The 144179-nt window shown below is 34.4% G+C and overlaps 7 protein-coding genes across 13 annotated transcripts in view; 1 reads left to right on the top strand and 6 right to left on the bottom strand.

The window, feature by feature from the left end:
- LOC142350494 (uncharacterized) overlaps positions 1 to 8904 on the top strand; it is a 169801-nt gene extending 160897 nt beyond the window's left edge. The window contains exons 27-37 of the mRNA XM_075402344.1: positions 260 to 333; positions 3126 to 3303; positions 3584 to 3766; positions 4053 to 4425; positions 4776 to 4906; positions 5341 to 5467; positions 5967 to 6097; positions 6423 to 6542; positions 6947 to 7137; positions 7596 to 7787; positions 8456 to 8904. Of these exons, the coding sequence (XP_075258459.1) occupies positions 260 to 333; positions 3126 to 3303; positions 3584 to 3766; positions 4053 to 4425; positions 4776 to 4906; positions 5341 to 5467; positions 5967 to 6097; positions 6423 to 6542; positions 6947 to 7137; positions 7596 to 7787; positions 8456 to 8629 (1874 nt within the window). The 3' untranslated portion in view covers positions 8630 to 8904. The remainder of the gene's footprint in view (positions 1 to 259; positions 334 to 3125; positions 3304 to 3583; positions 3767 to 4052; positions 4426 to 4775; positions 4907 to 5340; positions 5468 to 5966; positions 6098 to 6422; positions 6543 to 6946; positions 7138 to 7595; positions 7788 to 8455) is intronic.
- Positions 8905 to 15951: 7047 nt separating this feature from the next.
- LOC142351130 (uncharacterized) lies at positions 15952 to 43232 on the bottom strand. Its single transcript, XM_075403225.1, has 2 exons — positions 41574 to 43232; positions 15952 to 17040 (listed from the first exon to the last, which is right to left on the bottom strand). The coding sequence occupies exons 1-2, from the start codon at positions 43230 to 43232 to the stop codon at positions 16417 to 16419; spliced, it is 2283 nt and encodes a 760-aa protein (XP_075259340.1). The 3' UTR covers positions 15952 to 16416.
- Positions 43233 to 43868: 636 nt separating this feature from the next.
- Positions 43869 to 50197, bottom strand: LOC142351255 (uncharacterized). Of its 2 annotated transcripts, none has more exons than XM_075403403.1 (3): positions 48837 to 50197; positions 47526 to 48002; positions 43869 to 44400 (listed from the first exon to the last, which is right to left on the bottom strand). In XM_075403403.1, exons 1-3 carry the CDS (start codon positions 50191 to 50193, stop codon positions 44090 to 44092), a joined length of 2145 nt encoding a protein of 714 aa, XP_075259518.1. In that variant the 5' UTR covers positions 50194 to 50197; the 3' UTR covers positions 43869 to 44089. The 2 variants fall into 2 exon arrangements, with proteins under 2 accessions (XP_075259518.1, XP_075259517.1); XM_075403402.1 differs by lacking the exon at positions 47526 to 48002 and adding an exon at positions 46633 to 47121.
- A 6415-nt stretch (positions 50198 to 56612) lies between these two features.
- Positions 56613 to 65297, bottom strand: LOC142351122 (uncharacterized). 2 transcript variants are annotated; one of them, XM_075403216.1, is made up of 5 exons: positions 65058 to 65297; positions 64103 to 64736; positions 63581 to 63720; positions 58566 to 58709; positions 56613 to 57384 (listed from the first exon to the last, which is right to left on the bottom strand). In XM_075403216.1, exons 1-5 carry the CDS (start codon positions 65292 to 65294, stop codon positions 57250 to 57252), a joined length of 1290 nt encoding a protein of 429 aa, XP_075259331.1. In that variant the 5' UTR covers positions 65295 to 65297; the 3' UTR covers positions 56613 to 57249. The 2 variants fall into 2 exon arrangements, with proteins under 2 accessions (XP_075259331.1, XP_075259332.1); XM_075403217.1 differs by lacking the exon at positions 56613 to 57384 and having other exon boundaries at positions 58572 to 58709; positions 63570 to 63720.
- Positions 65298 to 72629: 7332 nt separating this feature from the next.
- Positions 72630 to 127896, bottom strand: LOC142350611 (UDP-glucose 4-epimerase-like). 2 transcript variants are annotated; one of them, XM_075402501.1, is made up of 10 exons: positions 127876 to 127896; positions 124632 to 125566; positions 124210 to 124233; positions 110999 to 111114; positions 107748 to 107861; positions 106746 to 106922; positions 81511 to 81624; positions 78985 to 79162; positions 78328 to 78501; positions 72630 to 73311 (listed from the first exon to the last, which is right to left on the bottom strand). In XM_075402501.1, the coding sequence occupies exons 2-10, from the start codon at positions 124831 to 124833 to the stop codon at positions 73253 to 73255; spliced, it is 1158 nt and encodes a 385-aa protein (XP_075258616.1). In that variant the 5' UTR covers positions 124834 to 125566; positions 127876 to 127896; the 3' UTR covers positions 72630 to 73252. The 2 variants fall into 2 exon arrangements, with proteins under 2 accessions (XP_075258616.1, XP_075258618.1); XM_075402503.1 differs by lacking the exons at positions 124210 to 124233; positions 127876 to 127896.
- A 720-nt stretch (positions 127897 to 128616) lies between these two features.
- LOC142351173 (protoheme IX farnesyltransferase, mitochondrial-like) lies at positions 128617 to 135406 on the bottom strand. The gene is made up of 5 exons (XM_075403294.1): positions 135047 to 135406; positions 134584 to 134769; positions 134124 to 134276; positions 129523 to 129756; positions 128617 to 129193 (listed from the first exon to the last, which is right to left on the bottom strand). The coding sequence occupies exons 1-5, from the start codon at positions 135318 to 135320 to the stop codon at positions 128700 to 128702; spliced, it is 1341 nt and encodes a 446-aa protein (XP_075259409.1). The 5' UTR covers positions 135321 to 135406; the 3' UTR covers positions 128617 to 128699.
- Positions 135407 to 142422: 7016 nt separating this feature from the next.
- The window catches only part of LOC142351137 (glucose-6-phosphate exchanger SLC37A2-like), a 13378-nt gene continuing 11621 nt past the window's right edge, over positions 142423 to 144179 (bottom strand). For all 4 annotated transcript variants that reach the window (XM_075403232.1, XM_075403235.1, XM_075403234.1 and 1 more), the window contains one exon: positions 142423 to 143562. In XM_075403232.1, the coding sequence (XP_075259347.1) occupies positions 143345 to 143562 (218 nt within the window). In that variant the 3' untranslated portion in view covers positions 142423 to 143344. The remainder of the gene's footprint in view (positions 143563 to 144179) is intronic.

Raw genomic sequence — 144179 nt, 5'->3', positions numbered from 1 at the left:
CAATTTTTTTTCATTTCTTTTTCCTTCTGACTATTTTATCCATTACTATTTTCAAAGGATTTGTTTCCCAAAGCAAATCAACAATTTATTTTAAAGCTTCTGTGTTAACGAACTAAAGCATAGATTGATACGGATAATATGTGGCGCACAATTCTTGTAACAAATGAAGCGAAAAAAATATCTCAAGTTGAATAAGGAATGTGAACAAATCTGCAAGTTTAAAAATTTCAGTTGAACATATGAACAGTAATATTTTCAGGCCCCTTGGACCACGACAGTGACTCAGAAGTAGAACTGGACAATGAAAATGACCACGATATCTGCAAGTACCAGGTATAATCTCACTAATAATTATACAACAACACAAACAGTCGCTCTAACTTAATCTTCTTCGTTTTACAGGGACGTCGTTGGACTATGACCATAAATCTCCTTTTGTGTTATATAACTCGGTCACTTGAACCCTATAGCCGTCCTATTACTCGGTTACCAAAAATTTATTAAACAGCGTCAATAGCATAAAATACTATTTAATGACAAATTAGCACTGAACTGAAGCATGATCAAATTGCAGCGCCACCACTTAATCTTTCTAATTTTATTGTATTCTGTTGTAAGCGTCCTGATTATTGCCTTACAGCCCTCAAACAAAGAGGTCAGAAATATTTTACCCCAACTTTCAGTGACTACTCCACTATTTGTTGGCAACTTTTGGGTTGGAACATAGTCCCTATCAACATAGCACACTTTTAATCACCAGAATTGAAACCTCCAAAAAAGTGTCTTTCAACAATTTGCATTTTTTTCAAAATTAACTGCAAATTCTGTTTCTATGAATGTTGGTGATGGTTTTCAGGTTCTTCATTTGGGACCACCGGAACGCGCAGAAATCAACGAGGTCTTATAAGTTTATGTACTCCAACATTCCCCTCTTCTGGATTTCATTTCCAGCTTTCTATTCATCCATATTTGGTGGCAGCTAGCTGTTTATCACTACATAATTGAGATCATCGTATACGTTTCCGTTAATGCTTCCCGGTGGAAAAAAATTAACCCTAGCTGGTAAAATAGGATGTCAAATTGATCAATTAAACCAACTAATTTTTCAACATTAATTTAGCGTTGTGATTTGTTTCAACCACTTAAAGAGAAGGCTGTCATTTTTGCTCGCACTACTGTATTAAAAGATCCAAAAAATAAATCTGGATAATTAAAAATCATATTAGGCCATACAGATGCCATTTTATTCCCTCAACAACTCGATTTCGTCGATACTTGCACAGTCCAATATACGCACATAGCACGTTCGAGTGGAAGAAGTAGAAATTTACTCTTAGATGGGGCATTAACGGAAAAGATCTCAGAATTTTCTATCACTGATTATGCAGCTCGTTTTCAAAACCAGAAAAAAATCAAGATACTTATTTCTCAACACAATCTTCATTTAGATAGACAATGCATGCAATGCAATCTTGACAGCCAAAAATAGAGCTTGAATGGTTTAATATTGAGAAAAGATGAGATAGAAAATCAATACCCTCTTTAACATAATTTAATCACGGTTTCAGCACCTTAACCGATTGAAAAACCGATATTGAGTTTGCACTGATAAAATAATTCTGTAGTTAGTTGAAAGAATTATCAGTATCTATTAAAAAAGAGAAAAAGCCCCTACCCGACTATCCATATATTTAGCACGTGAGCTATCAGTTAAGTAGCAGCATGGCAGAGAGATTTTGCCGAATCATGAGAGACCGCTTTGAAGTGGCCTGTAAACGACAATTATAATCATTAAGAAAACTGCCAAATATGTATTCGATTTCCATAATTGTTATTAGTTAACAAACACAACCACCAGATTACCGGAACATAGCCGCCGCTGATTCCCAAAACCCCGGATTCGGATTTTTTTTAAAAAAAACAGAAAATATTGATTTTTTGTACAAAAACCTTTTTAAGGCGCGAAATATATTGATGTCATTTTCTAGTTGTACATACTACTGTTTATTATAGAGAGGATACAAGGGTTATTATCAATACCAATAGGCATTAGAGATGGTAACTAATATTAAACGAACAAGTTTAATTAGTGGTCTACTAAAATTGGGCTTTATGGGTTTATCCCGTTTATTTTTGATTTCATTTTTTATGACTCCGTTCATTGTAGATTGCCTTGCTGAGCAATTGCTGTTTAAAAACACTTTAACAATTGCTGTTTAAAAAACAGAATTTTAATCAAAATTTAATCACGGTTTCGGCACCTTAACTGATTGTGAAACGGATATTGAGTTTGCATCGATTGATAAATGCTGTAGCTAGTTGAAAGAATTATTAGCATCTAACAAAACAAAACAAAACAAGGCCAAGGCCCTACCCAACAATTTGGGAAAAATACAATGATTTGAAAAACAAAAAAGTACAAATCTGCAAAAAAAAATGAGCAGTTACTTTCGAAATGGTTGTTATCATTCTAAAGCTGTACAAAAGTAACATATTATGGCATAAAATGAAGTCGACGCTTGTAAAATAATTATTGAGGCATTGATTTTAACTTAAACCAAACAAATGCATATGTCATTTTTTGTTTCCAAAGAAGCGCTCAGCTTTTTAATCATAGTGTGCGAATTCCACAGAAGTTTTAAAAATATTTTTGTAGTTTAAACCTTTTTTGTTTGATTCTTATCATTCTGTCATGCGTAGCTGTATGTATAGATGTATTTTTTAGCAAATATTTTAATTTTCGTTTCGCGTTCAATTTGTTTTCAATTTTAAACCAACCAATTGCAATGTCGAAGCCAACTGCGTCAATAAATCTTCAAAAAGTATGGATTCTCGACAAATAATGCAGATAATGTAAAAAAAAAGACGACTTTAAAAACTTGACAACTTTTTTAACAGCAAAAACAGCGTTTTGAAACTTCTTGTCTTGAAAAAGATGGCTAGAAACAGAAACGACAGAAAATTAACCTGATGTTAAAACTTAGATAGTATAATAATTTTGTAACATATAATAGCGGTAGATTAACAAATAGATGGTATTTAGTTAGTTTGTTTGATGTGTGCACAGTTTTTCCCTCGAAATATCTCAATATAAGACACAGTACAAGACCACTGATTTCCAACAGGTACAGCACCTTGGAGACGAGGATGATTACCAACAAGCCGGACCAGCTGGATCTAGACCGCACAGTCTGGCTGGAAGCACCACAGACATCAGCCAGGGACTCATTACACCAGCTCTCACTCCTAAAGTAGCCGCTCGGTTCCTATCCATTAACAAGAAACTAACCCAGTCGAAAGAAGGTTAGTTTCTTTTCAATATCAAAAAATGTGTTATACTATTGCAAGTATTTACTCAAAGTTGAATTGTCTTCAGTTCCGAAATTGATTTTTGAGTTGCTTATTTTATCAACCATAGTGAAGATTCAGATAAACTTGAAATCTACTGTATAGCGCTTTGAACCATCGAATGGTGAGACAAAATAAATGCCAACATCAAAATTAACCAAAAATGGAGGTCAAAAAAATGAAAACGTCTCGATCCATGCAATTTACCGGAATCATATGATTAAAATTACACTAGGTGAATGTGCCATTGATATGGAGTCACGTGACAGTGCAAGTGCCCGGCCCAGTCCAGACCCCAAACTGGGCAAAACTCTGGCCAAGAAGGCCGGCGAGTGGTTCCAGTCTCAATTGGTTCCAACTGGACCTGCTGGAAGTACTGATAGTGGTGGTGCAACCAGAATTGACCTAGAAATGAAAGGTTTTAATCAGCAGTCAATTAATCAACACATTCCAACTTCATCCTTAAATCATTACTAACTTCTGTAGCAGAGAAGGATATCAAGCTATAGGAATTGAAAAAACAAGCCAAAAATTATATTAATTCAGCAAAAAAAAGGAATCTGAAAACAAAGTTTGATTCCAAACAAAATTCTGAGCCTGAGCAATTTCGTATTTCTTCTTTCTCCACACCATTGTGAACCGAAAACATCAAAAAATAGGGTGAAAAACACTGAAACAAAATAAAAATCGCTAATTTTTTGCAGAGAAAGAAAGCGCAGAGAAATCGAAGAAAAAGGCGAAAGAAGACCTGAAAAAGAAATGCTCCGAACTGCAACCTCAAAGCGACTCTTCTGAACTGTCGACTAAAGAGATGCTCTTCCTTTTCTACACTTCACCCATCGCTAAATTCTGCATGCACACAATAGCTTATCTCGTCTTTCTAAATTTATTCACAATTTCCACATTCGAAACGGGACAAGGAGTCAATTCTATCTGGGGGATGTTGAGTTTCCAGTTTATGGTGTGCTATGCCCTTGAGGCCTATAGACAACTCGTGTCCCAGAGGGCTAACTGGGGAATGAAACTGAGAATTTGGGCAATGAGCGAGTGGAACATAATAGAGCTTGTCTATCTCAGGTGAGAAAAACCAAATGATGAACTTCTGCATTTGAATCGACAACCACATTAAAGATTTTGAAATAACTCAGTAAAAGTCAATAAATATTCCAGCATTGACCAATTGATTTAAAAAAATATCAAAGCCAAAAATAATGACAAATATTTGGTTCCTTGCTGTTGTTCGGTCGTTTCCATTAAATCCGCGAATTTTTTCTCGCAAAAAATGTGAACCCAACTTAGTCAGCATTTTTTTTTACTAGAGCGCAACCAATAAACTCTCACTCCAAATTTCTCTCTTTTGCAGTCTTGAAAACTGCCATACATTTCTTTCTCTAAGAAGTCAATGACGCCATGTGTTGTAATTTCAGCATGGGTCTGGTGTCGTTTCCTCTGACTGAGTGGGAGGCCACTCGCAACACTGCAATTGTGATGAATTGTGGCATCAACATGCTCATGTGGATCAGACTTCTTCGATTCTACCAGTGCTCTTCTAAACTAGGTCACTTAAAATCAACTCCTTCTTAAAACATTGCAGACAAATGCGCCATCAATACTGATCGAATTTTTAGTTCAAAGTATTTTGGCGCCACGGTTGTTTAAATACCTTCTAAACCATGTTCCTTTCTACAGGCGCAAAAAAGTAAATGCATGGGAAGAAAGCCTTATTATCTTTCCAATGAATACAGATTGAGGAGAAACGTAACTGGAAACAGATTATCTAACAAAAATTATTTGAAAAACAAAAAAATTGTCAGGACCAATTCTTCAACATTTTAGTAGATTTTCTATCTGATGCTCGTGTAATTATGTATCCATGTATGCTAAGTACTAAACATTACAATATAAAAAAGATTTCAATATGAAAACAAGATGTGACGTAAGTGTAGTATGTAACGCGTGTATCTAAGAGTACGTGTATCTATCTGGGTTTAGGACCAATGTGGATAATGATTCGCAAGATGATGGCAGAGACCTTGTGGTTCATGGCTATCATGGTGGTACTGCTGTTCGCATTCGGAATATTCATATTCGCTGTCAATGTACCCACAGATGAGTCACTGTAAGTCACCTTATAAAATCAATACAACGCAAAAAACAAGCACACACTGCCAAAAATGTTTCCTAAAATTCAAGCAATCAGATCAATATGACTCATTTAAGATGGTTCAGTCGTTAAGGTCAATAAGGTAACAGTGATAATCGACCTGATTGACTGACGAGTTACAGTTAGTTCAAACATTATTTAAAAACAACTACATAAAAATGTGCATTTAGGACAAACAATTCGGAACAATTCGTAATCTTCACACGTTCAAAACATAACTTTCAAAATACCTTTCAATGGAAATCTAATCTTACTTTGTGATGTTGGTTGGAAACCTGAATAAATGCCAGAATTGATTCAAACAACACCTGCGTAAAGTCTGCTCTTGATTAAAATACGATTTGGTATCGGGGTTTACGGCAAAAAGTTTGTCCAACAAGAGCGTAAAACATCTTGTAGCAAAGGTTAATGTCTTAAATGTCAAAAGTAGCAAAGGTTAATGTCTTCATTTTAGGAGAGAACAATGTGAGCTGCAGCTGATGATGCAACAGAACCCGGACATTGTACCAACAACTCTCAGTTCCAGCTCAACCATAGCCAGCATGGTGGCAGGAGGGGGCGGGGGCAAAAACAGCGGTGGCACAGGTGAACACATCGCACATCAATAAACCATAACTAACAAAAATTGTCAATGACGAACTTGTTAGAATGTAAATAATGGCCAATATTATTCCGTACAAATTCCAAATCAAATTAATTGTAGTGAAAACTGCAATAGAACATAGAAATGCGGCTCTCGACATGTTTTTACAACACGATGGTCTGCAAAACAATAGATTATAGGAAGCTTGGTTGAAGCACAGGTGCTTGGTTGAAATACGTAAAAAGAAAGGTATTCGAAGTTAATTTGAAAAAAAAAAAAACAAATCAATATAAAGATTCTTAACGTGGCAATATTCCACATTAACAGGTATGCCTGCGAATGAAGAGATGGGAGGAGGGGGTGAGAACATGACATGCGATAGCACCCCACACCACTTCTGGATGAAGCCTTCCTACATCTTCCTCAGACCCTATCTTATGTCACTCGGTAAACACAGCGTCTCATTACAGAGTCCATAATGACGTAACTAGTGCCGTCAACTAGAAATAATATCCGCCGTATTACATAAGAGTGCATATTAACCAGTTCATGCATCTCAAAAGAACGTTTCAAATTAATATGAAAAGCCAGGCTCGAGAATATTCGAGCACACAGTATTTGTCTTCGGCCATTTAAGGGGACTCTAACATGTCAACAAAGATCAACAATTACTCGAGTTCCAAAAAAGAGGCAAATTCTAATTATAGCAAAGACGTCAACTGGGTTGAACAGGAATTACGACTTGAATATCGGATCATATTTACAAACAAAATTTTAGAGAATAACTTGTTAATTCAAAATTTTGTACGCTCAGAAAATTGTTGCTTGGCATACTTTAATCTATATTTGAGGAAACCAATTCCTGGACTGGACCTTTCAAGGACGTCAATTCCGTTTCACGACGTGGATGTGTTTCTTCTTCGTGGTGATAGGAAATGCGCTGATGTTGAACCTTCTAGTTGCAATCTACGGAGGAATCTTCAACGAGATTGTGCAGAAAGCAGACATAGAATGGAAGACTGAAATGTATTGGTTAATGAAGGCAAGTCGTAAAATGTAAACGTTTAACCAAACTTTTGTTATGCTTATAAAAATTTGAATTTACATTTCATAGATTAAAAAGTCACCAAAAAGGCTCCCCTGACCATTACTTGATTTCAAACAAAATTAATATGAAAGGTTAAAAAAAACTTTTTGGTTAACTGTCAAAAAAATGGAAAATGCTCACGTTTGCAAAACATATAGAGTTTGCAAAACATATAGAGTTTGCAAAACATAAAGAGTACGCTTCTTACAGTACGATCTTGCAAATACGCTTCTTGCAGCTCTTCGAGTTCTGATTTGCATATTTTTGAGATTAATAAAAAGCCAATTTTGGAAACTAGCAATTCTTCAAAGGAAATTCTGCAAAGTTCATTCAATTTGAGCGGTTATCGCAGTCCTGATTAAAAAAAGAATCAAGACTTGGTTACCAAACCTCCAGCAAATGATTGATTTCAGGACTTCAAGAGCAAGACGTTCCTACCTCCTCCTATCTCGATAGTTGAAACTCTGATATTGTGGTTGCACTTTGTATGTCTGGGCAGGAACAAGCCAGACCCAACCAAGACTCTCGAGGAGGAACACAAGATACAGTCTCTGGCTATCCTGGAGAGTTATTGCGTGCAAACAGTGTTAGAGACACGCAACAAGGTACATTAACATAAACTAACTAATTAAATAAATAAATTAACTAATTTCGGGTCAATACTATTTCGCCCTCTACTATAAGAGGTCGCAACCCCGATTACAACTGATGTGTTTCAAATAGCACGTTGGGGTAGATCCCTAGCATCTTGTTCGATTTCCATCTTTTCAAAAGTGATAATGCCAAAATCTGTTACATTAAATCAAATGTTCTTCGGAGCGCTGCAAATTCTCTACGTCGAGCTATTCAGTTCGTTTCGAAGCCAAGAAAAAGTAAAAACTTTTAACCGAAATATCTGCTAGAGAGTTATAAATAGTTTTGATTCCCGTGTCCAACATTCTGCATATGTAGGGTTTTAGGGAAACGCTTCGGGGTGAAAATTTGCTGGGCTAATTTATACTAATTTATATCGAGATAAAAAAATATGACATTGAAACGTTGGGCTAAATGAATTGGGGTGAAAGAAAATTGAGCCCGATCTATTCTGTTTCGGCCTCCAAAAAGCTTAGTATGCATATAAATTTTACGCCCCCCCCCCCGTTACACGTGCTAATTCTTTTTACTTTTTAAACACACCTTGTGCTATATAACACAAAATTTGCAAATAGAAGCATAAGCATAAAAAAACAATTGGATGGGGGATAGATCCGTAGAACCTTCACTCATACTTCAGGTAAAGACTACAATGGACGTTACAAATGGAGTCATCCGGAACCGCGAAATCAACTGTGGGAAAATACAAGAGAGCATTCAGAACATTCACGATTTGAGAACACAGCTATCTAACCGGAAACACGAGAGAGAAGAAAAGCGAAGAGAACGGCAGCGAATTTCTGCTGCCAAATGAAAAACTTGTACTTTTCTGCAAAAAAAACGCGGCGTAACTTTTATACCCAATTTAAATGCAATTTGTACTATTCAAATTTAAAAAAAAATCGAGCAGTTTTGAAAAAAAAATTCGTGTAGCATCCAATAGTCAGTACAAAATATTATTGTAGCAGTAAAATTACCGGTTTTGGTGCAATATTTAAATCTGAAACAATTTGTTAATAAACACTGATGCATGATTTATAATTCACCTGAGGATAACAAGGGCAAAAATAATTAAATTTTTCTAATGCACAGTTCTGCCCAATGCGATGAAGATAATTTTAAAACAGGCCATTCCTTACGAGCATGTGAGTATACAGAATGTTCCAACGTTTATTTCATTCTTTCTAAAACTTTCCGTTCGACGGCAGCAGAACATCTTTTTCATCCTCCTTCTAATTGAAGAGAAACTGAGAACAACAATTCTGTCGTGATTAAAAATGGAAATCTGTGATTCTTCAATTAGTGACCGGATAAATCCATCATTGAAAAATTTTGATTGCACATTTGAAACCTTAGCAGAAAAAGAGACCTCACAAGTCCTTGGTAAAATGCAGCCAGTTTTGAAAAAAGGAGCCTACAGATCAACTGTTTCTGAAAAACGAGAATTGTTGGACAAACAAGTAATTCTCAAGAACTTTTGCTATTATAATTTACTTTATTAAAAAAAATCTAGATCACAGAGAAATCAAACACATGCAAATGGTGTCATGGGAACCACAAGAAATTACCAAAGAAAACAAAAACCCATTAACGTCGGAGGAATTGCTCTCGAACAACAATCTTTAACTTTTAATTTTTTCTTTGGATTCTAATTCTACACTTAAATGAGCTCTGAAACGCTGGATCGTCTTAGAATGCTTAGGTATGTTTCCGATTTTGGCTGGAGAAAAAAAGACGGCCTGTAGTATAGTTCCCTATTACAGAAATGTTGGAACGATAATTGTCTAACTATCTGCCTTTCAACATAACTCAAGTCAATACAAACTACTTGACTTGTGAAATACTTTCTATTTTTCATAGATAATTTCAATAATTAGAGGTTTTACAAACAGAAAAAAAAATCAAGAGTATCAGTAGACTATGGAGGTAATCGAATGGAGCTGATGTTTATTGTTTTCATGGTATCTCTTTGGAAAATTGCTTTTGTTATTTTGTGAATTTGGGGAAGTTTACAGGAGTGAATTGAATTTAAATCATTTTATATTTGATATCATGGCTCTAACTATTATATTATGCAACTGAAGAAACTAAAATTATCTCGTTGAAAAATGCTTTGCTATCTACAAATAATTTATGGTCTTTTCTTCTTGTGTCAAAAAATGCCACAATCAATTTTAATATTAAAAACTAATCCCAATATTGTCCCAATAACTAGTCCCAATGTAAGAAACCGAAGTTAATCATGAAAAATGCTGACTTTAATTTTCACAAGCACAACAATTAATTGAAGGTTTTCAACATGAACATTTCAACATGAAAAATGTGCTTCACCTTTAATTTTCACAAGTACAACAATTAATTAAAGGTTTTCAACATGAACATTTCAAGAAAAGAGTGAAAATGATAATTCTCCTTTCCTTTTGCGTAATTTAAAATTTAATTTATATATTAGGCAATACCTATAATTGGAGAAGTCCTAACCTATGAATCTTTAAACGCAAGATTTTAACATACTGATTTTCAAAATCCAAAAAAAAATCAGCAAAGATGGCATTGATAACATTTTCAATTTTCATGGTTTCAAACATCGATTACAGGTGTATTTTTGTCAATTCATTAGATAATTGCCATTTTCAAAACTAAACACTAACTTTTGAAGACAATATAATTTTCAGTTTTGCATCGGAGCTTCAGAGAAAAAAACTTGAGCGTCTGCTTTCTCTTATGAAGACTATATTCTGTGATATCATTGCTGATATAAATCCTCAATTGCAAGCTGGTTTAAAATCAGAAGAAAAAGGAGCAGTCTTTGTTTGTTTCGACCAAGTTTTTGTTGTTTTTTGCGAACTGCAGATTGTTGAGCTCTGTAAATGTTGCTCTGAGCTAGAAAAAAATTCTAAAAATGAATGATACTTCAGCAAGAGGAAAAAGTCGTTTCAAGACTCAGACAAATAAAGTATAGGTCTGCATGTAGCGAAATTGGACATCGAGGATAATTTCGAAATTATTTAGTTTTCGGTAGCCGGCAGTTTTTATGGGAGCAAAAATTTGACACAAAGGAGGAGTTCAAACTAATGACCTCCCGGATTCCAATCAGATACAAACATCACTATGCAACACCTGCGTTTGTTTACTCTAGCTAGCAATTATCTTTAAGCTAGCGATCGACTTAATTTCTACCACTTTACAACTTCAATCGATATTTTGAAACATGAAAATGAAAATGTCATCAACGCCATCTTTGCTGAAATTTTCTGGTTTTGAAAAAGAAGCAAGTTAAATTCTCGCGTTTTAAGATTCTGAAGTTAGGACTTCTCCAAACATACGTTTTGCCGAATATATACGTACGCAAAAAGGAAGGAGCATGATCATCTTCAGTCTTCTCTTGAAATGTTCATGTTGAAAACATTTAATTTTCACAAGTACAAAAATTAATTAAATGTTTTCAACATGAACATTTCAAGAAAAGACTGAAGATGATCATGCTCCTTCCTTTTTGCGTAAGGTGAAGCACATTTGCCAAAAGTCGGCATTTTTTATGATTTAAGCGTTGTTTGGTTTCTTACATTATTTTTGAAGATCATTTATGGGAGTAGTTTTTACAATAAAATTAGTTGTGGCAATTTTGACACAAGGAAAGACAAGTAGAAAGCAAAGCATTTTCATTAAGTTGAATAGAGCCATAATCTTAATTGTTTTAAATTAGATAACCAAACAATAAGGATTAAAAAAAAGATAAAGTTGTGCAACCGTAGAAACTTAAATTATCGCGTTGAAAATGCTTTGCTTTCTACTTGTTGTCTTTCCTTCTTGTGTCAAAATTGCCACAAACAATTTTATTGTGAAAACTACTCGCATAAATGATCTTCAAAAAATGTAAGAAACCAAACAACGCTTTAATCATTAAAAATGCCGACTTTTGGCAAATGTGCATCACCTTTAATTTTCACAAGTAGAACAATTAAATAAATGTTTTCAACTAGAACATTTCAAAAAAAGACTGAAGATGATAGTTCTCCTTTCTTTTAGCCTACTTTAAAATTAAACTGTATATATTGGGCAATATATATGTTTGGAGAAGTCCTAACTTGAGTATTCAAACGCAAGAGCTTAACATGCTTTTTTTCAAAACCAGAAAATTTCAGCAAAGGTGGCGTTGATGACATTTTCAATTTTCATGGTTCTAAATATGGATTGAAGTTGTACTTTTGTCAATCTATTTTTCTTAGACATTTGCCATGTCAAAAACTAAGTACTAACTTTAGAAGACAATATCATTTTCAGTTTGCATCTGACTTTCATTCAGAGAAAAAAACTTGAGCGTCCTCTTTTCACTTCAGGAAAACTATAATCTGTGATATCATTGCTGCTATAAATCCTCAATTGAAAGCTGGTTTAAAATCGGAAAAAATAGAAGCAGCCTTTTTTGCTTAGACCAGGTTTTTGTTGTTTCTTTTGCGAACTGCAGATTGCTGAGCTCTGTAAATGTTGCTGTGAGCTAGAGAAAAAATTTCTAAAATGAATGATATTTCAGCAAGAGGAACCATTCGTTTCAACATTCAGACAATTAAAGTATAGGTTTGTATGTAGCGAAATTAAACATCGCGGATAATTTCAAATTTATTTGGATTTCGATAGCACGCAGTTTTTATGGGAGCAAAAATTTCTCAGCATGGAGGAGTTCAAACTAATGACCTCCCGGAATCCAGTCAGATACAAATATCACTATGCAACACCTGTTTTTGCTTACAATAGCTAGCAATTATCTTTAAGCTAGCAATCGACTTATATCTACATCTTTACAGACTTAGAGCAAGAAATCAAACGTCAGAGTCACTACAGGGCAAAAAATTTTCCAGTACTAAAGCGCAAAACACTCTAAGTTTCTACGGTTGCAAAACTTAATCTTTTTTTAAGCCTTATTGTTTGTTGATCTAAATTAATACAATTAAGATTATGGCTCTATTCAACTTGTTGAAAATGCTTTGCTTTCTACTTGTTGTCTTTTCTTCTTGTATCAAAATTGCCATAACCAATTTTATTGTGAAAACTACTCCCATAATTGATCTTCAAAAATGATGCAAGAAACCAAACAACGCTTTAATAATGAAAAATGCCGACTTTTGGCAAGTGTGCATCACCTTTAATTTTCAAAAGTACAACAATTAATTAAATGTTTTCAACGAAGATTTCAAGAAAAGACTGAAGATGATAGGTCTCTCTTTAAGCGTACTTTAAAATTTCAAATTTATATATTAGGCAATACCAATGTTTGGAGAAGTCCTAACTGTAACGAAGAGTATTTAAACGCAAGAATTTAACGTGCTTTTTTTTCAAAACCAGAAATTTAAGGAAAGTTGGCGTTGATGACATTTTCAATTTTCATGTTTCAAAATATCGATCGAAATTGTACTTTTGTCAATCGATTTTGCTTAGATATTTGCCATTTCAAAAACTAAATAATAAATTTAGAAAACAAAATCATTTTCAGTTTTGCATCTGACTTTCAGAGAAACAAACTTGAGCGTCCTATTTTCTCTTCAGGAAAAAAATAAACTGTGATATCATTGCTAATATAAATCCACAATTGAAAGCTGGTTTAAAATCAGAAGATAAGAAAGAAGCCTTTTTTGTTTAGAACAGGTTTTTGTAGTTCGTTTGCGAACTGCAGATTGCTGAGCTCTGTAACTGTTACCCTACTGAGCTAGAAAAAAAATTCTAGAAAGTAAAGATACTTCAGCAAGAGGACCAGGTGGTTTCAAATTTGGGCAAATAAAGTATAGGTCTGTATTTAGCGAAACTGAACATCGCGATGAATTCAAATTTATTTAGATTTCAATAGCACGCAGTTTTTATGGGAGCAAAAATTTCCCATAGTTAACTAATGAACTCCTGGATTCCAGTCAGATACAAACAACACTATTTAACACCTGCTTCTGTTTACTCTAGCTCACAATTACCTTTGAGCTAGCAATTGACTTAATTTCTACAACTTAACGGACTTAGAGCAAGAAGACAAACGTCAAAGTCACTAAGGAGCAAAATAATTTTCCAGAACTAAAGCGCAAAACGCTCAAATTCATTTGAGAGCAAAAGCCCCAAAATGAACCTTAAAAAACCAAAAAATTCCAACAAAGCTGCTTTTGCTTCAATTCTCATTTTTCCTTTTAAAGTTTCCCTTACAAAAATTTCCATGTTGCTGCTTATGAAATAATAACAAAACTCAAACAGTAACAAATGATGCTTCGCTTTTTCCTATAATCCGTTAAAAAATGCAAATTTGACTGAAGAAAAGAACCTGCCTCGCATACATTCTGCATTGTTCTTTTTAAATGTTGGAAAAGGGAAAAGAAGCAGCCGAACACGATTCCAAATGATGATGCCTGTAACTATTCTTTTGTCTATTGAGTTCTCAACAATGGATCCGAAACTCTACGTGCAAAAGAAAAGTTAATCGAACTAAAACGAAAACTTGATATTTTGCAAGATTACTTTATTTCTGCAAAATTAACTGCTGTGGTTCTGCTGTGAATAGAACCAAAATCTTATTTGCTTTAAATTAGATAACCAAACAGTAAGGATTACAAATAATAAAGATTAAATTTTGCAAACGTAGAAACTAAAACTAACGCGTTGAAAATGCTGTGCTTCCTACTTGTTGTCTTTTCTTCTTGTATGAAAAAATGCCAAAACCAATTTTATTGTTAAAAACTACTCCCATAATTGATCTTTAGAAATAATGTAAGAAAACAAACAACGCTTTAATCATAAAAAATGCCGACTTTTGGCAAACGTGCATCACCTTTAATTTTCACAAGTACAACAATTAATTAAAAGTTTTCAACATGAACATTTCAAGAAAAGACTGAAGATGATATTTCTCCTTTCCTTTTGCGTACTTTAAAATTTAAAAGATATATTAGGCAAAACCTATGTTTGGAGAAGTCCTAACTTAAGAATCTTAAAACGCAAGAATTTAACATGCTTCTTTCTCAAAACCAGAAAATTTCAGCAAAGATAGCGTTGATTACATTTTTCAATTTTATGGTTTTGAAAATGGATTGAAGTTGTATTTATGTCAATCCATTTTTGGTCAGATAAATGGCATTTCAAAAATTAAATACGAACTTTAGAAGACAATATCATTTTCAGTTTTTTATCTGACTTTCAGAGAAAAAAACGTGAGCGTCCTCTTTTCTCTTCAAGAATACTATATTCTGATATCATTGCTATTATAAATCCTCAAATGAAAACTAGTTTAAAACCAGAAGAAAATAAAGGAGCAGCCGATATTTCTTTTTTTGTTTAGACCAGGTTTTTGTTCTTTTTTGCGAACAGCAGATTGTTGAGCGAGAACAGAAGATTTCGATAGCACGCAGTTTTTATAGGAGCAAAAATTTCCCATTGTGAACTAATGACCTCCCGGATTCCAGTCAGATACAAACATCACTATGCAACACCTGCTTTTGTTTAAAATAGCTAGCAATTATCTTAAAGCTAGCAATCGACTTAAATCTACAACTTTACAGATTTAGAGCAAGAAATGAAGCGTCAAAGTCACTACAGAGCAAAGGAAATTTCCAATACTAAAGCGCAAAACACTCAAATTCATTTGAGTGCAATTGAAAAGACCCAAAATTTCATTAAAAAACAAAAAATCCTACAAATACTTTTTTGCTTCAATCCTTATTTTCCCTTTTAAAGTTTCCTTTTCAAAAATTACCGTGTTACCACTTAGGCAAAAATAACAACTAGACTCTAACAGTAATAAATGATGCTTCGCTTTTTTCCTAAGATCCGTTAAAAAAAATGCAAATTTGACTGAAGAAGAGAGCCTACCTCGCATGCATTCTCCATTGTTTTTTTAAATGTTGGAACAGTGAATAGAAGCAGCCGAGAACGATTCCAAATGATAATGCCTGTAATTATTGTTTTGTCTATTGAGTTCTCAACAATGGATCCGGAACTCTACGCTTAAAATAAAAGATAATCGAACTAAATCGAAAACTTAATATATTGCAAGCTTTTGCGAGATTACCTTATTTCTGCAAAATTATTTTTTTTTCATCTAGCGAACTGCTGCGAATGTTGAATAGAACCATAATCTCTTTAAATTAGGTAACGAAACAGAAAGGATTAAAAATGATAAAGGTTTAATTTTCAGGAATAAAACACAAAGGATTTTAGCTCCTTATCAATTCCAGAAATATAATAGGTCGATATCGAAATATGAAAAATAAATTTGAAATAATTGAGGTATGAAATCAGTATGCCTCCAATATCTCGATAAGCATTGATTATAATTGATTGCGCAGGTGATCGGGGCTGCAGTGACATTACCATCAACAGCGTAACAGATATAGCTCAAAACACTTTGAACACGGGCGCGTAATTAGATTCAATATGTACTCAAATAAGATTTTCTAATCAATTTCGAATTCTATTCGTCCCAATTATTTCGCTTAACAAAACAAGAATGAGATGATTTACCATCATTTCTTTAAAATTCGCTCGAAACAAAAATCTCAGGTTCAAATCGTATGTCGTGGCGTCTTAGCTCGAAAATATGCCCCCCAAAATTGTAGCTCAAGGCGTTGATGTTTAATCGTGATCGGAATTCTTTTCAGAACGATTTCCTCTAATTAACTCCCTTGTCATTTCACGGTCGAGACCGTGTCTTCCAGTATAGTGTGAGAAAATGGCCGACCCATGAAATGTGGAATAATCACACAAGGAGCAGTGAAAGACAACATGTTTACTGTTCATATGTTTGTAAAGAACACTCTTCGTGGGAGTTGCGAAGCCGCATACAAAGCAGTCAAAATATTGACTCTGTTGTTCAGCGTTCACTTTATCCAAAGCACACCAATTGATGGCTCCTTTATCATCAAAGATTTGACCTGATATTTCAGTTCCTTCGTTATGAACAGTAATACTTGAATCTTCTGAAAGCTGTGTACTCTGAGGAACACCATAAGATGATATTGAAGTTTCCCGAAGAACACCGTCATTAGAAATGTCACTGACTGGAAAAGCAAGGTTGCTTGCAGTGGAATCTTCCAGAAATGAAACACGAGGCACGTCTAAATTGTTCACAAAATCTGTTACTCTTTGTCCTTTATGCTTAATACTGATATGCTTGTCTAAAGTTGACCACTTGTATGTTCTGTATCCACATATCCGGCAACAAATGCCTTGAGGTTCACTTCCGTCAGAAACAGGAACCTAAAAATCATTATGGTTAATAATTCGGTTTATAATTTTGTTCATTTTCCTCCATTTGTTTCAAATTCCTCCTGTTTTCATGCCTTACCATTTACTACAGCGAATAACACACTGTAATTCATGCTTTCATCCAATTGTTCAAAACTTACATTTTTTCATTGTCCAACCTCAATTAAATACCTGTATCCTAAATGAGTACCTACACTCTCACTACGTACACCACTTAGAGGTGTAGGTTACAGAGCTAAAATTCAATTAGAGAAATTTTTAGTGAATTGGGTCACTTTTGGTGAAAATTCTGTCTCTGGAATTTATACAAAACCCAAATTAACAACTTAAAGAACCTGAAATCCAGACAATTGAATCAAAACTTCCTCTCCATATCCAGGTTCAAAAATTCAGTTAGATCATATAAAAATCAGAAGGCCAAGCGGAAACAAATCTGAAAAAAGTCAAATCACACAAGCGAAATTACATTTTAGGAAAAAACGGTCGAACAAGCGTGGAAAAGATACAAACGCTACAGCAATCGTCAACAATTTCGGTCAAGAACAATTGAAGATGAACCGACTAACGTCTGATAAATTGCTCTCGAACGACAGGCGGGGCAAATTAGTTTAGAGGGGGTATACATATTAGAAATTTTTATGGATGCAAAAAAATCCCCCATAGAGGGGTTCGAACCCACGACCTGCCAAATGGCTGTCTGATATCTTTACCACAACATTACGTCTTCGTTGGGTCTATCAATTTTGCATTGCTACCGGCATTCAATTTTGCAACCCTCAATTAAATGTGTTTAAGCATTCTGATACATGCGATGAATACGCCTTGTGGGAGATCGAATCTATGGCAGCCCGTTTTAGGCGGGGGAGTAATTAAATTTGTTGTAATGGATTTCCTTCCATTGAACAATGTTTATTGCACAAAAAACAGAGGAAGCTGAAACGAAGAATTGTGATAAACAAAAATGGAAAAGCAATCCGTTTTCATTGTAAAACATTTGGCTTCGTATTGATATTTCAAATTTACTCTATCTCCAAAAAAAAAACAGTTTTGACACCGCATTTAAACATTTTACAATTTAGTAACTAGTAGCCAGACCACTCCGAACTTAATGATAAAGTTGACAGAGATAATAAAACGTTCCAACAAGAGACTTATTTTATTCATCAAAGCAATATTACCGCAGTTAAAACAAGCACAAGTAAAACATTCTTATTTGGAGGATCAATCTTGGTTAGTGAAACACCACACAACAAGTATATGATATTTGCTAAGGCGGGCTTCAAATGGCGTGATTAGATGTTATAAAATACCACTATATCACCTACTAACGTCAAGTGAATAGCTCGCCTTCAGTATTAACCAGCTGGCGCTTAGGAATGCTAGCACTGGGAGGGGGCTGAGTGGAGTGGGGGTCGGGGGGGGGGGGGGGGTCAAGCGATTGGGGGTAGGTTTGGGAGGACTGAACAAGATGGGGACCCAAATCGCCCAAGTTGGAGGTGGGGTAGGGTGGACGAGCGATGGTTGGGGGGACAAACATGTAAGAATCAGAACCGTCCTTATGAAATTTTCTCCTCGCCACAGTTTTGGTGAACCGCATACCCGGAGACCTATAAATATTCTAGCATACCTATCACAAGCATACCTATAACTATTCCACTCTAGTGAAGTCATAAAGACGGTTGCAGCATAGTTAGAGTAGCTATTCTCTATTACAGGATCAATTTGTCAGTAATAAAACATCTCATATTCGGCTAGCTAAATTCTAAAAGCGAGCCGATTAAAGCCTACTGACAAAAATCATTTTAAGGAAATACCGCCAAAGTCGATCCTTGTTTGTTTTCATGAATAGTTTTATGTCAACTTTATAGCTAAGTTTTGGAAAAAAGCTTGTCCCTTAACAAGGATATCACCATATGTTTTGAAGAAAACAGATACAATTTTGTCGATTTCAATATTGACTCTCAAGAAGAAAGTTATTAATAAAAATTTACACGAAGAGCGAAACTAGTCATCAAATATCTTGCTTCTGAAGCGAGATGTGAATTGAGCTTTCATACAACACTGAAAATAACTTATAAATTATACTTCGAAACTTATACCGCACTTCTTAACCCAAAACAAGTAACAAAAAGCCTAGAGCATACAACAGCCAGCGCAAATAAAGAGCAAAACCATAAGTAGCACTAGTATATGTCGGATAAATGTCAAGTTTGCGTTCAAGTTCAAAGCCAAGATGACACCAACTGCTATATGACACGAACGCAAAATAAAAAATTCAAAAACCTATTTGGCCTTGAAGAAGGCGAGGAACAGAAAAACTACGGTTGAAAACGCAAAAATGAATTAATTAAAAAGACAGAAAAGCAAGTAAAAGGGAATTGCACGGGGTCACGTTTGAAGCAAAACAGGTATTCAAACATCTCAATAGGCTATATATCAGCATCAGAAGTCGATAAAAAAATTACCTCAAAGGCCGTGAGGCATTTGAGGAATTCAAATACTCAAACGCCAGCACAAGTAATAAAATTGTGAGGTAGAAACCAATGAAAAAGTTAAGATGAGCAAATTATCAAAACAGTTAAAAAGTTAGCTCAATTTTCAAATCCAAATGACACGTGTTAGGAATTGACTGTTCTACTAATTGACCACATCAATGGTTTTGTAACAACCTTATATAACTTGAAAATAAGTTGCTCAAAATTATAGAGCACATTTACATGTCAAAATATTACTTATTTTTATAACTACAAACCAAAAAATTGGGAGTAGACTTTGATTCTCGACTCTACATACGGAAAACCCAAAAATAAACATAGCTGGCAGATTGCCAGAAAATAGCCGCAATAGCTTCGTAGATCAGCAGCATAAATACAGTAAAAAGAGGACAGATAAAAAAATTACTGTTTCCAATAAAGGATGTACTTGCTAGTAGTATAGTAAGTTGCCTAGTGCTTGTAGGGGGGGGGGGGGGGTCCGGACCCCCCCCCCTACAAGAAATTTTATCTCTGAAAAAGTGAAATCTTGTAACTTTTTCAGAGTGTAAGGCAAATTACTATACTTTTCAGCTATTTCCATTTCATTTTGAAGGTTCATGTAAATTGAAACTTGGGAATTGGGTTTTGGTGGTTTTGAATTCATGTTTTGTGCGCGATTGAGAAAAAATTCAAAAATTTTCAAACATTTTTTCGAAAATGTTTCCAAGTTTTTCAAAGTCCTAAAATTGTCTGAAATGGGTTTTGCGCTATGAAAGAGCACTCAAAAGTGATTTTTTGTTGACTTCACTTTTTTTCACCTATGAAGTATGGGGGTCAAAACATATAAAAATTTTGAATTTTTTGAAAAAAATTTTAAAAATTTTTTGGAGTCCTAAAATGGTCTGAAATGGATTTTGCGCTATGAAAGAGCACTCAAAAGTGATTTTTTGTTGACTTCACTTTTTTCACCTAAGTGGTATAGGGGTCGAAACATATCAAAATTTCGAATTTTTTGAAAAAATTTTAAAAATTTTTTGGAGTCCTAAAATGGTCTGAAATGGATTTTGCGCTATGAAAGAGCACTCAAAAGTGATTTTTTGTTGACTTCACTTTTTTCACCTAAGCAGTATAGGGGTCGAAACATCAAAATTTCAAATTTTTTGAAAAAAATTTTTCAAAATTTTTCAAAGTCCTAAAATGGTCTGAAATGGATTTTGCGCTATAAAAGAGCACTAAAAGTGATTTTTTGTTGACTTCACTTTATTCACCTATGAAGTATGGGGGGTCGAAACATACAAAAATTTCGTTATTTTTCTGAAAAAAAATTTCAAAAATTTTTTGAAGCCCTAAAATGGCATGAAATGGATTTTTCGCAATGAAGGAGCTTTCAAAAATGATTTTGTGGACTTCATTTTGTTCAACCAAATAGGACATGAAAAACTCAGTTTTTGAAGTAGTCTGAAAGAAGTCAAAGAGCAGTCAGAAGCAGTTTTTGTTGACAATACTTTTGCAAATGTTCAGTGTGATGTGGAAAGCTTGGCTTTATTTTTTTATATACATGTGTAACTATGTATATTTCTATCAAAACAAGTACGTATATTTGCTTACATGTGTTCAAAATTGTAATGTTTATGTAGGAATGAACAATTGAAAAAAACGAAAGAATGAGAGTTTTATTTGTATAATTATGCGTATTCATGTGTATAATGAAAGTATATGTGAAAGTGTATATCTGTTTATAAGTAAATATAACTGTGCTTAAGTTTAGTAATATGTTTTTATGAGTATACGCTGAAGTGTATGTCTGTGGGTAGAAATTGTAAAAGTGTGTATATGTCAAGACGTTCTTGGTTTTATGTGTGTATGTTTTTCTATATCTATGCAGTGAAATGTATGTATATATGTCTGAATTTGTTTATGTATTTATGTATTTATATGTTTGCAATCCGATGAGAGAGAGAGAGATAGAGAGAGAGGGAGAGAGATAGAGAGAGGGGGGAGATAAGTTCCTGGAGGGCAATTTAATTGCCTTGAAGAATGTTGTTATTTGTCTCCACGATCCAATAATATTATATCTTGCACACGGATTTTGACCTTCAGCGTAGCTAAACTCTGTCCCATTAAGCATTGGCAAGCAAAATGTCACAAACGAAGACGACAACAAGTTTTTGATGTTCTGAGCATGCTTTGTTGAAAACTGAATTTTCTACACCTATCTAGCTACCATATTAAAAACTATCAAGATTTTTTACGAAAAAAAATTCATGCTCTTTGTCTTTTAATCCTAGGCAAGAAAATGATAAAATGTTGCAACACAGAAGACAAAAACAACTTTTTGATGTTCTGAGCATGCTTTGTTGAAAACTGAAATTTCTTCTCCTATCTAGCTACCATATTAAAAAACTATAAAAATTTTTCTTAAAAAACAAATTCATGCTCTTTGTCATTTACTCCTTGGCAAGAAAATGATAAAATGTTGCAACACAGAAGACAAAAACAACTTTTTGATGTTCTGGGCATGCTTTTTTGAAAACAAGTTTCTCTATACGCATTCAGCTACCCTTCTGGGTTGAGCAAGAATATTTACAGGAAAAATGTATTTGATATAAATTGTTGAGAGATTAACAAAAAATTGAGCTAAGTAAAAAGAATCAATTCTGTAAAACACCGAAAAATTTGGTAGAAAAACTATGATATGCAGGAGCAGCTGAACGTGTTAGTTAAATAAAGTAGAATAATAGGGATTCGTCTAGAGCTTGAATCAAACAAATAGTGTAATGATTTACAAGAAGAGTAGTTTCCACTGGAACTGTAAAAATAGCTAAATTTTCAAAAGTTCATTAGCCACTTGATCAATTAAGCAAGAAAGAACACAAGCTTTGTATCTGCGGGCGGTTGCTAGAAACAGCTTCAGTAGCGAATAAGTCTTGTTTGCGTATTAGGAATAACACTAACGGATAATGCGTGCTTTGACTGAAATCTTAAACAAAAGCGAATCGCTTCTTCAGTAAATGGTTCCAGCATACTGAATATACATATACTCAACTATTAAACACTGGAAGTAAAATATCAGAGCACCTCAAGCCAATAAAAATCGAATGAGTTCATTATTGTTCTTTCTTGAATCAAATTTTCTGCGCATTCAGTAACCCTGTGTTAAAATTTTGGATTACTTATTGTTCTGTCGACGTTTTAAAATAACATCACCGTAACGATATTTGATAGAGCATCGGAAAGAGTAACATCCAAAGGAATTTGAAATTTGAAGCGACAGAGTCTGTATAACATATTGGGTTATGAAGCCTGGCGAACATTTCGGAATTGAACACAACACTACTGCTACCTACTACTGCTACTGCCTACTACTACAATCTACAACTACTATCTACAATTAGTACCTACTACTACTATTACTGCTACCTACTAGTACTACCTACAACTACTACTAGATACTATTAAAATCTACTACAACTACTTATTGGTTCTAAGTTACACTAGTACCTACTACTACTTCCTTTTAATACCTTCAAATGTTACCATTTGTTTACTAACTATCTACAAAAAGCTGTTTCTGTTTCTCTAAAAAAATGAAAACAATTCTTATCTCTAGAGGAAACTCGCTGAGCATAAACAACAGAAGCTTTTCTCTATCTCAAGGTAATGTGTCCTGACTGACACAGACCGATAGAACTTAGCCGCTAAGGTTTTGCGCTATGAAAGAGCACTCAAAAGTGATTTTTTGTTGACTTCACTTTTTTTCACCTATGAAGTATGGGGGTCAAAACATATAAAAATTTTGAATTTTTTGAAAAAAATTTTAAAAATTTTTTGGAGTCCTAAAATGGTCTGAAATGGATTTTGCGCTATGAAAGAGCACTCAAAAGTGATTTTTTGTTGACTTCACTTTTTTCACCTAAGTGGTATAGGGGTCGAAACATATCAAAATTTCGAATTTTTTGAAAAAATTTTAAAAATTTTTTGGAGTCCTAAAATGGTCTGAAATGGATTTTGCGCTATGAAAGAGCACTCAAAAGTGATTTTTTGTTGACTTCACTTTTTTCACCTAAGCAGTATAGGGGTCGAAACATATCAAAATTTCAAATTTTTTGGAAAAAATTTTTCAAAATTTTTCAAAGTCCTAAAATGGTCTGAAATGGATTTTGCGCTATAAAAGAGCACTAAAAGTGATTTTTTGTTGACTTCACTTTATTCACCTATGAAGTATGGGGGGTCGAAACATACAAAAATTTCGTTATTTTTCTGAAAAAAAATTTCAAAAATTTTTTGAAGCCCTAAAATGGCATGAAATGGATTTTTCGCAATGAAGGAGCTTTCAAAAATGATTTTGTGGACTTCATTTTGTTCAACCAAATAGGACATGAAAAACTCAGTTTTTGAAGTAGTCTGAAAGAAGTCAAAGAGCAGTCAGAAGCAGTTTTTGTTGACAATACTTTTGCAAATGTTCAGTGTGATGTGGAAAGCTTGGCTTTATTTTTTTATATACATGTGTAACTATGTATATTTCTATCAAAACAAGTACGTATATTTGCTTACATGTGTTCAAAATTGTAATGTTTATGTAGGAATGAACAATTGAAAAAAACGAAAGAATGAGAGTTTTATTTGTATAATTATGCGTATTCATGTGTATAATGAAAGTATATGTGAAAGTGTATATCTGTTTATAAGTAAATATAACTGTGCTTAAGTTTAGTAATATGTTTTTATGAGTATACGCTGAAGTGTATGTCTGTGGGTAGAAATTGTAAAAGTGTGTATATGTCAAGACGTTCTTGGTTTTATGTGTGTATGTTTTTCTATATCTATGCAGTGAAATGTATGTATATATGTCTGAATTTGTTTATGTATTTATGTATTTATATGTTTGCAATCCGATGAGAGAGAGAGATAGAGAGAGAGGGAGAGAGATAGAGAGAGGGGGGAGATAAGTTCCTGGAGGGCAATTTAATTGCCTTGAAGAATGTTGTTATTTGTCTCCACGATCCAATAATATTATATCTTGCACACGGATTTTGACCTTCAGCGTAGCTAAACTCTGTCCCATTAAGCATTGGCAAGCAAAATGTCACAAACGAAGACGACAACAAGTTTTTGATGTTCTGAGCATGCTTTGTTGAAAACTGAATTTTCTACACCTATCTAGCTACCATATTAAAAACTATCAAGATTTTTTACGAAAAAAAATTCATGCTCTTTGTCTTTTAATCCTAGGCAAGAAAATGATAAAATGTTGCAACACAGAAGACAAAAACAACTTTTTGATGTTCTGAGCATGCTTTGTTGAAAACTGAAATTTCTTCTCCTATCTAGCTACCATATTAAAAAACTATAAAAATTTTTCTTAAAAAACAAATTCATGCTCTTTGTCATTTACTCCTTGGCAAGAAAATGATAAAATGTTGCAACACAGAAGACAAAAACAACTTTTCGATGTTCTGGGCATGCTTTTTTGAAAACAAGTTTCTCTATACGCATTCAGCTACCCTTCTGGGTTGAGCAAGAATATTTACAGGAAAAATGTATTTGATATAAATTGTTGAGAGATTAACAAAAAATTGAGCTAAGTAAAAAGAATCAATTCTGTAAAACACCAAAAAATTTGGTAGAAAAACTATGATATGCAGGAGCAGCTGAACGTGTTAGTTAAATAAAGTAGAATAATAGGGATTCGTCTAGAGCTTGAATCAAACAAATAGTGTAATGATTTACAAGAAGAGTTTGTTTTACAAAAGTTCATTAGCCACTTGATCAATTAAGCAAGAAAGAACACAAGCTTTGTATCTGCGGGCGGTTGCTAGAAACAGCTTCAGTAGCGAATAAGTCTTGTTTGCGTATTAGGAATAACACTAACGGATAATGCGTGCTTTGACTGAAATCTTAAACAAAAGCGAATCGCTTCTTCAGTAAATGGTTCCAGCATACTGAATATACATATACTCAACTATTAAACACTGGAAGTAAAATATCAGAGCACCTCAAGCCAATAAAAATCGAATGAGTTCATTATTGTTCTTTCTTGAATCAAATTTTCTGTGCATTCAGTAACCCTGTGTTAAAATTTTGGATTACTTATTGTTCTGTCGACGTTTTAAAATAACATCACCGTAACGATATTTGATAGAGCATCGGAAAGAGTAACATCCAAAGGAATTTGAAATTTAAAGCGACAGAGTCTGTATAACATATTGGGTTATGAAGCCTGGCGAACATTTCGGAATTGAACACAACACTACTGCTACCTACTACTGCTGCTGCCTACTACTACAATCTACAACTACTATCTACAATTAGTACCTACTACTACTATTACTGCTACCTACTAGTACTACCTACAACTACTACTAGATACTATTAAAATCTACTACAACTACTTATTGGTTCTAAGTTACACTAGTACCTACTACTACTTCCTTTTAATACCTTCAAATGTTACCATTTGTTTACTAACTATCTACAAAAAGCTGTTTCTGTTTCTCTAAAAAAATGAAAACAATTCTTATCTCTAGAGGAAACTCGCTGAGCATAAACAACAGAAGCTTTTCTCTATCTCAAGGTAATGTGTCCTGACTGACACAGACCGATAGAACTTAGCCGCTAATATTTTCAACAATTCATTAAGTGTTTGAAGTTTTTTCGAAGATATAAAAACGCTGAAGCTATGTTGTATACGTTAACTCAGTAATTTTCAACTCAATGTTAATTTCTTAATTAACAAGTAAGAAATCCATGGTATGGTATATCAAGTGGTACTTAATTAATTAAATCAATGTAGGGTTTTATTGTTTAGCGAACCAGTCTAATTTTTAGGAGTTTTTTTGATATGTTCTTTTTTTGAAGTGCAACTTTTTTTATACTTTATTCAAAAACTGCTTGCTTCAAAAATTCTATAGTGTGTACCTTAATGGAAACAAACACTTTACAACGTACCTACATTATCAAAAAAAAACAGGTTTTACGCTATATAGTTGTTTTCGTATGTTTATTCAGAGCCACCTGTTGTTTCAGTTGTCAGGAATTACACAAATTTTCCGAATCCCTACGTTTCAAAAACTTGTATAGACAGAAAACTGCTGGGATAGCTTGCCAGAAGGACAATGCGTTTGTTGAGTTTCAAATTAACCTTAGCTTCGGCTCAGGATGTGTTCAAAGCTGAGACTGTAATTGTGAACTTGCTATGCATCAAAATTTTAGCGCTACATGATCTTTCAATTTTTGTTATGTTAACTTCTTCCTAATTTGTTAAATTTCATTTGGTCATTGTTTATCTGAAGAAAATTAAAAACGAATCAACCTCATGAAACATTCTTGCACAAACTCGTTGCGCAGTCTTGTTGCATTCTTGCACAGTCTTGTCGCATTTGAGAGCTCAAACAAAAACATTAAATTTAGGTGTTTAGCTGAACAAATTTTTATTGTTTTCAGCGTCTGTTTACACTCAATGGGCACCAAATGGTTCCAGAGAAGTACTTCTCGCGGAATTTGAAACAAAATTCTTCTTTATTAGTGTTCAAAACACAACCGGAGACAGTATGGCTTTGGATAGGCAAGTAGAATAAAAATGTGAAACATGGTCGATCACTTTACCTAAAAGTTGAACCATTGTGTTCGATTTCGAGTTTGTGATCTAAACAGTATTCAAGGATAATTGACTTTTAAGAAAAAGGCTTCTTTTTTAGTATTCAAAACTCAGAGGCGGCATGGATTTCGATAAGCAAGTTTATTAAAATGGTGATTTTGGTCGATTGCTCTACAGAAAAATGGAAGTCTTGAGTTTGTGTTTGAATATTTGATCTAAAAACACTATTCAAGGATAATTGACTTTGAAGAAAGACTACTTTTAGTATTAAAAACACAATAATCGGTGACCGCTTAACTTTGAATTACCAAATTTAATAAAATGTGAAAACTTGGCCTATCCCTCTAATTTAAAGTCAAAGTTTGAGTTTGAATTTGTGATCTAAAAATAGTATTCAAGGGATAATTACGTCATAATAGTTGTTATGTTATATAGTTGTGAACGCAAAACATTTGAAATACGTTCTCACAATCTATTTAGACTACAGCTATATATGTGTCAAAAAAGTGAAGGAGACCTTCTGGTTTTACTAAGCTTTTTGATAAAATTTACTATATTATATAGACTATATTCACGTGGTCTATTATGCAATTTTTACTGCACGACTTCTGCAAGCATTCTAAGCTGAAGAGTATAATTTTGCATTGTTCTATAGAAAAAAAAACAGAAAAAACACATGATTTTCCTGGTGCTAGGAAAATTGGCGGACAGGTCGTTTAGCCGACAAGGAAAAAATGAGAAATTTAGACAACATTTTTTATCATAATTGGTAAAAAAAATTGGTCTAATTGGTTTGTAAATCAGTAGTTCGGTTGTGATAGATTCAAATCAACTCCCACAGACCGTTGAGGCATGACCATGGCCCACAAGGCATGGCCAGATGCGGTTAAATGCAGTCCAACCACGTAAAGCCCTCCGATACACTAGTTGATGAAAAAACTAAGGTATACTTGTCCGCTAACAGAATAGTGTTTTAATTTGGCCAATCACAGCGTCAGAAAAAGATTTATTGCTCATTTTACTTAAACTGTCGGTAAAAACGTTCCATTTTTTGGTGTGTTGACATATTTTACCAGTATTTTTTGAAAAGATAGGTCAGTGCAACTCTTTAAATGATTAAATTTCTCTGAAGAATATTCGGCTAATGAACATTAAAAATTGTAAAATAACTAATGTGGAGATACCTTTAAGTCATGGCCACATTAAGTAACAGTTAACACAACTAATTTTGATTTTTGCTACCATAAAAACCGACAACACAGACAGTAGAAATCAGATTAGGAGCTTCGATACCATAGTCAAACTGACAAGTATACTTCTACATTCATTTGGCCGATTTGGAAAATTTCCAGTGTTAAAACCCTGTAACCCATAGTGCATCAAGTTCAAAGTTTAAGGTATTCAAAATTTTTGGAAATTAGTGTTTCACTTTTCTATGTGGTAATATTGTATTATAATACTAGTATTCTTGGCTTTGTGTACTTCGTTTTGATGTTATCTTTCCGAAAGGGTTTCTATGTTTTCAAAGGTTTGTTTGTTATGGATCCTATGAAGAGTCGATTTGTCGATTTGAGTTCTTTCAACTGAGTCAAAGACAAAAAACAACTGTCAAAAGGCAAATCCTGATTATAGAGGCAATTGAGCTAATAAGATTTCCAGATTTTTTAATGCAGTATTTTAATTTCCTCTGAGCTTAAAAAATGTGAGAAAGAAGTAAAAATGTCTCTTGGAAAAATCTCCAGGTGGAATTTTACTACTGCGTGTTTTGTTAATTGCCACTATTGTTAAAAAACTATTGTAATTGCTATGAAAACGAATCCGTGGTCTCACAGGTAGTATGAAAATATATCTTTTTTATGGCGCTCAAAAAGGAAACCTCTAACAGAACTGCAAAATTAACGAAGGTATAAAAAGAAACGTTTTTTCATGTCAACTTTGTTTTTTTATTTGAACGACTTTATATAAAACAATGCCTAGCTGACATAGAAAGGACTTATATTATGCAAAGCAAAGTTTTAGCAAAGATATCCTTGTCAAATAAAATGTTTATATACAAGCTGCTTTTTTATTACTCCTTTAACAAATTTGTACTTTTAAGACCTCAATAGTTCACCTTGAGGAAACTCATATGAGAACGGACAAGTATACTTTTCTTGCATCTATTGGAAACTTCGTTCTGATACGTTGAATGCTTACTAATCTTGATACCACAGCTTTATGGATTAACAAAGTTTTTGTGTCCGCGTTAATGAATACTTACGTTTTAAATTTTTATGAATTACTTGAATAACTTACTGAAATACTTCAAATTGACACATAGCCTTAAAATCAACTGAAGGAATCCTATGAAAACCAAATGTTCTAAGACAAACACAAGTTGTTGCACATGTATACTGGAAACACGTGCATACTCACGTCTATGGTTCTGGTTGAGCCTTTGAGCAAAACACGTTAGCAGGGAACTTCTTATCGTTCCTTAAAATAAACCACGTCAATACTATGCAAAATCAAAAGTATTATACAAATAACTTCATACTAAACGTACGACTTAGAACCAGTTACTATATAAACTAGAAGCAATTGTAACCGTGAAAATCAAACAATAAGGCCAATAGGTGAGTTTAAATGAATTTGATTTGTCCTTCTTATTCCATTGCTTTATTTAAGTTAACGTTATTTTGCTTAAATTGAGCACAGTGGGGGTCGAAATGTACTCCCAAATAAAGAATTGCAAGCCTATGTCCTCACTCTCTATTTATCGCAAGTTTTGCTGCAACACAGGAGAGTACATGCATATGCGCCTTGTAAGAGAGCCGAAGTGAAAAGAGCCGATTTAAAGAGAGCATACATTTTACTTAAATTATTAGTTGATTATTTAAGATAAATTTTGCGGCCAATTAATTTGGCTTCTCAAATGAGACTACTAAAGTTTTCACCAATCATAACCGAGTATTTGAAAATTTAGTATCTTCTAGTATAAAACACTGAAAGCAAATTAAAAAATGAATATCTCGAAATCATCGCGGACCATGGCCATGCCTCAGCGTCTGTTGGGACTTGATATGAAACTATCATAACCGAACATGAGACCAATTAACCCACTCAGGTACTTTTCTTAGTAATCAACTAACAGTTTAGGGTAATTAACGGCAACTTTTTGATTTCGGCTCTATTTAAATCAAAACAAGTTGCAGCTTTTCTAACGTCAGCTCTTTATAACGTCGGCTCTTGCGCGTATCCATTTCAACATTTCAGAACAATAATCTACGGTTTGGTGATCCTACTCTACAACAAATTTCTGACTTTCTAATCCTTTAAACAGGTCGAAGACTGTTTCCTGTTTCTCTGACGTGGATAATGTTGAATCAACATACTGTAGTTTAAAGGAGTGGTTTTGCAACTACTAAAATTTGGATAATAAGCATACACAACGGATTTTAATAAAGCACAGCATTTCAAAATAACAGGTTATAAATGAAAAATACTGGATACCAACGTCTAGTTCATAAGCTTTAATCGACAAGAATTTTTCAGTTCTAGTTGTTATTGTTGCATGAACACCTCGCATTTTCATTGAATCTCATTCTTTTTGGAAAATTTCCACTGTGAATTACACATCCTCCAACAACACGAGATTGGCTCCTCTTTCGTAGAGCATTGTTCGCCGATGGCTCAGTGCTAAGTTTCTCGAAGTTTTCTTCAATTTTCGAGTTTTCTTCAAGAAGATTAGGGAATCGTTCTAAGATGGAAGATATCACAGTCTTTCTGTTATCATCGGGTGTGGATGATGTGGTATGATCAATTTTATCGTGAATAGTGGTTAGTTTGGTTTCATTTCTGCATGATTCGAGTTTTTCACATATTTTCCAAATCTTCTAAAGCAGCGAAATATTCTTCATGGCTCCTGAAGAGTGGCATACTTTCGAAATCATAACTGCGCAAGATCCTCTTTATGTCCATAGGAAGAGACCATATGTCAGAAGTCAAAGGATTAGGTATATTCTGAGAAGTTACTCCCGTTTCTGAGGGGGTTGAGTTGTTGATAAAGTCTCCCTCTTCGGTTATATTAGGTAATGTAGTAACAAAGTCAATAAAATTTTTGGGTATGAGACAATGATCGAAGGTAGTCCAGCTTGAAATTGAACTGTCCTTCCTTTGTTGTATAAAGGCAATATTGTTTTCATAACTAGTTTGATAGACAATTGTGCGCTGAAATGAGCCTTCAAATTGCGTTAGGATATGATACATTATAAGTTATAAACCGACAGTTGAGTTTTGGTTTTGGCATACACTAACTGAATGAAATACAAGTCAAGAATGAAAACGCTAAAATGTTATTTTGAGAAGCAATTCATTCAGTTGAAAGTAAATTTAAGCCGTTCGCTGGGATGTTAGCACTCGTTCTATTAGCCTAATTAGCCAAATAGTTTCCAATGAAGACCTATAACATTTCGAGGAGAACTCAGTTGTTAAATCAGTTAGACTAATTCTTATTCCTTTTAAGTTGTAAAATGAATTTGAGTTTCTCCTAAGTACCTCAGACATTAACATTTCAAGGGTTTGATCTGATTGCTACGTATAGAGCTGAAGAATTGCACTGTGTTTTCTCTGCAAAATTTTTGCATAATATTCGGCTAAAAGCACTTTTATTAGTTTGCTCATGTATTCTCTTGTCTCTGATCAAGAAGGCGTATATATATGTACTCTACTGTGTTGCAGCAAAATTTGAGATAAATAGAGAGTGAGTACATAGGCTTGCAATTCTTTATTTGGGAGTACATTTCGACCCCCACTGTGCTCAATTTAAGCAAAATAACGTTAACTTAAATAAAGCAATGGAATAAGAAGGACAAATCAAATTCATTTAAACTCACTTATTGGCCTTATTGTTTGATTTTCACGGTTACAATTGCTTCTAGTTTATATAGTAACTGGTTCTAAGTCGTACGTTTAGTATGAAGTTATTTGTATAATACTTTTGATTTTGCATAGTATTGACGTGGTTTATTTTAAGGAACGATACGAAGTTCCCTGCTAACGTGTTTTGCTCAAAGGCTCAACCAGAACCATAGACGTGAGTATGCACGTGTTTCCAGTATACATGTGCAACAACTTGTGTTTGTCTTAGAAAATTTGGTTTTCATAGGATTCCTTCAGTTGATTTTAAGGCTACGTGTCAATTTGAAGTATTTCAGTAAGTTATTCAAGTAATTCATAAAAATTTAAAACGTAAGTATTCATTAACGCGGACACAAAAACTTTGTTAATCCATAAAGCCGTGGTATCAAGATTAGTAAGCATTCAACGTATCAGAACGAAGTTTCCAATAGATGCAAGAAAAGTATACTTGTCCGTTCTCATATGAGTTTCCTCAAGGTGAACTATTGAGGTCTTAAAAGTAGAAATTTGTTAAAGGAGTAATAAAAAAGCAGCCTGTATATAAACATTTTATTTGACAAGGATATCTTTGCTAAAACTTTGCTTTGCATAATCTAAGTCCTTTCAATGTCAGCTAGGCATTGTTTTATATAAAGTCGTTCAAATAAAAAACAAAGTTGACATGAAAAAACGTTTCTTTTTTTATACCTTCGTTAATTTTGCAGTTCTGTTAGAGGTTTTCTTTTTGAGCGCCAGGAAAAAGATATATTTTCATACTACCTGTGAGACCACTGATTCGTTTTCATAGCGTAAATTGAACTCAAATCGACAAATCGACTCTTCATAGGATCCATAACAAACAAACTTTTGAAAACATAGAAACCCTTTCGGAAAGATAACATCAAAACGAAGTACACAAAGCCAAGAATACTAGTATTATAATACAATATTACCATATAGAAAAGTGAAACACTAATTTCCAAAAATTTTGAATACCTTAAACTTTGAACTTGATGCACTATGGGTTACAGGGTTTTAACACTGGAAATTTTCCAAATCGGCCAAATGAAGTATACTTGTAGAAGTATACTTGTCAGTTTGACTATGGTATCGAAGCTCCTAATCTGATTTCTACTGTCTGTGTTGTCGGTTTTTATGGTAGCAAAAATCAAAATTAGTTGTGTTAACTGTTACTTAATGTGGCCATGACTTAAAGGTATCTCCACATTAGTTATTTTACAATTTTTATTGTTCATTAGCCGAATATTCTTCAGAGAAATTTAATCATTTAAAGAGTTGCACTGACCTATCTTTTCAAAAAATACTGGTAAAATATGTCAACACACCAAAAAATGGAACATTTTTACCGACAGTTTAAGTAAAATGAGCAATAAATCTTTTTCTGACGCTGTGATTGGCCAAATTAAAACACTATTCTGTTGGCGGACAAGTATACCTTAGTTTTTTCATCAACTAGTGTATCGGAGGGCTTTACGTGGTTGGACTGCATTTAACCGCATCTGGCCATGCCTTGTGGGCCATGGTCATGCCTCAACGGTCTGTGGGAGTTGATTTGAATCTATCACAACCGAACTACTGATTTACCAACCAATTAGACCAATTTTTTTTTTACCAATTATGATAAAAAATGTCTAAATTTCTAATTTTTTCCTTGTCGGCTAAACGACCTGTCCGCCAATTTTCCTAGCACCAGGAAAATCATGTGTTTTTTCTGTTTTTTTTCTATAGAACAATGCAAAATTATACTCTTCAGCTTAGAATGCTTGCAGAAGTCGTGCAGTAAAGATTGCATAATAGACCACGTGAATATAGTCTATATAATATAGTAAATTATATCAAAAAGCTTAGTAAAACCAGAAGGTCTCCTTCACTTTTTTGACACATATATAGCTGTAGTCTAAATAGATTGTGAGAACGTATTTCAAATGTTTTGCGTTCACAACTATATAACATAACAACTATTATGACAAAATTATCCCTTGAATACTATTTTTAGATCACAAATTCAAACTCAAACTTTGACTTTAAATTAGAGGGATAGGCCAAGTTTTCACATTTTATTATATTTGGTAATTCAAAGTTAAGCGGTCACCGATTATTGTGTTTTTAATACTAAAAGTAGTCTTTCTTCAAAGTCAATTATCCTTGAATAGTGTTTTTAGATCAAATATTCAAACACAAACTCAAGACTTCCATTTTTCTGTAGAGCAATCGACCAAAATCACCATTTTAATAAACTTGCTTATCGAAATCCATGCCGCCTCTGAGTTTTGAATACTAAAAAAGAAGCCTTTTTCTTAAAAGTCAATTATCCTTGAATACTGTTTAGATCACAAACTCGAAATCGAACACAATGGTTCAACTTTTAGGTAAAGTGATCGACCATGTTTCACATTTTTATTCTACTTGCCTATCCAAAGCCATACTGTCTCCGGTTGTGTTTTGAACACTAATAAAGAAGAATTTTGTTTCAAATTCCGCGAGAAGTACTTCTCTGGAACCATTTGGTGCCCATTGAGTGTAAACAGACGCTGAAAACAATAAAAATTTGTTCAGCTAACACCTAAATTTAATGTTTTTGTTTGAGCTCTCAAATGCGACAAGACTGTGCAAGAATGCAACAAGACTGCGCAACGAGTTTGTGCAAGAATGTTTCATGAGGTTGATTCGTTTTTAATTTTCTTCAGATAAACAATGACCAAATGAAATTTAACAAATTAGGAAGAAGTTAACATAACAAAAATTGCAAGATCATGTAGCGCTAAACTTTTGATGCATAGCAAGTTCACAATTACAGTCTCAGCTTTGAACACATCCTGAGCCGAAGCTAAGGTTAATATGAAACTCAACAAACGCATTGTCCTTCTGGCAAGCTATCCCAGCAGTTTTCTGTCTATACAAGTTTTTGAAACGTAGGGATTCGGAAAATTTGTGTAATTCCTGACAACTGAAACAACAGGTGGCTCTGAATAAATATACGAAACAACTATATAGCGTAAAACCTGTTTTTTTTGATAATGTAGGTACGTTGTAAAGTGTTTGTTTCCATTAAGGTACACACTATAGAATTTTTGAAGCAAGCAATTTTTGAATAAAGTATAAAAAAAGTTGCACTTCAAAAAAAGAACATATCAAAAAAACTCCTAAAAATTAGACTGGTTCGCTAAACAATAAAACCCTACATTGATTTAATTAATTAAGTACCACTTGATATACCATACCATGGATTTCTTACTTGTTAATTAAGAAATTAACATTGAGTTGAAAATTACTGAGTTAACGTATACAACATAGCTTTAGCGTTTTTATATCTTCGGAAAAACTTCAAACACTTAATGAATTGTTGAAAATATTAGCGGCTAAATTCTATCGGTCTGTGTCAGTCAGGACACATTACCTTGAGATAGAGAAAAGCTTCTGTTGTTTATGCTCAGCGAGTTTCCTCTAGAGATAAGAATTGTTTTCATTTTTTTAGAGAAACAGAAACAGCTTTTTGTAGATAGTTAGTAAACAAATGGTAACATTTGAAGGTATTAAAAGGAAGTAGTAGTAGGTACTAGTGTAACTTAGAACCAATAAGTAGTTGTAGTAGATTTTAATAGTATCTAGTAGTAGTTGTAGGTAGTACTAGTAGGTAGCAGTAGTAGTAGTAGTAGTAGTAGTAGTAGTAGTAGTAGTAGTAGTAGTAGTAGTAGTAGTAGTAGTAGTAGTAGGTACTAATTGTAGATAGTAGTTGTAGATTGTAGTAGTAGGCAGTAGCAGTAGTAGGTAGCAGTAGTGTTGTGTTCAATTCCGAAATGTTCGCCAGGCTTCATAACCCAATATGTTATACAGACTCTGTCGCTTTAAATTTCAAATTCCTTTGGATGTTACTCTTTCCGACGCTCTATCAAATATCGTTACGGTGATGTTATTTTAAAACGTCGACAGAACAATAAGTAATCCAAAATTTTAACACAGGGTTACTGAATGCACAGAAAATTTGATTCAAAAAAGAACAATAATGAACTCATTCGATTTTTATTGGCTTGAGGTGCTCTGATATTTTACTTCCAGTGTTTAATAGTTGAGTATATGTATATTCAGTATGCTGGAACCATTTACTGAAGAAGCGATTCGCTTTTGTTTAAGATTTCAGTCAAAGCACGCATTATCCGTTAGTGTTATTCCTAATACGCAAACAAGACTTATTCGCTACTGAAGCTGTTTCTAGCAACCCCCCGCAGATACAAAGTTTGTGTTCTTTCTTGCTTAATTGATCAAGTGGCTAATTAACTTTTGAAAATTTAGCTATTTTTACAGTTCCAGTGGAAACTACTCTTCTTGTAAATCATTACACTATTTGTTTGTTTCAAGCTCTAGACGAATCCCTATTATTCTACTTTATTTAACTAACACGTTCAGCTGCTCCTGCATATCATAGTTTTTCTACCAAATTTTTCGGTATTTTACAGAATTGATTCTTTTTACTTAGCTCAATTTTTTGTTAATCTCTCAACAATTTATATCAAATACATTTTTCCTGTAAATATTCTTGCTCAACCCAGAAGGGTAGCTGAATGCGTATAGAGAAACTTGTTTTCAAAAAAGCATGCCCAGAACATCGAAAAGTTGTTTTTGTCTTCTGTGTTGCAACATTTTATCATTTTCTTGCCAAGGAGTAAATGACAAAGAGCATGAATTTGTTTTTTAAGAAAAATTTTTATAGTTTTTTAATATGGTAGCTAGATAGGAGAAGAAATTTCAGTTTTCAACAAAGCATGCTCAGAACATCAAAAAGTTGTTTTTGTCTTCTGTGTTGCAACATTTTATCATTTTCTTGCCAAGGAGTAAATGACAAAGAGCATGAATTTGTTTTTTTAAGAAAAATTTTTATAGTTTTTTAATATGGTAGCTAGATAGGAGAAGAAATTTCAGTTTTCAACAAAGCATGCTCAGAACATCAAAAAGTTGTTTTTGTCTTCTGTGTTGCAACATTTTCTTGCCTAGGATTAAAAGACAAAGAGCATGAATTTTTTTTTCGTAAAAAATCTTGATAGTTTTTAATATGGTAGCTAGATAGGTGTAGAAAATTCAGTTTTCAACAAAGCATGCTCAGAACATCAAAAACTTGTTGTCGTCTTCGTTTGTGACATTTTGCTTGCCAATGCTTAATGGGACAGAGTTTAGCTACGCTGAAGGTCAAAATCCGTGTGCAAGATATAATATTATTGGATCGTGGAGACAAATAACAACATTCTTCAAGGCAATTAAATTGCCCTCCAGGAACTTATCTCCCCCCTCTCTCTATCTCTCTCCCTCTCTCTATCTCTCTCTCTCATCGGATTGCAAACATATAAATACATAAATACATTAACACATTCAGACATACATTTCACTGTATAGATATAGAAAAACATACACACATAAAACCAAGAACGTCTTGACATATACACACTTTTACAATTTCTACCCACAGACATACACTTAAGCTGATACTCCTAAAAACATATTACTAAACTTAAGCACAGTTATATTTACTTATAAACAGATATACACTTTCAAATATACTTTCATTATACACATGAATACGCATAATTATACAAATAAAACTCTCATTCTTTCGTTTTTTTCAATTGTTCATTCCTACATAAACATTACAATTTTGAACACATGTAAGCAAATATACGTACTTGTTTTGATAGAAATATACATAGTTACACATGTATATAAAAAAATAAAGCCAAGCTTTCCACATCACACTGAACATTTGCAAAAGTATTGTCAACAAAAACTGCTTCTGACTGCTCTTTGACTTCTTTCAGACTACTTCAAAAACTGAGTTTTTCATGTCCTATTTGGTTGAACAAAATGAAGTCCACAAAAATCATTTTTGAAAGCTCCTTCATTGCGAAAAATCCATTTCATGCCATTTTAGGGCTTCAAAAAATTTTTGAAATTTTTTTTCAGAAAAATAACGAAATTTTTGTATGTTTCGACCCCCCATACTTCATAGGTGAATAAAGTGAAGTCAACAAAAAATCACTTTTGAGTGCTCTTTTATAGCGCAAAATCCATTTCAGACCATTTTAGGACTTTGAAAAATTTTGAAAAATTTTTTTCAAAAAATTTGAAATTTTGATATGTTTCGACCCCTATACTGCTTAGGTGAAAAAAGTGAAGTCAACAAAAAATCAGTTTTGAGTGCTCTTTCATAGCGCAAAATCCATTTCAGACCATTTTAGGACTCCAAAAAATTTTTAAAATTTTTTCAAAAAATTCGAAATTTTGATATGTTTCGACCCGTATACCACTTAGGTGAAAAAAGTGAAGTCAACAAAAAATTACTTTTGAGTGCTCTTTCATAGCGCAAAATCCATTTCAGACCATTTTAGGACTCCAAAAAATTTTTAAAATTTTTTTCAAAAAATTCGAAATTTTTGTATGTTTTGACCCCCATACTTCATAGGTGAAAAAAAGTGAAGTCAACAAAAAATCACTTTTGAGTGCTCTTTCATAGCGCAAAATCCAATTCAGACAATTTTAGGACATTGAAAAACTTTGAAACATTTTCGAAAAAATTTTTGAAAATTTTTCTCAATCGCGCACAAAACATGAATTCAAAACCACCAAAACCCAATTCCCAAGTTTCAATTTACATGAACCTTCAAAATGAAATGGAAATAGCTGAAAAGTATAGTAATTTGCCTTACACTCTGAAAAATTACAAGATTTCACTTTTTCAGAGATAAAATTTCTTGTAGGGGGGTCCGGACCCCCCCCCCCCCCCTACAAGCACTAGGCAACTTACTATACTACTCTTGCTCCCTCTACTAGCTGCTCTCACTACCAGCTGCTAGCTGCTCATTCTACTAGCTGCTCCCATTTAGAGCGACACACACTAACTTGACGTTATCTGTTTGAATTAGTGTAAAGAAAAGTCAATTTCAACGAGAAGTCATTTTTGAGAGTAAAGTAAGTCACGTGTAACCAACTTAATCACTGGTATGATCAAAAAAACTCTCTCTGCAAACGTACGTTTTGCTACAAAAACTCTCTGCAAACGCTAACAGCAATTTTCGAACTAATAAACTGAGAAAATGTTAACTAAAATCTCTCGTAAATCAGCCACACAAACCAAATTTGACTGAGAAGTAATAAACATAAACTAAAATTTAGAAGAGCAAAAAAACAAGCAAAATTAGAAAATTAGTTTATATTAATAGTGAAATGAGCCGTGTTTAGCTTTAAGATTCTTCCCAGCCATTATTCAGCAACCAAATTTTGTAATACTTTCGGCCAGATCAGTCACTCATCCAAAACGAGGGAGGACTTAAAACGAGGGAGGTAAAACTTAAACTTACAATTGATAGAGAAAAAATCGGCTCGAAAAATTTGCTCTAATTTAGCCAATTTTCCCAAAATTTTGAAAACTATTAATCAGAATGAACGCTCACAAAAACTGCTACAACAATAGACTTCAACCATACAACTCCACAAGCGTTATAAAAATATTTAAGAAGAATACTTAAATGCTAGAACAGCTTAAAGAAAGCAAAACGGTTAAAAAAGACGAAGATTGAATCTAAATGAGTAGTATTTGCTTCAGATCGCTAAAAGGCTTGCAAACACAGTCCTACTAGTTTAAATAATCGCAAGAAACGCCTCTCATTGAAAATTTTAAAATGCTAAAAAACTGCTTTGCAAATGCAGCACATGATCAAAAATTTCAAACGCTTGGTGAAAATTTTTCACTTCCGCTTTTCTCGCTTTTAATATATAATGATTATCAACGATATAAAAAAAATCACGCTTTCCTCTGCTTTTCGATTAGTTTAGCCGTTTCACATAAACACAGTTTTCACTTGCGGCGTTGAATTTTACAATCTGTTTTAAGTGCACTCCAAAAAACGATCTGAAATTAAGTACATATAATTATTAAGCATTCATGGCTTGAAAAACTACTAAATAAAAAATCACAAAATAAAATCGGACACAATACGGATTAGTATGTCTACAAATTGATAAAACAAAAAAGAAATCACATTCAAAAAGAGTTGATCAATGCACCAATTGCCACTCAAACGTTGCCATAAAAATTAAGTTTTCAGAAAAAAAGTCCCCTCAAAGATCCAAAAAGGAAGAAATTATTCGAAAAAATCCAAAAACGAACTATAGAATTGAAAAACATGAGCACATTCTACACTTCAAAAGTATTATTAGGCTCTGCAAAACCTTGTTGTATCAAAGTCAGAAAGTTTTATGTTAATCCAGCATCAATCAAAACAATTTAACAAAACATAGCCAGCAGATTGCCTGAAAATAGCCGCGATAGACGATTGTGGCCTTCCATTAATTGATAAGATAGACAGATTGACCACCAGTCATTTAATAGACCACTAGACTTTTTGGTTAGATTCGAACTATCATTTTTAAGAGAAAAATATTCTCTATAAGGCTATAGGAAAAAATAACGCAAGGAGCTTTTCAAAATTAGTATTCGAAATTGAAACCTCAATACACAAGATTTAGGGCATATACGTTTGGCACTATTCTTTAAGCTAGTTCAGAAGTCATTTTTTGAGTGAATTAATGCACGAACAAATGACGTCACGTACAAAAATTTTAGCAGCAAAGAAGTAGAAATCACTGAAATTGAAGTCAGTTCCAAGAATAACAGCCGCCATTGCCTCGCGGCTATTAAAACCCAAATTACATGTTAAAAAAATTGAGCCAAATGGACTAAAAACCGTCTAAAAACGGTTATCTAAATGCGCCGCCGTGCACTCAAGAACACTTTTCAAAGTCAAAAAGTCATTCACTGAAAGCAGCGCTTGATCAAGAAACTTCGCTTTTAGGTCAAAATGCGGCGTGAACAAAACTTCTTCCTGTTAAAAACGACTGATATAAAACCAATACTACTCTTCAAGTCGTAAAAAAGGAAGAGAAGGCAATAATAGCCCCAGCTATCGCTATGCGGCTATTAAACAACTAACGTGTCGTAAAAAAACCAAGAGAAGGACAATAATAGCCCCAGCTACCTCTGTGCGGCTATTAACCATTTAACGTGTTCTGGGGAGGGGGAGGGGATTCCAACAACAAAAGAGGTCCCAACTCCCAAACAGTACTGGCAGACTAAGAGTCCAATAGAACTGAACAGACCACAGTTCATCCCGTTTTTAGGGCACAAACTCAACTGGTGAGATAAAAAAATTGAGATAAGGAAAAACCGTCTGAAAATACGATCAGTACTAAACTAACAGCTAAAAACTTTGTTTTCGAGCAATTAAAGGAATAGATCAAAATCTACATTCTCTGAACAAGGGTAGATAGAGACTTTCACTGCCATTGAATCATCAAAGATTAAGACAAATGAATCTATTATGCAGCATAATTACAACATCGTGTAAAATCAATTATTCCACTCAGATAATACATTGAACAGAAAGTTAGTTTTTGACGGTTTAAGTTGAAAACGATGTTTAGTATTTACATTCTGAATCTCAACCTAGCATGCCAGACCAAAAGTTCGCAAAAAGATCAGTTCTCAATTTAGGAAATCCTAACATACTTACTTTAAATTCTTCAGTAGCTCCTTCATGTGAAAGCAAGTGAACCGCTTTTCTTTTCCTACTATCTTTTCCGTTCCTGTCATCTGACCTCCTAGCCTCATATTCTTGAGACAACAAAGCGACGTTGCAGACATCTATCGAATTTCCATCCGAATAATTATTTTCACTTTCATTATCACTTTCATAAACACGCTGATCAAATTCTGATTCGTCAAAATCGGCTCTAGAAAAGTCAAGCAGAGAATTTATCCGAGCACCTCCTATTAAATTGTTTTTAGCTTCTTTATTGCCAGTCGAACTTTTCGATTTGTTGGAAACATCTGTTCCGCAGGGTTCTAAGTAACTTTGATAGAATTTGTTGCCGATTCCTTTGTCCAGTGATTCATCATCAAAAGTAGGTATTTCGGATTTCAATTTCGGCCTACTGTCATTACTAACTGTCTGATATGTTTTACCCGAACATGAACCACTCCTGCCGGGATTTTCACGATTATCCAAGTTTTCATCTTCAAATGCTATCGATGCAACGCTATGACACTCTTCTTCGGCTTGATTGAAACTGTCAATATCAGGTTCTATTTTAATATTCGTGGGCAAATTCGTTTCTAATTGACAACGATTGTGTACTTCATTGACCAAATCGTTTCTACTGCTACTACTACTAGCTTGCTCCTTCAAAATTATTGGCTGCTTGCAGGTTTTCCTCTTTTCCTTTTGAAACACCTCTTGAGCTGTCGTATCTTCATGTAGAGAAAATTCACCTGCGCGACAGTCTGTCATTTCCGATCCCAGATGAGTTTTATTTTCCACCAAACCAACAGCACTTACGATATCGGCTACACGCACAGTACTGTTGTGTTCTGCCGGAGTAGCCAAACCCTTAAAAATATTTGATTTTTCAGATCTCAAACGTGGCAAAAGATCCGGTATATCATTTAAACTGCGTCTTTTACTTTTTTCCATGAAGAATTCCCCATCCAACGAGTCCATATTGTGTTTCTTTTGATAATGAAACTTCAAATTATGCTTAAATTTTGTCGAAAAAGAGCATAACTGGCAGATAAATTGATTGTCTGGGACAAAATGTTGCGTGCGCACATGCGTAATCAAAATGTTACTTGTTTTAGCTTGGAAACTACAATACCCACAGCTCAGCATTTTACTGCTATCTTCTTTCCTTTTTCTCGTGGATTTAAAAGGTTGGTGGAACTTTGATCTCTGATCCGAAACTGAAGGCAACCTTACAGCATTTTCAGCTTGAGTTTTTGGCGACATATTTTGTCCGCACGAACTGCTTTGAAAGTACTCGCGGCCATCATTGCTCGTATCATTATGCATACAAGCATTGATACCTTTCTTTTCAGAAATTATTAGCTCCTTACAGTCGTATGACTTCGAAAGTGGCGGAGCAATTTTCATCGAAAAATCGCCAAAATTTTCACCAGATTTCTTTTCAACAATGGCAAAATTGCCCTCCCAATTAGGTAGATCTCTTTCCAGTTTTTCACAGTAGTTCTCTATGGTGAGCTGCAATTGGTTAACAATTTGGTTATAAATAAGAGACGAGTCAAGGCGAACAGAAAACGTCATTTCTGAAAACGAGGACTCAGAAGAATGGGCGAATGTGGTCATGCCTATATCTAAAAAACAAACCCTTAACATAATTCATGCTGAGATTGCGTACTCAGTCTGGGAACCCAACGATAAGTACACAGGTAAACACTACCAAATTAACCAGCACAGAACTAGAAACAGTTTCTCTTAACTTGGAACCTAAGCGTTCTACTGAATTATAACAGGTGGGTTTTAATCTCTCACAATTGGTTCATTTATGGTCATAATTTAAACTCAAGCTGAACTCTTGTAGTAAACATCTCAATCTCACCCAGCACCCCTGCTTTTAAGCAAGTTCCCCTATTTTGAGCTAACTGGACTACTCTCAGAAATTGGCTGTCTCAATCGGCAAATTCAACTAATACTAATTCCACACATCACTAAAACCAAATGGTCAACTTGACGACTTTGGTCTCGTTCATCTCATAGTGACCGTACAGTTTCTCGGTAAAGCCCATCAGCCAAAAAATGAAAAGAGAAAGATATAAAAATTAGTATAATTCAAAACGAAACTAACATCTACGACATAAAAGACATCTGAATGATCTTAAATATTAGCTTAAAGAACTGTCTTCACTCTCTCTATTGAATACCCATTTCCAGGAATTGTTTGTGGCTGTAACACGGGTTCCTAAACAACCAGTAAAACTTTGAGAGAATTTGTATAACCTTTATTCTCGTTTGGGTTCCTAGAAATCGGATTGAGATAGGGAAACAGTTCCAAAACTAAAACTATCAATACGTTTTTTATAACTCGCATAATTTAGAGCACAAGAGGACAACCAATGATACTGCAAAATTTATTTATGTTTGATTGATCTTTGGGACCATCTGAGAAACAACTTTCAGGTACCCAATATTAGATAGATATCTATTATTCGAACAGAATCAAAGCGCTGATTTGATCATTTTGACGCAAATTTATGAAATCTGCTAGTGTGAACATTTAACGGCGATTTTGCATTTGTTGTAAAAGGACAGAGGGGACATTTATAAGGAGGTCCTGATGTCATCGTCGTTGAGGAACTACGAATCTCTTCGACCTCTGGAGGTTCAACCAGTTCAACATCTGCAGCACCTCCAGGCGAGAGCTCTAGCGCATTTGGATCTCCGAATCCTCCGATGACTTGACCGTTGGCGTCCGAAGAACCAGCGCGCTGCAGTTTTATTAGATCGTCGGGGTACTCAATATGTGCAAACAATTTGAGCTCGTGGCCTAGATTCAAATAGACTCTTTCCTAATCCTTAATTGACACAATCAATGAATATCTTTGCTATGAAAGACTGCTAAGTAAACTAAGTATTGCATCGCGAATTTAAAATCTTCTAAAAATGCATTAGACAATATACAATTTTGAAAACTGTTTGCAACTGAATTAAGATTGTGTTTTCCCGATTGAGATCGCTCATTAACGATTCATTGTTTCAAACCCCGAAAATAAGGGAAGGAACCTTGAAAATTATTTTTAAAAACATAGGTCATTCAGACCTCTATTATAAACACAAGATTAAGTTACATATAAATATATTTAGTTCACGGAGATTAGAATTGACATCGAATTAGAAGTGTTTCCACTGGTAACCTAGCTTATGAGTGAGCTTTCTATTATGAAAAGTTTCATGCACACTGCTGCAGATCAAAAAAGCCCACCTGACTTCAAAGACGCCGGTGAACTATTCCACTAAAATGAAGCTTTTTGCAAAAAAACGCAGCATTCTGCTTTGAGAGTTATTCTCCATTGTAGTCTGCTTTGATCAATGAGGTCAAAGATAATTGTTTCCGGGTTTCAACTAAATACTAGACACGCAATTTTGTTCAACCATTTGTGACCAATCGATATCCTTTTTCAGAGCGAGATGATAGTGACCTCTTTAAATTACCTCTCACAGAAATTTTTGGGACAAATTGTTGTTTATTCATGGTACTTGCGGTTTAAAATACTTTTTTCGATAGCGTTTTTGAAATAAGTCAGCTTAAGTCAGAATAGTTAGCACAGTAGAACTGACAAGCAGAATCAGGATGCTCCACTTGAAAATCTTTAACTCTGAGCATCAATCAAAAGTTTTTGCGAGACATCAAATCCTTGGCTCAGTTTTTAAATCCTCAGTCCAATTTTATTGTAGGTGAGGTCAATTATAAGTTGCGAAACATTCAACTTGCGAAAAATACTCAAATAGTTGTATCGATAAATGACCCTTGAATAATCCTTTATGTCAACTTTTCTTGTCAGAAACAACACATTAACTTTTGCTGAATCGCCATGCGAACTTAACAACATATAAAAAAAACACATTGAATTCCCATTAGGTTATTAACAGCAAACAACTAATTGGGCAGTGTAGGTCAGAGTATAAATGAAATAAACTAAAAATATTACAGTTTAAATTTGAGATAGTGGTACTATGAAAACTTAAACTTTTCCATGATGCCTTGCCGTACGACGCATTATTCGAGTTTTGTTTAAACAAATGAAAAACATTTTAAGATGCTTCTTTAGAACTATTGGTCTTGCATCCATTTCAATTAGGTTTTTAAAAAAAAACTCACGTTAAGAAATTTATTATGAAGAGTTGAGCCGATATTCAGGATAGAGTTTTCTAATGCAGATGAGTTTATTTTGTGATTGAAGCAGTATTTTTTGGTTCGCTGGCTGTAGCGTAGATTTGATGTTGGTAAGTGTAGTTTTTCGAAAATCGGAAGCTGGTTACTGGTAAGTTTCATAAAACAATTTAGTACTTTGTAATCCAAAAATTTTATTGGAAGAATTTGATGTTTTTGTTTTAGATTAGAACTGTCGTATTTTATGCGGTTAAAACACGTCTTTACAGCCCAGCTTAATTGTTTCCCCAAAGTTATAAAGGAATTGTTTTTTTGAGCTGTTGTAAATTGCTGTTTGCTAGAATTCCGAAAGAACAAGAAAGAAACATAAATTGACTAACGACGGACAAATTGCTCTCCAACGACAAGAGGCGCAATTTTTAAAAGTTTCTTTATGGGTACAAAACAATCCCACTAGGTAGGGATTTGCTCCCGCAACCTCCTGACAGAAGCATTTACTACTCGCCTATATCGCCCTTATGATCTCCTAACTTATAATCGCTTTTATTTTGCAACGGAGACTTAATTTCTCAATGAGAGCAATTCAGGTCAAGCAAAAAAAGAAGTACAGCGTGAAAAAATAACTTCAAAATTGAAATCGAAATAATATTCTAGAAGAAAACGGTCAGGCGAAAATTTTGCATGAAGGACACACACATACAATAACTGATTCAAATTTCGTTCGAGAGCAATTAAACAAACCCATTCTGTCTCCCCAGGTTTTTGGTGACCCCAAGTTCTAAATATTGTGCCCTGATATAGCACATTACTATGTAAAATAACGTGCGCCGTAAACAGTTCGCCCACTAAATGGGGGCAGAATATATCCAGAAACACAGCGCAACTGACCTTCTTTGATCTCCATTCCTTCATAGGACGCTGCCAGTTCCTCAGCGTGCACCCTTTGCACGTGCGTTTTCAAATTGAACTTCTTAAAAGTACTATAGAAACACAAATTGCATTTGAACTTCATTATTTTATCTAGCTCAGTACCGCTAGTGACTATATGCTGCTTAATTGAGTGAAATTCTTTGAAATGCTGCAGTAAATTTTTCCTCCAATTAGTTTGAAACGGGCAAAGATGACATGAAAGGTAATCGGGCAATTTTTCGGCCATTATTGCTCCATCATTAGCGCTGCTCGAAGTGTCAACCACATTTACAATGTCAGGAATTTTATCCGCGTGTCTTCTTTTGACGTGTTCGCGTAAAGACATTTTATTATAAGCTTCAAACTTGCAAAATTTGCATCTGTTTTTTGGAATCAATATTGCATCTGACGAACGGGCATTGTAATGCTGGCGTCTAAAATGGTCTTTGAAATTCTTGGCATTTTCACCTGTATAATTCGCATTCTAGTTTCCCCCAAAATTCCATTATTTCTATTCATCAACCAGGAAAAAGGGACTTTTCCGTAACTTGCTCGCCATACGTTAACGTTATGCACCTCTAAGATACAAATTATGTGCTCTTACAGGAAAATCACAGTAGGCACACTTCATATGGATTCGCCGGGGGTCAAAATAGTTCGATTACCCAGGATATACTTTAGCGCCCAGAAAATCAACTTTTCGATGTGTTAGGCAGCTTGCAAATGATGCCTAAACAGGAAAATTTGTAAAACCAGGAAGAGTTTAAGACGGCGAGAAATGAAAAAAAAAACGCAAAAGAGATCTATCGGAAACACTACAAAGACTAAGAGAAGAGAAAGTAGATAGCCAATCAAAGAAGAGTCTATTTGACCTTCTGTGGTAGATGATCCCAAATAAGAATCTGCTAAGGCCTTCGTGTGAACTCTTTGCACGTGAGTTTTCATATTGAACTTTCTAAACGTATTGTAGAAACACAAATTGCACTTAAACTTAATCATTTTGTCCAAATCAATTCCACAAGAGCCCGTATCTCCTTTTATGGTATGATTTTCCTGAAAATGGAGGTACAAATTTTTCCTCCAATTAGTTTGAAACGGACAAAGGTGACAAGTTAGATAATCATTAACTTTTTCTGCAACAATCGATTCATAAACAGCCTCATCGCTAGTATCGATTTCAGTAATTTTCTCAGCGTGTTTGCGTTTCACGTGTTCACGTAATGAAATTTTATTGGTAGCTTCAAATTTACAAAATTTGCATCGATTTTTAAGTAAAAATATCGAATCAGACGGACGTTGAGTGTAATGCTGCCGTCGAAAATGTTCTTTGAAACTTTTTGAACTGTTGCCTGTAATGATAAATTTCTAGTTTCCCCCATATTTTCTATTAAAAGTAATTTTAAGCTATGAATGACGACTCAAGAGAGTGTACGCTGCACACCATGTACACCATCTGAGAAAACACATTGTCCCTTTCTATATGTGTTTAAATCTTCATTGAGTAGCACTCAGCTGGCCTTAAGTTAGTATAAAGGTTATAGGTCATAGCTTCTGCACAACAAAATTATTTGAGATATTTTATTGCTTTGCAAAGCAGTAAAACCGTTCGAGACAAATGACTTTACTGAGAACGTCTATATAAAAGTACGCACTTACTAGTTGAGAAAAGAGAACTTTTTGCTTGACAAACCACGAAAAAAATAGATCATCTGCTTCTCCAAGTGAAAAACTATTTTTCTTTTAAAACTTTTTTTGCAAAAAGACAAAATACTTTTTAAAAAAATAATGCGCATTAATGACGTCGATAATTTACTAAGAACGCGCTATATAGTGCGTGTATCTACGACACCAAATCAACAACAAAAAATACAAGCTTGAGGTCAATCCACAGTCGGACTGAAATATTTTTCTCGAGTTGAAACATCTTTCTCGAGTCCACTATTCAACAGAAATTATCCAAAGAAATTTGACTATGAATACGACTTTTCAAAAAACAAAATTTTTGATTAAAAACTCGAAACTTAGGAGGGGATAAACATCTTTTTTGAATTTCAAAATAAAACTTAAGAAATTTAAAAAGAAATTTGGATAAAATTTTGAAAACTTGGGATAAAGTTTTAAAAAAAGACCGGGCCAATTTGTATGCTGAAAAAGAGGGGAAACTAGAATATCCATAATATGACCTCTGTAAAGACACAATTTACACTCATACTGTACGTCTTTTGAAAGCACGTTGATTTTCTTCTGGTGAGATCTGAACAAGTGATTCTGAATCAACGGGTAATAATGCGTTTTGTATTCGCACATATTGCACTTGAAAGAGGCGGACTTTATAGCTTGACCTCTAGAAGCTGGGATTAAAGTCGGGCGTGATGATGCCATCTTCTTATTACTGACGTCTTTTTCAACTTCGAATATTTCCCCACAGTCTAATTCGCTTTCAGAAACACTCGAATTTCCAAATCGGTTGCCGCTAACCGACGTTGGCCGGTTAATAAAGTTCGTATCAATAATAGAATCATGTAACTCGTCCATACGGACGTCATCTGAGACCTCAAAACCATCCAAATATGTAATCTGACTCTGTTGAATCAAATCACGGCTAGTTGAAGGCTGCGAAATTTCAGACACAATATTTTCCAAAAAGAAATCAGAGTACGCACCATCGTTATCGTTAATAATTTCACTTTTGAATAAAGCTATTTGATTTGAAACTGCTTGAAAAGGGGCATCAATGTCATCGTTAGCACCAGTGAGTAAGCTACTGTCGTAAGCATTCGACCAATCGTTAAAAATTCCACCATTCTGTTCATCTAATTCATTAGTTGTTGGGTGATCAAAACCCTCAACTTCACCAATCCCACCGTTTTTAATGGCAGTAACTTCATTACTTTGACACACGAAATTCATACCAGGTTCAAAATTTGACAAATGTTCATCATTATAATCGCAAATAGTATTTTCTGGTTCAGTTTTGATTGCAACATCTGATATCTGTCTCTCAGTAACATCGGTACTACTAAGCGCAAGTGAGAGATTAGCGGATTTTGCCGATTCCTTTAAATCGATATGATTGCCGCTATCGGTCAAAACAACCGGATCTGTCTGAACAGAAACTTCAGCTGAACTAAATTTCACACGTCTGCTGTTGACTAAAGAAGACTGCTGTTCTTTTTTGGTTTCACTGACTTTTTCAACTTGTTTATCGTTTTCCCTCACGGAAAAATTCTCACACGTCGAAATCTGACCGGGGGAAACTTCCGTCAAAGACGAATGATTTTCACAGTCGATAGAACTAGTATTAATCAAGTGATCTCTGCTATCAAATGAGGAAGCTAACCTCATTATCAAAGTGCCTAAGCTCTCATGTGATTCTTGCTCGACAATCGAAAAGTTCTTTCTGCAGAGCGGGCGATTTAAAGCATCGAAAGTCTCTTTATGACTTTCCAGTTGATCCTTCAGGTAGTTACAAAATAGAGATCTGTCCAATTTAAGCGAGAACGTCATTTCCACCGCATCATTTTGCGATGCGACCGTCATAATTGGACCTGAAAATTATCAGTCTTTTTGAAGAAAAACGGACAAATATAGACCAATTGAGGCGTTTCAGAGCCCGAGGCAAAAACTGGAAATATTTAACTCACTGTCTACAGACTTATTAAATACAAGAGCCCACGAAAGCCCTGAAAACAAGTATTTCAGTCCGTGACTATGTAATCTAATGGTAAACATCAACATTGCATTTTAATTTGACTGCAAAAAATTAGTCATTTTGAACACTAAATGATCAGAAAAGATTTTGGGCTTGCTGCAACGAGTTGCCCTCAAACGACAGTCACGGGGAAGTTTCATAGACCTCCTTCATTGGGATATGCGGCATTAATTTAATTGGGTAGTTTCCAATGATGCTATCAGAGCTTACTATACGACACCACACAAAAATTAGTGGACACCAAAAACTAATTCAATTCAGTGCACTTCTGATTGCATCTTTTAGTTCTATATCAAAAAATGGGTACAGCTGAAATTTTGAATGACAGAAAATTCTGAGAATCAGCAACCACTGAAGACTCAAGCGTGACCAATTCACTCAAAAAAATAAATCCCTCAGACGAAAAAACGATCAAATACAAAATCGTATGAAAAAGACAAACAGGCAGGAAAAAAGATTCTTTGCCATGAATAAATTATTAAAGTTCCCATGAAAAAAAATCTGAAACAATTGCCAGATTGCCGGAAAAAAGCCACCGTTGATCCCAGTGGCTAACTTTGCAATTGAAATAGTTTGGGATTGAAAAAATGAAGAAAAATTGATAGCCTAAATTTTTTTCTAGGTGTCAAAAAGTGTTCTAAACGTCTACAGTTTTAATAGATTCAACAATTGGTAAATTAAAACCCTAAGTGGATGAGGACAATAACCTTTATACTAATACTAATTAGCAGCACATTCTAATGAACTTTGATAACTTTTAGTTCCCCGGATTATTGGTTTAACCGTTTCTTTTAGTTTCTCTTTTTTGACAATAAACGGGTTATCAAAAATCAGCAGAAGGTATTCTTCAATCCAATCAGTTGAGACAGTGAGTGAGAAAAGTCAGAAGAATTCAAACCTGAAAGAGTTATGTAAAGCAGAAAACCTTATCGAACGAAAAAAAAACATAAATGGGACATTTTCTGAATTACAATACAAAAAATATAGAAAATCAAGAGTTGAGTATGAGCCTCTTTATAAACACAGACTATATACTGTATATACGACAAACGCGCACTTTTATCAGAGTCAAAAAACCAATAACAGAATATTCAGTCACTGTTTAAGCGAAGAACATTCGACAGTTAACACCACTTCCGCACAGAGGGAAACATTGTAATAAGGATAAAAAAATAGAGGCAACAAAGTAAAAAGGAGAATAATAAATAGCACCAAATTTTTTGAGAAAATTTCCATCTTCTTTGATTAAACCTGAAACTCGCGAATAAAATCTTTAAAGATATCGCTGATAATAAAAAAAAAGAAAATTTTTTTAAATACAACAAAAGGATTGCTGTGCAAAAGGAACAAATGCAGCAACATAAAAGAAGAAGTTCACAAAATTTTATTGATCACGAATGATCACGAAGTCAAAAATCCATACACTGCAAGCATTACACAGGGTGAAACCAGGTCACGATAGAAAGACCAGTCAAAATTGACAACACTGAAACTGTAAACGAAATAGATTAAAAAGCACTGTTAAGAATTTAAAAGAGCATTTTGTAAAACTGTTCTAAAAACAATTAGCTACCAACTGTTTGTTTAGTAAATCTTTAACATCTGTCATTAATGAGACTAGATATCAAGACCAACAAGCAGGCACATTTCGAAAAACTCTGACATTTTTTGAAGAAATTCAAAGTAATTAAAGCCAGAAATAAATGGAAGGAAAACGTTTCAAAACATTTTTTAAAACTCATGAGAGAGATAAAGAGTCAAAGGAGGGTCACTAATTGATGAACGAGACAGTCATGAACGACAAAAAAGACTTCAAAAACACGGAGAAAACTGAAAAAGCACCGAGATTTTTTGAAAACAATTAATGACAGTCGTATAAAACATGAGGAATAAAATCAAACCACTAGAAAGCTTCAATTACGCATCAAAAGAGAGACAATGATACCATTATTAAAGATATAAAGTATTAGAACAAAATTATTAATACAAAATAGGGAAAAACAAAAAAATCAGCGATAATTTCTGAAAACAAGTAGTGACAAAAACAATAAAAACCTCAGACAAGGTTTTATAACATTCAAGATTGTTAAAAACTTCATAAAATACAAAACAATTAAATAAAACTTAAAAACCACCTCATCAGAGATCCAACAAGACCTACAAAACAGACATCAAAAATAGGAAAATTAATTGACCAGTAATTAATGAGACTAAGAGGCAGGTCAACAGATAGATTTACCAACACGGGAAAAAATAATATTGTAAGTAATAAAACGGTAGCTGCCCTTTGATAAATTCAAACATCAGAAGATGGCAACATTAGAAATTAATTGCTAACTTTGAGGACAATCAAGATAAAGAGCAAAAACAGAAGTCAAATAGCCGCACGTTAGAAAAAATGTCCCACTTCGAACACAAAAGATATGCTTGAACGCTCTTTTCTAACTTCATTTTAAAATTACTCGCTTTGCGCTCCGTTTACTACTCCGATGTTACAAAAACAACTACTCTAATTTCACTTCTCAAAAAGTCGAAAAAAGTGTGTACAGATCTTAGAAAAAGACCAATAATATTGTAAAAAAAGGAGAACGAGTAATATCATAGCTTTTGAGAGGCTAGCAGAAGCTATTAAAGAACAAATCCCGTTTTTTAAACCACGCGTGCTCTCACTGCTTCACAACAAGTCAGACTAGACAATAAAATAAAGACATCGAAGTTGAGACTAGACGGCTATCTTGTAAGATCTTGCAACATTCTTGCATAAAAAAGAGAGAAAGACAAAACTATATTTTGCAATCATGCAAAATCTTACAAGATGGACGATTATCTTGTCAGATTCTTGCACGTTCGTTTTGTTCGAGTGCTGCACTAATTGCTTGGTTTACATTATTATACGGTTTAGTTCGAAGAACCAACTTCTGCGAAAAATAGATCAACTAGATAACTTCATACCGCTCGGATAGTAAATGCTAGACCTATTTTCACTCCTTGTTTACATTTCTCAGCGAAGCAAAAATGAGGATCTGCAGATTTTGATGCCCAATTTCCACTATTTTTGAAGAAACAATTTTTGAACAATTTATTAATTTATAGTTTTGACTTTGTCAGCATTATTTATCAATACAGAGCTTCAAAATTTAATATTAGACATCACTCCTTTTTTAGCTCAGCTCCGGATGTTCACATAACTTCTAAAAACAAAAAGGTTTCAATTAACATATTTTTTTAATTCCGTCTATTTTAGTTAACTTTTTAATTCAAACTTTCAATAGAAGCCGTTAAGGAAATTGTATGCTGATCGAACCGAAACCTTCACGAGTCGGATCAATAATTTCCACATTTTCTAGAAAATGTTTATCTTGCAAAATTTTGCTGTTACCAAAATAATTGATAGTGATTTTTCTCCAAATACATGAGCCACCATTTCAAAGAAGGCGGAACAAAACTCGGACAATGTCTAAGATGGCGGAGTTGACCCAAATAACATGAAAGCAATCACTCTGAAAAATCAAGCTGTGAAAGTTTCCAAATTACGCTCTCGTCATATCAATAAAATGAAATATTAGACACGGAGGTTCGCTAATGTGCGTACCCACATGATGTTCCGACCCGAGCTCATTCACATTTTTGACTTAATTGTCAACCAAATGAAGAGATAATCAAAAATAGATGTTTGAATTTAAAGAAATCGTTACACACCAAAACCACTAATTGAATTACATAATGGCATGCCTCATTAGAGCGCACACGAGATATACCATTAATAAGACTACAAGAAAAAAAACAAACAACAAAACAAGCAAAAACACAAGATGTTTTGCGGCAAAAACTCAAAATCTACAGTTAAAGCACCTAGTAAAAACGTCAAATTAAAATCAGACAAAACCCTGACTACATATTTTTACTTTTTCTTAATTACAAAGCAAATGGAACTTTTCTTTAACGCAACTAGGTAACAAGTCGACAAAAAGAAGAAACAACGAGGCGAAGTTCAAAAAAAACATTTAACAAAAAAATCCAAAGAAATTTACTAAAACGTCATTAGGAAACCAATAGGAACGGTCTTTGGTTAGAGTAAGCCATAGAAACGGACTAAAGGTGCAGAATAACTCAAAAAAAAACTTGCGAAAACAAATTTTAATTTAGGTAAATAAAATTAGCTAATATCTGAATATTGTGTTTGTTAATTCATTTGCTATTTATACTAGTTCACTTAATATAATACTGAAAGGTTAAATGTGTTCACCTTGGTCTCATTTGAAAATCAATGGGATAAGTTATTACGCGAATTTGCTAATAGAACACAAAAAAAAACAAAATGACTACTCACAAAATATTTATGGAAACGCATATTGTCTAACAAACACAGCAACAGCTACGACATAAATTGAATAAACAAGTAAAACTCTGCTTCATAAGGAAGCGGATTGGACCTCAAAATTACGAGAATAAGTATGACAAAAAGAACAACAAAAACTGAAAAGTTGCAAAAAAAATTTTAAAAAAACATTCAGAAACTTCAAGACCTTTAGCTATACACTGACTGCATTAAATAAGTTGATTCAACACTCAATTTGAACCTTATGAGAACTCTCAGCATTTGGAAAAAAAATTGACTGCATAAAGGATAAAAAAAACAGGCAAAAACAGCAAATTTAAAAATATGAGAGGGAAAAGTGTCGAAGCCATTATAAAATGAACTTCTCAGTTAAAACCTTTGCTTTCGAACATTTTTTAATAGCAAGGAGATTGTTCTGAATGTAATGACTTATTGAATGTGTATTGACTTATTGAATGACTTATTATTTCAAAATATGAACAAATATATTAAAACCACGAAATTTTAAGAAAACCCCTAGTATCAAAGCCATCAAATTTAATAGCTTTCATCGGATTTCAAAAAACGCTTATTCTGCCTCGATGCAAATGCAAAGATATCTGTCACTCATAGGTCATTAATAAGTCATCACAATATGACTGACTATGAAAAGGACAAATACAGGTAAAAACAAAAAGTTCCCTAAAAATATGCGAGTCTAAAAGCGCCGAAGACCTTAAAATCATTCGCTTTTCTCTGAAATTAAGATCTATGATCAATTCAATTACTTCTCTAAGTCAATGCGAACTGTCAGTAATAGGATAAAATGATGAGATTTCAAAAGGAAACAAAAATGAAAAATTATTCAAAAGTTAATAAAAAAATTATAAAAACTCGTGACATCGAAGGCATAAAACCAATAGTTAGAGATAAAACCGTTAAGATAAAACCATTAACCAATTTAATTTTGGTTGCATGAGAAAAGAAAGCGCTCCTGTCAAAACTGAGACTGATTTACAAGTACACAGAAAAAGGTTTAAGATCGGTTAATGTTTAAAAAAATTAGAAAAGTTTTTGAAGTCTTAGCAGCCATAAGCTGTTCACTAAAAGCACCAGATAGGTTTAGTTGATTCTCATGAGAGAGCCTATTGAAACTTTTAAACTTTTTAAAATCTCAAAAAAGATCAAAATTTTATTAAAATTTACGAAAAATCAGAGTCGAAGCCATAAAAAACTGCTTCCTTGGAGCGATTCCATCAAATTAAATATTTGTTCATTGGGCATCAATTGAGTGCAAATGAGGTTTGTCCTTAACGGAACCTGGATAAGAAAAGTGACTAATCTCTAAGTGACTTGAAAACAAAAAAATGAAACAGCTCTCAAATAGAATTCGGTTTTTTTAACTGTTAAAATTCCCTATGAGACCATATTCAGCCTTTTTATTGCCTTTCGTCTATTGGGAACACAAAACTTTAAAGCGTAAAAGAGAATTTTAAATTAATATTTTAATAGAAAAAATCCTAAATTGGAAGAAAATTCCTATAAAAGTGAAAAAAATCATGCCAAATGTCACGTGTTCGCACAAAATTTAAACCTCGATAACTCATGGAACAAAACGAAAATCAACGAATAATTTAAATTTCGAATTCCATGCTGGACGGGCTTTCTAATGATACCACTCACATTTCTCAACGAAGAATATAACGATCGGCCAAAATTCTCTGAACAAAAAAACCCATTTGGGTATATAGTTCCCCCCCCCCCCCCCCCCATAAGTGGGGTCGGAACAAAAAGCAACAAAAATTTTTCAGATCGCTTGTGCTAAAGCTATCAATGGCGCATTTTTTTCAGCAAACGGTGACTCGAGGTCTGTCGTTGGTCAGAAACTTGAAGAAGAGCTTCCCCTTTCATATGTTATCTATGTCAATATTTTTAGATCAAATTTCAATTCAAAAATGCAAATTTATAAATAGAACAATAAAAATAGTAATTGAACAAGTTTGAATAACAGATAACAATTGCTAAATTAACAGACATCGATTCAGAAACAAGTCTTCCATGCATGAAACAAATATGCTCAATTAGTAGCAGTTATTAACAAATTATTAGAATAACTGCAATCAATGAAAAACTGCAATTTGAACATGAAAATTCAAACCCTGAGCGTGAATCGTAATAAGCGTCGATTTGGATAAGATTTAGAAAGTTTGAACTGATTTTTACCTTTCAAATCTTGAACACCCACTTCCCCAGAATTTCTGCTTCTTGAGTATTGATTTCTTCAAAACTCCAAACTGAGTCTAAATTGAGTATCGAATTTGGCAAAAATGAATATCATAATCCCCTACAAATTCAAGCGAAATCCTAAACGAAAATATCGCTCAGGAACCTACAAAAAATAAGCACCAGCTTCCTTCTTCTATGGCTGCCATTTAACAAATAACGGAAGAACATTTGAACTATTTCTATGCATTAGATAGAAATCGAACAGACATGAACAGATGTACCTCGCCAACTTATTTCTCAAAATACTGTCGAACTATCTCCACATATTCCTGTCAGCTGCTCAGGTTTTCCTGAGTTTGTCTCTTTTGTGGTCACTTTTACCTTTGCTTCTATTTTTCCTGAAGTTTACATACTGGCCCTCCATTACCTCTCGAGTCTCCTCAAAGTTCAGCTTGTGAGTTTTGGCGTAATGCACCTTCATTTAATCAGGGTTTTCACAATAAGTTCACAAGATCCAAAAACTATTTCTTGGGAAATGGTGATACCAAATTTATGAAATTTTGAACAGTGAGCTTTTAATATCAGTCGCCTGACCCTCAAGTTTTGAGATAATTGAATAAATTAGACCAGTAAACTCTTTGGTGAGAAATTTTTAAAAAGAACGAAAACAGTTTTGTGACTTATAGTATTGCATTTTAACTTCTATTCCACTAGTCTTTGGCTCGACCAAAATTCTATCATAAGGTTTCTTGTTTTGCAAATCGATAAAAAAAATTTGACGCAAAGAATTAATTCCTTGGGGAATGATTCTAATTAGTTGCTGCAGTGATCAAATGGCACCCCATTCAAAAACGCGTACATAACTCATTTTTGGGGGCCTAGATGTGCAACTTTGCCAATTTTTGTTTCCTTTCATCTACCATGATGCCTTACATAGTTCGCCACAAAAAGTGGTTCCAAATAACTTTCCGTTGGATCAAAAACGATTTTTCTTAAAGAAGATTCCAACCATTGCGCGAGAAAATGTAAAAAACAAAAGAAATAGTTCAACGTTTTTTACCGCTGATTTTTTACAATTTCGCTGGTTTATATTTCCTAAAAGCCAACTTCTTTTTCAAAAACATTGAGAAAAGTTAATTGAGGAAAAATTTAAATCTCGCCCAAAAGAGGGTTTTGAAACATTTGACACAAAAAAAATTGGCTTCTTGATTATTTGACCAAGATCTCTGTTTTGATTAAGTTCCGACCTAGGGCAAAAATCAATCAAGCAAGAATTTCTATTAAACCAGAAAGACGACAATAATTTCAGCACCTTCCAGTCATTGTTAAATGATAATAAAATCAATCAACGTTATCATAAAACTTGCGTGTTTTGGTACTTCTAAGCAATCGTGTTCAAGTCGTTTGGTATATCCTGTATCAAACAAACGAACTTAAGTCAAAGAAATCAATCGCTCTTTTCTACCAAGTTTAATGGCTTCTTTAAGGATAAAAAGGATGCAAAATTTTCTTTAACCTTTTGTTTTGATGCAATATATCACCAAATACTAATTTCCGAGCATCTCTTACCCAGACAGTCTTCCTTTTACGCGTAAATGATAAGAAAAAGATTACTCGAATTTTTGATGTGAAAACCCTGATGTTCCGCCACAGCACCTTAAGATTGTGACGAAATTTGGAGGAGTATCCGCAGAGAGTGCATCCAACAGTCGAGGCTACATGATTCCTGTTGAAATGCTTCCTCACATTTCTGTACTCTCCAGAGTGATACATACACTTGATGCATTTAAATGCCGCATTCTTGATAATCGAAGAGGTGTGCATTTTTGATTCTTCAAATTTATCAGTATTATGGACTTTGTACTAAGGGTTACCGAATGATCGCCGTCTATGCTGGTTTCTAATTCAGATTGAAGTAATTGACCCTGAACGCTACCACGATAATATAGGACCGTGAGCAAAAAAGAATTTCAATGCAACAACTCTTAAATGGAAGTACACTGGAAGTCTTTAACGTGTGAAGTAATGATTTTTGACAAGCAATTGCTGCTTTGTCAGATCTCTTTTACTAGCCTGACCAAAATTAAAGTTTCAATTATTGCAGTTTTCTATAAAACGTCAAAGTCGTACTTTAAGTCAGTTTTTTATCAGTTTTGGGTTGAATCAGTTTTTTCATCCGTTTTGGGTTGAATCAGTTTCTTCATAAGTTTTTTGTTGAATCGGTTTTTTCATCAATTTTGGGTTGGATCAGTTTTTGTCAACAGTTTTGCCTTGAATCAGTTTCGCATCAGTTTTTTCATCAGTTTTGGGTTGAATCAGTTTTTTCAACAGCTTTGGGTTGATGCAGTTTTTCCCCAGGTTGATGCAGTTACTAACTAATTAAAGCATGAGAATATTAACCAATCAGAACATAGTATTTTAAATACGCACAGAATTTCCAATTGAATAAATTACGTTCTAATATACTTACTAAGTTCCGAAAATTTTGTACAACATAATTTCAAGAAAATATAATCATAAGACCTATCAAATAAGACAAGATTCGGCTCAAAAACATCCGGTTTCTTGGATCGAGAGGTGCAGAATGGTGACCGGCTCTGATCTCAAGTATCAAACATAGACTGATAACAGTCAAATGAGCAAAGACTTTACAACCTAAGAACACTTGTTGGCTAGATCGTTACCAATACTAATGCGTTATAATACGTTGCTTCATGACGATTTATAGTCGATTTTGATCGTTTGCTACATAATAAGAAGGACCAAATTGAATCTTCCACGAAAGAGTGTTGTTTCCACCTTTATATTGGTGCCGCGACTCAGGATTAGAAGTCCAATGCACCATCCACTGCGCTACGAGGATCTTAGAGAGTAAATTTGGCCAACCACAGGCGGTGGTAAGTGCCCATTTGGACAATATCAGCAGATTTCTACCATTTAAGATGCATAATAGCGATAACAACATTAACTATTCAGGGTGCACTTCGAGTCTTGTCGGGATCGTTAAATCGCTCTCATACGAGTTGGATTTAAAGAGTGCTGCTCTTCTCAAGACTGGCGTACACAAGCTACCTCCCAATATGAAGGAGTCATGGTCACTCTTCACTGTCAAAAATCACTGGGTGAAATCTACTCTCCTGGATTTCAACGACTGGTTAAAAGAGAAGGCCGAAACGCACGATATAATGAAGAATACCGCAACTAAAACCAAGATATCTATCCCAGGTTGCATTGTATGCAAAGGCAGTCATCGGCTCTGGGAATGTCAATGTAAATGTAGGAAAGATGGCTGGAACAGCTCCCATAACACCTTAATTCAAGGAGCTGAAAGGGTTATCCCAGCTAAACCCTCAAATATCAGCATCAATAACTCGAAGTCAAGTGTAGGCAGTAGTAAACCATCTACCGGTCAACAGCATTCAAGGAAAACGACAACTTTGTTTTCTGACACGGATGTCAAAGGCTTTCTTCAGGTGACAGAACTGCAACTAGGAACTAACACGACAGCGTTGGTTTTATGCGATACAGCTTGCAGTACCTCTTAGCTGTCCGATAGTCTCGCAGCTAGACACGGTTTGCAAGGTACTGCATTAAAATTGACCGTCAAGGGAAAAATAGAAACATTTGACAATCGGCGAAAAGCATGGTAGACATCCTGTCCAAGTATCATCTCAATGTCTCCATAGCTATAATTTACTGGATCTAGGACGGCGAGATGTGGGTAAGTTTCTTGCGTGAACTTAACGTCAATGATGTCGGAAACCACTTTTACAGTTCTTTTCAGCCGACGAAAACTGCTCACCGTTCACTTCCGAACAGGACTATGAACTGGCTTGTCAAGTTAAGTCATGGTACGATTTGCAACCGTACGGCACGTACAAGCAGGTTGACCTACGATCCGCAGCGGATGCTCGAGCGCATGAAACACTTGAAACAACGACTTTTCATAATGGCCAAAGGTGCGATGTCGGTATGCTGTTGGCCGAAAATAACATCCAGCTCCCGGAAAACTACTTTTCAACACTGATTCAACTTAAATCTCTCGAGAAACCGCTCTCGAGAAGAATGGAACTGTGTTGCCTCAGATGGTAACCCGGCAGACGCCGTTACTCGTGGTATGTCCGCTTAGGTTTTGCAATCAAATAGCTGGGAGAGGGGCCAGAATTCCTAAGAGCTAAGCAATTCCCGTTCGAACCAAGCACTGAATAAGTTAATAACATCAAACTCGGTATAGCAACCGGCGAAAATGATAAAACTAACACGTCATTGGCCGCATCCACAACTATGTCAAATGAGGAACCACCCCCGGAAATAATCCCCTTCGATAAGTTCAGTTCTTATCAAAAGTTCTTACGGAAAACAGCATACATACTCTGGCTGTTACCCTACCACGATTGCTACCGTAATGTCGATGGTAGTATAATAGATCCCACTGAGCTTGACGAAGCCGAGCGTCACCTTCAATATCTCGTCTAAGAAGAGTCCTTTAATTCCGAAAGAAAAGATCTGAGAAACAAACCAGTTAAACGGAGTAGCCGCATTTCGCCTTCTTCGGACCAAAAGGTCTAATCCGTTCGGCTGGCTGCATCAAACGGTTGGTCGAAGTTTATTTCAGAGTAAAAAAATATATCGTTCTTGACGCACCCCATATATTTGTAAGACGTTTTCTGTGATATACCCCAGTAAAAAACCACTATCAAGACTTTGACTATTTGCGGGCCAAAGTACAGGAACATTATATCATCCTTAAGTTACGATCCTCACTGCGTTCGATTAAATCCAAATGTGTCACGTGCAGAATGTTCCGCGCTGCCACTATTCAACCCATCATGGCTGACCTCCCAGTAGAAAGACTCGCATACCAGTATCCTCCCTTCACAAACACCGGGATCGACAACTTCGACCCGTTTTACGTTACTGTGCGTAGTACTACAGAGGATAGGTGGTTTTTTCTTCTTACAGGCTTAACTACTTGGTCCGTTCTTGTTAAAATTATTACGCCCAAGGACGCTAATTTGTGCGTAATGGAGTGGAGCGGTTTTTCTTCCGTCGGGGTGCACCTGCAATTATTTGGTCAGACAATGGTTCCAACTTCGTTGGCGCGAAAAAAGAACTACGCGAGAATATCGAAAAGTGGACTACTATCAATATCGCAGCGGAACTTGCCCATAAAAGCATTAAATGGAAGTTCAACCCGCCCAGCGCTCAACACCAAGGTGGAATCTGGAAAAGGCTAGAACGTAGTTTTAAGCGAATTCTTTACAATACCCTCAGTACTCGTTATGACGAAGTTCTGAACACCACTTTTTGTCTCGTGGAATAAGCAACTAGCGCACGCTCGTTAACGCCCGTAAGCGCCGACCCGTACGACCTAGGTGCAATAACACCTAACCGTTTTCTACTTGGTAACCAAGCAAACGCAATTCCGTCAGTCGTTAGCATTGACGAGTTCAATTGCCGTAAGCGTAACGCCCGCGCACAGTCTTACGCTAACGCTATTTGGTCTCGTTGAATCAAAGAGTACGTAATACGTCCCGACACTGAATCGACGTTCAAAGTGGCAAGCGCCTGCCGAGCAACACCTAAAGACTGGTGAATTAGTTTGTCTAGAAGAGGCCAACCCTAGGGGTTACTACCCTACTGCTCAGATCACTGAACTCCGTTACAGTTCCGATAGCGTCACACGCTCCGCCATCTTGCGCACGTCCACAGGATCGCTCGTCCGCCCACTTGCAAAATTAGTACCAATTCTCGCAACATCTTTTTCTGCGCCGGAGGATGTTACTAAGTAAAATAAAGCGTGCGAATATTAACCAATCAGAATAGAGTATTTTAAATGCGCATAACAATCATTCCGATTGTATAAAATCCGTTCTAATAAACCTACACAGTTCAGAAAAAAAGTTCGTTTAACACAATTTCAAGTAAATTTCATCATAAGACCTATCAAATGAGACAAGATTGGGCTCAATAATTTTACGGTTTTTTGGATTCAACGGCACAGAATGGTGACCGGCTTTGATCTCAAGTATCAAAAATAGACTGATACCAGTGAAATGAGCAAAAAGACTTTGTCGTCTAAGAACACTTGTTGGCTAGATCGTTACTAATACTTTGCTACATGATGATTTATAGTTGATTTTCATCGTTTGCTACATAATAGGCAAAAACGACCGAATTGAATCTGCAACGAAAGTGTTCTTTCCAAGTTTATACATCAGTTTTGGGTTGAATCAGTTCTTTCATCAGTTTGGGTTGAATCAGTTTTTTCACCAGTTTTGGGTTGAATCAGTTTTGTCGTGAAAAAAAAAGTTTGGGAATATAGCCACAGAGTAAACCTCTTCAATGTGTAAAAACCAGCACATTCATAACAAAGAGAGGATAAAGTCTTGATACTGCGTTTAACAACGAATATGCACACATGAAATTTTAATTATACTTGTATTTTTACTTGTAACACTATGAGAGTTCACTTTATAGATTAACTCGTACATGTTTAACCTTTGGTTATATTTGTGAAATTTACATGTTTGATTTGACAAAAAGTCTCCGACAAAATCTTGCGCAACCTAAGAGCTTCTTTTGAGCTCGCTAAACTTTGCCATAAATGATTTATTTTGCACTGTAAACATATTCTTCACTAACTCTGCTAATGCACACCCGTTAGATACCGATTTCTGTAGTGAATTGATGCAGCTGTGACAATCGGCGAGAGGAATGAATTCCGGATTTCCATCTAAAGCCACTAAAACTCGGGGGTCGAATTTATTATGAGATAAACATGGATCCTCCTGGCTCGCTAGTTGATTGCCTAGGCCAGGGTTCCGATATAAAGAATCTGATGAATTTAATACCTCAGAGTGCCAAAATTCAAGTATTAAATTTTGAGATATTCTGAAAATGAAGTCGTTCGTGCTTATTTTGATTCCCCATCAACATTTACCATTGCGCCATAACGCATGAAACATACAATTTACCACAGCAAATGAAGGCATGCAAACTATCAAGGATCGGTTAAGGTGAGATTAGTCTCAATCTCGCATCTTACCTAATGTTCTCTAATCCAACAACTTTTACTTAAATCAATTCCCACTCATCACTTCTATTTTATCCAGATTAGTTTCCAGACGCCTTATTCGAAAATTAACCTAGAGCGAAAATTTAGTTTTAGAAGTATCAGAACCCTTTTTGACCTTGATCAAGATACCGATAGTAGTTCCCAATGGACGTCGGCGCCAAGCTAATATTTCCAGGCGCTGCAGACATCGGTAGACGACTAATTCTGTTAACATTCACTGGCGAGTCATCAAATAAGTAGTTCAAGCCATCATTAATAGTTGATTGCACATGTGTAAAGCTATCATTTGAACCAGACCTATTCTCGCACACAAATGATGTATCGTCGAGTAAGCGATCTGGAACTGTTTGACTAAAACAAGGCCTCGGTGTAAAGTTAATTTCCTGACTTCCACAATTGGTCGATGAACCAGAAGAATAACTTGCCAGCATTGGGGGTGTCGGATTCACTTCAACTAATTCAGCATCGGCTTGATCAATTGAAGCATTTTCGGACTTTCCCAAGTTCAATATTGTTTCTGTTAATATTGATTCCGAGAAGTCCAGAACCGGCATCGTGGTCACATTGACATCCTGGGCTTGGCTTTTAATAGCTGTTTGGCCGCTCATTTCAGTCTCTGATATCGTCTGATCAAAGCAAGTTACAATTCCTTCAGATTTCAAACCATCCTCTGAACTCTTACTTCGAGGAGACAATTTTCCATTCGATCCGTTTTCTGGAGAGCACCAAACTTCAGCACTTTTATCAACCTGTCCACATAATTAAAATATTTCAAACACGAATACTGAAGTAAATGTTCTCCCCTTCAAAAAAAGTACACAAAAGGAAAAATCAACGGCTACCTTTAGAACACTTGCCTCGAAACACAAAATTGAAGACTTATAGAGGTTTTGAACAAAATCGAGTTCAGATATTTGTGCAGCGGAAATATTTTAGTTATCAATGACAATTTTAAAGTTAGAAAGACGATTTGAATAAATTGCTAGATTTCACTGAACTTTCAAAGACCACGAAACTCTTGAATAGGTGGAAAGACAAAACAATTCACAGCAAATACTTAAAAAACAAACCATGTTTTGTTCGGATCCTCGTTTCGATGTTAACAACTTCAATGAAAGAGAGCCCAACTTTTCCTCAGACTCGAGGCTATCTACAATTGAAAAATTTCCCTCCCAGTCTGGAACCGACTCTCGATTGTCCGAGTTGGAATCGTCGTTAATACATTTGAGTTGTTTTAAAATGTAATCACATAGAACTGAGCTGTCTAATCTCATTGAGACCACTATTTCAGAGCTATTAATTGTCATGATAAATCTGAAATCAAAATCAAGCTCTAGAAAGAACTATTAAATGATTATGGACTTACTACAGAAAGACTTTTAGACTATATAGCAACTTTGAAAAGCTTTGCAACAAGAACAGCTCGTCAATAAGAGCTCTGGCAAAACTGGCTGATCTTGTAAGAAATTACAACACTTGTGAAATAACTTAGTCCTTTACAAGATTATGGACAAAGATTATGAACAAGTCTAGCCAGACAGTCGGCATCATGCAAGCAACATATTTGAATATTTTTGAAATATTTTTCGGAATGACCATTCTAATGCCAATTAATAGATCATTTCTTAATTCATTTGGACATCAACAAGCAGAATTTAAGAAAGGGGCTTCAGCCAAACTGAGAAAGTTGGCACACGAACAAACCAAATTACACTAAGATCTCAACAATGCTCACTGAATTGAAAGAATTCATCTACTACCTTTCTTTGGGTATATTTAATGGAAATTATCATAAGGTTGTTATAGCCATCAAAAAGTTGTCGAAGCTAATGGCAGAATAAATTTCAAATGGCAATAAAAACCCGTGTTGTAATGCTTTTAAACAAATCTCGTTGCTATCACGATTACAACAGTTGCATAACTAAAAACCACCGCGTAGATGATTAGATTAAAATATTTCGCCACTCTTCATATAGTGACAATGACCAGATAGGAGTCAACGAAAAAGAAGAAGAATCCTAAAACAGTTCGGGACCGGTTTTCGCAATATTCATCCTTCGCTAAAAAAAACTTATTTCATTGATACGTTGCGTTATACAACTGTTCTTATCGAAACTAGAATTGATTAAAGGTTGATGGGAAGCAGCAAAATCAGTTGTATGTCGTCGTTAAAATTACACTAATACATGGTGAAATGCGTGTTTTTAAATCTAAATTACTTCTAAATGTTTTCAATAAAATCTATGAGCGAATAATGTACCATAGGATCTATCTTTATTTTGAGAAATTCAATCTGATTTCAAACAAACAATTCGGATTTCGAAGTAAAGATAGTACAATTGACGCTCTTGTAGAATTGACAAAAAAAATTAACACCCATTATTGCAGATTCAATTTTTTGGATCCCAAAAAAGACTTCATTACAATTAAACACCCTCTCTTACTGAAAAAGCTTGAAAGATATGGCATAAGAGGAAACACTCTTAATTGGATCAAATCTTAATTAAGTAACAGATTTCAAAGAACTATTGTAAATGGAATATCCTCAGGCTTGAACGGCATCAATTGTGAGTTCCACAGGGATCAATTTTAGGACCTCTACTTTTCATTATCTATATAAATGATCTGCCTTCATGGTGCGAAAGTGTTAATGTTTTATTGTTTGTTGCTGATACAAATATTAGTGCTATTGGATGCTCAGTTGCAAAAGCTCAGCAAGACTTAACAGCTTTGAATTAATGGTTAAATGCAAACAAACTGGACCTAAAACACAAAAAAACTTCTCAGTTAAATTTCAACGAGAAAAAAGCAGCATCAAATTTCTTTCAACTAAGCCAAGAAATAATAATTAACAAACCAGTGTATAAATACCTAGGGATATTAATTGATAACAAGTTGTCGTTCAAGTACCATATTGGATATGTGAGGGTTAAACTAGGAAAGCAATGTGTAATAATATCAAAGCTGCGACACTTTGCGCCCAGGAAACAACTGCTTTTATACTACAAATCAACTATTGAACCAATTTTTCAGTATGGTATGCTTTTATATGGTTGTTGTGAATAAACCTCTTTGCTTCGGATTCTCGTGATGCAGAAAAAATCCTGAAGTTCAACTATTTTCGCAAAAGGCATGATTCCTCTGATCTCTTTATTCAAAATGGGATCCCCACTGTATTTAAACTTCACCTCTACGAGATTCTCAAGTTTTCTCTAAAATCAGTTAACAATTTACACAGCGAAAAGTACTGCAATGATATGTTGAAGTATCACAAATTGAAAAGCTCGTATTTAGTCAGTAATAATGAGTTAGTGAAATTTGTTTTTGCTTTCTGAGTTTGAATACCGCTTTGTGTATATGGGAATTTTGAAACAGAAGGCCTCAGGACCTCGTAATTTGTCCTCGCATTAGCGAAAAAATCCTTTCATTCTTTCAGATTATTAATATTTTCGGATCTACATATTCTGATTTACTAATCATGTAGGTAGAAACATCAAAAAAACTTTTTATAGAAAAATTTTGCACATCAAATGACCTTATGCTTTAACGCTTTAGAAAACGAGGTAAGTGAGTGCGATATGAAAACATAAACAGACTAATGTCTGAAGAATTGCTCTCGAACGACAGGCGATGCAATTTAATTAGGGGGGCTGTAGCCTAGAAAACTTTTTCTTTATGGGTGCTAAAGTAGTTAACCAAGCCAGAATTCGAACCACGGACCTCCCAATCCCTCGCGAAAAGCACTGCCCACTCGACTATCAGGTCCTTATTGTTACAATGCAGCAATCAATTTTAATTTAGCAATAAATTTCACTTCGGAATGAAAGTAATAGAGATCACTCAAAATTGAACGAAAAAGTGAAAAAGTCACTTGAGAAGTTAAAAAATGGTCTCGAAGAAAACGCTAAAACTTTCCAGCAAAAAAAGTGCATAAAAAACAAAACAACACTCTTACAATAATTGCTACGATCTTTGTTCGAGAGCAATTTAAAAAATTGATAAAGATAAAAACAGCTAAAAAGTGACAGGAAGAGAGCAACAAAATTTCTGTTTTAAGGTTTTGAGCGTTAAAAAATAAGAGTCAGACGACGAATAAAAAAAGGAGGACAGAACCTAAATGTCCAAAAAACTGGTTGACAAATTTTTCAAAATCCCTGACCAGATCAGCAGACCAATACAAGCCACACAAAAAAAGCATTTAGACAAAAAATATGGCCATTAAAAGGTAGATATTCAGGTGTTTAAGGTAATGAAAATTAATGTTTTCTAACAAGTAAGGAGATCAAAAGCAGCAACATAGCAGAAAAATGTTGATCGATATATAAGAGACGAGCAGATACAGCCAAAAACAAGAAGTAAGGAAACAAACTAAATAAAAGTTCTTAGTGTTTATGAATTCAATACTTAAATTGTAATGCTAAAATATAACCAATAACGCAACTACAGGTTTAATAGAAATTTTATTGAATAACTGTACTCAAAAAGACGGAAATGACAAAAAATGATCACCGAATTGAAGAATGCAAAACCCACTGCGAATTTGCTTAGTTTTATATACTTTTGCCTTCATATCCAATTCAACCTCGCCAAAATGTACAGAACAACTAAACTGCAGGACAGCAGGAAGTTCTTCATTTTGCATTTAGTTATTCCCATCAACTTGGGCATATTCATTGCTTAAGTTGACTACTAAGGAAGCTTATTCTAAGGAAGACTACTATAGAAGACTACTAAGGAAGCTTATTCTGTTGCAGCTTAATACCCCGTCCCGTGGCTTTACCTGTTTATCTCGTATCGAAAGCTCAAAGTCGTCGAAAAAATAATTAAACATATCTTACTAAAAAGACACAATAACACAAAAAGACTCGCCAAAACAATTTATTTTAGTTGTAAATAAATCATCCAGAAAGCTACGAATAGCTTACAGCTATAATAAGATTTGTCTTCGAAACGTTCCTCCCCGTCCTGGAAATATCGTTAGAAATTTTCTCAACGTGATCTAATACACCAAATCGTAGTCAGATTTTCAGACCAACATAATCGCAGGACCAAACTGAAATTGAAACAAAAAAAGGAACGTCTTTTAATTTGGGCCTTGAATTCTACTCAAAATACAAAGAAATTTATAGAAGTCCAAATCAAAATGAAAAAATGCTGTGCCAAGCTTCGAAAAATAGAGGACGGATAAAATGGTTTGTGACACTCCAAAAAGTAGAATCAAGCGTTCATCTCTCACTTTGTTTAAAGTACATTGTTGAAGCACATTGTTTAAAGCTGAGAATCTATTTATCAAAAAAATATTTAGCGATGCAGTCAAAACCAGCGATAAATCCAATAGAAACTGCCGCTGCAGTTTTCTCACAGCCTGGCAAACAGAAACTTACCCATCATATCAGAGGTACCAACACAAATGACGGAAGAAACACGGAGGGAGAAGGATGCATATTTTCTCTGATAACGAATATTCACTTGAGAAAAGTAAGCTTTACTAAAATCTATTAATAACATGCTTGCAACCAAAAGATCAAAAATATTGTTCTTCAGCATCAGGCATGCAAATAACAATTTATAGCATCAAAAAAGCAAAAATTTAAAAAATTAAACCACCACAAACAAAAAATCTAAAACAAACATACCCGGCAGATTGCCGGAAAATAGCCGCCGTTGATTCCAATAAGCATGATTGGGATTGAACGAATAGAATATATTGAAAAAAAAAGATTTTTGTACAAAAATATTTTTTAAGTCCGATTTATTTTGATGGCATTTCGTAGTTGAACATACTTCTGTTTCTTAAAGAGAGGCTACAGGGGCTACTATCAACACCAATAAGCATTAGAGGTGGTAACTAAGACTTATAGGAACGACGTTCAAATAGCGGGCATCTAAAATTGGGCTTTATGGGTTTATCCCGTTTCTATTTCTGACTTCAATTTTTTATACCGACTCTGTTCATTTTGAATTGCTTTGCTTAGCAACTGATGTTCAAATTCACTTTTAGCAGAATGAGAGAAGAGAGAAACTAGCCTAGAGAAGTCAGAAAGAATTCACGCAAAATGTCGAAAAAGCGGCAAAATGCTAAAGCGAAAAAAAGTTTGAAGAAGTAAAAAAACATAGCAGGACAAGTCCTGACGTACAATTCAAAGAATTTTCATTGACTAAACAGAAAAACTAGACCTAGAATGGACTATGAGTGAATTGAGAAAACCATTTAAAAAAAATCAGAACAAAAACATAAGAAATAAACAGAAAATCAATGTCAAAATGCCGCATGTGAACAAAAAAACCACTAGTGAGAAATGAAAATTTAATTCAAACAAAAAGCTAGGTCTAGAATGAGCTGTGAAAGGATTGGAAAAACCATTTAGAAAAAATCCGATCCAAAAAATCGAAAAAACAGTAAAAATCAGAGTGAAATTGCCGCATGTGAACAAAAAAACCACTACCGAGAAACCGAATTTTTGTTCAAACACCGTTTTCTCACTCTACTTTAAAATTAGAGCGAAAAAAATTCACGCCGCAAAACCACTCGCTTTTTTGCTCCATTTCCTGTTTCGGCGTGACCAAAATCACTACTCCAATTTGACTTCAAAAATCATGAAAATGTGTGAACAGATCTTAAAAAAAAAAAGACAGCGCCCCAATACAATTCAAATTCTTTGAATTGTAAAAATACGAGCGCAATAATAGCCGGCTGAGAAGATGAGGGCGGCTATTAATAATAAACTACATAATGATCAGACGCTCACTTTCAGACACGTACTTTCGCACGCTAGTATTCCTCTGGACGTTACTATGAAAACATACCTTAGTTCAACAAAACACTTAAACAAACAAAAATGTTCGCAATCATCAGACAAGAAAACTGAAAACTTTAATGCAGCAAAGATGGGAAAAGCAAATATCAAAACTATGGTGTTCAAGCTAAATGACATTATTCGTAGCATTCCGAGCTGTAATACACTTAATACTCACTTGAATCAATTAATTAATCAACTGTTATACAACAAGGTACATCTAAACTATAAGGTGCAAAGTGACCTCCATAGCTCAACCATTGATTTTTGACATCAGTATCACATAAAAACAAAAATATTTTCAGAAATTAAATTTGACAAGGAAAATTATTACCTTTAAAAATTTCAATACCCAGTGATTCACGCTGATTGGAGACTTCGTTATTCTTCAGCTAGCATCGGTTAGATGCTGTCTTATTTTGAAAGGATCAATAATGTCTTAAACTTACATGTATCACAAAAAAATTTTTATAGGGAAGGCCAAACGAAACTTATTATTCGCTGCCAAATTAATTTTAAAATTAAGCATATACTCCAAAGAAAAGCAGAACCAATGTCTGGTAAATATTTGAGGATTTACATTGAAAAGTTTGGCCAGCAAAGAATAACAAAAGATTCTGAGAGGTTTGAAAACCAGTTAACTGAATCAGCCAATTTTTCCTGGGAACAATGGAACTTAATTATTGAAATCAAACACAAATCCAGGACATGCACTAAAACTCATCTTGAAACTTTTCAATGAATTTGTAACTGACAGTCACAAAATGGCAAATTTAATGAACTATAAGTACAGTTAACTTGCTGTGCTCATTTTCAGCGACCGATCATTCAACAGAATTCTCAGAATCAGTCCTAACTCATTTTCACTTTGATTTCTTACCGCAATTGCGTCGCAAAGCTCTTAATCCATTTAACAAACAAACCATTGGCTCCTACAAATATTACTACTATTCCAGCATGAGCACTAAAAGACGGTGATTTATCTTCAACAAAATGTAAATCAAAATGCGTTTCCAATTTGAAGCTACCAGATATTACTGCAGCCAAAAGAAAGGAGGCGTTGACCAATTTCTATTAAAACTGTTTTATGAAAAGAAATATTTCAGCGCCATGAAATTTGCATATCGTCAGTGGTTCTTATCAAGAGCTACCTCAAAAACACCAGCAAATATTGTTTCTACCTTTCAAATCAAATTCGTTAGAAGTTAAGCACGGTGTTCCACAGGGTGCAGTTCCAGGCCAGCTTATTTTCAAAATTTGCATCAATGGCATTCAGTTTAATTAACCACAAATCAATTCAATACGCGGTTGCTTATGTATATGACAAACAAATTGATGCGTGCAAGCACAATCTAGAAGAATCATTAAGATATCATCACCCCTGAAATCAGACTGAGCTCTTGGGGGAGGCAACAGTTGGGGAGGGGGTGGGGAGGTTTTGGCTGCACGGTGACACGTTCTTACGACCTGAATGATGTGCAGGGGCGGAGTTAAGTGAGGGGGCGCTGGTTTGGGAGAGGGGTGAAGTTTCTGTGAATCACAGACTAGTGAACTGAAAGGCTCTAAGAGAACTTAACACCCTCTGGGTGCTACCTGTTTATCCCGTTTTGGAGGACGAAAGGAAAAATGGGTCAGACAAAAATTGGTCAAGCAATTGCTTAAAAAAAATTTATAAAGACCACATGACTAATATAATTGCTACAGACTTTAATAAGCCAGAAATCAATGACCGCTGCCATTTCAGGCCTCAAGGACGTTGCTAATCTGAACGCAACTAACTACTGGTATCCTTTTCATTTTTTCCAAAATTAACTTTACACACTCAATCTGGGAGGCACTAAAACATTGATATCAGAACATTTTCAACTCCCATTCTAGAAGAAAATAGTATTACAATAATTAAAATCTACCAGTTGACCAATGTTAACATTTTTCAGCACTTTAAGTAAGCTCTATCAGATGAACTAATAAACAAAAAGTATTAATTTATATACAGAATATATAACTGGATTAAGTATTCAATGCTTAAAATATGCTTGCCAACTTTAATTGAAAAATATTACATAAACCGGATTAATTTATTTTGATTGCAACAATTTTCATAATTACAGGACAGTACACATACTATACTTCACTAAGATAACCTCAACTAATTTGAGTATTTGAGAAAACATTTTAACTCGATTTCTCGAATTAAAAATTTATGCTTAACATATCCGTTCTGCATAAATGTTAACCAACCGATTTCAATAACACCAGACGTCATTGCAACACTTCTAAAACAAATTTGTTGAAGTTAAAATTAGCCAAGCAAGTCTTCGGTACGCCAAAAAATATATCATTTAATGAGTTAACTAAACCCAAATACCAACAAAAAAGAAGCGCAGCTTCATAACTCAACTGACATATTTCATTTTTTATGACTCACAACATCCATCGAAGGAACTCAACGAATCTAAAGAATGCATTTAGACATCGTGTTGGTATCCGTTTTTGTTCTGGTTCTGCCAATTCCACAAATCACGACCTAAATACAACTGCTAAAATTAAATTTCTTTGATACTTTGACTTTAAAAATATTCTTTGATTTTATAAAATTTCAGTATTGAGATCGTTCAATGTTGAGCAATAAACATAAACCCGACCTCCTGAAACCGGGTTATTGACCACCCGGGTATCAACGACTCTCCGACAATTGGTTTTGTTTGAACAAAAAATATTTCGGAGTGAGAGCAATTGAAAACATAGCCGACTAAACGTAGGAAGAATTGCTCTCGAACGACTGGTGAGAGCTCTAATCAACTGCTAATTGGGACTAAAAAATTCAATAATGGGCTTCAAATAACCACATTAGAGGTTAACATATACCACTATTGAGTTTTAAAGTGAAAAATGGCACCAGTTTCGGTATTAAATTGTTGCCAACTAGAGTTCAGAGGCTTGGAATTGTGATTGAGAGAATTTTAGTTCACGCTAAACGCAAAAAGTCAAGGGCGTAAAAGTCACTCGAAAAGTCAAAACGGATTAAATCGGAATAATTTTGCATAAAAAAGACACATACGTTTACAATGATTGCTTCTTTACGAGAGCAATTAATCACTCAAAAATCAAGCAGAAATGCGTGAAAAGGTCACTTGAGAAGTCAAAAGATATTCTAGAAGAAAGGCGCAAAACCGTCAAGCAAAAAAATTGCATAAAAATTACATAACAGACAGAATTTTGGAAGCAACTCGAAGCATCGGAATTTTACAAGGAAAAGTGTAATTACAGCTAGAACTACTACCTTTTATATTAACAAATCACATTATCTGATCGGATTTGAAAAAAATTGGTAAGCCTTTTAGCACTGTCACCAAAAAATAAGCATTGACATAACGGGAGAAAATTAAAGTTAAAACATTTAAGACATCATTCATTCAAAAATAAAAAAACATAAAACATCTAAAACATAAAAAATTTAGACAGAAAAAAAACTGAAATCCTGATAAAAAGTACGTAATATAATTAAAAACATTGAGCATTGTTGGAAATGGGCCAAATAAACAGGACAGTGAAGTACCGATAGGCTCAAAAAACAGACGGCTCAAAATAATCATGAAACTCAAGATAATAACCAGAAAAGTATAGAACTCCGCATGCAACTGTCCGACCCAAAAGACAAATTGTGAAAGCATAAGGCAGGTAATATTCTCAGCAACTAAACTGGATTTTTTCAAGCGGAAAGGAATACTAAAATTTAGGTCTAAAAAATTACCTAATGTTAATTTTTGGAGTCTCAACAATTAACCAAAACAAGCTATACTTGTCTTATTAGGTAGGGTTAAAACTTTTACAAGACCTAATTTAAATAACAGAAAGAAAAAAAACAGAATATAAATTGAAGGCGAATAATTGCTTAAAATCAACAAAACCCCAACAAAACTCATAGAAAGTAAATATCAGTCAAAATTTTTAGACCCATTTAACCAAGTTTGCAGCGCTGCACCATGTCGAATGAAATCAACTGCTAACAAAATAAGAAAAAGGTTAAATTAATTACTTGCTAACAAGTGAAAAAAGCAGCACTGATAAAAAAATATAGGTTTCCAGAATATGATAGAGCGATACATGATAGAATGTGGGGAATAAAGACAAACAAAACAAGTTCTTGATTTTTGAAAGTTAAAAATTAAATTAAAAAATGACAAAGAAAAGCAATTAAATTTCTCTAAACACTATTAAAAACTTAAAAAAACAAATTGCTATCTTCCTGTATGTATTATTATATAGAAACATAGCTCAAAGATTGGAAACAATGAAACATTTTGCAATAAAAATGTCAACAAATTTTTCAAAATTTCACTTAATTTTTTTTCCAGAATTCAAAATATTCAACACCAAAACAATTCAGTTATTAGTAAAGGACAATTAGGACCTCTGACGGTGCACAACAAGACTTTCTAGTAATTGAAACAAAAGAAAAATTGGATACAAACTACCAAAATCGGGCATTCAAGTGTACAATTCTATAAAACAAAAATTCTCACGTTATAAAGACGCATTCAATGCACGAAATATCAAAAGCAAGTTGCCATCTGCACCAAATGCTTCAAAAAACCAACCGTTTTAAAATCCAAAAATGAAAAAATCAAATTTAGAAAAAGCAATTTTAAGAAAAACTAAAAAATTGGGAAATGTGTGCTCATTTAAAATTTAAAACGCACTGTTAGACTCTCAAACACACACTGCTATTATTTTTAGAATTTCAGAGCATTAATACAGCTCAGCGCTTTCGTTATAAATTACTTCTACAAAAAAAACAACATAGCTGGCAGATTGCCAGAAAATAGCCGCAATAGATTCGTAGATCGGCAGTCTAAAAAAAACAGTAAAAAAGACAGACCAAAAAAATTCGTCTTTTCATTGAAGGCTGATCTGTTATATTTTGATTAAAAATCTGTAAAGTTATTGCTGCCTCTATTAGCTGATCTCAAATAACCTTCATTTAGAGTGACACACACCCATTTGACCTCACCTCTTTGAATTAAAGTAAATAAAAGTCAATTTCAAAGTGAGGAAGTCATTTTTGAGAGTGAGGTAAGTCAAGTGTGACCAAAAATTTAATCACGCGGATGAACAAAAGAACTCGCTCCAATAAGAGCGAAAAATGAGGTCACACATGCAATTCAGTTGAAATTGCATGAACGAATGAACAAAAAGTGGCTGTGACGTCATATGGTTGTAACAAAAATCATGACGACGAAATAAAAAAAAACGAAGAGGAGGCCAATAATAGCCCCAGCTATTGCTGTGCGGCTATTAAAAATAGAAGCTATAAAAAATGGATCAATTGGATGAAAAACGGCTAAAATGGTTATCCTTATGCGGCATGCTGTAAAAAAAACAACTTTCTAAGTCGAAAATTCATTCACTGACTGAGGCGCATGATCAAAAACTTCTATTGCTCAAAAAACATAAATCGACTTATGTCGAAATAAGTGCTCTTGAACGACAGGCGAGGCAGTTCAATTCAGGGGCTGTAGCCTACATAATTTTTTCTTTATGGGTGCAAAAATAGATTACCACAAGGGATTCGCACTATTGACATTCCGCTCCCTGACCAGAAGCACTGCCCTCTAGGCTATTAGGCCCTTCTTCTTGCTATGCTCCAGTCGACATTATTTAAACAACAGGCTTTACTTCGGAGTGATAACAAATGAGATCACTCAAAAATGAAGAACCAAGGCGTGAAAAGTCACCTGAGAAATCAAAGAATGTTCTAAAAGAAAAGCGCAAAATGGTCAAGCAAAGAATTTGCACAAAAAGACCAACAATTTTACAATAAATGCTATGCACTTCGCTCAAGAATAATTAATAAGTTCACACTGCAATTTTATTTTTTTTGCTTTTACGTCACAACACCGTCTGAACAAATATTACTTCCTGTAAAAAACCTTAACAAAGCCAATACTCCTCTCCGAGTCGTAAAAGACAAACTTTTACAATAATTGCTTCTCATTTCAGGAATTATATAGAAACCGATAACAACGGAGAAATTGCTCTCGATTGATAGCGACCTCTAGGTAGACTGAAGCATTAAGCCCTTGGCTAGCAGGTTCTTGTTATATCCTATCTAACAATTAATTTTGGATTTTGGTTTAGCAACAGACTTACTTTCTCAATTTAGACAATTAATTTTGGATTTTGGTTTAGCAACAGACTTAATTTCCGAATTTAGAGGTCGGATCTTTTCCGTTTGTGCCCTGTTTGTGTATCCAATTAATTTTGGATTTTGGTTTAGCAACAGACTTAATTTCCGAATTTAGAGGTCGGATCTTTTCCTGTTTGATGCGACTGCTATCAAACATAGCCGGCAGATTGCCAAAAATTAGCCGCGATAGACGCTAGTGGCGTTACATGAATTGAAACAACTAAGGAAATAAAATAGACAGATCGACCACCAGTCCTTTAATAGACCACTAGACTTTTTGGGTTAGCTTCGGACTTCATTTTTATGAGACACTTAAGCTCTATAAGGAGAAAGCCCTAATAAGGCTTTTCAAAATAACGATCTTTTCCGTTTGTGCCCCTCAGCTTAGTGGGCGCATATTATTTGCACCCCCCATATGCGCGTGCAATATTTGGGGGGGGGGGCACAAACGGAAAAGATCCCAAAATTAATATTCGAAATGAAAAAACTCAAGACTCTAATATTCAAGAATTAGGGCATATGTTTGGCACTACTTAGATGCACACTATTGACCTTTAATAAGTAAATGTTCATAAAATTTAAAGTTTTATAAGTGAGCTCAGAAGTCATTTTTTTGAGTGAGGTAAGTCATTGAAAAAGTCAATTCCAAGAAGTCACGGTAAGACGAAACAAAAATCTGTTAGACGAAGTAAAAAAACATAGCAGGACAAGTCCTGACGTACAATTCAAAGAATTTTCATTGACTAAACAGAAAACTAGACCAAGAACGGACTATGAATGGATTGGGAAAACCATTTAGAAAATCCGATCCAAAAAACCGAAAAAACTGTAAAAATCAAAGTGAAATTGCCGCATGTGAACACAAAACCACTAGCAAGAAAGCGAATTTTTGTTCAAACACCGTTTTCTCACTCTACTTTAAATTTAGAGCGAAAAAATTTCACGCCGCAAAACCACTCGCTTTTTTGCTCCACTTCCTGTTTCGGCGTGACCAAAATCACTACTCCAATTTGACTTCAAAAATCATGAAAATGTGTGAACAGATCTTAAAAAAAAGACAGCGCCCCAATACAATTCAAATTCTTTGAATTGTAAAAAAAATTAGGAGCGCTATAATAGCCGCCTAGAATTCAGGACGCGGCTATAGAAAACCAATTCAATCATTTTCATGTGCCAAAAAATAAACTATTTCTGGTGTCAATAAATGCATAACTAAACTCCGTTTGGTGGTCTTTAAAATTTGTACGTGGAATTTCATCAATATGTACATGTCCCTCTGCATGATGTACAGGCAGATGTATAATTTTGATGTTTTGTTATTCACATTTGAAGACATTTAATTGCTGGACTAACACATGGTCTCCATGCCCCTCTCTGCAGTCCAGTCAAGTTCTTTAGCAGCGAGGGAGCAGTCGGCGTAGACCTCTCCAACATCGCCCTCTCTCCTATCCTTCAGCACATAGGGAATCTCTCTTCCTGAGGCCTTTTCCATAGCGGCCACCATCTCCAGCACCGAGTAGCCTTTACCTAATATATCACAAACAAAACAGTATCAGCTTACCATCTTTTGAGCAACCGATCATCATCAGCAGAATTATCGGCAGTTCAGCCCAAACAGCAATGCAATTTACAGTTGAGGCCATGATCAGTTTCGAGAAGGTGAGTTTACAATCTGAAAATATTTTTCTGCAGTATTATCTGCTTCTTTTCAACAAAAGCAAGTTTGAACAAATTTCTGCACGGATCACGATCAACAACTCGTATTAAAAAGCAACTTCTGCTTCTGGTTTTGTCAAAACAATCAACAATGCCATTTTCTGCTCACATTCCGGGAAAATTCCGCCCCAAGCAAAGCAGGGGTTTGGTGATCTAGAACCGAATTGGGGTTTAACCCTATAGTCACCATATTGAGGCAATATGTTCGTTGGTATTCGATAATTACAGAGAGTCAAAACTCTTAAGAATTAAGAATATATTATCAACGACATTCTGCAAAACAAAAGAAATTACCAGTTCCCAGGTTGTACACTTTCAGACCATGAATTGACCCTTGGATCAACTTCTCAAGTGCAGCCGTGTGTCCCAATGCCAAGTCCACTACATGTATGTAGTCCCTGACTCCAGTGCCGTCTTTAGTGTCGTAATCGCTGCCAAACACGCTCAACTGCTTCAGCTTCCCAGATGCAACCTGAAATGAACCAGAAACTAGTCCAAAGATGTTTCCATATTGGTAATTCAAAAGAGCATCAACCGAGAAGACCATTGCAGAAACATATAAATTGCATAAGCAATTGCGTTCTCGTGCAGAGCTCGAAAAAAATCTTCAATCAATTTTATTGACATCAAATAGCTCCAAATAACGTGGCAACAAAAGTCTTTCCAAAGTACCAATAATGCACATACAAGGTTAAAAATATCTTCATATCAGTTGACTTCGAAATTCAGTTTTTCATTATCTATTTTCACTTCTACAGAAATGCTTTATAAAAAACTTGAGCAAACCCTGAACTTTAGCTTCTATCAGAAAATATTTTAATTTTGCTTTTTTGTGTAAAATGATGTCAGCAGCAGAAAAATTTTATGCCATGTTGGAGTTCATAAAAATAGAAGCCAAACACAACTTTTATTTTCGGTGTCAGGACAATTTACCCAATGCCATTATACCCAATGCCAATATACCCAATGCCATTATACCCAATGTACTTTGATATTTTCGTTCAATAACCAGACAACAAATTAGCAGTCGCTATTACCCGTATGTTTTAACATACTTAATGGCCATGGCCATGCCTCAGCGGCCCGTGGCACTTTGCATGAAACTATCACAACCGAACAAGTGATTAAATTATTATGCTTAATGACCATGGCCATGCCTTAGCGGCCCGTGGGATTTGACATGAAACTATCGCAACCGAACAAGTGATTAAATTATTATGCTTAATGACCATGGCCATGCCTTAGCGGCCCGTGGGATTTGACATGAAACTATCACAACCGAACAAGTGATTAAATTATTATGCTTAATGACCATGGCCATGCCTTAGCGGCCCGTGGGACTTGACATGAAACTATCACAACCGAACAAGTGATTAAATTATTATGCTTAATGACCATGGCCATGCCTTAGCGGCCCGTGGGATTTGACATGAAACTATCACAACCGAACAAGTGATTAAATTATTATGCTTAATGACCATGGCCATGCCTTAGCTGCCCGTGGGATTTGACAAGAAACTATCACAACCGAACAAGTGATTAAATTATTATGCTTAATGACCATGGCCATGCCTTAGCGGCCCGTGGGATTTGACATGAAACTATCACAACCGAACAAGTGATTAAATTATTATGCTTAATGACCATGGCCATGCCTTAGCGGCCCGTGGGATTTGACATGAAACTATCAAAACCGAACAAGTGATTAAATTATTATGCTTAATGACCATGGCCATGCCTTAGCGGCCCGTGGGACTTGACATGAAACTATCACAACCGAACAAGTGATTAAATTATTATGCTTAATGACCATGGCCATGCCTTAGCGGCCCGTGGCACTTGACATGAAACTATCACAACCGAACAAGTGATTAAATTATTATGCTTAATGACCATGGCCATGCCTTAGCGGCCCGTGGGACTTGACATGAAACTATCACAACCGAACATGGGATTAAATTATCCGCTTCTTAAATCATACGTTTAAGAGCTATTTTCTGCTAATTAGTACTCTAATTATGGAACGAAAATATCAATGGGAATTGGGTATAATGGCATTGGGTATTTTGGCATTGGGTATTTTAGCATTGGGTATAATGGTATTGGGTAAATTGTCATGTAACCTTTATTTTCAAAAAGCCAGGAAATTCACAAAAAAAAATTTCAACCAAATGTCTTCGAATACTCAACCGCCACTAAATATCTTAATGCGTCAAAAGTTAAAATTGAAAACAGACTTGAGATTCCTCGAAAACGACCAAAGTTAACCCCTGATTTCCAGAGGGTTTACGATAGATAGGCTTAAAATATTATAATAGCAGTTCTAAAGTATAATAGTAGTTTTCGGTTTCGCTAGGATTGCGTAAATAAGCCGAAATGGGCTTTGAAGTGAGAGATCACCAGTTTAATAGCAACACCAATTAGCATTCTCTCCGGCAAGCTAAGACAGAAGAACCTAAGAAACCAACGAGCAAATTTTCTGCTTTGCTGAAAATCGCAAATGTTGATAGCTCGCAGTGTCTAACATACCCCCTTCAAATTGCAAGAAAACAAAAACCATCGCAGACCTTCAATCTGTAAAAACACTTTGGTCAAACTCATTAGCATCTTGCCAAAAGCCAAGTATCTGTCAATGGTTTCATTCCGAGAACCGCTTAATTTTAGTTAACTTCATTGATAACGCAAATTTTTAATTGAATATATAACTGCTCCTTCATTTTATGCATATCATGTTAATATCATTATATGTTTATACACTATATGCAATGGGGGGGGGGTACAATCAATCAGAATGTTCTGCAGTAGATATTTATAACTTACCTGTGCCACATATGGCATGAGGTTGTTGGGCACTCCAGAAGGATCCTCTCCTATCCTTCCCGACTCATGAGCTCCAATTGGGTTGAAGTAGCGGAGAATGACTGCGTTGAAGCTCTAAACAATCAAATATCCTTTATAGAAAAACCCGTGAATAATTTTTAACATTGGTAACAATTTTTATTTCAATAAGTTTGATGTAATTTGTAGGTTTGGTTAGATTTTCCTCCGCTTTCATAACAGCAGAAGGGTCAAGAACATGAAAACGATGATTGTCACAAGCACAAGTTGAAACCAAGATATAAATTTAAGAAATGCATCCAAAAATTAACGAAATTTTTGAACTGCTCTTAAAACGGTTATAAAGAGTCTTCCCAGATAACAATTCATAGAAACGCAGAATTGGGCGCAATTTATGGGTAAAAATTGGCGTAATAAAGGCATAGCAAACCATCAGTACGCCAAAAACATTTTAATTATTTGTCTACGACTATTAAATATCAATCGGTTTTCCTTTGTATTGTCCTTATAAGGCAACACTTAAGTATGATATTACCTGAAAAAGATGGCTCAATATCTCCGAATGATACCCGAGTTCTGATCTAGTTAATTTGCATTAATCAGCCACTAGTCTGGGTGATACTAGGATATCCCATTACTTAGAGGGATGGATTACTTGCTCTCTTTAGACGGACGAGCTGTTTGATTTAGTTTCGCTAGCTGAAGTTTATGGAGGCTAAACTCTCTTTTTAGAAGGGGTAGACAAGTGTGAGCAGTGGACAAATACAGTAATACAGAGACCAGAACTGCACAGCAACAAATGCTTTTGGGCTTTACCAGATAACTCCGTCAACCAGTACGAGAAATAAATCGTCAGTCAAAAACGATGCCAAGAAAAATTGCACAAAACAGCGAATTTAGAGGTTACATAGGCCAATAATAAGAATTAAAGTTGTGCAATCAAACCAATTTCAGCGCGCAATTCATTTATTTTTTAATTAGTAAGTTACCGACGATTGATCTATCTGAATTCAAGAAATTTAGAATATAGCCAGAAAATAGCCGTCGGTGACCCATCTAACAGACGGCGGGATTGAAACAGCTACCGAAAAAAAGACAAATTGAAGACGAAGTGACAAAAGTGTTCTAATCTGGTTCGCATTTTCATTGGATTCAATAAAAATGCGAACTCAGCCTCTAAATAATACAAATACCAGTTAACAGTGTATTATGATAACATGATGAATACAATAACATCATTCATCAAAATTTAGTCAAGTCTTTTAAACATTTAGTCTTAGAGCCTTTTATTGGTATAGCACAAATCTTTTGATTTCGCTTTTGACCTTCAACGCATTTGCGTAAATTTGCCAAAGAAAATCTAAATAACATTGAGCTGAAACAGTGAGGGAGGTAAATCAGCAATAAAATGTGAGTCGTGACAATAAAGAAAAAGATGAGAGGAAGGTAAAACGAATTTAAAATCCATTCCAAATTCAAGAAGAACGAAAAACTAGGACTAAAATGGTTAGCAATTGATCAGGAAAAGTCTTTTAAATTAACAATATTTAAAAAAAGTTGAGTTGCCGCACAAATAAGAATTATCACAAATAAGAAAGGCTATTTCGGCGTGTCCAAAATCACTATTCTAATTTGACATCAGAAATCATGAAAACGTGCGAACAGATCTTAAAACAAGGCAGGACAAAAATTTTCATTGAATTAACAACAAACAGGACCCAGAATTGATTAGGTGATGAAAATGAATCTGATGAAATCATGAAAAAACTCGGAAAGGGTAAAAACAGTAGTCACATACTATACGTGAACAACAAGTCACATATGAGAAAGCAAAATTTTAAACACCGTTTACTGACTCTCCTTGAAGCGACAAACTTAACGCCAAAAACACTCAATATTTCGCTCAACTTGCCCTTTCGACGTGACCAAAATTATCACTCCACTTTGACTTAAAATTAGCAAAATGTGCTAAAAGATCAAAAGATACTGCCGTAATAAAAATCAAATTCTTTTCATCGTAAAAAAAAGACAGCGCCCCAAAACAATTCAAAGTCAATTCAGAAGAGCTGATGTAGGCTATTAATCATGTAAAAGGCAACTGAGAAAATGTCACTCGAGAGATCAAATTGAAGGTAACCATCCAGTAAAAATCGCTTAACAAAGGACAACATGACCCGATGAATTGCTACAAACCCGCTTGAGAGCAATCAACAACAATTCTGTCAGCAAGCATGCTTCTACAAGATCCTGAACAAGAGCATGACTATTCTCAACTAACTAAGTTTAACTATATAATTAAACTTGCTCATCTAGGAAAACAAAACTGACGTCATCAATCCGTACATCACTTTCCATCCCAACGGTTTATAATATTATGACATGAAGCGCATCATCAATCCGTCTTGACGATAGTTTTAATCGGAGATTGTTCCTCTCTTGGATAGCTTAATATGGAATTCGCTTTTTCTCCAAAAATGTTCAGAAAATTGCGTGAAAAAGAAATACGCACATATCTGCAAGAATCGACGGAAACTTCGTTCGAGAGCTATTAAATAGAATAACAAACAGCTTAACAATAAATCTACTTTGATTTTTTTTCGAAAAATGCAAAATCCTTCTCCGAGCAGTGAACATACCATTGAAGCAGACAGAATTGCAAATGCAAAAATATTTACAATTGCCCAAAAAACAATGTTAATAGATTTTTAAAAATAAATACTTGTTATCTCGAAAATTTCCTTTACAGTGCCTGCTAATTTTTCTTTTCCGCTGTCAACGGTTATCTTTGAAGAACTTCACAAGTAATCAATCCATTTGCTACTATGGTTTTAGGGTTGGCAATATTTGCAGGAAATTGACCTGCAAAAGATTCGGGCCGTAAAAAGCGAAATTCTGGATAACCTCGCTGCCGTCATTTTGTTTTTGTTCCAGCACTATAGGTCAGAGAAAAGATTTCAACATTTCTTCCTGCAACAGAAGCAATAACCACTCTGCTATCAGGCTCAGGCAATTTTTTTATCAGGCCCACGCTCCTATCTTAATGGCTTTTATTTAAATAACCAACTTTTTTTCGGAGTAGGGAGCAATCGAGGCCACTCAAAAATTAAAAACGTGAAAATGTCACTTTCGAAGTTAAAATAAAAGCTCAAAACCATGCCTTAATAAAAAAAATTAACATCATTGGAGGCTTGTTCACTTTTAAAGGAAAAAAATAAAGAGAAGCAAGAGAATCAAAAACTATTTGACCATTCTGTTCTATTTTGTTGGCTGCTAAAATTATTTACGTAAGCATAATATGGTAGTAATGTAAAGTTACAGAAAACTCCCTTAGTGATATTAGCACCAAAAATGAGAAAAATATTGAAAGATGTTAGAAATTGGTTTCTAAAAAAAGCCTAATGAGAAATTGAAAATATCCACAAAAAAACAATCGATGAGATTAGGCAAGACAACTTTAGTCCGATTAACTAAAAACTACTACCAAAGATATTTGTTTGTTTTGATATTTTACTTATTTTATGTCAGAAAGCATTCAACTAAACCTCTAACTTCAGTAAAATGGACCAGAAAAAAGGTGGTGATGTAAATTTTCTTATGCTTACGTTTCAAGATTGTGTAAGATCGAGGCTCGGACTTCAAAAAGGATTTTCAAATATAAAAGCTTACTGCAGACAACAAAAATTAAACTGATCAGCGAGAGAAAAGATAAAGCAATTTGAATTTTTTCTGTACCAAACTTCCGTTCATCTTAACAGAATTGCAAATCTCAATGAGAGTAATTATTCAACGCAAAAATGGATAAGCTCCAATTTTTATGTGCAAATAAAAAGCAGATGTCTTGTCATTGCTGAAAAAATGTCTTAGCCGTTTAAATTCTCGATGAATAGTTGGTTTGCAAACTGTTGATTGAAACTCAGAGAAAAGTTAAAGAATAACATCTTCAATTTGAATAATTGAATTCCTCTTAACTTTTCATAAGAATTCTTTGTCTTAACTTGCAATAATTCATAAGACGAAACCCATATCATTCAATCTTCATGGCACCCTCGCGTTAAAATCATTGATCAATTGACCAAAATTGATTGAAACAAAAAAATTGATTAAAGCAGTGGTTACCCATATATGTAACGGAATATTCTGCGCCATATTAGAGAGAAAACTTTACACTCAGGAGATATTTTTTATCTCCCGTATTTATTTTGCGTAGAAAACTGAGTAGCATCGTTGACCAGGCTATCAAACTGAGAACATAAGCGACTAACGTCTAACAAATTAATCTAGAACGACTGCCGTGGCTCAATTCTTTTGTAGCCTGTTCCTTTGCTCCGTGTGAATTGTAGAGGGGAAAATTTTCACTAAGGTGATTAAACCGACTATTTCAGGTGCTAATAGAAAATTATTAATTGAAGTGGAATAACGATATTAAATTCGGGCACTTTCCATTTGCCCTTTTAAATTCAAGTCCTTAAAATTTTGAATGCAAGAAATTTGATCACGCAAAACTCTCAAACAACGATTAAGCGAAAAACGAAGTCTAAAATGATCAAGCAAATGAAGACAAAAAATTACTATTGGACAACTGAAAACAACCATAAAACATTACTGATCCGAAGTTCAATCATTTCGCGTTCTTCAATTAATTGTTCCGACCCCTCTTGAGGGGGGAGGAACTATATACTCAAATGGGTTTTTTTGTTCAGTCAATTTTCGCCGATCGATATATTCATCGTATAGAGTTGAGACTGGTATCATTAGAAAGCTCGTCCAGCGTAGAATATGGAATTAAAAAGATTTTTTTAATTTTCGTTTTCTACAGGGACTTATCGAGGTTTAAACTTCTGAGAAAAGCAGAGTGAAATCAAATTGTTTTTATTCACATTTTCCAAAATTTTTGCCTAAATTTTCGTCAATTTTGCTAAATTTGTTAAAATTTTTAAGAATAGTGTCGTTGATTTTATTTTTAAAGACAAACAATCATTGTTGATTATTCTGATTTAATTTCGGTCAAAAACTCCACTTTGATTATTCCACTTTGAATACATTTGCCGGCAGTACAACACCAAAAAACACTAATACAATCTTTTCAGACTCAGAAGGGTGCTATTACTACTTCAACTTCCACTGAGAGTGCTCTGTAATTAAAACTTTGCCGTTTTTTGCTAACTTTACCCAAAAAATGCAGAAATTATTTTTTTGAGTTTTCAACTAACAAATTATCTATATCTACAACTTTCGGAAAATCAATTGTTCTTAAAGGACAATAAGCATTAGTAGGGCTAGTTTTGGGCCAATCTTGGACTGTTACAATCCAAAATTCGGATTGTAATCAGTCGGTCTTTTTTTGAAAAAATACCTTTTTTTAATAATAAAGAACAGAACATATCAAATAAAAGCTCAGGAATAACTGGTCCAATTGTCTTCCTATGCAGCTCCAAGCTAATGCATTTAGTTTTTTACTTGAAGGTTTATGATCGTTTCGACTTAAATAAATAAAGGCTTAATGAACTTTTCCTCTTTTTTTTCTTAATTTGGTCAATTTGTAGCTTAGTGTCAGCAAAGAAGGAATGCTTCTTCATTCTACTGATCTAAAATTTATTCTCGATTGCGGTTTTAAGCCTGAAGTTATTGTTCTCTGGCTTTGATACTACTAGATTTCAGATTTTTTTTTGTTTTCAGATATTGGCCAGTTTTTCACGTTTTCTAGTCACATTATCACATTATTAACAGTTCATATAACACCTTATTAGCGTTCAAAATAAAGCACAATTGAACATATTAAAATCTTGAAAGATATAGATTAACGTTTTAACGGCCTCGACCCTTCTTTCTTGAAGAAATTAATTGAATTTTTTAATTTTGTCGTTTCGGTCGTATGAAATTTCTTGTATAGCGATAAGTTTCACTGGCTTTTCATGGAAGAATAGATGAACCGATATTCTTATATTAGTAGACAGCTGATGGCTTTCAGGACTTTGAAAACAATCGTTTATCAAAACTAAAAAAAACTTTTGCAAGTTTGCTCTTTATATTTTTCTTTTTGTTAATCTCGTTAATTTCAAGAAAAATATGACAGTATGGGTGTCACCGGAAGGTGTCAAAAGGGATTGATGTCCCAAAATCTATATATATTTAAAGAACGCGTTGTGACCTTACTGACTTCGACACCGGTTTTTCACAAAAAAAGTAAATTAATTTGATTTTTGTCATTTTTGACGTTTTTTTTTGTAGATGCAAGACGTATTCTGGATAATTGCAGGGCTCAAAGGCTTCCTTTGGATGAATAAAAGACCAATTTTAAATATTTCATTTTGTAATTAATGTCTCTCATGACTTTGGATATAATTTTGTTTCGAAAAAAAACCAAAATTATTACATAGTTTTGACCATTTCTCTTTTTTGTCTAATGTTACCTAGTCTCACTAATAAACTATAAGCCACATACTACATTATCGGTGTTTAAGGAAGGCGCAATCGAATATTTTTTGGGGGCCAAAATATGGCTTGACGGTTTTGACAGCGTTTTCTGGCAAGTTGCAATTGAATTTTTGTTTGTTGTTTTTTGTTGTTCTTTTTAGCCGCTTAAAAAATGAATAAGGACAGGTCCTAATGCACTTCTATAGAAGCAATGGTAATCGCAAACCTTTGGGATATTTTATTTGATTTCTAATGGTTTTCAGTACTAGAAGTTAATTTTTTTTAAAAAAATAAGCCAATTTTTTAACTTTACTGTTTTTCTTTTTTGTCTAATTGTTACCAAACCTTTTTATGGACTGGTCCATACCTTTTCTTATGATTTATAAAATACATTGTTTAGTTTTTGGTATATCTGACGGTATGTCATATAATTTTGTTTTTTAAAACGGACAAAGTTTTTGATGTAATTAATGTTTGTTGTTGTTGTTTGATTTTGCTGTTCGTCTTGACTCGCTTTTTTATTATTGGCATATCACAGTAAACTAATGCTTCAATTTTTACTCCACTGGGTTATTTGCTTTGGAAGCTATCTTATCGGTCATACAAATTTTTTGAAAAATACTTGGGCTTTTTTGGGATTCCCAAAAAACAATTTTTGGGTTTTTCTATCTGTTCCTCATTTGGTAGACAATTATGCCAAAATTGTGGATTGGCGGGGTCGGAACATTACCGAGTCGCCTTATTGATATTTATTGTCAAAGAAAGCGTGTTCAAACATTATTCGCCTAGTTTCGATAAGCTTTTCGAAGACAAGCGTTCCTTTGATTAAAAAAAAACAAAAATGATAAAAAGTGCTGTGTTATCCCAGCCAATAAAAACGTATGCTCTCCATTTGAAGTTTCTTTATCGAAATAAAGACAAAATAAATTCAAAATTTGTTGCAAAATTCAAGCATTGTTGCTTTGCGTAACTCTGAGCACTTTTTGAAATCATTAATTCAATTGCATTATAGCAAAATCGAAAAATGAAAAAAGAATGTTCTACAGAATGATTTCGAGCAATTTGCCTAAATCATGAAAATTTCAACACCCCTTGCTTGACATAACTTCATGTCGAAACAGATGACCTGAAATAATCCTCGCAAATGTTCACATACGAAATTTCACCCTACAAAATCATAAATATCAAAAGATGATACCGAAACCGACCTATAATGATATTTATTTAACCTTACATTTAATCGCAGACAGATTTGAGCTGAGATAAGACCTGAAGAGATGTTTAAAGATTTTTTTATTTAATATTATACATAAAAAAAATACTTAATCTTTTCTTTATTCTGCATAACTAAAGCTGGCTCATTTCAAATTTGAAGAGGAAAATAAATTGTAAAATAGTTTTTCTCTAACAAAATATAATCATATTCTACAAACTCAAAAGTTCAGATATCACAAAATCAGAAGAGCCTTTATAAGAGGATACTTAAGAGGATACTTTTCAGTTTCTGTTAAAATGTCGATATTAATCGAGTGTATAGAGAATCAGGCAGTTTCTAAACCCAAAAATTGAAAGCGACCATTTTCAGTTTGCGAATAAACAAAACCCGCAGATTTCAGGTAGTCGACGAAAAGATATGTTGAGATTTCAAGGGCAAAGGGTGACTGATGTAATTGAGCACATTTGAAATATGAAGGACAAACGAATACAGCACCAAATAAATCTTCAATTTGTCTAGCGTTGAAGCCGATTTAGAAATGGAGTGAAGTTTCAGCAAATTCCATTTTTCATGAGAAAACTGCTCATTTCTACGTGACCGTAAGCTAATGCGTAATGTATACAAGCATATCCGTGTGCGTCTAGCCTTCTCGGGTCCGCCCCCAATTTGATTAGCCTTTTCACCTTTCTTAAGCTGCCCTCGATACTCGCCATTGATAATGCTGAAAACCCAGTCCTCCGTTCTACAGCGTCCAGATCAATTTGGTCCGCATAACAAGCCAAAAAGTCGATTAGATCTTCAAATCTGTGCTGTTTCACCATAAGGAAAAAGTTGTTCTGCAGCGCTGTATTGCTGTTGTTATTGTTGTTGATGCTGTTTAAAGTATTGCTGTATGTGATAGGTGTGAAAGGTGCTATTTCGTGGGGTGCCATAATTTTCAAGTAAATTTCAAATAAATCGTCAATTCAGTTTATCGATGCACGATTTGGAGAGGCAAATTGTCCGATAATTTCTGTTTACGTTTAAGCTTCTTTTTGCGTTTTACAATCCAATAAATAGAACTTTTAGTACAAATGAGAACTAAATTTGTGAAAATCTGGCACGATGAGCAATTAACACACAAAGGTTAAAGCAAAAACGAGACTTTATTTGTTGACAGTGTAATTATAAATGAGTTAACTAAACATGCAAAAACTTGAAATCACGAGAATCGCTTTTGTTGAGGTAACTTTACTGTTAAACTATTTCGCTTGAAAGACACATGAAATTGAAGAGTTATGTAACACTGATTTTTGTCAATCTGAATAAACTTTCACAAAAAGCCTGGACGCAATAACTAGTACCGGGCGTTAAAACCCATAAATTTAATCAATTTAACTGGTCCGAAGATTAAAGTGAACGAATTGACTTAACTCAATTTGGTTATTAACCAAACCACTAATTACACACTTGAACTTTGCCAGTAATTGATAGGGCTCCAATTTGAGCAAATCAAGCAATTAAGGAAACAATTTCTTAATCGTGTGAATTTTTGGGTAAATTCGAATAATATTGAATCAATTAAAAATGAAAATATGGCTTAATAATACTTAAGAACAATCGATATTTGAAAATGTCAAATGTGTTGTTTAGGAATACATGAAAAGCATTTCCATGTCTCAAATTGCTGAAGTGTGAATTATTCGGAGGAACAAATTTCGCGGAAAAATAAATTCGAGCAATCTGATTGGCTGAAAATCGAAAATTTGAAAAATTACAACGGCTTGTCGGAATTTTTTCAACAATAAGTGTGAAATAATTTCTAAGCGGACAAGAATTCACGCGTGAGAAGGGAATGAGCGAATTGTGAATTGAGGGAAAATTCACGTGAGAACAATTTTAAAAATCCTCGCGTTGGGAAAGTTACAAGTTTTCCAACTTTTTGCTCTTGTGAACCCTTTGAGAATGTTCAGTGACTCCGATGAAAGGGCGTTGAACTTGGGAAATTATTGCAACTACAAAAACGTTTTCGAGCAAATTTTGATTTTCTCACTAAAACACCAACAAACATTGGAGTTGTAAATTAACATAATGAAGTCAACAAATTTTCGATCGCAGTCACGAAAGCACAAACTTTGCAAATATAAACATAACTTAACGGGGCGCCCTGATAAATTAGGTTGAAATATACAACAAATTTGTTATCAATTTATTTATGAAGAGCGTAGCATAACTAACAGTGTTATAAATGATTCCCCAAAATTAAGCTCCTGCGAAAACGTAATATTTACCCCTCAAAAGTCATAAACGCTAGAGATTAAAACGTGTTTATGTTAGCACAAGTTAATGTTTTGTAACTAACAGAGATAGATAGCAATGTGTGTGTTGTGTGTGTATACGGCGTGGGAAAGTACGATCAGCAAATGTTTGGTTAATTTAGTTTCAACTGCGAGGCCAAATAAACATGGTCACCTTCTTTTCTCATCTTGAGAATCCAGCAAATATTGCTTGCTTTGTAATGGGGTGACCATCGGTCATCACAGACATAGAACGAAGCAGCGACGCCCGATCAACCACAAAAACCTGTCTTAACCTATTCGCCCACGTGGACAATGCGGCAAAGCAATAATTGAAACCCTACTTCAAAAATAATGTAATCATCAGTTTAAGTCTCACCAAAAAGTCATTAAAATTATTTTGTTTGCTTAAGAACTAAGAATTTCTTAAAACTACAAAACGCGTTTTCACGGCGCTTCAATTTAGTCCTTTGGAACACAAATAAAGAATTAGGTTCAAATTTCCAAGTCTGAATTGATAAGAAAGACACCATAACTTTCAATTATCAGTTTGATCAAACAATTTTCGATCAAGCAAATTTTTGAAAATGTGGATGATTAATGATTTAATTTAGACAATAATCTTTCAGGCCTTGCAGAGGCGTCAGACGCTTTAAGGGCAAGGTTTGCATACTTCCACAATTTTGACATTTCTTATTCACGTAATATAGAGTAACTAATAAAAATTAAGGATTTGGTACCGAGCGCTGGATTTTGAACTTTCAAAGAAAACAGGAGCGCGATTGGGTTCGTCAGTAGCTAGCTACAATTTAGGGAGCACCACCCTCTACACCAAGAAATTATGTCTCCAAAACAGTTGCAGTGTATCACATACTTGGAGCAGAAAAACTATGAGAACTTACCGAACCCAGGTTACAACTTAATCGGTAAAAAAAACTTCGAGACAGAGACCGAGAACTTAGTTTGGAAGTTGGAGAGTAAAAGAAATGAAAATCTATTTTTTTTGTCCTAAATTGGCAAAAAATAAACTTTGACTTTTTGAATCAAACCGCTATAAACAATCGGCTGCTTCGCTATCAGAGAAGAACTTTGATTTATTTGAACTCTTGTTAATTTTTAAGAAAACTTTTCTTTCACTAATCAGCAAAATTGGGATCTTTTCTGCTAGCGCCCCCCCCCCCCCCAGCCTTATATAGCCGATAAATTTTGCACCCCCCAAAATCTAAGTTTTCGCGAATTGTAAGAGCGATATTTGAATTTCATTGAAACAAGAGTGTCTAGGTAGATTGAAGGCACTTTTAGAATAGTTTCCTTTAAAAAGTTTTAAAAATTCAAGCTCTATAGTAGCCGATAACACCAAAAATGATCTAATACAGAAATTTTTATTGATGCTTACGTTATATGCAACAAATTTTGGTTGAATACGTAATACTTTCAAACCATAGCTGTGCTAGCTTTTAGTAAATGCATATTGCTCATATATGTTCACGTATAAGATTACTTAGCTTTAACAATATGTTTACACATTTATAAATGGGGGGTGCCTAACTAAGCGGGGGGGGGGGGCGCTAGCAGAAAAGATCCCAAAATTGTACTCAAATTCAACACTTTCTTACCCTTTGGTTCTCTAAATACGTTAGAACAAAATCTTGGTGATCACAGTTCTCGTGCCCACCGGGCGTTACTTGTTAACACGTGTTTGATGACAAAAATTTAAAAGGGTCAGACGAAAAATCTGTCAAGGGAAAAATTGCATGAAAAGACAACAGGACTAACATAATTGCTTGAGAGAAATTAATAATTCATGTCACTAGATGAACCATCTTTCGAAGTAGATTTGCAGATAAAAATCTACTTCGAAAACGACAAATTCGCAGAGAAGTAACTGCAAAATTATTTTTCAAACAAATTTGCCACAATTTAAAAGGAGCCAACTGAGTGAAATCTCATACTGTTAATTTATATGTAAATACCACTACATCTTAATATGTCCAATATGAGATCATCGAAACAAAAACCGAACTGTTACAGGAGAAAAACGTTCATACTTCATCTTTAACAATGTTTTCTTTTACTTCGGTTAACGAATCAAACCGAACAACCCTAAAATCATCAATATCTATAATCATGGCAGAATGAACTTCATAATTTTCACTCCAAGCAAAAAAAAAAATGAAACAATCAAAATCATTCCAAAACAATTGTTAAAAACTAATTTTATGTAGCAAACAAACCGACACTATTTTCCCCCAAGTTATTTCTTTCTTGTCTAGTTCCAGTCCGGTTTAGTTTTTACATTAAAAAATAGAGTAAAAACATTGGGTTTCAGACAAACTTTATTTTTGAACGAGTAAGTTGCCATAGAATCGATTTTAACTTGTGAAAGAAACGGAGAAACGTCAAAAACACTCAAATGTCCATTGGTCATTTAAAAAAACGTATGCGTATGATGAAGGTAAAGCTATAACTCCTTAACAATTCAAAACGAAGGAATTCGTTGGAAAAAAGCAAAATATCTAATCGGAAAAAACCCTATTTCTTGTAAATCCCAAAAATACAACTTTAGTTACTAAAATCATTGCAAAGAACACGTTTCAGAGTTCAGCAAAATTGCAGTCCAAATCGTTATAACAGGAGAACAATATAGGGCCGCCCAAAATTTTCCAATTCTCTTAACATAACCGACTAAACGTCGGAAGAATTGCTCTCGAACGACTAGTGGGAGCTCTAATCAATTGCAGCCTGCTTCAGTCGGGGGGGGGGGGGGGTGGGGTAGGAAGGGGGAGCCTAAATGGGACTAAGAAGTTCAATAGTGGGCTTCAAATAATCACATTAGAGGTTAAGATAAACCACTATTAAGATTTAAAGTGAAAAATGGCACCAGTTTCCGCGCACTTTTCATTTGACTTTTAGTATTAAATTGCCGCCAATTGAGTTCAGCTGCTTGAAATTGTGATTGAGAGCAAATTTTAGATCACGCGAAACGCAAAAAGTTAAGGGCGTAAAAGTCACTCGAAAAAGTCAAAACCGTCAAGCAAAAATTTTGCATAAAAAAGACACACGTTTACAATAATTGCTATGAACTTCGTTCAAGAACAATTAAAAATTAAACCTCATTTTATGTCCCAGGCAGAATTTTCTCGCAAAGCCGAAAACGCTATTTGAGAGTCCCGGAGAAGAAATTGAATAAGAGTTAACATAATCACTCCGCAAAAGTGGTACTCTCGTTGAGCGTATATTGTCAAGCTTGAATGCTTGATGTGGTTAGCAGAACTACTTTGCAACAAACAAATTCTTAAGTAACCTTATTTTGATCAAATTTAACTTGAAAGTATTATTCAGAAGATTGTCAGAAACTTTCCAAATTATAATTGACCAGATAGTCAGTCAGCCGTCTAAATCATGCATGTTGAAAATTGTTTTAGTAAGCTCTCAATAATTTGAGCAGAGGTTAAATTCTGAAGTTTCTTCATCAAACAGTATGAACAATACAAAATTGACGGATCTTTTTCGTTCGTGCCCCCAAGCTTAGTCGATACATTTGCAATCCCAACGCCCATTAACCATATTTTTAAAATGATATAATTTGTGATTGCACGTGTGAATGTTTCCATTTTTAAAGCTTATGTTTAGTCATAGCAGACACTGAAAACAAATTTTTGTGATATTTTCTCATGGAGACAGAATGTCGCAAACTGTTTCAGATCAGTCAACAGTTACAACTGAAAAACAGCGCAACATTTGTTTACATCAATTTGTTCTCACATACTTTCTGAGTCAACGATTAACAGATCGCGACAGTAACAAACATTGACACATCTACTTAAAATTCACTTCAAAATTTCAGACAACATTTAGGCACTCCTAACGAACAAAATATGAAAATTTCATGCGATTAGGAAACTAAACTTGTTAAGCCTGAAAATTATACCAAGTCGTGTGAACAACTGATAGAGCTTTAAACAATTACACATAAATATCATTATTAATGTGCTTTAGATCAACCTTTTGGTAATTATTTCCCTAAAGGGCGGCGCGCACGACAACTCTCATATTAAACTCGTGTCATGAAAATGTACTCAATTATATCCTGACTAAGAATGATTAGAAACTCCAGAGCAATTTTCACATTAGGAAGAAAAATGGTAAGTATCTATAATCACATTATCTCGGTTGAGTTTAACTGTTTTTAGTTCTTCCTAACAATAATTAATCAAAGCCAAGTGTAGCGAGAATGTTTCAATTTGAGTTGTTATTTTTACTCGTATGATTTATTCTGGGAATTTGTCTTCTTTTTGACTTTCTATTGACTTTCTATCTTAGCATATTGTGCAAATGGAGTAATATATTGCCAAGCATTGAACTTGAGTAAACATTTGGGCCAATTGGCGCCGACTGTATTACACGGTCAGGGGGAAGGCATAGGACAATAATAACACAACAACAACACCAGCAACAATACTGGGTAATGAGTGTAAAGGGGTGAGGGGAAGGGAGGGGAGGGGAGGGGGAGGTGGGTTTATTCCTGAGACAACAGAGGATAAATAGGGAATAGGGCACTGTTCTACCATCTACCTAATCTTTCTCTCTCTTGTTCACACTTGATACACATTCCCATGCCAGTGTATATTTTAAGAGCAATCGATTTGTTGAAATATTTGGAAATTGAGGCGCCAGACGAACTCACAGTCAAAGCGAAAGCGGTCTGTCTCTCTGAGAAGATTCACAAAAAGGGAACAAATAACGCATAATTAAAACTCTTAATGGCACCAAACTGCATGATCTTCCATATTCAACTCATTGTCACACACTTTTCAACATTGTTCTGAATTGCTTAAATTCCAAAACACGCAATATCTTAAAAAGACATGTAAAACTTAGAAGCTTGAACATTTCATTCAAAAATAGTTAAAATAACTCTTAGATATCATTCAAAACGATGCAAGTGGAATTTGAAACGAGCTGGTCGAGATGTTTTATTCCCTCAACCATTAAAAATTGTTACAGAACCGAAATCTGAATTAATTTCAAATTTTAAAGACCATCGCGACCAAATACAAAAGGCGCGAAACACAAAATAAAATTTTGATTTCCATTTATATATTCTTGACAAATGAAACCAAACTTCAAACATTATTATATTTCAATAGAAGCTAAAATATTTAAATAGTTTATATTCCCAATTTAAAATTAATAAGTAATTTTTGTGAGTAAGGCCAGTCAAAGATGATGATCATAAACTTTGCCAATAACCTTATACTTGGTTAACGCTGGTGAGAAATTCCACTTCGACGTTACAAAGAGTGTAGCAAAAACTGATACGACAAAATACAAAACACGAAAGGACAGGCCCTTAAATGCAATTCAAATTCTTGAAATAACAAAAATCGGACTATCAAGCTCGTTAAAATAGCCTTTTCAGGTCACGCATGAATGTGACTCTTCATAACAACAGAGCATTAAAAAGAACATAGCTAATTGCAAAGATGCTATATTTTGATTAGGAATCTAGATAACTTATTGCTGCTTCTATTTGCTGCTCTCAAATGACCTTCAATTAGAGTGACATAAACGCATTCAGTTGACCTTAATTCCTTGAATGTGAAAAAAGTCATTTTGAAAGCGAGAAAGTAATCTTTGAGGGTGAGGTTAAGTCACGTGTGACCAAAAACTTAATTACGCGAATGAAAAAACACAAACTCGTTCCATTAAGAGCAAAAAATGACGTCATGCATTAAAATCGGGGAAAAATGCATGAAAAAAGCAGATCTGAAGTCATCGTGCCGTCATATGTTCGTAAAAGAAATCTTGACGACGAAATAAAAAACTAAGAGAAGGCCAATAATAGTCTGAGCTATCGCTTAGCCGGTATTCAAAAAAGATCATTTGAACACCACACGCAAACTCATTTGAAGATTTCGGAATAAGCGAGAGGTAAAATTCGACCAAGGTTTCCTCCATTCTCCTCATTAGTTTGAGCTAAACATAAACCGACTAACGTCGAAATAATTGCTCTCAAAAGACAGGCGGGGCAATTTAATTCAGAATTTTAGCCGAGAGAACTTCCTATGGGTGTAAAAAAATTCCGACTGGGTTCGAACTCCCTGACCCCCAGTATAATAAACCGAGGCATAAACAACTCGGCGATCAGGGCATTTTACTAGCTTATCTTACAATCGCTTTCCTTTTAGCAACAGAATTCATTTTCATGCTCTTAAAAATTTCTGAAAAAGAGCAATTTAGGCGAGGAAGTCAACCACAAATCAAAACGTCAGGTGCGAAAAAGTCACTCGAGAAGTGAAATCGGAAGAATATTCTCTAACAAGGGGATCCAGCAAAAATTTTGAGTAAAAAAGCCAAACACGTTTATAAGTTTTTAGAAGCTCTTTGGAGAGCAATTAATGAGAGCTCTCATCTATTTAATTAGGAAATTGGAAAGAAAATCAGGAGCAAAACCTGGTAAGCTATCCTTCAGTCTCAGCAAACTACAAATTTACAACAAATATTCTGACCAGAAGTCGTGATACCGTTCCTTTTCCATGGCACAACAAAAGCTCTAAGAAAAGATATAAGAAAATAAAACAAAAAGCTCAATTATACTTAAAAATACCCAAAAAAACTTTATCTCTCCTTAGAAACGAATATCACGAAAGTTCTAATTAATAAGGCGTACTAATAAGACTGTTTTTTAATCAATTCACAACATCAATTCAATTATCCTAATGACGATGGAAAAAATAATTAGCACACAAAACTCCTTAAAAGCAAAATCGTACCGGGCAAATTGACGAAATAACTGCTGAATAGACAGACCTCCATGCCGTAAAATACAGATAGAAGCAGAAATCCGTTGAAGACGGTAGCGGTATCTCTAAATTACGTTTTGCCTAAACGCTAAAAATTGTTTTGCTGAGTGAGGAATGTCACATATGATTAAAATCTAGTCAGGACGTGCGGGACAACTTAACGCTGAGGGACTTTAAACTTTTAGGGCGCAAAAACCAAGAAAATGAAGAGATTCGAAGCAGTAAGCTGACGGATAATAGTCAGGGACCTAATACACTCGCCCATGCCACCTTTCCACAACCTAACTAAGATTAAAAAACAAGAAATCGAGCGTGAAAAAGTCACTTATACAGTCGAGCGAAAGAACAAAAAAACCGTAAGATGACATTGACGACAAAACAAAAACCAAGATCACCAGAAAATAGCTACGGTCAGCTTACAGCGTCGTAGGTATAATACACACAGGTCTGTATCGGCTTTGAAAAAGCAAACGTTGAACTATTCTGAAGATTATTTCAAAAGCTAATAATTAACATGAAAAGTCATAAGACCTCCAAAAAGGGAGATGAACAGGTCTTTCAGAAATCAATACTATAAAAAACCAATGCTTATTTTTCTCTCTACACCTCAGTTTTCTCTGCTGAAAAACCGAAGTCAAGCTTTCTTCGAGCAGCATTTGTATTCAACAGATTTGTATAAAATTGAAGTCACCAATAAAAAAAAATAGCCATAAATAGTCTCCGGATCTTCAGGAAAACCATAATAAATATAAACATAGCCAGCAGATTGCCGAAAATAACCGCGATAGACGTTTGTGCCTTCCATGAATTGAAACAACAAAAGAAATAAGATAGAAAGATTGACCACCAGTCTTTTAATAGACCACTGCAATTTCTGGTTAGATTCGGACTGTCATTTTTATGACACACATACGCTCTATAAGGAAAAAGACCAAATGGAGCTCCTTAAAAAATTTTATTTGAAATCAAAAACTCAAGACTCTAATACTCAAGAATTGGGGCACACACCTTTGGCACTACTACTTATATGCACACTACTGACCTTTAACTAGTAAAATGTTCATAAAATTTAAAGTTCATTTGGCGAGGTCAGAAGACATTTTTTGAGTGAGGTGAGTCACGCAATTGACGAAAAAATTAGAACAAATGACGTCACGCACACAAATTTCATCTGCAAAGCAGTAGAAACCACTGAAATTAAAAAAAAAACTCAATTCCAAGAAGCTAGGTCGCAAGAATCATCGATGGAGACGACGAATTAAAAAAAAACATCGCAGGACAAGTCCTGACGTACAATTCAACGAATTTTCATTGAGTAAACAAAAGCTAGACTTAGAACGGACTATGAGTGAATTGGAAGAACAATTTTCAAAAAATCAGATAGAAAATTTAACTGAAAATCAATGTCAAAATGACGCATGTGAACAAAAAAGCACTAGCAAGATAGAGAAATTTGGTTCAAACAAAAAACTAGGCCTAAAATAAACTATTAACGGATTGCAAAAACCATTTAGAAAAAAATACCATCCAAAAAATTGAAAACAAAACAGTCAAAGTCAAATTGAAATTGCCGTATGTGAACAAAAAAGCCACTAGCGAGAAAGCGAATTCTTGTTAAAAAACCGTTTTCTCACTCTACTTTAAAATTAGAGTGAAAAAATTTCACGCCCCAAAACCACTCGCTTTTTCGCTCCACTTCCTGTTTCAGCGTGACAAAAATCATAAAAATTTGCAAACAGATCTTTAAAAAACCGTCCAATACAATTCGAACTCTTTGAATTGTAAAACACACGATGTCCCCAATAATAAGAAATCGAACCGCAATCATTTATCATGCTCCTAACATTAAAAATCTTCTACTGCCAGCGTGAAAAACCAAACATAAAAGAATGAACTCGTAGTCGTGATTTGCAATAGAAATCAAAGTTATGAATTTGATCGCAGTTCTTAGTCACTAATAATGCACAGATAGTACCAATTTTAATTAATCTCCTTAATACATTACACTCCATATTAAAAAAAACATCGCTGCGTAGGTAAACAGTCATAAATCTTTCTTCTATATCGGCTCACGTTCTGTCCGAAAAACGAAAATCAATTTTTCTTCGAGAAGCATCATGAACAAACGAAATCATCGATTAAAAACCTAACCCGAAGATTGTCGGAACAAAGCCGTCATTGATTTCCACCCCGATTAGGATTGAAATAACTAGAAAAAAATTGATTGTTGTACATTAAAGAGCTAACTAATTTGATTTCATGTTGTAGCCAGACACTCACTTTTCCTAATGAGAGGATACAAGGGGCTATGCTCAGTGCATAAATAATTAGAGATGTTATCTAAGACACATAACAACGTTCAATTAGTGTGAAACTAAAAGTTGGCTTTATGGGTTCATCCCGCAACTATTTTGATATCATTTTTTGATACTGACTCCGTTGAATCTAAATTATTTTGGTGGCCAACTGCCGTTTAAAATCAGTTTGATCAGATTGAGAGAAAAGCAAAACTAGCCCAGATAAGTCAAAATGATTTCACGCAAAAAACTGAAGCTGACCTGAGGTAAAGACAAACTTATTTTTCTTTTGTTTGCAAAAATTACCACGAAGAACTCCGGAAATGGCTCAAAAAGATGTCTCTATAAAGCAGAAAACTTCTTTTTAATTAGCTGGCACCTAATAAACCCACAGCTAGTTACAAATTAATCAAATTTTTGTCATTTTTTAAAAAGAAATATTAAAAACTGTCATTAATTGGCTACTAAAAATACTTTGAGCAATAGGCGTCCTTTAAATTCCCAATGATCGCAATAAAACAAAACTGGCCAAAAAAATTGGAGAAAAACTATAACTCTGATTAATCTCGGATTATAAACATATTTTTTTTCAAATTATCTTAACATGCTTAAAATTATGATTATTGCATATTCAAACCACTAGACAAAAACAAAAACTGCTCGAAAAAGCCGCACCTTGCTTGTTTGCAGAAAATTTTTCACACCTGATATTTCCGCTCTATCAGAAACGGCGGTATGACCAAGAAACTACATTTTTTCAAAAAATAATCTTCACTCTCAATGTTGTTCAACACTTAACATCTCCAACATTTTTCAAGCGCTTCATTTCTTGCTTCAAAATTCACTCCAAAAATGATTAAAAAAGACTTCTCCAAACACTTTGAGTCAAAAAAGAAGGCCGCTGTAAAATTATATACACTCCAATTCGCTAATAGAACAACAATAAAGAGAATAATATTCTAAAGAGTACGCTGAATAATATCCTATACAAAGCTAATATTCAGCATTATTGTTCCTCAACTAAAAATTCGGGATTTTGTCTCAACTCGGGAATCTTTTGTGAAAATCCCGAGAATTCTGAAGTAAATCAGACATAAATTCGTTTCAAGACAAAAAAAAACGTTTAGAAAATGCAACTTCGCATGCACCTTCTTTAAACTTTTTCAAAAAAGTGTTTGGGTTTGGACACTAGACAAAAAGATCTGCTAGACAAAAAGCATAAGGAGATCCATATAACTGTTATCTTTGAGATCCAATTATGTACAAATTAAACTAAGTTCATCAAAGTAATTTGAGCAATTGTCACTTATCAACTCTAAAATAGTTCTCTTCCTACAATATAAAATGATTAAAAAGCTAAAAACTTTCAGCTCAGTGGCTCGGATAGCAAAAAAACGTTTGAGCCCCCATAGGACCAAAACGGGGGCATTTATTCACATCAGGGAAGAAAAACTACGCAAACACTTATTTGAAATCCTTAAATTGGCCGATATTAATTCCTAATTTGAATCCAGGCATTTCAAAACTAAAAACATTAATTTTCACTCGTCTAGGGATGAAGTGCACTGCAAATCTGATATAACAAAATTAAAACGAGTCGCTGCTGAAATTTCACGCTTAATACAGGAAACAGAAGGGGGCTTTGTTTCCTCTTTGGAAAGAGAAACTTGAGAGAATCTTCAAAAATTTTTAAGTCTTTCAATTTGTTCACTTGTCGCAATTTTCGGTCTGATTAAAATTGTTCAATAAGCCTAATTTTTGACAGCCGCAGTAAGCCGAAAGTTTCCGACTCAAATTAAAGCTGTGGCTAAAAATACCGGTTAAAAAATTAAGCTTTTCATACTCATTTGTTCATACTCTACTGGCTTCGACATCGAAAAGAACAATAGATTTCCTTTGAAGTATAAACAAAACTAAAAAATGTATGATAGAAAAGGAGAGTAATCTCCTTAAATAACAAACTAGGGCCGCCTCCTGAATGACATTCGGCTCAAAAAACCATCGTCTTAAAAGTACATCAGGAAAAATAGGAGAACATCATTACAGGTCTCCCCAAAGCAATCCAATTGTTTTTTAACAAGATACTAAAATACAATCATTTTCTACTTTGAACGCGCAGAGCTCTACAATTTGAAAGTTCATTGTCCAAAATTAAAAGACCCCATTTGTTATTTTTCAGACTTGGAGCAAAATAATAACATCTATAAAATAATGACCAGCAATCATAATAGTATTTAGGACAACAAAAGTTACTAAACTGCTTGTTAAAAAGGATAACCAATTCACCCTGGATTTATGGACAATGTAATATAGTTCACCCGACCTGATTAGATATCCACAATTAGAGTTTGTTTAGTTGATAAAGACGGAAAACAAAAGGCAAAGATGACCATGGGCGTCACTTTACGTTTTAAAATGTATCTTTGCTATAATTTATGAGTTCTTTCACAGATATATTGTATATAGAGACAGAATAGTTCCAAAAATGTACGACGTAATATATGAATTGAGTTAACATAAAAAACTAAAAAATTTAAATTGAAGAAGAAACCAATTTCATTGTAAAATCTTTGGGTTTTTCCAATATAGCCCCCCGCAGCTTGGTCATAGAACGGTTACCACCCCCCCCCCCCCCCCAAACTTTGTTTCGAACCCCCCCCCCCAAGATTGTTTCGAACTTCAGAGACAAAGTGCGTGCAAGGCTCGTTCTCTACGTAGCAAACAAACAATGGCGATCTAAAGTCGATCATCAGTCTTATCATCGAGAAATAAGTAACAGCTAACCAAACAGATTTTAAAAATCAAAGCGAAAAAATTTTAAATACAGTCGACTTCCACGTCAATAATAATGGTACAATAAGCCAAGAATGTATTAAGTATGCATTTAAAAGCTGCTAAAAATGAGCTGAACGTAATAGATTTACGTCGGACGAATTGCCATCGAACGACTGTCGGTGTCATGGCTTTTGGTTAACTTAGCTTAAGGAAGCTATCTACACCAATTTGGCTGCGGGGGTATAAAACTGAGGAGGATCCAAAGCAAAATTAATACGCCATAAAACTATTCCTGCTCAGCACTATCAGCAAACGAGACTAGTGAAAGTTAGTTATCAAAACCCAAAGCCCTCGTTGCTGCCCAAAGCCCTCGTTTATGTCTCACAAAAGTTCAACAAATCAGTCGCAAAAAAACTACCAGGCAATTAACTAACCATCAGGCAATCAAAAATTGCGAAGAACGATGTGTTGAGTTGAACAGGCAGATTACACATTTTCTTTAGACAACAGGTTTACATTTTTTTCCTGCTCATTTATTGTCACATTAGAGTAAAAAAATCTCATTCCTAAAACTTTAATACGTAAATCACAAAAACATCATGATGCAAACTCACATGACGTTATAACTTACAGGTAGCTTTAATTAATGAGCGCAAAAGTCTTTATCCTGTCAGCTTTCGAGGCGTGACAGAAAGTCACAAAAAGTTGACGCAGAACAAGAACCAAGAAGGCAGCGAGAGAATACTACAAAAATGAGTTGAAGTTTTTAAAGGTAATCTAGCTCAACAAGCATTGTAAGGCCAAGCTGCACAAAAACGGATTTCCCATAAAAATGTTTCTAGCCAATTACAATGAAATACTCAACAAATATTCATCTCAATAGAAAAAGTCTTGGGTAGCAAAAATTGACAATCGATTCTTCAAACTGACGAAGCAGAAATGAAACAAACAATTTCCACGCTACTGAATGTGAATTCACAGTTAAAATTGAGAGCATAACCGACTAACGTCGGGCAAATTGCTCTCAAACGACGCGGTGGGCGGTTGGCTTCGTTAGTAGCTAGCTGAGGTTTAGCGATACTAGCATGGGGGATCGAGCCGAGTGGAGGCGGTGACAAGGTGCTCAAGTCGCCAGGTGGAGGAGGGTTGGAGGCTGAACATGTTGGAGGAGGTGGGAGTAAAATGTGGGGTCAAACTTCTAAGATTAAAAACCGCCCTTCACACCATGAGACTGTCTCCTCAAAACAGTTTTAGTGAATCGCATATTGAGAGACTAGAAAAGAGTAAGTCTCTAGTACAGGTGCTCAGCAAAATGGCCCTCTGGCTTTACCTGCTTATCCCGTTTTTAAAGACGAAAAGTTGAAAAGGACAGATAAAAAATTGCACAAAAACATCACAGTCTAATATATTTGATACACAATTCATTTGAGAGCAATTAACATCAGCCACCGAATTTCCGGTACTTATGTGAATTAAAAACTTTTGATTCCTTTTTTAAATTTTTTCATTTTATCCTCATTTTTTATTTGACAGCTATCTACAGAATGAAAGAGAACTAATTCGTTTCTTGGAAAAAAACTTATATAATTTAAAATCAAAACCCAAAAAAAATAATGAGCCAAAAAATTAATCCTGCTCAGCATAAAACTATTCCTGCGTTTAAAACAAAACCTACTGTTGAAAAGCTGTCTAATACTTTTTGAGTCAACTATTTATTTTTTTCAACTTTATCAAATTATACGGTCAAATTTTACCCCAAATAATGGTTAGCAAACAGAATAAAAGCTTTTAAAATGTACCGGGGCTATTATCTCAGTTTGCTGACAAACTTTAATTTGCTTTAGATTTTGCTTCTTTCTGAAGAGATATAAACCCGTCTAAATACAGTTTAGAAGGCATCACCTTTTTGAATCAAAATTTAATTACCTTCATTCGTTTTCTAAAGTCTCAAACAGCAGAACAGAGACAGGTTGAACTCAAAAAAGCGCAGTTAATAGCGACAAAATACTTATGGTAAAAACGCATAACATTTTCGATCCTCATTATCAGAAAATAAAGGTACGAGGAACGCGTTAATACCAAGTCAAACCGAAAAACTAAGGTTTTGTAATTTTGCTTCAGGTTTTGATTAAGGTGTTAATGAAGGCTTGCTTGATATTAACGTTTGAAAAAATTTCCTGCAGTCTGATAAAAGAAACATAAACCGACTGATGTCGGAAGAATTGCTCTCGAACGACAGGCAGTTGGAAAAACAGTTGGCCAAACAGGGATTTGAACCAGGCACCACACGATCCCTAACCAGAAGTACTGCCTTCATTTTACTATGCTGAAATCGATTTGATGTTAGCAACAAGCTCTACTTCGGAGTGAGAATAAAAGATCACTAAAAAAATGAAGAATGAAAGCGTGAAAAAGTCACCCGAGAAGTCCAAAAATGTTCTAGAAGAAAAGCGCAAAAACGGTCAAGCAAAAAACTTGCAAAAAAGACCAACACGTTCTCAATATTTGCTATGAACGTTGTTCAAGAGTTAAAAATCTGCAAGAATTGCCATCTTTCTTCTGATAGCTGAATAAAAGCAGCATGAATAATACGCTTTCAATTAAAGTGAGAGTTCTCTGTGACACGCAGAAACATTCAATCCTTTTTCCTTTGCATAATCCGTTTTTTTTTTAAAAAAAGCAACCGACACAAAATACACAAGCCAAAACGGCGATTAGCTGGTGACGAACAGCCTATTGAGAATGATACGTAACAACAAATCAAACGTCGATTTAATCCGTTTTTTACCCTGGTCTTGTATTTTAAGTTGGTCAGATACGAGAGAGCACGGCTAGATAATTCAATATAGTTTCGTTGTATTCCATTATTCTCAAACCACAACCAGTGATTTTAACTCTCGGAGAGGTCATTTTTTCGGGTACATTTACCATACACATTGCCATAATACCCGTGCAGACAAGAGCATCAGGTTAGCTCAGAAATTGATAAGTTTAGGGTATTCACTTCACTGAGCACAAAAGTTTCGGATAACGTGACAACCAAATGATTAACATATGTAGCATGTATGGTTACAGAGCACGTATAAATTTGTTAGAGTACCGAAAAACAAAAAAACTGTGTCGAATCGAGCACAAATTGGGCTGGACAGCTTCAGAATCTATTGTGCTTCAACAAAATTGAAAAGCTGTGTTACGCTTTTTGACTAAACTGCTAATTTTTTAAAAAAAATTCCAAGGTCAACTACTACCCCTATCGATGTTAAACAAATAAAATGAAAGCTTTAAAAATAAAAAACTGCGGTGGTATCTCAGTTTGCTGACAACATATGTAGCATGCATGGTCTGCTTTTCCTCGAACACAATCGTTATATTTTAAGACCGAATCTGCTCCGAGTGAAGCTAAAACATCGGCATTTCAACAACTACAACTAACGGGATCGGCGATGGCTTGATCCTTGAGAAACTCCTCGATGAAGTACTTGGTTTTGCCATACGCATTTGTGCACTTGCCCACCGGGTGTGCCTCCGTTATGGGCAGGGAATCTGGGAATCCATAAACTGTGGCACTACTGGAGAAGATTATGTTGGATATGTTGAAGTCCACCATACACTGAAACAAATCAAATTAAATAATAGAGTAAAATTGTCAATCGCAATCTACAGTAATGACAAATGTAGCAAATGATACAATTTAATTTCCTGTTTCATCCCTCGCCCTTATTTTTTAGTACATAAAGGTATATCGATTAATGAATAGAAACGATCATATTCTGCTCATTGCTTTTGTATACATTTTCAGTAAAGAATTCAAGTCCATGACGCCCGAACTTATTTGCATACCATATTATGAAACCCTCCCTCGGCTAGAACAAGACAATTTATGATTAACAGTTATGCACCCATTTTAGTTCTTCTGATAAAGCTCTGTTCTGTTTTAATGTTCTGTTTTCTATCTACCAGGCAGAATGTGGGTTCAAAGCCTTTTCCATTCCAACGACTGATTTTTATTCTCTCCAATCTTTTCAATAAATTTAAATGGGAGAATGGATACATTCAAGGTGATTAAACAAAAGAAATTCAACATCAAAGTTATTGTAATGTATATTTAGCTAAAATATAAGCAATATATATAATAAATGAGAGCAATTTAAATCACGCAAATTTCAGAAAAAAAGCAAGCGAGAAAAATTCACTCAAGAAACGAAATGACTCAAGCAGGCGAAAGAATGTTCCAGCACAAAAGCGCAAGAACGGAAGAGCAAAAGTTTTGCATGAGCTGCAAACTTCGTTTGAGAGCAATTAAAAAGCAATTCCTACAAATCTTGATCGTTACAAAAATCAACAAAATTCTTTGTAAAATAAGCGTGAGTTCCGCCTCCGAACTACAAGAATGGACGACAACCTCGCCACTAGGGTGTCAGTGTATGAGAGTTACCTGCAGGAGGTTGAGCGTTCCAATGAGGTTGGTCTGATAGTAGAGCAGAGGGTACAGAACACTCTCATTCACTGCCTTGAGGCCAGCAAAATGTATGATACACAGGAACCGGTGCTGCAATACAAACATCAACAATTATCACATAATCACAAATCTAGTCACCACTTGGTCACAGCAATGCGTAACATAATTGTTCCGACCCCTCTTGAGTGGGAAGGAACTATATACTCAAATGGGTTTTTTTTGTTCAGTCAATTTTGGCCGATCGATATATTCATCGTAGAGAGTTGAGACTGGTATCATTAGAAAGCTTGTCCAGCGCAGAATATGGAATTAAAAAGATTTTTTTTAATTTCGTTTTTTACAGGGAGTTATCTAGGTTTAAATTTTGAGAAAATAGAGTGAATTCCGGTGAGATTTTATTCACATTTTCCGGAATTTTTGACTAAAGTTCGCCAATTTTGCTAAAAATTTGTTATTTTTTCAGAAAGTGTTGTTGATTTTTATTTGTAAACACAAAAAAACTTTATTGTAGGCTATTTCTTTAAAATTTTTTTCGTCAAAAAAATCTGGCTAAATGTTTCAAAATTAAGACTTTTTCATCAAAAACAGCACGAAATAAATTTCGTTAGTCCAGTTTGATTAAACTTACACGAAGTACAGACCCAAACACCTAAAATCCGTTCAGAGTGCTCTGTAATTAAAACTTAGCCGTTTATAGCTAAATTTTTCCGTTGATTATCAAAAACGCAGCATCTATTTTTGTGTCTTTAACTAACTAAATATCAATATCTAGAACACTCGAACAAATAAGTGTTCCTAATGGACAAACAGCATTAGCAGGGCTAGTTTTGGACGAATCATGGACTAGTATAATCCAAAAATGATTCGGATTCTAATCAGCCGGTCTTTTTTTATTAAAAAATCGATCTTTTCTACATTAATTAAATGACAGAACATTTCAAACCAAAGCTCACTAATGATAGGTCCAATTTGATTCCTAAATAGCTCCACGTTGTTGTATCTAGTTGACCACTTGAAAGCTTATGGTTGTTCTGACTTTTAAAATTATTGGACTTTTAAATAATGACTTATTGAAATTTGCCTCTATTTTTCTCTTAATTTGGCCAAATTGTAGCTTATTTTCAGCAATGAAAGACTGCTTTTTCCTTCTATTGAACTCAAATTCAACCTTTATTGCGGTTTTACGCCTTAAAGTATGGTTTTCTGGCTTTGATATTACTAGATTTCACATTTTTTAAAAAAATTTTAGGTATTTGCCCATTTTTCTCGTTTTCTAGTTTTGTCACATTATTGACGTTATTGAGAGTTCGTATATTAAATTATTGGTTTTCAAAATAAGGCACAATTGATAATATTAAAATTCTGGACGATATAGATTATGATTTTAGCGGCTTCAACACTGCTTTCCCGAAGTATTTGAATTTTTTTTAAATTTTGTCTTCAGCTTTCTTTTTTACTTTGTCTTTTTAGACGTATGAAAATTCTACAACAATGGGCCGGATTTATTGGCTTTTCATGGACGGATAGATCATCCGATATTCTGATATTAGTAGATGGCTGATGGCTTTCATGACTCTTAAAATAATTGTTTTTTATAATACAAAAAAGACAGTTTGTAACTTCGCAATTTTGCTCCTTTTATTGTCTGTTTGTTATCTAGTCTCGTTTATTACGAGCCAAAATGACATTAATATTGTCAATGGAAGGTTTCAAGGGGATTGGTGTGACATAATCTAACGTTTTTAAAGAATTCGTTGACTTTCCTGGCTTCGACACGGAAAAAAAGCTTCAACACGGTAAACTCATTTTTGATTTTTGTCATGTTTGACGTTTTTTGTAGACGTAAGACATATTCTGGATAATTTCAAATCTCAGGGGCTTGCTTTGGAAGAATAAACGGACCTATTTAATTATTTCATTCTGTAATTAATGGCGTTCATGTCTTTGGAAATATTTTACTCGAAAAAAATTAAAGTGTTAATAATTTGGCATTTTTTTTTTCATTTTTATCTACTTGCTACCTAGCTTCATTAACGAGAGGTTACATAATACACTATTGCTGCTCAGAGAATGTGCAATCGAACATATTTTGATGACCATAGTATGGCTTTATGGTTTCAAAAGCGTTATCTGCCAAGTTTCAATTGATTTTTTGGTTTATTGTTTGTTTATTTGTTGTTTTTTTTTGTAAACGCATAAAAAATTGAATACCGGCAGCTCTTAATTTCTTCTATAGAAGAATTGGTAATGTTACACCTAAGAGATATTTTAGTTGATTTCTAATGGTTTTCATTACTTTGAAAAAAAATAAAATAGTTTACAACTTTACTGTTTTTGTTCCTTATTGTCTAATTGTTACCAAGTTTTTTTATTGAGTAGTCCCATATCTTTTCTGGTGAACTAAAAGTTATTTTGTTTAATATCAGTTTTATCTGACGCTATTTTGACTTTGTTATTAAGTTTTATTTTTTAAAACGGACATGAAGTTTTTGATGTAATTAATTTTTGTTGTTGTTGTTGTTGTTTGATATTACTGTTCGTCTTGACTCGCTTTCTGATTATTTGCACATCTCATCAATCTAATGCACCATGTTTCACTCCACCACTGAGTTATTTGCTTTGGAGGCTATCTTTCTGTTCATACACCAAAAAAATATACTTGAATTTTTGGGTTTTTCTATGTTCCTTATTTGGTAGACAATCGTGCCAAAATTGTGGATGAGCGGGGTCGGAACCTTAAGTGCAATTGCACATTACCGAGTCGCCTTGTCTTTTCTAAAGACGTCCAACTTTTCACCATGTCCGTAGTACAACCTTTGAACAAATTATTGTTATCTTGGTTGCAATCAGTCTGAGACTACAAAACGCACTCGAGGAATTAACCAACAGACCAACCTACAAAAAATGCAAGCAGTGTATAACGAAATGAATAGAAGTTGGAATCGGGTGTGTTTAAGCGGGCAACCTCCTGAAAATGTTCCCATATCCAGGTTCCACTTCACCCGACTCTAATTTTCATTCATGTCGCCATTATTCCCATTATTTTATAGACTCATTATATGAGTATTACTCATGACTCATTACGTAATATACAAATTTAAGTGATACAGGTATACTCTATGCCCCCTGCTGCTGGTACTCATATTTCGCATGTTTGATGTTCATAAGAGTCGCCATCAGAATTCAAAATTTAAACTTGGGAGCAGACACATAAACGGTGCGCTTACTTTTTCAAAGATTGGTTTTACGGCGTCCATGTCTGTCAAATCTGTGAGGTAGAATGTCACTTTGCGACCTGTCAGCTCCTGCACTCGTCTCAAAGACTCTGGCATGTTGTTGTTAGCTGCAAAGTTGATAATTTATTTCACTCCCTTTCAAACAAATTAATTTAAGATCTAGGTTCAATTCAAACAGATGAACAATAAACCAGCTATTAGAAAGTTTTTCTGCATTCATTAGTTACAATTTAGGAATAATAGAGTCATTCGAGATACCTTAAAGCAATAGTAAAAAAAATACGACTAAACCACATTGGTTAATCAGTGCCGCGAACTGTTAATAATATGAAGACTCAAAGTACAAACTCTTCGAAACGTCATAAATCTAAGGGAAATCGTAGACATTTTTTATATTCACGACCAATCCGTACTGGTACGGCAATTCTTGTACTTCAGCTAATTATAAAAACAAAGCAAATGATAGCAACTAAGCGCCGCAACAAAACAAGCGGCGCTTAGTAGATTGCCGGAAAAAAGCTGCCGTTGAGCCATTGCGACCAATCGGGTTTTAACCAGACAAAGAAAACAGAACAAAATACAAATTAACACCCTTCTTTTTCTAAGTGTCAAAGAGTGTTCTAATTTGGCGTGCAATTTGATATATCACCCAGTTTTGCTCAATTCGGCCTCTAAACAGAACTCTATTAACCTTACTACCAATGCTAGCTCGCAATCGTTCTAATGAACTCTAATAACCTAATGCAGTTACTTAAGGACCGGTCCATTGGTTTAGCCCGCTTCTTTTGATTTTACTCCTTCCAAAACCTAACTCCATTCAGTTCAAACACTAAAAGCAGTCAATAGTTATTATTCGCAACTTGTTTTGTACGAAAAACATGATTGAAAGGTATATCTAATAAAAAAAAACAATTAATGACTCCGAAAGACAACATTAAAAATGATCGACGCCGGCCAATATCTCACTAAATTAAAAACCTAATTAATTAATTTTAAAATCCAAAACAAAAAGGCTACAGAAAAAAAATTTTAAAAAAATTTAAAAAAAAATTTAAATTAAAAAAATTTTAATAATGAAAAAAAATTTCAATAAGTATATAATCAAAAACTTTTATAAAACTGACACCAAGAACAAATTAATTGACGTAAATATTTCAACAAAATATACAACTTTCTACAAAATTTTCTTATATGTTTACGATTTGCAGTCCACAAAACTCCTCAAAGAACTCGCAAAACCACTTAGTGAGGAACAACGACAAAAAGAAAGATAAACACAAATTGAAACACAACAGGGCAAAAAACAGAAACATTTAAGACTTACAAAGTCAGTACGGAACTGTTGTCGCTTAGTATCACAAGTCATTGAAACATAGCTGGCAGATTGCCAGAAAATAGCCGCAATAGATTCGTAGATCGGCAGTCTAAAAAAAACAGTAAAAAAGACAGACCAAAAAAATTCGTCTTTTCATTGAAGGCTGATCTGTTATATTTTGATTAAAAATCTGTATAAGTTATTGCTGCCTCTATTAGCTGATCTCAAATAACCTTCATTTAGAGTGACACACACCCTTTTGACCTTATCTCTTTGAATTAAAGTAAATAAAAGTCAATTTCAAAGTCAGGAAGTCATTTTTGAGAGTGAGGTAAGTCAAGTGTGACCAAAAACTTAATCACGCGCATGAACAAAAAACTCGCTCCACTAAGAGCGAAAAATGACGTCACACATGCAATTCAGTTGAAATTGCATGAGCGAATGAACAAAAAGTGGCTGTGACGTCATATGGTCGTAACAAAAATCATGACGACGAAATAAAAAAACATAGCAGGACAAGTCCTGACGTACAATTCAAAGAATTTTCATTGACTTAACAAACAACTAGACCCAGAACGGACAATGAGTGAATTGGGAAAAACATTTCTAAAAAAATCAGATGAAAAAAAAAACAAAAAAAAACAGAAAATCAGTGTCAAAATGCTGCTAGGGAGAACAAAAAACCACTAGTGAGATATGTAATTTTGCTTCCAATAAAAAACTAGGTCCAGAATGAGCTGTGAATGGATTGGAAAACTATTTAGAAAAAAATCCGGTCAAAAAATTGAAAAAATAGTAAAAATCAGTGCGAAATTGCCGCATGTGAACAAAAAACCACTACAGAGAAACCGAAATTTTGTTCAAACACCGTTTTCTCACTCTACTTTAAAATTAGAGCGAAAAAAATTCACGCCGCAAAACCACTCGCTTTTTCGCTCCATTTCCTGTTTCGGCGTGACCAAAATCACCACTCCAATTTGACTTCAAAAATCATGAAAATGTGTGAACAGATCTTAAAAAAAAAAGACAGCGCCCCAATACAATTCAAATTCTTTGAATTGTAAAAAACCAAGAGAAGGCCAATAATAGCCCCAGCTATCGCTGTGCGGCTATTAATAACATTAATTCTCAAATTCAAAGAACAATTTTATGAAAGGCAAGAAAACGCTTTAACAATAGACATATTTAAAAGACAACCAAATAAAACGTTAATTAATATCACTATATAAAGTACCTAACCAAAACACCACGTATAAAGTAAAAACCGGCGAAAATAGCAAATATAGCTCAAAATTGTACATAAAAGTCTTATAATTATTTAAAATGGTCAGATATCCTCCCAAACTCGAATAAGATTTCGCTCACTTGGAGAAACTTTTTTTCTCATTTTACTATTTTCGCTCTCTCTGCAATTTATTTCTGAACAAAAATACTCATATTACTTTTGACTCTTGTTCATTGAACCTTAACACTAATATTTACGCCAATAATTGACTACCTTAACGCCAATAATTCTTTTCGGGTCGTAGAAAAAAAGAACGCCTAAATAATAGCAGTTGAGAGGTTAACTACGGCTATTAATAAGACTACTAAAACTGCGACGTAATAATCGAAATCAGGTCGAACCCAAATAAGTGAAAAACTATACGCCCTGTGCAAGAGCGTATAACATCAAAACATTATTTTTTAAGGCCAACAGATTTCTTCAGTTTGCCGGTAAAAATGCACCTTTTTGTTTACGCATCGAAGAGAAAAAGATAAAACTCAGTCTTGTGCTAATACAGCCTGTTCTTGAATAATTTAAATTAATTGGCAACAATTTGAAAAGGGGAACAGATTAAAACATAGCAGGCAGATTGCCGGAAAATAGCCGCGATAGACGCTTGTGGCGTTACATGAATTGAAACAACTATGGAAATAAAATAGACAGATCGACCACTAGACTTTTTGGGTTACCTTCGGACTGTCATTTTTATGAGACACATAAGCTCTACAAGGAGAAAGCCCTAATAGGGCTTTTCAAAATTAGGATATTTTCCGTTTGTGCCCCTCAGCTTAGTGGGCGCATATTATTTGCACCCCCCAGATGCACGTGCAATATTTGGGGGGGGGGGGGGGGGCACAAACGGAACAAGACTCTAATATTCAAGAATTAGGGCATATGTTTGGCACTACTTAGATGCACACTATTGACCTTTAATAATTAAATGTTCATAAAATTTAAAGTTTTATAAGTGAGCTCAGAAGTCATTTTTTTGAGTGAGGTAAGTCATTGAAAAAGTCAATTCCAAGAAGTCACGGTAAGACGAAACAAAAATCTGTTAGACGAAGTAAAAAACATAGCAGGACAAGTCCTGAAATACAATTCAAAGAATTGAATCAAAAGCTTAGAAATACTCTGCTTGAACAGCAGATCAAGTGAAAAAAACCAGCCAAAACAAACGAAATCATTCAAAATAATTGAGAAACTAAAATAATCAAACAAACTAAACAAAAATATACTCATTGCTAAGACTCTTGAAGCTTTTACCACTCAAGCAAAATTTGATCCCTTTTACCTATTTCAAAAACATCTTTAAAATCAACTTTTGTTTCTGAAAAGGGTCCAGTATTATCTCTGCAAGACCTGAAAAAATTCATTGGCACTTGAAGATCGATTATTTCCAAAATGACCGAAAAATATTTAAAATGAAATTTATTAAAAATTTTAATGAAATGTTGCTCAAAATTGCGATATTATTATCTTCAGAATCATTTCTGTGTATCTAGAGGCTATCCAGTAACCCAAGTCCAAGCCTTAAGAAATTCATTGGCTCGAAGTTCGATAGGCAATAATTTTTAGAAAAAATTTCAGATTTCAAAAAAGTAAACTCGTGCTATTAAAATGCTGAAACTATTCAATTGCCCGAAGCAACTAATTAATAGCATGCTACCAAACTTTGCATGAGTTTATCTGGCTACTGAGGCAAGAAAACCTGAGTGAAAGACAAATGCTTTAAAAAAACTTGAAAAAAAATGCAAATTTTATCAAAAACATTTTAATATTCGAAATGCTAAATTGTTGAAACCAAACCATTGAAACAAAAAACCATACAGTAACTTTTTATCAGACCGTACCGTGGAATAAGTTTTCTGGCACTTGCAAATGGACAAACATCAAATATTGACAAAAAAATTTAAAAAAAACTTAAAAAAATTGCACATTTTATAAAAATTGCTTAAATTAGACATTAAAATATTGAAAACCAATTCATTGCTACTAGAAACTATGCAGTGCCCTATTATTAAACCTTAAAGGAGATTATCTCGTCCTTGAAGCTCAAAAAATGACGAAAATTTGCAAAAACCTTGAAAAAAATTGCAAATATTAGAATCATTTTGCGAGTTTGTGTTTGTAGTAACCAAACATATAGCTCAATAAATGGTCAGAACAGGTAATTTTGTCTCGAAAAATGCCTTCATCAACTTTTAAAAACTTTAACCTGCGACTAATCAAACAAAAAAATGATGAAAAATCACAAAAAACATGAAAAATTGCATCATTTTGAGCACAAAGTCATTGAAAAATGTGTGAACACATCTTAAAAAAAAACATAGCGGCAAGAATTCCGGAAATGACTCGAAGTGAAAATCCATTTAAACGCCATCCAACTACTCATCAAACAAAACCTGCCTTCACTAATTTATGATTATCTTGAAACCAAAGTCATGAAACAAAAAAGTTAAAACAATAAAATCAAATCTGTTAAAATATGATAAAAAATCTGATCAAATTTTGTTATAAGTTGAGATCCCGAAAAAAATATCTCTGCCAAAATAACTTCATCAAAACAACTAGTACTTACAAAAATCACTTTCGTGAAATTTGAAAATATACTTCAGGCTAAATTACGAAAAAAAGCTCTTAAAAACAACTTTCACTGAAAAACTGGAAAAAGTTACAAAATTTTCTAATATTTATAAAACATATAAATCCAAAGAAAAATTCTATTCAACCAAAAGGGTATCCAGATGCTCGCTAAACAATAGGCAAGTCATAATAGGCAAAGAAACTTAGCTAAAAACAGAAAAAAAACGAAAAAAAGCAAAAAATTAAGAAAAATTTTCGCCATTTTTTGTCATATTTCTCAACAAAAAAAATGATTCGTACCAACAAAACTGTAACCAATTATTATCATAAATTTGCTCAAGTAGAAGGGGTTTCCTCAATACCCATTTCAGCCAGTAAAACAAAATAAGCAAAAATTAGCCCGAAAATCAGCAAAATTCATTAAAAACCTCCGAATTATCATGAAACTCATATGAATTTCCAGAAACCTTCAAACCACTACCGAAACCAGCCTAAAATTAAAACAAAATCATATCCAAACCTCTTAACCAAAAAATGAAAAAAAAACTGCTTTAAAATGCCGCACGTGAACAAAAAACTTCGCTCGCTTAGAGAATATTTTTTCACACATCAATTTCTCGCTCTCTCAAAAACAGCGGTATGAACAAAAACCACTCTCTTTTCGCTCCGCTCTTCACTTTTGTTCAGCACCAAAATCACTCCAATTTTTTTCACGCGTTTCATTTCCCGCTTCAAAAATCACTCCAATAAAATTGATTAAAAAAAAGGACTTCTCCAATACTCCTCTTCGAGTCGTAAAAAACACAGCGCCCCAATACAATTCAAATTCTTTGAATTGTAAAAAAACATTAGGAGCGCTATAATAGCCGCCTAGAATTGAGGATGCGGCTATTAATCAACAAAGGAAAACCAAAAGAAAAACATCAATGGAGGGCCGTCATTCGGAAAAACATCATAACTTCTACTATTTCAGATTCCTCATCTTAAAAACTAATTGAATCTTTATTAAGAAAAGTTCCTTTTGTATTTGTCAACGCAAACACAAAATAATTACCAATTTTTGGTGTTTGGTTCATCTTAAATCCAAAAATTGCATTGCTTAAGATATGTTTTCTAGTTCTCCAACGGAAAATGAAGTATCTAAACAAAGATATAAATCAACAGTAAGTATTCAAAGAAAAAAGAAAAGGGAAAAAAAATTGCAAATTAAGTATGAAATTTGTTTCAACATTCCTTAATAGTATAAAGAAAATAAAAATAACCTCCAAGCTAATCTTTTCCAGTATAAAAGAAATCACATAGAATACCGAAGCTTTCCAGGAATATAGGACAGATGAACGAAAACAATTATGCCCAATCTTGTGTGAAAGAGACCAAATCAGTGAATTGCCAATTGTAGTTAGAATTGAATAACCCAAGTCTGATATTATAAAACTTCTATTAGTAAATAAGGCACCACCAGCAAAAGATTTTTTCGAGATGTTTGACAACTTATATTGTTCTAACGGTTCTACTTCTTTTCACCCCGATTTACTTAACCCCTTATAATTTAACCCCGTATATAATCACCCCTCAGTCATTTAACCCCGCAATTTATTCAGCCCGAAATCGGTTTAACACCGAAATCTTTTATCTATTTCGGCATCCAAAAGAACAATTAGCAAAGCTAAAGTTCAAAGGACTTAAATAACACAAAACTACTGACCTTCAAGAGTGCGGCATTGAACAGCTTGCGTTTGTTTCAAATCAAAGAATAATGACGAGACTGCTTTTTAGAACAATGCCTTTGATCGAAAAAGAACACTTGACAAGTCTGACCTCTTTTATGTTGCACTTTGATTTGAATCAAAAAAGTTCAAAAACTGTCCTAGTCTAGAAGACGGAAAAACGGGTACTTTTCAAATGAAAGGATGAAAGCTAAATTTTAAAACGAACTTGCTGAGCAGGCATAAATTAGCAATTCAAAACAAAATTCAACCGTGTATTTAACAGAATTTCCAATGAAATCCAGATTGATATTTTTGCTAGCAGCTACGCTGTGCAAGCTTCATATCTAAATGTTGCAAAACTGTGTTCCCAATTAGGGGTCCCATCATAGGGTTAACGCCCGGGATCAAATTCCCTAATGAGTCACGATATGAGGCTTCGACGTAACTCCGTGAGGACGCAAGGAGGGCGCCAACTCAAAAATATTAAGATGGATTTCGAATTTAAATTAACACAAAAACAAACATAATAAAATACACGATAAATACACAACTAAGTCAAACTGGCAATAGCCCTGAAAAAATGGATATCAGTTTCATCCCTGTAAATTTGCATCAAGTTTTGCACTTTCGCTTTCAAATTCTCATACTTCTTCTTCTTTGGGAATTTGTGACCGGATGAGGCATTCGAAAAGTTTAATTTTTGCACCGCAGCGTCTTTTTGTAAATTAGTCAAAAGTTTCCAAATTCCGGGATGGGATCCGCTGAATAAGGCTTGTATCCCATAATGCCAGCCCTCAACAGCATTGGTTGTTCTGGCAATTCCCTCAATGGCTGCGTCTCTTTGATTCCATATTTGTGGGGGGAATGTGGCAGGACGGTTTAATAGTGGACACTTGATATAATATGTTTGGAAATATAAACAAAGCTCGTCTATTTTCTCAATAACGAAGCTATCCAAATTCTGCTGATCCGCCACATTCGTTATTTCCTCGACAATCAATTCAAAAGATTTTTCTATTTGCTCACTTCTTTCAAAAGCTAGAGCAGGGATCATTTTAAGCGCCAGGGCCACTTCATGATTTTCTGACACCAGCTTTTTTAGTCCAAGTTCTCCAATTTTTCTAACAAAATTTTGAGTTAAATGGAAATAACAGCCCGACAATATTGAAGCTGGATGATGTTTTTGAAAAGCATTAATAGGGGCAATTTCAAAATCCAACAGAACCTTATCCGGCTTACAATCTGGGGCAAAGGTGTCTAAGGCATCAAGTAATCGGCTGTACGTTTTTTCCGTTTTGTTGGGAAGGAGGGCATATAAACAAGCAGGGGCAATACCGAGAATATATACATGAAGGGTGTATATTTGATAGAAGTTTTTGGGCGATAGTTTAAACGTTCCATCCCCAAGCCAAAACTTGGAGCTTTCGAGAACCGATGTCATATGGGGATCGCCAAAAACTAAAATACGCTCGTTGTCATCTTTTCCGCTGTCATACCGCAAAAAATCTTGAAATTTATCGGGTATATCAAAATGCCGGTCCGATGGCTCATGAACTGACACTGTTTGTATAACCTTTCTTAAGCGCTGCGAGGTTTGTATTAAATTTGGTTTTGACGGCAACGCATACTGGGTTGAAAGAACGTCAGTTACTGGTAAAATTGCGGAAGCTACGGCTGCTGCGGGTGTTAGGTTTTCACTCAGGGCTTTAATCTCTTTTATAACTTTTCGCGTGGCCGGCTTTCCAATCGAAGCACTATGATTGTGCTCACCGTTCACGCGAATGAGTTGGTCATCTTTTGTTAAAGCGGAAACGCGGCACTTGTAACTTTGATATTTTAAGCAATTCCAGGCAGTGGTAAACTTATTTAATCTTTCAACATAAAACTCATGCCCCTCTACAACTAATATTTCTTTGTTTTTTGAAGAAATAGTAAACTCAAAGTCGGCAGTTATCATGCTGAATTCAAAATGCAATAAAACAAGAAATGTTCTTGAGTTACATCCAGTTTTCAATTGCTTTTAATTGCCCCATTAAGGATTAGTTGAGATAACTAATTCGCTAATTGTTATAGTTTTGCATTAAACTATTGTGTCGTTTGCTCTATGTCCCTGACAATTATGATATTGACAGTATTCACCACATTGATTAATTCAATGCGTGCAAGAATTTAAAATCCATTCAATAGAAACAGCGAGTGAGGTAAGTCAGAAGTCAACAATGAAAATCGTGACTTATGTAAAACGAAAAACGTGATCAAAAGGTAAAGCGAATTTGAAAAAGGAGAGCGCCTAAATAATAGCTTCTGAGAGGCTGACGGCGGCTATTTAACATTCATGAACCGACTGAAGTTGGAAAAATTGTTTTCTAACGACAAATGGGACAATCTAATTTATAGAATGTTAAGCTTAAGAAACGTTTTATTGGTGCAAACTACTCCCCCACGAGGGTTCGAACTCCGGTCGGGATTCCAGTCTGCCCTGTTAACTACTAAGCTACAATGGCTTTGCTTCTCTTTCACTCACAATCACTTTTATATTAGCGACAAATTTAATTTTTTTTAAAAAGCAACTTACATCGCTCAAAAATGAAGAACTCTACAGTTAACATGCCACCTAAGCAGTCGAAGAATATTCTAGAACAAAAGCGCAAAAACGGTCGAGCAAAAATTTTGCATAAAGACACTCAAATTTACAATAATGGCTTGAAACTTCGTTCGAGAGAAAAAAATTCTGAAATAAAGTTTTTAAGATCTTTCTAAAAATACCGCTACGGTATTCTGCGTAAAAGCTAATCAGCCAAAATATTCGACCCTAGGCCACATCAACGGAGCAAGTAAACCATTCCGCAATAAAACAGCCAAAAACAGAATACTTGCTCGGATTCTCAATAGCAAAACATACCCGGCAGATTGACAAACATCAGCTGCCATTGATTCCGAAAACCCCCATTGGGATTGGAAAAAAGAACAATGAAGTGATTTTTGTACAAAAACAATTTTAAAGTGCGCACTAAATTGATGTCATTTTGTAGTTAAACACTACTTTTCTTAGTGAAAGGATACAGGGGCTACAATCGAAACCAATAAGCATATGAGATGGTAATTAAGACGTACAAGAACAAAATTCAAGCAGGGGGAATATTAAACTGGGCTTCTCGGGTTAGTCTAGTTTCGATTTTCGGTTTCGTTTTTCGGTATTGACTCTGTTCATTTTAGATTGCTATCCTGAGCAATTGATGTCTAAAAGCACTATGACTAGAATTAGCGTAGAATGAAATTAACCTGAAAAACTCAAAATATTTCAAGCAAAACGTCGAAAAAGCGGCAAAATGAGTTATAGCAAACAATGGTCATTCAAAGAAATAACGAAATATAGCAGGGCAAGTCCTGAATTACCTGAATTGCAAAGAATTGAATTAACTAGTGAAAATTATTATTTTTACAGCAAAATCAAATTATGACAACTACGGGCATTATTGACAGCTCACTGATATCAAAGACAACCCATGACACAAAATCCGCAAAAAAAACCTGAAATTAATCAGAAAACTTTTTCTAGAGTTGGCGTTTCATATACCATAAAAAAAATAACTCATGACAAAAATTCTCCGCGCATCATTAGAGTAAGTACACATAAAACAACCTAATAACACCTAATAGCGACAGACAAAGCAAAAATGAACAAAAGAAACAATAAATTTGCAAAATCAGAAAACTATTGAAAGCCAGTAGAGTGAAACTAAATAAACTTTATCACTACATGCCAAAATCTTTAACCAAAGTATTTCATAAAACTTAAGAGGATACAAAGTGCCTTTTAGCAGTTCTAATGGCTCAGAAAGGGACAATAGAGCTACAAATTCAAAAGGACAGATTCAATGAATTATTTCGGAAACAAGCAGTATCTCAGTCAGTTAAAATTTAGTTGGAGCTATCAAATGGACCAAAATTCGCCGTAAAAAAAGGTCAGTCTGAATTTTTATTTTTGAGACCAAGCGATAAGACCACAAGGAAAACAACACAAACGTGCAATACTGAAAAATCAAATCATATTGATTGAAAACACTGCCAAAATTATCAAAGCGGCTGCTATGAACGCATGAGACTAACTAGATTCACCTATTTTGAATTAGCAACCGATAAAATCTGTCATGAATGAGATTAGACAATATGACAGCAATAAGTACAACAAAACTAGCGAGTCAAAAGTTCACATTTTTTAAAAAACAAGAAGCGTAGAAGTCATAGAGAGCAATAGCTATGAACGAACGGTTAATTTGATAAATTTAGGCATCGTTATCCACAGATGAGACATGCCACTATGGATATTAAGACAAACTAAACAATAAAAACTATAATGAAAACTCTATATAAAATGTCGAAGTCATAGAAGGCATTAGTTTTGAACAAACAAAAATCAAATCGGCCAAAATAATCTCTATTAGCTATTAGCCACCTATGAGACCTGTCCCTAATGACATTAAATGATAGACAACAAAAAGTTCAACATATTGTTTGCGAAACTCGAAACCTTGAAAAATTTTTGAGACCTCATTCAACCAAATAGACTTGTTATTAGTAACACTAAGTGACAATACAACCGAAATAAGAGTTAAAAAGCGAAAAAATCAAATATTCACTATATTTTATGACAACAAATAATGTCAAATAGTCATAAAGCTTTTGCAGCCTATTGATGATTTCACGCAATTGCAAATAGGCGCACTTAGAACACTTATGTTCCATATTAATAGAAGTTAAGAAAAGCAAACTGTGAACAGAGGTCAAATTTCCGCAGGTGGAAAAAAAGCTGTGAAGAACCGAAAAATTATTCAAATACGCATTTCTCACTCAACTTTTAAAGTAATTTGAAAGCTACTCGCTCTTTCGCTCTCTTACTACTTCAGCTTGATTAAACCACCACACTAATTCTACTTCTTACTGACGTGAAAAAGCGGAAAAAAGAGCACAGATATTTTAAAAAAGCGCACCAAAACAATCCAGAAATTTTGGAATGTTAAAAAATAAGGCACTTCTATGTGAAACTATGAAAACGGGATACCTTCATTTAAAACGTTTCCGCCTAGAATTTAATCTGGCGGTTCGTCAAAGTCAGACACAGCATAATTTCTTTGCTCAAATATCGTTTTTTTCCAGATATTACCGAGTGTTCATGTTCGGTCACTACCTTGTTAAATGACTGTCATCTTGACCATAAAAATCTTCTCAGGTTTATGAATCTATGGCAAAGATAGCCGGCAAACTGCGAATTAGGGCATATACTTTTGGTACTGCTTGGATGCACACTTTTGATCTTTAACTAGTAAATGCTCATAAAATTAAAGTTCATTAAGTGATTTCAGAAGTCATTTTTTTAGTGAGGTTAGTCACGCAATGGACCTAAAAGCAGAAATGAAGTCACGAACACAATTTTTAACTGCAAAGTAGTAGACGTCACTGAAGTCATTGAAAAAGTCAATTCCAAGTCAGGGTACGACAACAAAAATCTGTTCGTAGAAGTAAAAAAAAAATTAGGACCGCAATAATAGCCGTCTGGAATTGCTGACGCGGCTATTAATAAACTATACAAAATACAACATTAGTTATAAAACTGCAAAATAATGAAGCTGGGAGCAGATATCCTTCAATATTTGCAGATCACAAAAAAAATGAATTGCTCGTACACTGCAAACTATACAATCAATAAGCGATGCCTCAAAGTTAAGAAAAACAATCGTTTGTTTTTGGCCGTATGCTTAACCATTAATAAATCCTCTATGATAACTATAATATCAACTACAATAATATTAATTATACTACGTAAAAAAGATTGATAACTGTAAAAATTCGCGATTGGGCGCATAGTCCTCATTTGGTTTTCTGTATGGTGGTCATAACTTTTTATTTCGCTTTCTGTCTGTATTATTCTATGCTGGAACGATCTCAGCCACCCATCGACTCGCACGAGTGGTATAGTGGTTCAAGCCTCTAGACTATCACATTTATTTCGAGAAGGGTATACAATCTCTTTGCGAAATTGACTCTTCGTGTAAGGATTATTGGAAATGGGGATAAAAGTTGAAGATTCAGGTGTTCAACAGAAGCGAAAGCAATTATGCATTTTATGATAACATCGTCTTTCTTCCTGACTTTGTCACACAATCACAGAGAATCGAGTAATAAAAACTCAACAAGATTTTAGAAGAACAAATGTGTTAATAATAAGTTTCTTATCAAACGTTTCTTTAAGAAACTGAGTAAGAATTTCTAAATTAAATTTGACATCTGTGTTATAAAAAGAGCTCAATTACATTTTTCATAACTGTACCTTTGAACATGCTCTCCCAATTTGCTGAAAAATTAATCAATAAAGCTGAAAACAGGCTCAATTATTGCACAGCACTCATACCAAACAAGAATTGTTATCTAATGAACACAAATTGATTTGACTACTTGCAACCTTTATGCACTATACCATAGTTCCTGCAATAACTACCGAGAAACTAAAATTGACAGAGCTGCAAACAATCTTCATTATGCAATAACAATTTAAGCAATCCTGTATTTTCTGAATAAATGTTACCTGACTAATTGTGATCGAAATGATTAGGCAAAATTAGGGCTTTTCCGTTGTAGACCCCTCGCCTGCTTATTAGTGAAAAGATTCCCTATTACCATAATTATACCCTAATATGGGCGACGTGGGCTAATATTCTATGGTGCAACCCAAAACTTAGCAACCCAACTTACGCAATTTCTGAGCGTTTACACAGTTGTCAATGACCACAATATTGTAGCCCAAATTGAGCAGTTCTAGCACGGTGTGAGATCCTATGAAACCAGCACCCCCAGTCACTAGTAACGTATTGGAATCTGTTGATGTTCCGTTTTTGTGGTTTCCATTAGAGGCACCATGATGGTCGCCATTGGATAAAGGCACATTTCCAGACATTGTACAGTAAAAAATAACGTCAAGTGATGATAATTTACAGTAAATAATGAAGGCAGTCAATGTAAATATAATCGAAATCGGTGCAGTAAATCTAAGTCACGTTTATCACAGTTGAATTCACGAGCGGTAACGTTAACACAAGCAATTTTTATAGCAGTTTAATGCAACGAAACTCAAAATAAATTTCAAAAAAAATTTCCTTCAGCCTTTCCGCTATTTTTTCACAACTCCAAATTGTAAACTTTTCAAATCGAACAAAACGCAAATCCAGTAGAGATTTTAAATGAACAAATTCGTATTTGACGCAAGATGAGTAACTTTTTATACCACAAGAGGGAAAAATTGAAACTACTAATTAGAATCCGTACGCTCAAAGCGGTAATAAGTCAAGACAGGCAATAATACTGCGTAATGTTTAGCGCACAGTCAAATACTGTCACAGATGCTTGACTCTAACTCAACGTACAGCACTCTCAACAATGAAACAGAGCTCTAATACAAACAGAGTTCAACATCTAACAATTGAAGCAGAAATACTATTTTTATGGAGGCTCTCAATTTCACTGATAAATTGAACTGAGAGGATAAATGTTAATATGTCAGCTTGTTTGATTGTAAATCTAAACGCCAAGAACTCGGTTTACTGACGCGTGTTATGAACTCTTTAATAGGGTACTGATGGTTTAATAGAAAGCAGTTATAAGACACCAGACGGTATTAACATTGTCTAAACCTGAAAGAACAAAGTTGTGAGTACTGCCAAGCGTGCGTTTCATCAGAATTAAGATTTTTCCGTTTTGGTTTTTCCCCAGTACGTTATGCCCCCCCCCCCCCCCGCGGTTTCAGAGTACATGCGATTTCATAGGTAAATCATCATGTAAAATTATAACACGTGAGTCTCGGGGTGCATATATGCGCGCGGGGGCAGGGGGGGGGGGTGTTCACAAACAGAAAAGATCTCAGAATTCAAGTCGCGACCCTGGCCGATCAACTGTTGGAGAAATTTCCTTTCGCTGTTACTTTTGTCTCAAAATGTTGGTCCCCGTCTAATAAGAAATGTAAAAATATATTCAATAATCACAAAAAAAACACCTTTAAAATAACCAAAAACCAAAACCAGTTTCAAGATTTTTCAAGATGTCTTGCATGAAAACTGTGAGCAAAGCCTTATCTTTGAAGAAGACGAAACTGATAAAGCAACTCCTAAGCGAGTCCTTAATAGAACAAAACTGACGTTAAAAACATTTCAGCTGAAGCTATTAAATGCGAATTGCGTAACATTGCGACAGTTATATATAAAGCGAACCGAAAAGAAATTATTTTTCATTCAAAATTTACAACATTAAAGAAAGAATAACCTTTTTTTCTCTTTAATTAATGAAGATTATGAAATTCACGCATTTTTTTCTGTATTAAAATGCATTGACAAACTATGATAGTCCTATGATAAACTATGATAGTCAAAAATGATTTGATAAGAACTCTTGACAACGTTATCAGTTAAAGGGGAGAAAAGTTTGTTTTTATATTTTATCCTAAATTAATATCATAGAGCAACCCTTCTTCGCCCCAAGATCATTTTGACAGACTATTGAAATGAGCAAAAAAACTTTGCTTGATTTTTAAGATATTTAAAGGACAGTAATCGGTAGGTGATTTGAGGGATAATTTGAAAATGCAGTGAAATCTAGAATATTTTCAGAGTCAGTATTTTGTTTTTTTTTTCAACAGCACTAAAAGTTAATCAAAAATTATGTTATGTTATCTTTTTTGATAAACAAAAACTTTTGTACGTTTTTGGGGTGCTGCATTATTAAGAGTAGTAGCTACTCTGAAAACCTGACTCCTTCTTTCACAACAAAAACGCAGTTGATTTTTGCGCAAAGCAAATAAGGTTTCCTGTCAACATTTAGAAACAAGCAGAATTGCATCCATGCAACGTGCCCCAACACTGCGCTTCTGCCTCTTAACCTATACTCCCATGTTCCAACACGACTATTTTAAGTCATTTTTGCATAACGCAATATTTAAGGGCAGTTAAAACATTCAGAGATGTGCTTAAACATTGTGCTCCGCTGTCGACATAGAAATAATTTATAAAATGGATAAAAATTTTGCAACAAAGTTTTACACATTATATTGATCTGATGTTGAGAAATAGTCGGTTTTGTGCATTACTGCCACTGTTCTGTATACTCGACGCACTACCATGAAACTCAATAATCAATTTACACTATGTTTGTAAATATAACAGACTAAAATAGGGCGAAGTGTTATCAAAAGACTTGCGAGCGGTTGGTTTCGTCAGCAGCTGGCTGCGGCTTAAGGAGTATTTTGTCTTTTTTCAACAACACTACGTTAATTAAAAAAATGATGTTATCGTTTCTGAAAACAAAAAACTTCTGTACGTTTTTTAATAAGAAACACAAAAAGTTGGCGATTTTTGAGCTGCTGCATTATTAAGAGTAGTAGCTACTCTGAAGTGCTGATTCTTTCACAACAAAGATGCAGTTTATTTTTGCGCAAAAATACCGAATAAGGTTTCCTGTCAACATTTAGAGACGAGCAAATTGGGCTTTTACTAAGGGGAGGGGGGTTAAGAAATAGAACAGGGGTGTCGCGCCTGCTGGCTTATGGGTATAATAAGGTATAAGGGGATGAAGTGTGTGTGCGTGTGTGTGCGTGAGAGGTTAAACTCAAGGATCGCCTTTTCACACCATGAATATATGTCTACTAAACAGAATCGGCAAATCGCACACTTTGAGACCAGTGAACCGTCGTTAGGTTCTAAGAGAAATTTAATGCCCGAGCTCCACCTGTTTACCGTATTTTGAGCATAAAAAGTCAAATGGTCAGATCACAAATAAAACAGACAAAAATTGGCAGTAGAAGACAAGCAGGACTACTATAATTACTATAATCTTCGTTTGAGAGCAATTAAATATTTCGAGAGAAGAGCGATTAAATATTTCGAGAGAAGAGCAATTTAATATTTCGAGCAATTAAATCGAGATAAGAGAGGAGATGAGTAAGTGAACTTACCAGAAAAGTTTGCAAAGTGAAACTGTTTCCAAAAAGCAGCAAGCAGACCAAAAAAGTGCTGCTGTCTGAACTACTTTAATCAGCTTAAATTGTGTTAAAAATTAGGTTTAGCAAAAGTTGAGTCAAGACAGCAATGATCCCGGAAAGAAATCAGAAAACATGGCTAAAAACTGATTAAAATTAAACTTTTTGATAAGAATCTATAAAGAAATTTTAAATTTTTTGATAAGAATATATAAACAATAAACATTAAACTACCATACAACTTTGGTGAACAAATTAGCGTTCACATGATTCTCAGCAAATTGTATGTGACATTTAAACTGAATCAATCGACTAACAAAAATTCGTCAATAGACCACTGTTTACGTACATTAATTCAAGTGCTATCCAATTTACACAGGTGATTAAAAGTTTGGCTACTCGTAATTACAGAGAACAATGGTCCCATAGTAGTTGACAAAAACGTGAATCGAGGCATCAAGAGTCCTTTTTTGATCTAACTTAATTGAAAAAAGAAATTGATAAAATAACAATTAAAAAAATTTAAGAGAAAACCTTACGGGCAAAAAATGATACTTACCATCGCCTTTTTATGTAATACAAAAAATCCAACAACATATAAGTCCGTTTGAAGACCCAAATAATTCAAGATTTTTTCATGACGAAAGCCTTGGCTTGCGCTATAGTTTTTCTTGAGCTGGATTAGATTTACGTTTGACTTCTTAAGTAAAAAGGATGTGTAAGTTCATATTTAACTCTAACTACACTAACCAATCAAAAATCAGGCAACTTTCAATCATTAAGAAAAACATTTTAGTACATCAGCTTTTTACTGCAACTTCTGAAACTTCACTTCTATTTTTTACGTGATACTTTCTCGGGTCTCGAATTGACAACTGCTTCGCATCTTTCACAAACATAAAACAATCCCAATATTTCGAACATAACATCAAACCCACAATTAATGGCAAATATATTAAGGAGAATCTGAACAAAGCTCGGGCTGATTTCGAATCTCCGTTTTTGTAAAATTGGTACCCAAGATACGAAAAGTATGCGTTTAATATTGACGAATCAAAAGCAAAAAACCACATTGTAAGTCCACTAAGGGGAGCTGCAAGACATATTGGGAAGAGGAATAACGTATGTCGAAACGCTACCCGTTTTGACAACGCTGGATTTGTCACCGACATCATTTGGTAGCCTGCTCTGGAGTAGTCGCCTCGCAGGTTCCAGCTAAGGGCATTGAAGTGAGGAAATTGCCATGAGTAGAGAACTAAGGGCATTATGAGAGCAGCTGGGCAAGCAAGTGAACCTGAAAAAAAAACAATCGCAGGTGGTATAATTTTTGTTCATAGATTTGTTTAATTATTAGAAATCTAGTGATTAATTTACCACAGTTGTCGAATTTTCCCCAAAATCAATACATCAATGCTTAAATTATCAATTGCAACAAAGGCCTGACATCCAAATTGCTTCATTGCTTAATCCACATTCAGTATACAAAACTTATCGGGCAAAATTTGCACCAAGATTTTGTAAAGACTTGTCCATTCTGCAGATAAGTTGTTCGAAACTCAAATTGTGTAAGGCAATTTCACTAAAAGGCGACAAAACGCCTCGTATTTTAGATATCAAACCTACCAGTAGCGGCAGTCCATCCCATCAAAGGCGGCAGAGCACCCACTACAGACCCCACCCACGTGTTAGCCACACTGACTCTCTTCATGGGTGTATAAACACAGGTATACAGGACAATGTTGGCCAACCCAATTAGGGCAGTTGTTGTGTTCGTAGTTGAGAGGAGGATAGAAGTTCCTCCAATTCCACAGAAAGCAGCTACTAGCAAAGCAGTTTGAGGCGTGATTGACCTCTTCACTAAAACATGTATGTTGTAATTTCTCAAGAACATCTGAAGTCTTTGGATAGAGCAAGCCTCACAGAGAAGCTGCAAACAATTTTGGAAAACAAGAAATTTGATTAAGGCTCCTTAGGTAACCAATGGGACCTCTCATTAACAGGATGATAAGACTACACAAAATTAGTAAAAATCGGCAAATCTTTAGCAAAAAAAACCACAAGTTATCAACATTATATGCTCACTTGCTTTTAATTAGAACCTCATTGGACCTGTAATTGAAAAAAAGGAGAAAAAAACGACCAGACAACAATAAAGAACATATGGTAAACATTCGAAAATTGACCCCATTTTCTCTACGAAATCAGTTAATATAAACCTTATAGGACAGTCAGTCAACACACAAAAACCATTTGGCGGATGAATTTCTGTTTCAGTAAACTGCTGATGGCACCATTCATTAATTAGACTAAGTTACAAGTCGACAAAGAAGATCAAACATAGCTTGCAGATTGCCAAAAACAGCCGCAATAGCTTCGTAGATATGCTGTCCCAAAAAGATGAGAGAAACAGACCGAAAAGAAATTTCTTTGTTAATTGAGATGCTATATTTTGACTAGCTTCGACTATCTTGATATTGCTGCTTCGACTAGCTTCTCAAAAAAAATTGAGTGCCACACACTCACAAGTAAAGAAAGTCAATTTCAGAGTGAGGAAATCATTTTTGAGAGTGAGGTAGGTAGGTCACGCAAGACCTTTAACTTAATCACGCTAATGAACAAGAAAAACTCGGTCCACTAAGTGTGAAAAAGGACGTCACGCATGCACTTGGAAAATTAATGAACGAAAGAACAAAAACATATTTGAAGTGAAGGTGACGTCACATGGAGTAGTCACATGAACTCAAAGAGCAGTCTTTGTCAAGTAAATTACTAAATGAATGAACTGGTACCTACTAAAAGGACTAATAAAATTAAAAACAAAGTCAGTTGAAAAAATATCCTGAAAACCGAGCTACAAAATAAAAATAGTTACCTCTAAATAAAATAGCCGGCAGATTGCCGGAAAATAGCTGCGATAGACGCTTGTGGCCTACCATGAATTGATACAACTAAAGAAATAAAATTGACAGATCGACCACCAGCCTTTTAATCGACCAGTAGACTTTTTGAGTTAGATTCATACTCATTTTTATGACACATTTGCTCTACAAGGAAAAAGCCCTAATAGAGCTTTTTTCAAAATTAGTTTTCGATATTAAAACTCAAGACTCTATTACTCAGGAATTAGGGCATATAAGTTTGGCACTACTTAGATGCAAAATATTGACCTTTAATTAGTGGATATTCATAAAAGTTAAAGTTCCATAAGTGAGTTCAGAAGTCATTTTTTGAGGGAGTTATGTCACAAAATTGACCTAAAAGTAGAAATGACGTCACGAACACAAAATTTAACTGCAAAGCAGTAGAAGTCACTGAAGTTATTGAAAAAGTCAATTCCAAGAAGTCAGGGTAAGACGAAACAAAACTATGTAAGACAAGGTTAAAAAAAATTAGGAACGCTATAATAGCCGACTGGAATTGCTGACGCGGCCATTAATAATACAACTAGAAATAAACAATAAAATCCTGATGTAATTTAGACATTAAACTTCTCGCAAAGCAGAAGTCAAAACAAGCTAGGCTCTCATTCTCTATTTTTGAAACGAAAATAGAATAACTATAAGAAATTGACAAAAAGAGTTATCAATTCTCAAATTTTCTCAATGGAAAAAAACATTCTTTATAAAAAAAAATCTGTAATCAACTGGTAACTTAGAATAGTTTGATCATCAGACGGGGTTTTATTTCCCAATGAATACTTTATGAAAAAGCAATATACAAAAGTTGATTAGAAAATGAGCACGGAAAAGCAAAGAAAACAGAACAATATTCAAAAGCCAAAAATTGTATATTACACAAGTCCAGCCCAATGAATGTTTGCTCAAGAAAAAGGCCAGACAAATATTTTAAATGGGAATCTAACAAAATCTCAGTACTGCATTACATGTTAATGATATCAATTACAAATAAAAAATTGAAAAAATCTTGAAAACTAAAACCATTAATTTTTTTTGAAAATCTAATTAAAACAGAGGAAAAATAATCAGACATCTTATGGGAAAGCTAGAATGATACATGCTAGAATGTTAAGCACACATAGATTGTAATAGATGAACACAAAACAGAAATTTTGGAAATTAAAAATTGAAAAACTGAAAAAAATGTAAAAAAAACAGGAACATTTCATTAATTAGCATTCGAGCCCTAGTTAAATTACATAATCATCCTTCTGTCTAAGAACACAGCTAAAACACCGAGTACAAAAATTCAGAATATTAAAACAATAGAAAAAAGGTCAAAATTGTTTTGAAAAAAATTTTCAATTATGAATCAAGTTCTCACTGAATTTCAAAAACCTATCAACAAAAAACAATTCAATTAATAATAACAAATAACTTAAACCCCTGGCAGTGCAGAGAAAAGTAATTTTAAAGTAATTAAACTAGTTTTTTAAAGTAATTAAACTAAAAAATCAAACATAATTTACAAAACTCAGACAAAAACAGACAAAAAACAGAATTCACAAAACTCAGACAAAAATCGGATTAGTATCTGTACAATAAAAATAGCTCACGTCGAAAATGGCAAAAAAAAAATAAAAATGGCTGGCTGATTGCCAGAAAATAGCCGCAATAGCTTCGTAGATCTGCAGTCTATTAAAAAAAAGTAAAGACAGACCAAAAAAATTTGCCTTTTCATTGAAGGCTGATATGTTATATTTCGATTAAAAATCTGTATAAGTTTTTGCTGCCTCTATTAGCTGCTCTCAAATAGCCTTCCGTTAGACTTACACACACCCATTTGACCTGATCTCTTTGAACCAAAGTAAATGAATTAATTGCAAAGTGAGGAAGTTATTTTTGAGAGTGAGGTAAGCCAAAAGTGACCAAAAACTTAATCACACGAATTAACAAAAAAACTCGCTCCACTAGGAGCAAAAAATGACGTCACGCACGCCCTTCAGTTAAAATTGAATGAACGAATGAACAAAAAGCAGATTTGAAGTGGTTGTGACGTGATATGGTCGTAACAAATATCTTGACGACGAAATAAAAAACCAAGAAAAGGCCAATAAAAGCCCCAGCTATCGCTGTGCGGCTATTAATAATTTATCAAAGAGGAGTTACCATATACACTCATTTTATAGAAAAAAACTCCACTTAGAGATTCGAAAATAAACAAATTATTGCAAATATAAAATTGACTAAATATATATATATATATATATATATTATATATATATATATATATATATATATATATATATATATATATATATTATATATATATATATATATGCCAATTTTGCTTTTAAAACGCATTATTAGGCTCTCAAAAACATTGGTGCATCAATCTCAGAAGATTACATTATGATGCAGCGTTGAGCAATACTTATTTTTACAAAAAAAAAACAAATTACAGGCAAAAAAATTGGGCCAAATGGACGAAAAAACAGCTAAAACTGTCTTTGCCAATGGATATTTTATGGCCCAAATTTTTGTCATCTTTGCTAATGCCATTCTCACAAAAATACTTTTCAAAGTCAAAAAGTCCTCCACTGAACGCAGCGCATGGTCAAATAAATTTTCTCGCTCCGAAAAGATTAAATCACAATTTTACTCACCTTCACTTTTAGGTCAAAACGCCGTTTTAACAAAAAGTACTTCCGGTGAAAAATCCCTCCAAAAAACCAATATTTTTCTTCGAATCGCAAAAAATCCAAGAGAAGTCCAATTATAGCACCAGCAATCGCTTCGCGGCTATTAGATTATAAGATTTAAAAAACTGCAACAGAGGCAAAAAACCATCGTCAGAAAACCATAAACCATTCGGTGGAAACATTCCATTTTTAAGAACATTCCATTCCATTTCAAGAAAGGTCTAAGGGGAGAGCCCCAAAAAAAACCGAACCATTCAAACTGTGAAAAACCACCATCAGGTAAATGGTAGTCTCGCCATCACTGTGAGGCTATTAAGCCGCAGTAACTGTTCTGAACAAAAAACATAGTTTTGGCAAAAATTATTAATGGCCAAAATGATGAATCACAATACAATGTCATGACACAAATAATGACACGACACAAATAATGGCCAAAATCACGATACAATGTCAAATTTTCAGAAAAAAATAAAAAAGGACAAGTACCCGACAAAAAATACTAACCACTCACAACGACCAATTAACAAAAGAATTGGAGAGGAAAAATTTTTACTATTTTTTTAAAACTCTGTATTGTTCTGAAAAAGAAATATGCTATCATATCCTTGTTCTACTTTTGTCTCACCTAGAGGTCTGTTTTGAGTTCGGATCATCTGGGCATCGTAGGGTGCCTCTGAGAACTGGTTGATTGAGTTGGCACACATTGAAGTAAGTAACACTCCGGCCGACAAACCACAGAAAGTGTAGCCAGACAAGGGCACAGGTGCTATTGCAAAACCTAAACAATAATGCAATAAAGCCAATATCTTTACCTGCGCTTTTTTTCTGATCGAAAGACAACAGCTTCACGGTAGTATTCAGAAGATAACAAGTACAGATAAGCATCTTGTGAATAATTCTTGGGACTATTTTTTCCGGACACGTATAGAAAGATATGAAACATTCAATTTTGAATGTTTGCCCGCTCATTCATTGGTCAGAGAAAACTCGCTAACATCAATCACTACACTTCTCGTTTTCAGTCAAATCGTTCAACTTTCTATTCTGAAATGAAAGCGTCAAATTCAGACATGAAACGTAAATACCTCCCATAGATGAGAGAACCACTAATGAGGTGAGTCTGATTTTCCCAAGATACAGAATTTCCTTCAAGAAGGATTTGGCTGATTTTCGTCTCCCAATTTCTGTCCAAGTGGTTTGTATCTCTGCCTTCTGTTTACCTCTCACAGATGATACAGTTCCCACTTGAGGCTGTGAATGCAAAGGCGATTCTGAAAGAGGACAAATTAAATTGGAATCCATCATTTTCGGAAGCTTTTTTTTCGTCGCGAAGATCATCGCTCCCCGGTTAACTCCCCATTTTCTGCTACAAAAATCTACGTCATGCCAGAACTATAAATAGCATATCTTGACCTTTAATGAAAAAAACCCTCTACCGTTGCAAATGGGCAGTTAAGGACCGTTACAAAATAAATACTTATTTGGTAAATTTATCAAAATATTTAGTAATATCAGATGAAGATCACGTTTTATAAACAAAAGACCTACCAATAGCACAGGAAACAGGATCTGTGACCTCAAGGGGTTTTTGCACAAACTGTTTTCTGTAATACAACACATCATCCGTCGGCTGATCACCAAACGACGCCTCCCTCTCCACTGATTGGCCAATTAACTGTGCTGATATTTCAGAAGTTCTTTTCGACTTTTTGTGTCTATCGATGTCAACATTAGGAGAAGAGGACAACCTGACTGAGTACCTGAGACAATAGCGACAAGGAGTTACGATGTTGGCGTAGTTCGAAGCGAACAACGAAAGCATTCTGAGTGCCCTGAGGATGGAGCTCAGTTGCACTATTGAACTACGAACCAGAAAACATTACAAAACCTGAAAGAAATTTTGAAATTGCAATTGAATTGCGTCCGAATTCAAACACAGCGCTTTAAATTCCAAATGCATTGTAGACAAAATTAGTCGCAAAAGAAATGCCAAAAAGAGTTTTTGGAACTAAGTGATCAATCTAAGGAACTAAGTGGAACTAAGTGATCAAAAAGTAAACTAAGTGGAACTAAGTGATACAAAAGTGAAACTAAGTGATTGCAACTAACAATCGAAAACCTGGTTTTCCGATTTCCAACATTTTAATAATGAATTTGAATGATTTTCAGGCAACAGGAATCAACGATACCATTAATTAGAATTGGACAAAAGTATTTCAACTCTCATTTTCGGAAAAAAATGCAAATAATTTTATCCTTTTTGCAACTTCATTTCTTGATTCCTGATTAAAACAAGACATTAATCTCTGAAATGCAGAACTTTGGAGGCAAAATCACACCGCACAAAAAGGAATCAGTTTTTGAATAATAATTATAATAAAAAACTTGAAAGATGTTTATTACAACAAAAAAGAACACAACTCCATTATTGTTTAAATGCAACAAGTTCTTTTTAATTTCGCACAAAAAAATGTTTGATTGCCGGCCTGTTTTTAAACCAAGGATGCCCAGTTGAGCAGAAACTATTCAACTCTATCTCTATGTTTCACAACAATTTGAAGTTTTTTGATTTTCTTATGTTTCACACTCCTGCCTGATATGCTGCCGGTACTACCCCCAAAGTACTTATCTAGTTTAGTAAAAAAAAAACCGACTAATGTCAGAAGAACTGCTCTCGAACGACAAGCGGGTGGAAAAACATTTCAATCCACTGGGATTCGAATCACTGACCTCCAGTTTCATAACCATATGCACCGCCGACTTTGCTATTTGGCCCTAATTTTAGCTATGCTGCGACCAAATTTATATTAACAAGCTTTACTTCGGTTTGAGAGCACTCAAAAATGAAGAAAAAAAGCGTGAAAAAGTCACTTCCGAAGTCAAAGAATGTTCTAGAAGAACAGCGCAAAATGGTCAAGCAAAAAAATTGCATAAAAAAGACCAACACGTTTACAATAATTGCTATGAACTTCGTTCAAGAGCAATTAAAAATCTTCATCGGTACTCTGAGAATTAAAAAATTACAAAAACTCAAAATGATCAAAACGTAATGTGGATTCAAGACCAAAAACAAAAAACAAGTTAAGAACAAAGCTGGTAGGTTATGAAATGATTACTTATGAGTCCAAAATCGTTATTAAATAATTAAGCAAAACAAAAAATCAAAATCTTTCCACCATATAATTTAATTTAAATATTCTTCTTCAAATTCTTCTTTACTACCACACAGCAACCTGATCACAACCAGAGCGAACAACTGAGAATAACGGGAGATGAAAATACTTGTAATGACGTAAAATGAGTTTAATAAAACAGACATTAGCTAAATTAATAGTTGTACTCAATTTTTATCGCGTAACTGTTTACTCTACATTCTCTCATACTAATAAGCCTATTGTTTAGCAATGCCAAAATCTCACTTTGAGCTCCAATCTGTCCCTTAAAGGTCAAAAACTGGGCTTCATGGGTCAATGACGGTTTCATTTTTGTGTTCTTTTCTCAATGTTGGATCTGTGAATTTTAACTTGATTTTCTGATGCACTTTGAGTAGGAGCGAAAAATAAAACTAGCCTAGAGAAGTCAAAACAATTTTGGGCAACAATGTCGAATAAGTGACATAATTGATCAAGATCAAGTTCTATTTCATGAAATAAGTAACAAAGGTGGACAGGCCGTGAAATACAATCGAAGGAATTGAAAAAAAACCGAATCTAATGACCTAAATTTACTATCAACAGTTTAACATCACCAACAAACTTTTTAAGTCAAAGAATATTACTTATTTCTTATCACAATAAATCTCTTACTTATTCATATCACAATAAAAAGGAAAACAAAACACCATAGAATAAAAACAAATTACGAAAACTAGATAAGTCAAAGCCATCAAACTTAAAATGAATATGTTATATAACAGTTCAGATTACATGTACTTAGAATGAATAATTCAATTTGGGGGTAGTGAAATTTCGCAAAAAAACTCAGAATCTGATGGCTTGAAAGTGAACAGAACACGTTACTATATACTTCGAAAACATGCCATTCAACGTTAGGGAACATGCAAACTTAATATTTGTCACCATTTCCACCAAGGCACGAAGTGATAAAAACACAAAAACAGCCAAAGAAGGCAAGATTCAAACACAGAAAATGATAGCAAAATGATGATGCCCAACTAAAAATATTAGCTTCAAAAGAATTAGAAACAGGGGCAAAAGAAGTTGCGGAAAACAAGCTTGGAAAAACTAGCTTGAAAAGCATTTTCACATTTTTCTAATAAGTTGATTATTGTATTAATAACTCATGTAAGACGAAAATTAACACTCCAAATAAACTTTTTTTTATTGTAATCAAAATGTCAAAAAGTGGCTCAACTGCGGATCGAAAAAGTAATTCAAGTTCAAAGATGACCATCAAAAACAAACACAAAAAAAGCCGGCAGATCGCCAGAAAATATTCGCAATATCTTCGTAGATCTGCAGCTTCTAAAAGATTCAGTAAAAGAAACAACCACAAACCGTTTTTTAGTAAAGGCTGAAACGTTACATTTTGATTAGAAATCCGTTTTAATTATCGCTGCTTCAATCAAATGCCCTCAAATAACCTTCAATTAGGGTGGCACACATTCACTTGACCTTATCTATTTGAAATAACGAAGAAAAGTCAAATTCAGAGTGAGGAGGTCATTTTTGAGAGTGAGATAAGTCACCTGTGACCAAAAATTAATCACGCGAATTGACAAAAAAAAAAATCGCTCCCTTAAGAGTGAGAAATGATGTCACGCACAGATTTCAATTGAAATAGCATTAACAATTGAACAAAGTGCAGCTATGAAGTGATTATGACGTCAGTGCCATATTATGTTATATAAAATCAATTACAAACGCAAAACTTCAAAGAAAAGAGACAAAGATCATTAGTTCAAATCGATAGTTTTCAATTTAATTAAAAGGGCCATTAAAATTATGGGTCCTAGGAGACTGTTTGATAGAAATATGCTAGAATGCTAGAATGCGGAGAATGCATACATAGTGAAAGTAAAAAAAAAACTAATTCACAATTTCAGAAAAATCGAAAACTAAATTGGAAGTTCTAAAATCAAAAGAAAAAAATTGAGGTAAAGAATTTGGATTTCTTGTTATTAAGCAATCAAGGTTTAGGAACATTACATAGCCATCTTCCTGACTCAGTAAGAAGTGAAAACAGCTCAATTACAAAACAGTTATCGCCAAAACCAATTCAATTGGCAATAAAACATAGCCAAAACACCGATAGTGAACCAAAAGACCTTTTATGGTAAATAAACTCAAAGTACAAACAAAAAAAAACTTTGACAAAAACCGCCAAAATCGAATTATTATGTGTGCAATTTTACAAAACAAAAACACGCGAAGTCAAAAAGAGGCATCCAATTCAAGAATTATCAAAAAAAAACATTAACATAATTACTATTTTGGTAGAAAAAAGTTAGCTCAAAGAGCGAGCCAACAATAAAAACTAATGAAAAAATCAAGAAGGAGAAAGAAATAAAGGCTAATTTTGTAAATGAAACTCATCATTAAGCTCTCAGAAAAATGGGGGCATCAACTTCAGATGGTTGCATAATCATGCGGCATCGATCAAAATTAACTTCTACAAAACACCCAGTTACAAAAAAAAAATTAGGCCAAATCGACAAAAACACGGCTAAAAACTGTCATCTATATGCGCCAATCTCTCAAAAACTCTTTTCAAAGTCAAAAGGTCATTTACTGAATGCAGCGCATGAACAAACACTTCTCTCCGTCAGAAAAAGACACACGGCATATTTACTCATTTTTACTATAAGTTCAAAACGCCGCCTGAAAAAATAGTACTTCCGGTTAAAAAACCTTAAGAAAGCCAATACTCCTCTCCGAGTTAAAAGCCAGGAGAAGGCCAATAATCGCTCCGGCTATTCATTGTGGGCTATAAAAAAATTAAGTTTCAAGAGCGCCAGAAAAAAAATAGCATTTCAGACGTGCACTAAAAAAGACTATGGAAAAATGATATCAAATAACAGAAATGTCATTTCTTTGACTTATCGCTCAGATGTCAATTTTTTTCAGAAAAAAATCAAAAACTCTATGTTGCTTCGAATAGCTGTCCTAACATAACCTTTATTTATAATGATATATACTCGATTGACGATTAAGATTTGAGAAGGAATTCATTTTTGAAACTGAGGTAAGTCACCAGTGACCAAAAATTTTTTCTCAGAGGAATGTACAAAAAACTAACTCTAAAAGCAAAAAATGACGTCTATCGTTCAAGAAAAAGCAGATTTTGAAGTAAGCCTGACAGCATATTGTCGTAAGGTAAAACTTGACGAAAGAAAGAACAAAGCCAGAATTTTTCCGGAGCTAACTGCAAGCGTCGATACATGCCGAGGCATACCACAGACCATGAAACCTACTGGCACACAGCAAAAAAAGTGTAACGCCAATTTTAATTGGCTAAAAAAGTTCAAGCAAAACTTTGATTTCAAGGGATCCCAAAGTAACCACTATTGAAGTAAAAACCTAGTTATTTGAACACCCTTCTCTGCATTTCCACAATTAACCATAAAATTGTACTTAAACATTAGAAGACAGAAAATTTGTAGAAAGAAAATATCATCGTTGATATTACTGAAGCAAGCAAAAACAGAGAAGCAATTCTTGTCCTGAGAAGCCAATTGAAAATGATTTTACGAAATAATCCATTTCACAAAAAATCCCACAAACAAACAGAACTTCAGTGAAAACTTATAACCGGGTAAAATTGTACTATTGAACATGTTATCTAGTAAAGTTGAAGACACAGACAAAGTTTGAAAGATGTACAAAAAATCGAACAGCAAACAGGATTAAGAATTCTTTCCCTAATAATTATCCTGGAAAATTAGGTCCCTTCTGCATCTCTACAGGATTCTATGAGCAAGCCGAAGGATTCTATGAACTATGAGCCGAAGGATTCTATGAACTATCGTAGAATTTGAAAATAGAAAAAATGGGGTGTCAAAACTTAATGGGGTGTAAAATAAAAATATTACTTAAATATTACTTATAATAATCTCTCAAAGGGTACACTAACGGTAACAGAATTCAACATCTAGCAAAAAAATTAATTTAACAGTGTAAAGATTAAAAGTCGAAAAATCAGAACTGAAAAACACTGAAGAAACTAGCTCTACCACGAAAAACTTTAGACAAAATTATCAGCCAATTTGTAACAGTATTTATAGCAGATGATTAGAATTGCATATCACTAAACAAAATCAAAAACAAATAAAATAGAAAAAAAGAGGGAGGCAGCATTCTGGAAAAAATTGGAAAGCTCATTGGACAACAATTGTCATGAACGTTTACGTATTTACAATATGATGCAAAAAACTAGAAAGCTCACGCTTAGAACAGAACGTAAAAATATCAGAAAAGGGCATCTTCAAAAATTTAAATAAACAAAATGAACTTACGAAAAAATTTTGAAAAGAACAGAAAGCCAAATACAACAGAAAATGAATTCATTATATGGCTTTGACGGATCACCACATCAAATGAGTTTTTCTGTCACATAAAAACGCAATTAAATAAGGAGATTCGAAACTTCAAATTTGTTGACAAAATATCAAAAACTTTAAAATTGATAAAACAATGAAGCAAGAATAGGTTGAATTTGAAAACAGTGACGTACTTGTGCACGAAAAAGCTTATTCTAATACATAAAAAAAGTTATCGATCTTGTCAAAACGTGAGGAACCCATTTTGTTACTCTAATCATAAACCATCTAACGTCGCATGAATTGCTCTCGAACGACAGGCGCGGGCAATTTAATTTAGGGTGTAGCTTATAAGTTTTTTAGGTGCAGAAACTGGGACCTGCTAGGGGTTTGAACCCCCGACCTCCAAGATAGCAGTTAGACACCTTAACCACTAAACTATAACGCACTTGTTGCTCTACCGATATTAATCAATTATATATTAGCCGCAAACTTCATTTCAGAGTGAAATTAAAAAAAGATTTAATTTCACTCTGAAATTTTAGGGGGCAATTAAAAAAAGATTATATCAAAAACTCTGATTACAAAAAAAAATCCGTTAATACCAAATTAATTGGAAAAAGTAAAAAAATCGATTAAAAAATTGGCATGACACGCATTATTACGGCCTTTAAAAACATCTACATAAATGTAATAACCTCTGTAGAGGGTCATATAGAGTGGTGTAAAAATACTCCAGCTGCTTTTATTTCTCCAGCGTGATTTAAATTTACTAATTTGATTTTCTCATTGATATCAAAAAGTCGAAAAAGTGAACAATAGCTAAAAAAGAGAACTCCCAATATATTGTACCCCCCCCCCCAGTTACAGAGCACATTTCATTACATAGTTAAATCATTATCTAAAAATAGGGGGGGTGCAAATAATATGCACCCACTAAGCTAGGGGCACAAACGGAAAATATCCAAAATCTTTGAATTAAAAAAAATGAAGCCGCTAATGACAACCACTATCGGTGCTTTTTAATGAAAAGGTCAGTAGTGAACACTCTGCTTTTTGGCCAAGTTGTTTAGCCATCAACTTATATAAATTGGATGAAAAACAAAAACCTTCTAAAGTCCGACGAATTGTGTTTGAGTAGTACGTGAGCGCGGAGGCTCAGTGCATGCGAAGTCAAATCTCTCAAGCGACGAGCGAATGTTTAAGGACAAACTATCAAAACTGACAATTGGAAAAATTGAAATTGGACAATTTCGAATGCAATGATTGCCTCAAACTTCGTTAGAGAGCAATTATTAACCTTTACCCGGAGAGCGAGTCAAAAATACTAACTGAAAAATTAAAACGAAATATGAGAATTAATCTCTAGTGAAGATTTATTTATATTTACTGAGTAAATTCGGCATACAATTTGGCCCAGAAAACCTACAGGACGTACTTTGTTTTCATAAGATTTCATTAGTGTTTAAATAATCTGCATGGTACAATTTGTGTATTTCAGCTTTTTATAATAACCAGAAAAAATTATATTCAGTCAAAATATATAATTTATGTACAATTGTCTGAAACTATATTCACATGTTAAACATACGAAGCAGAAGCACCGAATGGAAGATATTATACATTCTTGGTGAGCTTAAAATATCCCAAATTATTTATTATTAGAGTGGCAAGAAAGTCTGGAATTGTTTTCTTTTGTACAACAGAACATGACCGCTGAGAAAAAAAAACAAATCCAGACCCGAGCTTGAGAAAATATTTATTGCACGTGTTTCCATCTGTAGTTCATCCCCCCAAAAAAGAAAACTCATGAAGGGAACGAAACGTGAGCCACTTCATCAAAATATTGTTAGTTTCTTTTCTTGAATAAAATCTGTTCTGTCAAACTAAGTAACTCAATTATATTTAGTAACTATATTTAGTAGATGGAAACAAGATACAATACTGCATCCATAAAAAGAAATACCTTTTCTTTAATTTCTTAATGAGCAGAATTCCTTTATGTTAACCTCGGAGTTATAATTGATTGTCGACCACTATAATCCGCATTGTCTTATTGCATTGGCCCTATAATGGCGACCCGATAATTGACGACTATCATGAGGATCATTTCGAGTCTCAGCAGCACTTTTCGACATTCAACTTCATGATGATATGCAACAAGATAAAAGCATGTCTACAAAAATATTACAAAGCACTGAAAAATTCTGATAATGATGACATTGGTACGGAAATGTGAACTGCGATAAGTGAAATTCGTTACTCTTTATTGAATCATCGCTTATTTGAAATTTACAACTTTCACCAGAAGTGACACCATTCTCACCCTACTGCTATTGGAGTTTGTGTCACCGCCAACATTTGATAAAGGATTTCTTGGACAGAAAAAGGAAGGCCAGGATATCGGCAAATATGAGGACATAGAGCACGGCAGGCCAGCTGACGTAACTGCTGACAACTCCAGCCATCAGAGGACCAAGAGCAGCACCTACGGATCCCGTTCCGTCTATAATGGATGTGACAGTTGCCAGCGCACGTGAATTGCCACCCAAGCTGGGATGAGTGCCTAAAACTCTAACCATTCAATGTCCTAGACAAAACCCACTTATAGTACAGAAATTTATAGAAAAACGTTTTTAATAACATACCCGGCAGATTACCGGAAAATAGCCGCCGTTGATTCCAATAAGCATGATTGGGATTGAACGAATAGAATATATTGAAAAAAAAAGATTTTTGTACAAAAATATTATTAAGTCCGATTTATTTTGATGGCATTTCGTAGTTGAACATACTTCTGTTTCTTAGAGAGAGGCTACAGGGGCTACTATCAACACCAATAAGCATTAGAGGTGGTAACTAAGACTCATAGGAACGACGTTTAAATAGCGGGCATCTAAAATTGGGCTTTATGGGTTTATCCCGTTTCTATTTCTGACTTCAATTTTTTATACCGACTCTGTTCATTTTGAATTGCTTTGCTTAGCAACTGATGTTCAAATTCACTTTTAGCAGAATGAGAGAAGAGAGAAACTAGCCTAGAGAAGTCAAAAAGATTTGACGCAAAATGTCGAAAAAGCGGCAAAATGGTAAAGCGAAAAAAAGTTTGACGAAGTAAAAAACATAGCAGGACAAGTCCTGACGTACAATTCAAAGAATTTTCATTGAATTAACGAACAACTA

Source organism: Convolutriloba macropyga, chromosome 12 (assembly GCF_964194025.1).
Source record: "Convolutriloba macropyga chromosome 12, txConMacr16.3, whole genome shotgun sequence".
Taxonomy (NCBI): domain Eukaryota; kingdom Metazoa; phylum Xenacoelomorpha; order Acoela; family Convolutidae; genus Convolutriloba; species Convolutriloba macropyga.
This window is presented reverse-complemented; position numbering and strand designations above follow the sequence as displayed.

Coding starts and splice junctions, on each gene's coding strand:
- LOC142351173 (XM_075403294.1), bottom strand. CDS start 135,320: ATGCTTTCGTTGTTCGCTTCGAACTACGCCAACATCGTAACTCCTTGT. Junction 134,770..135,046: donor TCCTGTTTCCTGTGCTATTG/GTAGGTCTTTTG, acceptor GTCCTCTTTCAG/AATCGCCTTTGCATTCACAG. Junction 129,194..129,522: donor GGGATGGACTGCCGCTACTG/GTAGGTTTGATA, acceptor TTTTTTTTTCAG/GTTCACTTGCTTGCCCAGCT.
- LOC142351255 (XM_075403402.1), bottom strand. CDS start 50,193: ATGACGGTCGCATCGCAAAATGATGCGGTGGAAATGACGTTCTCGCTT. Junction 47,122..48,836: donor TAAATTGTGTCTTTACAGAG/GTCATATTATGG, acceptor CGAATTATACAG/GTGAAAATGCCAAGAATTTC. Junction 44,401..46,632: donor AGGAATGGAGATCAAAGAAG/GTCAGTTGCGCT, acceptor ATTTGAATCTAG/GCCACGAGCTCAAATTGTTT.
- LOC142351122 (XM_075403216.1), bottom strand. CDS start 65,294: ATGACAATTAATAGCTCTGAAATAGTGGTCTCAATGAGATTAGACAGC. Junction 63,721..64,102: donor CTATCGGTATCTTGATCAAG/GTCAAAAAGGGT, acceptor ACCCTGGCCTAG/GCAATCAACTAGCGAGCCAG. Junction 58,710..63,580: donor TCAATTCACTACAGAAATCG/GTATCTAACGGG, acceptor TCGATTATCAAG/AATGCGGCATTTAAATGCAT.
- LOC142350611 (XM_075402501.1), bottom strand. CDS start 124,833: ATGTCTGGAAATGTGCCTTTATCCAATGGCGACCATCATGGTGCCTCT. Junction 106,923..107,747: donor GAACGCTCAACCTCCTGCAG/GTAACTCTCATA, acceptor GATTTGTTTCAG/TGTATGGTGGACTTCAACAT. Junction 79,163..81,510: donor TCATGCCATATGTGGCACAG/GTAAGTTATAAA, acceptor GGTTCATTTCAG/GTTGCATCTGGGAAGCTGAA.
- LOC142351130 (XM_075403225.1), bottom strand. CDS start 43,232: ATGTTAAGGGTTTGTTTTTTAGATATAGGCATGACCACATTCGCCCAT. Junction 17,041..41,573: donor GAGCTACTGAAGAATTTAAA/GTAAGTATGTTA, acceptor AATGATTTTTAG/GTTCCTGTTTCTGACGGAAG.